This window comes from Aulonocara sp. 'chitande type north' Nkhata Bay, linkage group LG3, assembly GCF_057382095.1.
Source record: "Aulonocara sp. 'chitande type north' Nkhata Bay isolate Kocher_YH1m ecotype deep benthic linkage group LG3, A_spYH_male_GT1.1, whole genome shotgun sequence".
Taxonomy (NCBI): domain Eukaryota; kingdom Metazoa; phylum Chordata; class Actinopteri; order Cichliformes; family Cichlidae; genus Aulonocara; species Aulonocara sp. 'chitande type north' Nkhata Bay.
Genome location: NC_141346.1, coordinates 10,421,560 through 10,562,000, shown reverse-complemented (window position 1 = coordinate 10,562,000; position 140,441 = coordinate 10,421,560). Strand labels below are relative to the sequence as shown.

The 140,441-nt window shown below is 43.0% G+C and overlaps 10 protein-coding genes across 15 annotated transcripts; 7 read left to right on the top strand and 3 right to left on the bottom strand.

Annotated features, from left to right (window-relative positions):
• Nucleotides 1-1,427: 1,427 nt before the first annotated feature.
• LOC147333922 (nuclear factor 7, ovary-like) lies at nucleotides 1,428-3,059 on the bottom strand. 2 transcript variants are annotated; one of them, XM_086286574.1, is made up of 3 exons: nucleotides 2,808-3,044; nucleotides 2,355-2,621; nucleotides 1,428-2,321 (listed from the first exon to the last, which is right to left on the bottom strand). In XM_086286574.1, the coding sequence occupies exons 1-3, from the start codon at nucleotides 3,042-3,044 to the stop codon at nucleotides 1,656-1,658; spliced, it is 1,170 nt and encodes a 389-aa protein (XP_086142700.1). In that variant the 3' UTR covers nucleotides 1,428-1,655. The 2 variants fall into 2 exon arrangements, with proteins under 2 accessions (XP_086142700.1, XP_086142701.1); XM_086286575.1 differs by having other exon boundaries at nucleotides 1,428-3,059.
• A 10,498-nt stretch (nucleotides 3,060-13,557) lies between these two features.
• Nucleotides 13,558-19,622, top strand: LOC147333921 (uncharacterized). Its single transcript, XM_086286503.1, has 7 exons — nucleotides 13,558-13,920; nucleotides 16,630-16,833; nucleotides 17,102-18,144; nucleotides 18,261-18,330; nucleotides 18,739-18,913; nucleotides 19,043-19,208; nucleotides 19,359-19,622. The coding sequence occupies exons 2-6, from the start codon at nucleotides 16,632-16,634 to the stop codon at nucleotides 19,206-19,208; spliced, it is 1,656 nt and encodes a 551-aa protein (XP_086142629.1). The 5' UTR covers nucleotides 13,558-13,920; nucleotides 16,630-16,631; the 3' UTR covers nucleotides 19,359-19,622.
• Nucleotides 19,623-23,966: 4,344 nt separating this feature from the next.
• LOC147333920 (polymeric immunoglobulin receptor-like) lies at nucleotides 23,967-32,174 on the bottom strand. Its single transcript, XM_086286818.1, has 5 exons — nucleotides 31,880-32,174; nucleotides 30,956-31,291; nucleotides 30,208-30,537; nucleotides 25,878-26,005; nucleotides 23,967-24,428 (listed from the first exon to the last, which is right to left on the bottom strand). The coding sequence occupies exons 1-5, from the start codon at nucleotides 31,971-31,973 to the stop codon at nucleotides 24,222-24,224; spliced, it is 1,095 nt and encodes a 364-aa protein (XP_086142944.1). The 5' UTR covers nucleotides 31,974-32,174; the 3' UTR covers nucleotides 23,967-24,221.
• A 5,109-nt stretch (nucleotides 32,175-37,283) lies between these two features.
• On the top strand, nucleotides 37,284-40,962 carry LOC147333919 (ICOS ligand-like). The gene is made up of 3 exons (XM_086286721.1): nucleotides 37,284-37,472; nucleotides 39,294-39,629; nucleotides 40,208-40,962. Exons 1-3 carry the CDS (start codon nucleotides 37,412-37,414, stop codon nucleotides 40,459-40,461), a joined length of 651 nt encoding a protein of 216 aa, XP_086142847.1. The 5' UTR covers nucleotides 37,284-37,411; the 3' UTR covers nucleotides 40,462-40,962.
• A 6,001-nt stretch (nucleotides 40,963-46,963) lies between these two features.
• LOC147333918 (myelin-oligodendrocyte glycoprotein-like) lies at nucleotides 46,964-49,402 on the top strand. Its single transcript, XM_086286797.1, has 3 exons — nucleotides 46,964-47,086; nucleotides 47,970-48,302; nucleotides 48,541-49,402. The coding sequence occupies exons 1-3, from the start codon at nucleotides 47,026-47,028 to the stop codon at nucleotides 48,687-48,689; spliced, it is 543 nt and encodes a 180-aa protein (XP_086142923.1). The 5' UTR covers nucleotides 46,964-47,025; the 3' UTR covers nucleotides 48,690-49,402.
• Nucleotides 49,403-54,456: 5,054 nt separating this feature from the next.
• On the top strand, nucleotides 54,457-63,562 carry LOC147333917 (Fc receptor-like protein 2). The gene is made up of 6 exons (XM_086285851.1): nucleotides 54,457-54,487; nucleotides 55,034-55,069; nucleotides 60,789-61,061; nucleotides 61,141-61,386; nucleotides 61,462-61,620; nucleotides 61,758-63,562. The coding sequence occupies exons 1-6, from the start codon at nucleotides 54,457-54,459 to the stop codon at nucleotides 61,772-61,774; spliced, it is 762 nt and encodes a 253-aa protein (XP_086141977.1). The 3' UTR covers nucleotides 61,775-63,562.
• Nucleotides 63,563-66,203: 2,641 nt separating this feature from the next.
• Nucleotides 66,204-73,002, bottom strand: LOC147333916 (uncharacterized). Of its 2 annotated transcripts, none has more exons than XM_086286609.1 (3): nucleotides 72,874-73,002; nucleotides 72,004-72,102; nucleotides 66,204-68,189 (listed from the first exon to the last, which is right to left on the bottom strand). In XM_086286609.1, the coding sequence occupies exons 2-3, from the start codon at nucleotides 72,019-72,021 to the stop codon at nucleotides 67,230-67,232; spliced, it is 978 nt and encodes a 325-aa protein (XP_086142735.1). In that variant the 5' UTR covers nucleotides 72,022-72,102; nucleotides 72,874-73,002; the 3' UTR covers nucleotides 66,204-67,229. The 2 variants fall into 2 exon arrangements, with proteins under 2 accessions (XP_086142735.1, XP_086142736.1); XM_086286610.1 differs by lacking the exon at nucleotides 72,874-73,002 and adding an exon at nucleotides 72,204-72,852.
• A 2,083-nt stretch (nucleotides 73,003-75,085) lies between these two features.
• cnga1b (cyclic nucleotide gated channel subunit alpha 1b) lies at nucleotides 75,086-82,733 on the top strand. The gene is made up of 15 exons (XM_086286484.1): nucleotides 75,086-75,749; nucleotides 76,884-77,012; nucleotides 77,517-77,582; nucleotides 77,670-77,732; nucleotides 77,838-77,948; nucleotides 78,079-78,183; nucleotides 78,382-78,488; nucleotides 78,592-78,766; nucleotides 79,091-79,227; nucleotides 79,320-79,492; nucleotides 79,786-79,911; nucleotides 80,176-80,328; nucleotides 80,419-80,650; nucleotides 80,991-81,166; nucleotides 81,255-82,733. The coding sequence occupies exons 2-15, from the start codon at nucleotides 76,903-76,905 to the stop codon at nucleotides 81,483-81,485; spliced, it is 1,965 nt and encodes a 654-aa protein (XP_086142610.1). The 5' UTR covers nucleotides 75,086-75,749; nucleotides 76,884-76,902; the 3' UTR covers nucleotides 81,486-82,733.
• A 427-nt stretch (nucleotides 82,734-83,160) lies between these two features.
• nfxl1 (nuclear transcription factor, X-box binding-like 1) lies at nucleotides 83,161-109,948 on the top strand. Of its 4 annotated transcripts, none has more exons than XM_086286451.1 (25): nucleotides 83,161-83,201; nucleotides 84,345-84,522; nucleotides 84,602-84,793; nucleotides 84,984-85,093; nucleotides 86,005-86,135; nucleotides 86,526-86,570; nucleotides 88,461-88,594; nucleotides 88,820-88,905; nucleotides 88,981-89,056; nucleotides 89,181-89,278; nucleotides 89,519-89,633; nucleotides 89,720-89,844; nucleotides 89,935-90,057; nucleotides 92,341-92,431; nucleotides 95,476-95,596; nucleotides 95,984-96,140; nucleotides 96,818-96,909; nucleotides 100,030-100,051; nucleotides 100,549-100,668; nucleotides 102,017-102,171; nucleotides 104,096-104,165; nucleotides 105,812-105,916; nucleotides 106,119-106,199; nucleotides 107,803-107,856; nucleotides 108,020-109,948. In XM_086286451.1, the coding sequence occupies exons 2-25, from the start codon at nucleotides 84,363-84,365 to the stop codon at nucleotides 108,215-108,217; spliced, it is 2,661 nt and encodes an 886-aa protein (XP_086142577.1). In that variant the 5' UTR covers nucleotides 83,161-83,201; nucleotides 84,345-84,362; the 3' UTR covers nucleotides 108,218-109,948. The 4 variants fall into 4 exon arrangements, 3 of the variants coding, with proteins under 3 accessions (XP_086142577.1, XP_086142579.1, XP_086142578.1); XM_086286453.1 differs by lacking the exon at nucleotides 83,161-83,201 and adding an exon at nucleotides 83,245-83,549; XM_086286452.1 differs by lacking the exon at nucleotides 83,161-83,201 and adding an exon at nucleotides 83,562-83,866.
• Nucleotides 109,949-111,674: 1,726 nt separating this feature from the next.
• corin (corin, serine peptidase) lies at nucleotides 111,675-137,894 on the top strand. Its single transcript, XM_086286445.1, has 24 exons — nucleotides 111,675-111,813; nucleotides 113,853-114,003; nucleotides 117,274-117,582; nucleotides 119,638-119,749; nucleotides 119,972-120,076; nucleotides 121,441-121,664; nucleotides 122,721-122,834; nucleotides 123,821-123,928; nucleotides 124,759-124,869; nucleotides 126,399-126,521; nucleotides 127,019-127,126; nucleotides 128,018-128,249; nucleotides 128,356-128,498; nucleotides 128,589-128,696; nucleotides 128,798-128,911; nucleotides 129,014-129,124; nucleotides 129,475-129,598; nucleotides 130,282-130,410; nucleotides 130,660-130,709; nucleotides 131,914-132,100; nucleotides 132,178-132,340; nucleotides 132,418-132,526; nucleotides 133,729-133,862; nucleotides 133,943-137,894. Exons 1-24 carry the CDS (start codon nucleotides 111,751-111,753, stop codon nucleotides 134,123-134,125), a joined length of 3,315 nt encoding a protein of 1,104 aa, XP_086142571.1. The 5' UTR covers nucleotides 111,675-111,750; the 3' UTR covers nucleotides 134,126-137,894.
• Nucleotides 137,895-140,441: the final 2,547 nt, after the last annotated feature.

The window sequence follows — 140,441 nt, the reverse complement described above, 5'->3', positions numbered from 1 at the left end:
AAACTGCTAACTTCAGTGTCAGCACACACTGTTAGTAAACTATGCAACACTGGATTCAGGTTTCAGTTGTGTTAAGTTGTGAAGTTGTGATGAAAGTCTTCTTACTGACACAGGTAGGATGGTCAGGCGTCCTCTGGTCCTTCACCGTTCATGAACTGTCACTTATAAAATGCTGCCAAACATCAACTACACTCAATAACTAAACGTGTGCAGGTTAAAGTGATGGACGCCCAGATCTGCACTCCAAATACAAACAGACTAAAGGTGTTTCCTCCAGAAACAAAGACAATATTTACAAAGGTCTCACAGGTAAATTGTGAGCGATCACAGCAGCATCTCATCCTGACTAACAGCTTTTAGATGCAGGGAGAGCGTCGTGGTTCAGAGGTGGTTCAGCAGATGATGAAGGCCTTTCTGTTGCATTGTGTAGTGCTGTGGAGGCCATGATGGTCGACTGGGTCTGCTTCTACTGAACTCACAAACACTTCTGAGGTATTTACACCTGAAGCCTCATTGAATGTGAGTCAGAAACAAACGGCTCAGCTGTGATTAATGGATGTTTCCCTGCATTTCTATTTTCACACAGTTTATTTCTTACAGCAGGAAAACTGAACAGAATGTATGTAAGAGGTCAGAGTGAGGATGACGTCACTTAATACAGGAAATACATGTTTGTCTGTTTTGATGATGAAGGACTTCTTCAGCTCTGTAAACAGCTACACTTGAGAGGACAGAGGTGATTTCATGGATCAATAACAATGTGTTTATCAGCTTTCATCATCGCAGTGCAGACATGACGTCAGATCTATCAGAGTGAAGGCCGTCTCTCTGATGACGTCACAGAGCAGAGTCCTTCTGTCCAATAAAGGATCTCAGATCAGCTGCTGCCATCTTGTGGCCACAGTTGGTTACTGTCTCTGAAAGTTGTCTCATGTTTCCTGTTGTCCTGCTAACAAAGGCTGGAGCTCATCATGCTGAGAGGGCAGCAGCATTTTGTGGCTCTTCACACATGTTCATTATATTCTGATGATCCTGGATGGAGACAAACTACAGATAAGTGTGTTCAGCCCAACTAGTTTATCTCATTACAGCAGTTTGATGTTTCCCTTTGAATCCCCCTGAAGATCCTGACAGTGAAGCACGTACATAATACTCCAGCCTTTCAACTCTGAGCTTATTTAGTTCTATTAATACACTGAAATCTCATTTGTGTCATGAAGAAAGTCTTTAATCAAACAGAATTCAAAGATCAGAAACATTTCATATATGGAGTTAAACATGAATCATTGTTTCAACAACATATTTATTGTTGTCATAAACAGACAAGAAGACAACAACAAACTGCTCCTCCCATTCAACACATGTCAGTCCATATCCCAGCAAACTAAATCATCTCCATTTACACATCAAATAGAAACATGAATCACTTGTAATGATTAGAAACTTGATAGAACTTCAAATCTAGTTTGGGGAGTCATTCAGTGAGAAACAGTGAAATGATTTTCCATGTGAAAAGGTGGACAGCAGAAACAGAAAGAAAGAGTGAAACTAAAAGAGAAACAAAGAGCTTTGGAACAACGAGGCAGCAGGAGGACAGCTGCAGTTTAACAGCTTCAACTCACTGACAGGAAACAACATTAGAAACATCATCATCCTCAACTCATCTGCTGCACTGACACTGACACCTTCAACGGACACACCTTCACTTTACCAACAGTTTGAATAAATGGAAACATCCTGTGAGTGAAAGTGTGTGTGAAGGTGTGTATGTGTGTGTTAGTATCAGGATCAGAGAACGACAGCTTTCCTCTGTTCCAGTCCAGATTCACTCTGATCCTCTGGAGCTTCTTCTTTACTGAGAGAGCAGATTCTGCTGATGGTGAGTGTGCTGAGTATTTACTTCCATTAAACCGTATTCTCCAAAATCCAGGCAGTATGCTTCCCTTCCTCTGCACAGACTCTGCTAACACACCCAGTCTCCACCATGTACTGTCTCCAACTTCAACATCCCAGCTGTGAGTCCCTGAGTTAAAGCCCTCAGAGCCCAGGACAGAGAAGAACAAATCAATCCTCTCTGGATTATCAGGAAGCTGCTGCTTCTCTCCTCCTCGTCTCACACTGGTCAGATCTTCAGACAGGATGAGGTTTGGATCAGCAGTGTTTGGGTCCAGAATGAGAGGAGTGTAGGAGACCATGTCCTTCATGTTGTTCCAGATGTTGAAGGTCAGGTTGCCCAGGTGTTTGGCCTGGTCTATCAGAGCTCCTGAGGGCAGCTGTGGATCATCCAGCAGGGGGCAGCGCTGGACTCTTTCCACTGCAGCCTTGTAGTTGTGCAGGAATGAGACGTCTTCAGCTCTCAGCTCCTCCTCTGTGGCTCTGACTGTGTCTGAAAGAGCTGCTATCTCTCTGCTCAGAGCCTCCATCTTCTCCTTCATCATCCCACTCTTCTGCTCCTCTTCCTCCCTCAGTACAGCCAGCCTGGCCTCCTCTTCCTCTGCTAGAAACTGCTGAAGCTTCTTAAACTGCTCCTTAATCTGCCTCTCTGTGTGTCGGGCCTGGACCTTAATGTGTTCTGCTGTTTGATCAAACTTCACTTGAACTTCTTCACAAACCTTTAACTTCTCCTTTAAGGGCTCCAGAGTTTCCTGAAGTTCCTTCTTGTGTTGTTGTGCAGCTTCATCGATGGGTCTGAATCTGTGATTGGTGTGTTTTTCTGAGTCTCTGCAGATGTGACACACTGGCTGCTGATGGTCCAGACAGAAGAGTTTGAGTTTCTCAGAGTGCAGACTGCAGAGAGCCTCTGAAGCTCTCTGATCTCTCTCCTGTAAGAATGACTCACACAGGTTCTTTAAAGCCAGATTTAAAGGTGGTTCTTCCCTTGAAGATCTTCTCTTACAAACTGGACACTCGTGTGTTGGTCTCTCTCTCCACCATCTCTTCAGACAGTCTTTACAGAAGCTGTGGCTACATGACAGAAGAACAGGATCTCTGAAGACCCCCTGACAGACCGGACAGCAGAGATCCTCCTCTGATCTGGAAGCCATTGAGTCTGTGAGTGAAGCTGAAAACAGCAGACAGGAAGTACAGTCAGTCCTGGCTCCCCTCCCTCCTCTACCACCTTCACTGAAACTTCCTTTGAGTCGTGTTTTTGCTCAAACTCACATTCAGTGTGTGGAGCGTCAGCAGCTTGAAGCAGCAGTGTTGGAGTTTTCCACTTTTCTCTCCTGTAGCTGGACTCACTCAGAGGAAGCTGCTAGTTTGGTCTGAGCTCAGTCTGATCGTCTGTGCGTCTCTCTTTACTGAGGACGAAGAACTTCCTGTTTCCTGGTTTGTCGCATTTGAGTGACGTGAGGGGAGGAGACAAATGTTGCTGTTTGACTTTTAACTAAGGTGTGTTTCAATCCTGCCTGCAGCTCAAAAGCTGTAAAACAGGTTTTGTGTCTTTTCACCTCCACAGGTCACAACATGAAACCTGTTGTGAAGTTTATAAAATAAAGTGTCACTCGGTGGTGCAGCTGTTTGTCAGCTTCTATTTTAGACTTTGTTCTGGTTCTTGTTCAGGTTCCCAGCAGTGGGAGTGTAATGCAGTCACACACACACAGGTGGTGTTAAGGTGGATTCACTTAGTTACAGACAGTGGTGTTATTTCCTGTAACTAAGGGTGTGTTTCACTCCAAAGTTCAGACATTAACCTGCCAGAAGTTGTAAAAGTTACTGATAAAGAGCTTTTATCTCAGAAAGCAGAAAGAAAAGAAATAAGTGTAAAGAGTGCAGCAAAATGTTTTAGTGTGAGCTGGTTCATCTGATCTGGTTGTGTAAAAGTCACTGCATGACACTGAGTTTTACTTCTGTCACGATTAGTGGAGCGGACTCAGGCGCAGACCACAAGTTTCTTCAAATCAAAAGTGAATTTATTTACAGTGTTCTCCACGGTGACACACACACACACACACACACACACACACACACACACACACACACAGGGTTCCAGGGTCCGGGAGTGAAAGGGGCAGGAGTCCAGGGAGGGGAGATTTCCATACAGCCCTCGCAACCACACACAGCTCCTCTTCTTTCCTCCATCACTCTTGCTCACGCTCAGTCACCGTGCACAGGGAAAACAGGTCCAGGGGAAATCTATACACAGACAGAGAGACAGTTAGTCTCCTGGTTCAGACGTGCTCACGAACAAACTTTGCAGAGTGCAGGACGACGGACGCTGACGGCTCAACGATCCAGCGACGAGTAGAGCAGACTCGCCATCTTAAGTAGGACTCCAATTCTCATAATCAGCGGCAGGTGTGCTGATCATCTCCAGGTGCGTGGGCCAGGAGCAGGAGCCCACACTGAGCTCCGCCCCGGCAGGAGAAAGAGAGAGTGGGAGAGGACGAGAGAGAAAGGGAGAGCAGAGGCGAGAGAGGAGAATAAACAAAACAAAGCGCCTGACTGCTGTCAGCTGGAGAGGTGCGGGGACCATGACAACTTCTGTGTTACTGACACTCATCTCTGACTCAGAGAAACGATTTCTCCCCTGTGATGTTCACACAGTGGTGAGTTACATGTGTGTGGAATTTTTCACGTTTTATAGAATTAAATTTCCTCTTACTTTCTTTTTTGTTAACCTGAGTCACTGATCATTTGCAGTATTACAGAGTCTGGCAGTCTTTGCATGATGTCCACGTCACTGTGAGTTTCTAGCTGACTCTCAGGTGTGACAGGTGTGCCAGCAGGAAAGAGTAATAATAACCTGCATCCTGAGGTTTGTCATGCAGGATTAAAGGAGCCAGGCTTTGTTCACACAGCTAGGATTGTATTTTACACTGACCCTGGGTCAGTATAAGTATCATACAGTTTAAACGAAGCACTGAAACTTGCACATATTTATTACAGATGCACTAAAGAAAAACGGGATATTTACCGTCAATCTGTGGCTGCGATTAAACACTTTACTGGAAACTTTATTAACCAGTAACTTCATCAGTCATGACAGAAGCTAATATTTCTGAGCTAACATCGTTTAAACCAGTGGTTCCCAAACTTTGTTCCACCACCACCACCCCCCCTTTGTGCGCATGAACACATCCTCCAACCACACACACCCATATTTTGCTCCATTGCATGTGGCTATTTTCACGCCACGCTGTGCGCCACGTTATTGTTGAGATGAATAGCAGAATGGCAGATAGAGACAAAATACTGTTAATCTTACCATCTTCAGGTTTTACACGCTTACATACACACACAGTTACTGTCCCTCCATTTAGAAAGGCAGAGGCGTCACGATGTGATTATTTTACTGTAGTTGTTTTTTTTGATGTGTAATAATATTCAATATTACTATCAATGCATTTTCCAAAAAATGCCTCTCTGTGCAAAATGGGTTTAAAAACATAAACAACTGTAGGATCCTGTTTGTCCGTGATTTAAACAGCCCAGCGCTGCTCCTGATGAAGGGAAAACCAATTCTGCAGGGAGACCTACCTCGGCACTTGTGCAGGTGATTTTTCTCTTACTTTCTTTTTTCTGTTATTTACTAAAGAATCTGTCAAAGAAATAATGAATTCTCCACACGTGTTTGAAGGTTGCTGATACGTTCATCTAGCACAGACCTATTGCTGGAACGCCAAGACAATTCTACTACAATGGCAAAAACAAGACGCAAGTCACCAGAGCTCTTTGTGTTGCTCGTGCATGAGGGAGAGAACTGTGACGAGCATCGTTCTCTCTGTTAAGGAATATATTCTAAAATACTTCTTCAGCAAAGACTCAGAGAAGAGAAACACACAGAATTTCTTGCAAGCAAGGGCAGTCTCCGGACTGAGAGACTCGCGCCTGAGAAACTGCCCCGGTCTTTATTTTATACTTCATTGGGTGTGTGTGTGTGTGTGGGGAGGGGGGGGGGGGGGGGGGTGTCAGAGTGTGGCCCCATAAGATCTTCCCTAAACCTGCTGGTCTCAAAGTCCAGCAGTTCATCAAACCAAAAGGCACTTAGACTAAAACAGACATAGCTACGTTAATCCTACCATAAAACAATAAGACAAGGTACGACCTCTCTCATGCTCCTAGGATGTGGGGTGAACACCCTAGAATGTTACATGCAGCATTCTACCATATGCAAACTTATATCACTAAAAGATTATACTGACTACTAAATACAATTTTCCATTGACACCCTCCAAGTAAGCAAATGAATGTTAACAGTCAAACATAGAAATTAACATTTGCAAAATCATTCCAGCTTTGTGGTGCATCTCCTCCAGGTGTGTAAATCACACATGCAGAGTGGTTTGAGTTCCTCAGAGCTTCATAAATGTCTCTTCCAGTTGTTTCTATCACTGTCCATATGACCAGAGTCCAAATGTATGCAGACATGGGTATAACAAACACACCAGTTAGTTTTGCTGTTTGTCAATGTGGCTTTCAGTTGTCTTCAAGGCTGCAGGCCTTTGTCAGCACTCCTGTTTTATGGCCTCTATCAACCCTCATCACCTCATTTCATGCATTCTTCCTGTGGGGGGATACTTATGACTCCTCTATTGTCCTTTCGTCTCTGCAGAAAACCTTTTTTGGAAAGGGTATTGGATTCAATGATTTTACTGCTGTTGTAACCCCACCTGTTGAGTCACTTCAGCAGTCTTGTTCATGATGCAAATGACAACAACAATGACACAAAGGAAGACCCTCTTCAGAGTGTCAAAGCATGCATAGCACAGTGACACAGCATTAGGTGATGTTCATAGGAAACTGCTGTCAGTCATTCCCCGTCACCACCATAGCTTCTGCTTTCTGTTCACAGAATCATGATGCCATCCTTGAACTTCCTCTCTGCACTGTCGATTGGAGCTTGGAACGCTCCCCTCATCCTTCAGATCTCCATCTGTTGTCCACAATCTCCTCGTGATTACCTCTGGAAAGCCCCGTGGCACAGCTCTCCATCCAGTGCAGCTTTATGGTCATTGCTGTGGTTCCAGAATCTTCTCATGATGACCAGTAGGTCCCCAAACAGCATGACCTTTGACCTCAACCCCTGCCTGGGCTGTCAGCTATGGTCCCTACTTCTCGCTGGGTCTCTGAAGGTTTCTCAGGAGATTCCACCCTTGGGATCATTTCTTCCAGCAATGCTCTGCTGCACCTGCATCTCCTCACTAGAGGAAAAACTTCTATTTGGAAAACATGTCAACCATCATCAAACCAAAATTTCCTTTCAGTTCAGTGAACTTCACTTATCAAAAAATATAATTATTTATTATTTATTAATTATATTATTCGTTTATCACATTTTCACTTTCACTTATTGACCATCAAAGTGTTTATTGTCTTTACCCAAATAATTGGAGCAGAACTTAAAATCTATAAGCTGTAAAAACTTTATATTTGAAGACTGAAAGAGACCCAGGAAGTGGTCACAGGACGAGGGTGACAGACTGTCTGAAGCAGTTAGAACAAGACAAGGCTGTTGGACCAGGTGTGCTTGCTTTTGAAACTGTGTCTTAATTCCACCTGTTTCACATACAAGGGTCAGTTCTACAGGCAGGAACGTGGGTGTGCCGTGGGCTCCCCAGTTTCACCCACTGTGGGCAACTTGTATATGGAAGACGTGGGAAAGAGGGCTTTGCTATCCTACCCTGAAACACCACCAAGTCATTGGTTCAGGTATGTGGATGACACCTGGGTGAACACACAAACCTCCATCTCTGGTTTCTTTGACTGGAGGTTGTTGAGGATTTGATGATTTCACAACACTGTATGTGATGTCACTGGTGATGTCATCTTCTCCATCTGCTGAAATGAGTTAAAGTAAACACTTTTATGATTTAAGAATCTAAATGGACCAAATTATGATGACAGAATGGAAACAAAATACCACAATGAATAAGAATGAATATGTACAAACCTTCAAGTTTCCTGTGAACACATCGTCTCACCAGCAGAACCAGTAACACCAGTAGAATCACAACATAGACTACATATAAGTAAATCTTATAAGGCTTACATGATTTACTCATGAAAGTGGCCACTTTCTCATTACTGTCATATATTGTTTTAGTAAGTAATTCAAAGAACTGTTTAGACGGAGCCAAAGTTCAGTAGAGATAGTTGTGATTGGGAAAGCTCTTAGGCTCCATCCCCACCAGAGATGTGACACGCCTCGTCCCTTCGCTAGAATCTGTAGCGAGGGATTGGTTCACCAGAGACCTCGCTCCTGGCTGCTGCCCAGCACACATTGCACCCTGAAGATTCTTGTTTGTTTGCAAAGAAAATTAATATCACTCTCTCTGTCCAAATGCTGTACGTCCACGATTTTAGCTACCAGTGTTGGTCAAGTTACTTGAAAAAAGTAATCAGTAACTAATTACTGATTACCTCCCCCAAAAAGTAATCCCGTTACTTTACTGATTACTTATTTTCAAAAGTAATTAATTACTTAGTTACTTAGTTACTTTTTAAAAACACGATTTACAACCTGAAGAGGTGATAAAGTGATAGATCTTTCAGCCCAATTCTACTTTTTCTGCATAATCCATCATACAAAATGTAATCAAATGGAAAAGTCTCTTTTTAACTTGTTTTATTAGTTTTAATCTTTTAACTTTATGCATCAAGCAAAAATTTAATTATATGCAACATTCTCTGACTGGAAGAAATTAGTTTAACATTTAAACCTATTTTCTGCACATTCCACCACATAAAATAAAATATTTTGTGTGTTTACACTCAGTCTTTCAAATAGATGCAAGTAAAACACAGCAGAAAATAAATAAAGTCAAAGACTCAGCGGTCCTGTTGCTCTATTTTCACCTGTAAAGCAGGAGTTGGGTAGGCGGAGGTTTACCCTGGTGCAGGTGTGCTGCGGTCAGTGGAAGGATATGGCAGCTCTGTGAGTTTCCCATTACGTCGTAGCTACTCGGTGCTTCCTTGGAAGTTTAGGGTTTTTTTCGCTGTAAAAAGAAGTTTTCTTCCCACGCACAGCGGACACTAATGTTTTTGTCACTTTTTATGGAATCAAACTCAAAGTAAGGTCAGTACTTCCACACTTTAAACACTGCACGCTCATACTCTCTCCTGCACTCGATATGTGATCCACTGTTGATCTGCACACAGCTGTTGTCACCAACGGCGCACTCGCTTACGTCACTGTCGTGAGACATTCTCGCAAAAGATTCACGGTTTTAGTAACGCAGTAACGCAGCGTTCCTACGGGAAAGTAAAGGTAATCTAATTACCGTTTTTGCAATAGTAATCCCTTACTTTACTCGTTACTTGAAAAAAGTAATCGGATTACAGTAACGCGTTACAAATAACGCGTTACTGCCCATCTCTGTTAGCTACTTTGTTAGGCTACTTTACTTTTCTAAGGCTTAAGTAAATTCAGGAGTGATCCCCAACAATGTCAGAGTAAGAATCTGCTTAGATACGATATTACTAAGATTTTCAGGGCCGAGTACAATAACCTCAGTTTTATCTGAATTAAGAAGCAGAAAGTTAGCGGCCATCCAGGTCTTTATATCTTTAAGACATGTGTGTGTTATCTAGCTAACATGTAGTGAGTCGTTTAATCTTTAAATGACATTTGTAGAATTTGCCCACTTCCTCTCACCCACCAGTGAAAGGAGAGGAAAGGGAGAGAATCCTGTGCATACACAGAAATGAAGAGCTGGCAGAATTCAATTCAATTCAATTTTATTTATATAGCGCCAAATCATAACAAAAGTTGCCTCAAGGCGCTTCATAGATACAGAGAAAAACCCAACAATCATATGGCTCCCTATGAGCAAGCACTTTGGCGACAGTGGGAAGGAAAAACTCCCTTTTAACAGGAAGAAACCTCCGGCAGAACCAGGCTCAGGGCAGAAAGTGGACCCTCGAACAAATGCTCATCCTCTGAAAAGGTCTGCAAATGTTTTCACTGTCAGTAGCAGTAGTTTCCACTGAACCAAATAATCCTAAAAATGTTTTTAAACCTTAAACCTATGAAGGCTGCAGGCCACAACGTGCTGGTCAAGCAACAAAGTTGTTCTTCATATTACTAAAATGTTGGAGCTTGTGCCTCTTCAGATGTTTGCTCTTCTTACTTGCAAATAGCCGAGGGGAAATGCCCGAAACCTCAGTCCTGATTCCACAGCTTTATTACATCAGCCTGGTAGAAAATAATTTTTCACTATCAAATCAGGCCACCAGGGGGCGGAGCGGTCCCAGAAGTTCAGTCGTGAGTGATATCTAACCTCTCCTCTTCCTCACAGCTCTGATGTCTCTGAGGGAGATGTTGTGACTGTAATCTGTGAGGAGGACCAAAGCTTTTCTGATTGGACTGTGAGGAGAAACACAAGCAAACTGCAGAGGGCTGAGTGTGGAGATGGGCGGGGACAACAGCAACGTGATCAATCATGTTCAATCAGTACGCTGGTGCCTCACGACACCGGAGTTTACTGGTGTGAGTCCAGTAATGGTGCCATCAGTAACCTGGTTAATATCACAGTCACTGGTAAGCTGATCACTCTCACTTTACTTCTTATTGCATCCACAAATTGAGCTGAACATGCAGGTACATAGATTCTGTGCTGTTCTTCACTGATCACCTACCTGACTGACAGAGTAATGAAGGACTTCCCTCCCTCGGTGCTTCTTAATGTGTGAGGATATTCTCCATTACTGAGTTAAGACTTCCTTATTTAGATCTAAGCTCTGGATTATCTTGCACGTCTCGTGGCTCCCAAATGTCTCTTAAGTTATTATCATCTGTAGCCTCATACTTTAGCTTTACTTGGCAAATGTGAATGCTTTGTGTGCTGACAAACCCTTTTGCATGTAGTGTTTTTATGAAAAGCCTTATAATTGCCTAATTTTGTGTTTTTGTTCTGTTACAAAAGCAGGCATTCTTACTGTTGTTTAATATTTTAATCAAACCTTTAAGTTTAATTCAACACAAAAAGCCCCACTGTAAACAAATCCACAGAACAGAACCAAACTCAGCAGCCAAACAGTTTGTCCTCAGTGCAGGTCGACATTCAGAAAAATCAGCTGTCAGTCATATTTCTGTGTTTTTGTGTCGCACTCTCCTCCACACTGCTGTCTGTCATCTCACAGGTATGATGTGCGGAGCGATGCTGAACTTCCAATCCCAGCGTTTCATGTTGCAGGATCAATTCCCATATGAAAATATCAATATCTAATTTGATTACATTTGTTCTTCATCATAAATATGACAGACAAAAGTAAATTCGGCAATTAGCGGGATGGTCTGCAATACCCTGTCAATAGGAACTACACTCACCACCTCTCATTCATGTGCGTGTTCAACCCGTTCTCACTCCCAAAGCGTAACATTTTACGCTAGGTGACAAATCGTCACCATATTACGTTTTCGGCTACCCACCACGTTCCTAAATGACGACCTCGGAAAAAGAGGAAATATGAGAACCGTCTGGACTGAACCTACACATGTTCGCTCTTTTTCTTCAAATCGCTTAGAAACACGCTATTTAACATCATTAAAGTCCTGGTTACGGTCTGGAATAAGGTTATGGTTAGGGCTAGGGATAAGGTTAGGTTTAGGGCTGGAATACAGGGCTGGAACGTCTATTACCGCGGGAGCGTCATTGCACTGGATTCCAGCCATAACCCGCCGCGTACCATAAGAACGCCGAAGGTCTCCTTTCGCGTTCCTCAGGAACGCCGCGGGACGTGACAAAACGTCGACATGTTACGCCTCGGGAGTGAGAACGCTCTGGCGTGTTACGGCTCTGCAAGAGTGTGAGCCAATGAGAAACCAGAGGCACAAAACTTTAGACCACAAAACACACAATCTGATGTTGGTTTGTAAAGATGTTGCTGATGAGACTTTGTAGAAAGCAGCTGGTCTGAGTGATGTGATCAGAGTGCAGCAGATAATGTCTGACAGCAGTTTGAAGAGCAAATGGATTCTGTTCTGTTCTTCATCATCACCTACCTGACACCTCACAGCTGTTTCTCACCTGCAGGTCACACAGGAGGATCTGTTGGACTGAAGGTCAGCCTGTCAGTTCCTGCTGTGCTTCTTGTTGCTGCTGTTTTCTTGATGTAGAGAAAACAAAAACAACAAAGAATCAGGATCCAGCCTCATGTTGAGCTGCAGCAAAATAAAATGTCTGAATCTTTTTAAATCAGCACTCTTAGTCTCCCGCTGGTGGTTTCAGCGTTGTCAGTGAACCTGGGGAACATGAGATGATGCTGGTAACAGAAATCAAAGGGAGTGAACAGCAGACAGGGATCAGCTGCAGGTTTAATACACGTCCTGAATTTGGTTTAGTTTGAAGTTTCTGTAAAATAAAACCAAACGTTGTGATTTGTCTCTTTATGAATAAAGTTGAATTGAATTTCTCTCTGAGCTCCTGCTTCTGTTGTCTGTCAGTGATTTTATCAGTTGGACATCAAGTAAAACTTTGGATAAAATGAAAACTGTTCACACAGTGTCTGTAAATCCACGGGTGAAAATAATACATGTAACATTCACACAAGTCCACGAGTGATTGAATGAAATGTGATCATGGAAAAATAAATTCAAAACTATTCAAGACTTTTACCATTAACTGTCATCCTATTATGAAGTAACAGGAAGTAATAACACTATAATATAATAATAATAAAGAAAATTAAAAAATATGGTATAACAGAGCTCACTGCCTCACACTGTCGATAGCAGCATTTCTTTTTAACCTTATTTCATTTAAGGCTCAGACGATCATCTGTTTTCACTTAAAGTAGTCTAGCTCTGATATCACTTTAGCCTCTGGATGGAGGATTTGCTATGTTAACTTATAGATAATAAACTCAACGTATTACAGACCAAAACCAAACACGTCCGTAGTATAAGACTGGATTTAACTCCCTTCACACCTGTCTCGACACAACAGTCAGGTCAGTCCCTTCCCTTTTAAGAAATCCACCTTAAATATGTTTTAAATGTAAGTGATGCAAAATGAATTTAATATTTTATCTTTAGTTTGTCAGGTAGCATCAGGTCAGATGGATGATGTTGGGTGAGATGGAGCAGACAGAGATGTCATCACAGCTGAGAGGAAGCAAAAGCCTCAACATCCAGGCTTAAAAGTGATGTAGGGAGCTAAAGCTAAAGCTCTGCTTTCTTTGTGTGCCTGTGCTAACAGCAACTAATGAGAAATGTGAAAAAATAGGTTGTGTGTGTTTTTTTCTTTTCATATTCAAATAAATATTTAGATATATATTTTCCACGGGGAGGGGCGAAGAACACAGGCGCAACGACAGTCTTTGTCTTTTTCCCGCCGACTGTGGTGCATTGTCCTCCTGCGCTTCTGTTCTATGACTTTTGAGAAGCTGGCCATGCTAACAGTGGGACATTTAGCTTCAGCTAAAGCAGCAGGTAAAAATACACATTTAATGAGAATAATGTAAGACAACTTTTTTTTTTTTGGAAATTTAGAGACTGCTAAAACAATCTTATCCAGTTTTGAGCTTGCTCATGTAGGTTAGCCTGCTTTATTTAATTTTGTGTGAGCTGCAGTGCACAACATTAAAAAGTTAATATAACGTTAGGTTGGTGGCACGAGGAACTCCAACCTAAGTTTAATATTTATTATTTTTTTAAGTGGGAAGGGGAGCATGTTTTTTTTCCTTTAATACAACGTCTTCCAGGGTCTTTTTCATATGAAAACCATGTAACGTCTGTGTTAGGTTGGTCAAAAGGGAATTAGTTGAATTATTCTGGAAAAGATGGGTTGTGTGTTTTTTTTCTTTTTTTTACTTATGTAAATATATTTTTCAAGGGTTAAATAAATGCAACATTAAATTAACAGTTGTCTCTCTGTCTTTTCCCGCCCAGTGTGGTGCATTGCTGTTCTCCTGCCCTTGCTGGCCGCGCTGACAGTGTGATGTAGCCTCAGTTCTTTGACAGACAAGACAAAACAGCAGGTAAAAAGACATATTTAGTGAGAATAAAGGTAGACAACATTTTTTTGGAAATTCAAATTCAGACACATGCAGCCATGTACAGGTGTAAATTTTGTGGTGTTTTTTGTTCAGAATTAAGACAATTTTGTTATCATACGAAGAAACATCAGCACACAGCTAATTATCGATTCACATGTGGAATAGAGCAATGTCCTTCTTCCTATCGAACATTTTCTGCATTCAGATCCCATATGCACAGGAACCACCGCTATCGCAGGGCTCAGACTAAACACACCCATTTTAAAGGAAATCTTGCTTGTGGAGTTGAGGCATGTTTCTATGTGGCAGAGAATTTTTCAGCATTATGCACTCATTTGAGATTTCATATTAAAGATGGCAAGAAAGTTGTCTGTCCTTATGATGACTGCCACAAACATTTCAGAGTGCGCTCATCTTTTGCCACACATTTATCCAGGAAACATAAGCCGGTGATAACAACTCAGGTGTCAACTCTCCCCGAAAATATAGACTGTACTCAGCCTTCTGAGGAGACTCTGACTCCAACTCCATGTGATCATCTAGAGGCGTGTGATAATCAACAAGAGACATTTTTACATAATTTGGCTCTTTTCTACCTGAAAATGCAAGCCAAGATGCTGTTGCCAGCGAGCACAATACAATGTATTCTTGATGGATTTCTGCATGTCCATAGCACTTCTATGGCAGATGTTTTTGACAAGTTGAAGGGCAAGCTTTCTGAGCTAGACATACCACAAACTGAGATAGAAATGATTATTCAAAATCTCTCTAAAGAGGATGTCTTCACAATATACAACAAAGGAATACTCAGATCTGACAAAACAAGGAGAACATTTTACAAGCAGTATTTTGACTATGTTGAACCCACCCAGATTTATCTGGGAAGTGATGCTGCTGGAAAGGAATGCTTTTGCCAGTACATTTCCATCAAAGAGACATTAAAATCACTCCTTAGACAGTCAAGTGTTAAAGAGCAATATCACCAATCCAAAAATCATACCTCTTCCAACATGGTTGTAGAGGATGTGGCAGATGGAAGAAATGTGAAAGAAAATGCTCTGTTAAAAGACAATCCTTCTTCATTGTCCATCATCCTTTACCAGGATGGATTTGAGGTTGTGAATCCTCTTGGGTCAGGGAAGAAAAAACATAAAGTTTTGGGGGTTTACATGAGTCTTGGTGAGGTCCAGCCACACAATCGCTCTTCAGTTGATCCCATGCAGTTGGTGATGCTGTGCAGAGAAAGGGACTTCAAGACATTTGGTCAGGAGAAAGTTTTCTCAAGTATTATCACAGACCTTAAAGATCTAGAAGATACAGGGATTGAGACAGATGATGGAAATACCCTCAAAGCGGCCTTGATTTCCATTTGTGGAGATAATCTTGGTTCACACTGCTTAGGTGGTTTCACTGAAAACTTCAGTTGTAGTACGCATTTTTGTAGATACTGCTTGATTGAAAGGACAGACTTTGAAAAGACACCACTAAAGCTTGGTCCAAAAAGAACCATCACTGGTCACAAGGAGAGTGTACAACAGCTATCCACCACTGACCAAGACATGGTACAGGGGGTAAAGTTTGACTCACCTTTCAATTCTCTGAAATATTTTCATGTCTGTACTGGGCTTCCCCCATGTTTGGGTCATGATTTATTTGAAGGTGTAGTCTCTAATGACTTGGCATTGTACATCAGTCATTTAGTGAAACAGGAAAAGCATTTCACTTATGCACAACTAAACAGGTCGATCACACAGTTTAAATACTCAGGGAATGATAGTCTCAGTAAACCATGTGAGGTTAAGGAGTGTGGCAAAAAACTTTCTGGTTCTGCAGCACAGAACTGGTGTCTGTTGCGACTGTTGCCATTGTTGGTTGGTGACAGGATAAAAAATCCTGAGGACAGTCAGGTCTGGCAACTGTATCTACAGCTCAAGGAAATGGTTGAGCTCATATGTGCTCCCAAGATCCATCATGACCAGATTGCATACCTTAAGATAATAACAGAGGAGTATGTTCATTCAAGACACACAATTTTCCCTAATCACCCACTCAAGCCCAAGCATCACTATTTACTGCACTATAGTGACCTCTTTTTGCACTTTGGGCCTCTTATTCGCTTGTGGACTCTCCGGTTCGAGAGTAAGCATTCGTATTTCAAGGAATGCGCCCGGAAACTGCACAACTTTGTTCACCTTTGTAAAACACTGGCAGAAAGGCACCAGCTGCTTCAGGCGTACCTCAGCAGTGGACCATTGTTTGCTCCAGCAGTTCAAGCAGTTGGTGAAACTAGTGAATATGATGAGCAGTTGTACAATGGTCTAATTCAGGAGTCTGTCAGGACAGCTGGCTTGATGAAAGAAACAACGTCAGAGGTATCAGCAGTAGTTTACAAAGGAACAAAATATTGCAAAGGGCTTGTTGTTGCTATGGGTCATGATGAATGTGGCCACATCTTTGGAAAAATCTCAGTGATCCTCATCAGTCACAAACAAGTACACTTTGTTTTGGACATCCTTCAATCTGTGATACTGATCAACCTTGGACTTCACTGTCTACACAATTCTGAAAAAAGATTCATATGTGTTCAAGCAGACAGTTTGTTTGATTACTACCCTCTGCCAGTGTATATCGCTTCAGGTTTAACCGTTGTATCTTTGCATCATTCAATATCATCCTCTTAATTCATTGCAGATATGGACAGTGGCAGCCTACATCATGAAATTAACCTGGCATTACCTGACCTGCATGAAGAGACAAAGAGGGCAGTTATTGAGCACCTGACAGACATTATTGGTGTTAGAAACAGAGAAGATCTCCTGTTTGTTGAGCCTGATGATATCAAGCCTTTCTTGACACCAATTCAAAGTCGAAGACTTGTTCAAGTATTCAGAAAAGGTGAGAATGCATTAATGTCATAAATGGTTGCAGTCCTATCTTGAAAATAGTTGTAAATTAGTTATTTTGAGAGTTATTTTGAAATTGTTATAGCTTTCAAAACTAAAACTAGCTTTCATTGCCATTGGTATTATTTCTCCAACACTCTTGCTTTTGTGTCGTATATAAGAGTATTACTCAATAAATACTCCAAAAAACCCATCTGTACATAGTTAATGTGGAATTGTTCTGCTGTGTTTATGTGTGTCTGTGAATATCGACGACCAAGTGGAGTCTGGCTCTTCAAACAACCCAAAGGAACCTGAAACCACCTGCTCAACAACTGTGCAAATGCCACTACAGGGTAATTCACTCTGTTCTGCACAAGCATCAGGTCAACTCCCTTCCACACAACCAAATGTAAGCAACACCTCCTGGATCAGCAATTTTTCAGTTCCCTGGGAGAAGATGCCAACAAGACTTTCACAGGCCTTGGCAACTGGTGGAATGGCTCACCCAGAAGACAGGAGAATAATGATTAGGACTGTTGTAGAAGGAATGCGAGTACACTGCCCCAACCCTAACAGAGCTGCTTGTGGGGAGGTAGCTAGAGCTATTGTATCTAAGTATCCCGCTACCTTTGCAGATAAGACTGCAGAAGGTGAGCAATTAGGCTGTGGTTATTATTCCCTACTCAAACAGCTTAAAACAAGAGTTGAACATGTAAATAGAGACAATGTCAGCAGCAGAATCCGGCAGCCAAGGAAAAGGTCTACCAGGGAAAACAATGAGGGTGATGTTGCCATCAAAAGGGGGAGATCTGAACTTGATAGCTATGGTTGCATCAACTGGCAACCCACAACCCTACCAGAAGGAGAAACGAGTGAAACTTTGGAGACAAAAAGACAGACTATGTCAACTGTCTTCAGATCAGCAGGTCCTCAAGCAATTGAAACAACAGATGTAAATACTTATATGTCTTTGACTTATATTTACCAGAGGCACATGCTTAATTCTTGGCCTGCCCCCACCTTATGTGAGGTTCAAGAGCATTGGCCATTTCTTTTTACTAAAAGAGGCCTCTGCACTCACTTCCACACACTCACAGATATTGAGGTAGAGACACGTCTCAGTGAAGCCCTTCTTACGAAAGGAAGGAGAATTTTGAACTTCTTTCAAAGCCAGAGACTTCAGTGGAACAAGGAGATTGAACATCTGCTACGTGAGTGCGACAGTGCAAAGCTGAACCACAACCAGATCGCCACAGCAGCCATCCTCCTTCTGATGAAGTACTTCCAAGAAAAAGAGGACTCAATCTTCATCTTGGCTGACGTAATTATATTTAAAATTTTACACATGCACTCTCAATACTGTCAACATAAACAAAGGAAAATATTTCAATGATTTTGGGTATCATCATTCAAATCAGTTCATTTTGTGTTTTAAAGGCTTTTTCCACCAAGATGTCTGTTGAGAGAGAGATGACCTTACCCATCACACCAAGGGTAATAGCGCTTGGTAAGTAAATAGTTTCAATCCTGTTGTAATATTTTTGTAAAAAATCTATGTAATTATTGTGGTATTTGTACCCACAACAACTTACTTAACAGGGGTTTGTCTGTTTTATATTGTATAAAAATAGAATACACACAGTTTGCTGCTGTTTCTCTTATTATTTATTATACACAATGACCAACAGGAAAAAACAGCCTAACACTTCAGCACAGGCCAAAATGCAAAGACATAAGGCAGTTTTTTCCTGTAATTGATCATAATTTTCATTAGATAATAAATAATAAGAGAAATAGCAGCAAACCGTGTGCATTCTATTTTTGTACAGTGTGAGGCCTGCTATCCAGCATTCTTGTGGAAACCTTATTTGTAAGGGTGAGCACATTGTCTTATTGGACTCTTGTCTGTTTTTAGGGAATAATTTCATGTCTGCAAGCCGCTGGATGATCAGTTTGGAGGGCAAGGTATTTTATGAGCCTGAGCAGATGCATGACTTTGCCAGCACCCTTGCTGTCTTCTTTGCGTCATACTACGTTTTCAACCTTGAGTATCAGGAGTCAGCGTCCATCACACTGGAGATGATACAGAGGTAAATACTTTACACCATTTAAGAATGAAATATATGTGATAGCTTGACTACAGTTGCAGAAACATATAGGTGATTGCTGTAACGTATGTTTTAATTTTGAAATTAAAGCAGCCTTTTTTCTGTTAAAAGGTTCTTTGTGAGGATCAATCCAGACATGGGAACAAAATGCCCTGCAAAACTTGGTACAAGCCGCAAGACAGGTCGTGTCGTAAAGAGGAAAGTTACAAGCATCTGCCCTCGGATCACCACCTTCCTCCAGCGGCTCTCTGAGTTTGAATGGAGGACTTCCAACTAGGTAAGAACAGAGATGATAATATCTTTTACATAGCTGATAATTATATACATACTGTACACACATCCATACAACAGTATGAATGATCTCAGACAGATGTGAACAAGTGAATAACCTGGGCAAACATGAATATTGATTATGTGTCTTTGACAGGTGGTGATGTAGACTACGCTGAACCCGACCATCCTGGTAACGGAAATCTAAATCCCATGTCACATTCTATTTCCTGGGACCCACTGATAATTATTACATTTTGTAAATGAGTTTTGTTTTACAATTGTAATAGTTTATTTAATGTTCATGCTGGTGGGTTTGTCCTGTTTTTAGTGGAATGAAAAACTGTTTTCCTTAAAAAAATCAGACAGAAAGGTGAAGGACTGTGTAGTTTTCATGTACGCTTCTATTTATTTTGGTTATTGGCATTGTTTTTATTCAGTTGAAAAATGTTTTTCTTGTTAAAAAAAAATATCAACAATAAATGTTGGTTTAATTCACTATCCTGAGACTACTTTATTGAATTATATTGTTTTTTGTAAATGTTCTTATATTGAATATGAATGTTAATATTATTTTATATGCTGTAAAACACAATTACAGTCTAAACAAATTATACTGTACACAATTACAGTGTTATACCATAAACCACATTTGCAGTACAGTGATACTATAAAACTTAATCACGGTAAGTCTTTCTAACTGTAAACCACGTTTACAGTAAAGCTGTTATACTGTAATATATGTTTACAGTAAAGTGGTTGAACTGTAAAACATCACAACAGTAAAGATACTGTAGATCAGTAATTACAGTAACTTACTGGCAATAGTGTTGCCAGTAAGTTACTGTAAAAATACAATAAAATGTCTAACAGTGCACTGAAGGAGCTGCTCTGAAGTGCTATAAAGGTTTGTGATGATCAATACAGGTTTACAGCTCAGATCATACTGAGTTCATTATGACTGATATAAATATGTGATAGAATAATAATAAATCGAGTAAATTGTGATTGACAAACAGTTTTAAAGAGAAAGTTTGTTAGTTTAAATTGTGTGAAAGGTCAGAGATGGAGAGAACACCAGGCTGGGGCTGAATATCAGTGTATTACATGCAAATCTGATTGGATGACAGGACAGAGCATAAACTGAAGCTGGCATGGATGTTCTGGGTCTCCTGCCTCTGTGAGATCAGCAGGTCAAAGATTCAATAGCAAAACTTGGTTGTTCCAGCAGCGACGCCGAGGGCAGTGAGCTCTAAAAGCCTCCCAGATGAAAACGTGCCCGATCGAGAGGTGATCTGCTGCTGATGGGTGACGAACCTACTCAGGTCTCCAGCTCTTATCAGAGGAGGCAGTGAAGACACCTGAGCTTCAAGGCAGTCAGGCTGGGCCAGTCTGTGATTACATACTTTTATCTAAGTACAATCTGAGTATTTTACCTGTAAGTAATCTTACAGTATTATGTTATATTGTGAGTCCTTCTTACAGATCTTCCTAGGTTGAAAATTAAACAGTACTAAATGTAACAAGTAGACAGCAGCACTAAAGTCATCAGTTTAATGGACACAGAGGAAGCTTTTCAAAGGCTTAAGAAGAATAACATGATGCTAGAACATCACATTTTATAATATGACAGTAAAAATAACTCACAGAGATCATCTTCTATGTTTTCCTCCATAAGGGCGGCGAGCCTGGGTCCAGCTATTTGAGTGGTGTCTTGTTTTGGTGAAGCTTTTGAATTGCTTGGCCTTTGAGGCCTGCATGGAGCTCAGGCTGACACTAAGCACAGAAAAGGCCCACAGTGGGTGCACACACAGGATACAGATCTGTCAGGTCATGATCAACAACCACTGACCAAAGCCCACTGATCTCTGACCTCCCAGCCCATTCTTCCTTCAGTGGGCTGCTTTCAGTCATTATGCAAATGTTCTGTTTATAAGATTGAGGAAACCTGCAGTCAGCTGAGACTGAAGAAGTCATGTGGTGAGTGAAATAAATACAGAGGTGACCACCTTTGTATTTATTTCACTCACCACGTGATCCCATCTGCCTGGACTGTCTCTCTGATCTGTTTAAAGCTTTAAACAGTGAAATCAATAACCAACGTGTCCCAGCTGTGTCCCGATTCATTAAAAACTATCACAAAAAAGGAGGTAGACTTTAGAAACACTGAAATTTCTAAAGTCTCCACTAAATCAGGGTCAGATGTGTGTGAAGGTCCAAGACGTTTGCTGGATGCGAATTATCATGTGCAATGCTCCAGTTTGACCTCACGGGGGCAGTATTGTTTTACACTCAGACTGCAGGACATAATAACAGTGTTGGAGTGTGAAAGTAAAGCAGCTTTTCTCTCAGTGTATGCAGAGGGATTTCTGATGACATCAAACTGTTTGTGTGTCTGTTGTCACAGCAGCAGCCATCAGTGACACCAGCACACAAAAGCAACACAACAGCAGGTTCAGATACTCAGAGGAACAATTCATTTCAATGTCTGACCAGTTTGTAGTTTGTGTCTGAGTTCAGTTTAAAAACTTTAAAATACTGATCACAAGTTTCAAACAAACAACATATAAGAACATAAGATGGAAACAAACAGAGTGAAACAGAGTTTGTTTCCTTCCTGGTTTCCTGGTTTTCATATGTTTGTCACACTTAAATGTTTCAGATCAAACACATTAAAATATTAAACAAAGAAAACAAACTGAAGTTTGTAAATGAAGATGTTTGTTATTAAGGGAACAAATCCAAAGCTACATCATCCTGATCTGAAACATTTAATAAGTGTGACAAACATACAAAGAACAAGAAATCAGTTTGAGCAGCTGTAATCAAACTGTCAACCTTCACACTTTTTACTAAAACCTTTAATTCTCCACTAACATCACTTTGTATCCACGGTCACTCTAATGGACCCTAGAAAATAAGATAAAACACATTCAAAGACTATTTTGTGTTGAGAAGAAGTTTCTGGCTCTTATTCTATTTTCTAAAGGAGGCAAACAGCAAACAGGACTCTCCAGCTGCCCCGGAGCAGATTGTAATCATTGCTCTAGACGAGCTTCATCATGTTGCAGACACACCTTCATGCTCAGGGCAGCCGTTACCTGTGTGCTCTAAGAGAAGCAGGAAGATTTAGGGTCAGATTTACTAACATGTGGAGCAGCAGCAGCCGCATCACAAAGTTTAGTATGTTATGTATTTGTAATTTTGAGTTTTACATCTCTTGGAGAGAGATATCTTTTGCATACTTATAAATGCACCATGTGGTAAGCTGTATACTGTGTCTACTGCTGTACTGACAATAAAGCTCTTGAATCTTGAATGTGTATCTGTAAGAGTGTCACTGTCAGGAGACGTGTCTGTCATAGTTGCTGCTGGGAGGTTATTACTGGGAGGGAGATGTTATCAGAGTCATCAGAGCTTCATCGGCTCAGAGTCGTTATCGCAGCACCAAAACTTTGTCAGTGAACTGGAATGAGCTGGATCTGAAACAAAGGCAGCTGTTACTGTGTTAGATTCACGTCTGCATGTTGAAACATCTTATTAAAAGTAAAGATGTGCACATACAGGCACGTGTCACAGTGACGCTGAGGATCCTCAGAGTCCTCTGCACAGTGCTCAGGGATTTCCTCATCTTTCATGTTGTCTGTCTGTTTGAATTCAAGCATCATCGTCAATAACTGAGCGTCTGACAGCCTCAAACAACCAGAGCCTGAAAATAAAAAGCCTCTTTGGTGGAATTATGCTCATATTTAAAATTTCTGTCAGTTACTTTATTTTCTGAGGGGTTTTTTGTTGTTCTTAAATTAGTTTTCAGAGCTATAAAGAGTTGAGTGCAGGGGTGTCAAACATAAGGCCCGGGGCCCAGAATCAGGCTGGCAAAGAGTCCAAATCGGCCCAATGGACATTTTTGGAGAATGTGAAGGAGGAACGTCTCTGCCATGACCACTCATACAAAACCAAATGAATGAAGTAACAGAGAAATGACAGAAAGTTCCTGTTTTGTTTTTCAGTATTTACAGAAATTTTTAAAAAGAAATTTCTTTGCATTAACAAAAACTTTTTTACAGATATTTAGATGAGCTGCATTCCTCTGATGAGGACTTATAGAAAATGTGCATAAGGACTCAGAGTGTGTGCAGAGAGTCATCATGCACTTGATACCATGACAACAGGACGGCCCTGAGCCCTCAGACCCCCAAACACTGAATTCAAGCCACAGTACTCTCTGAAGACTGTGAAGCATGGCAGTGCAAGCATCATGATGGGGTCTGTTTCTCTTACTATGGTGTCGGGCCCACTTATCTCATATCAGGGATCAATTTGCTTATATCGAAATACTTGGAGAGGTCACGCTGCCTTATGCTGAAGAGGAAATGCCCATGAAATGGGTGTTTAAACATCACAACGACCCCAAACACACCAGTAAGTGAGCAGCATCTTGGTTCCAGACCAATAAAATTAGGGTCATGGAGTGGCCAGCAGAGTGCCCGGACCTTAATCCAATAGAAAACTTGTGACATCAAAAATGGTGTTTCTGAGGCAAAACCAAGAAACGCAGAGGAATTGTGGAAGGTTGTCAAATCCTCCTGGGCTGGTATATCTGTTTACAGCTGCCACAAGTTGGTCGACTCCATGCAGCACAGATGTGAAGCAGTTTTCAAAAACAGTGGTTATACATCTTAGTTTAGTGATTCACAGGAATGTTAAATCTTAACATTTTTTCAGTTTATTGAGTAAATATTTGAGTTTTTGATCACTGTTTTCTTCATAAATGTAGACAGACAGACTGATTTCACTCATTATCATTTTCTTTACAAACCAAACTTTTATTTCCAGAGATATAAAAAAAACAAAGTTAAACACAACAGTGTTAAAAAGGGCACAGCCGAGCAAAACACCACAAACACAAAAACAAGCTGTCTCCCAGTGGGCTGGGCTTGAGGAGGAAAAGTCACATGGGGCATCATCAGTTTCTTTCTGTCCTTGATCATGTTTTTCGTCGCGCTGGGTAACAGTGACTTCATGGAAAGTCAGTCTCAGCATTATTCAGCTTTGAATACTTTGCAGCCCTTTCAATTGTTTTCTTACGTTTTTTTCTCAGGTTTTGTTTTGTTGTGCTAAAACCCCTCTCATATTTTCTGCAGATCAGATTAATAAGAAGAGCAACAACAACAAGAAGCACAGCAGAAACTGACAGACCAACTATCAGTCGAACAGATCCATCCTCCTTCCCTTCATCCTTCCTTCCATCCTCCTTCCCTTCATCCTCCTTCCCTTCATCCTTCCCTCCATCCTCCTTCCCTTCATCCTTCCTTCCATCCTCCTTCCCTCCATCCTCCTTCCCTTCATCCTTCCCTCCATCCTCCTTCCCTTCATCCTTCCTTCCATCCTCCTTCCCTCCATCCTCCTTCCCTTCATCCTTCCTTCCATCCTCCTTCCCTCCATCCTCCTTCCCTTCATCCTTCTTCCCTCCATCCTCCTTCCCTCCATCCTTCTTCCCTCCATCCTCCTTCCCTCCGTCCTTCTTCCCTCCGTCCTTCTTCCCACCGTCCTCCTTCCCTCCCTCCTCCTTCCCTTCGTCCTCCTTCCCTCCGTCCTTCTTCCCCCCATCCTCCTTCCCTCCATCCTCCTTCCCTCCATCCTCCTTCCCTCCATCCTTCTTCCCTCCCTCCTCCTTCCCTCCATCCTCCTTCCCTCCATCCTCCTTCCCTCCGTCCTCCTTCCCACCGTCCTCCTTCCCTCCCTCCTCCTTCCCTTCGTCCTCCTTCCCTCCATCCTCCTTCCCTCCATCCTCCTTCCCTCCATCCTCCTTCCCTCCGTCCTTCTTCCCTCCGTCCTTCTTCCCTCCGTCCTTCTTCCCACCGTCCTCCTTCCCTCCATCCTTCTTCCCCCCATCCTCCTTCCCTCTGTCCTTCTTCCCCCCATCCTCCTTCCCTCTGTCCTTCTTCCCCCCATCCTCCTTGCCCCCATCCTTCTTCCCTTCATCCTCCTTCCCTCCATCCTTCTTCCCCCCATCCTCCTTCCCTCCGTCCTCCTTCCCCCCATCCTCCTTCCCTTCATCCTCCTTCCCCCCGTCCTCTTTCCCTCCGTCCTTCTTCCCTCCATCCTCCTTCCCCCCATCCTTCTTCCCTTCATCCTCCTTCCCTCCGTCCTTCTTCCCTTCGTCCTTCTTCCCTCCATCCTCCTTCCCTCTGTCCTCCTTCCCTCCATCCTTCTTCCCTCCATCCTCCTTCCCTCCGTCCTTCTTCCCTTCGTCCTCCTTCCCTCCGTCCTCCTTCCCCCCATCCTTCTTCCCTTCATCCTTCTTCCCTCCGTCCTCCTTCCCCCCATCCTCCTTCCCTTCGTCCTCCTTCCCCCCATCCTTCTTCCCTTCGTCCTCCTTCCCCCCATCCTTCTTCCCTTCGTCCTCCTTCCCTCTGTCCGTCTTCCCCCCGTCCTTCTTCCCTCCGTCCTCCTTCCCTCCGTCCTCCTTCCCTCCGTCCTCCTTCCCCCCATCCTCCTTCCCTCCGTCCTTCTTCCCTTCGTCCTCCTTCCCTCCATCCTTCTTCCCTTCATCCTCCTTCCCTCCGTCCTTCTTCCCTCCGTCCTCCTTCCCCCCATCCTCCTTCCCCCCATCCTCCTTCCCCCCAACCTTCTTCCCTTCATCCTCCTTCCCTCCGTCCGTCTTCCCCCCAACCTTCTTCCCTTCATCCTCCTTCCCTCCGTCCTTCTTCCCTCCGTCCTCCTTCCCTCCGTCCTCCTTCCCTCCGTCCTTCTTCCCTCCATCCTCCTTCTCTCCATCCTCTGTGTCTCCTCCTGTGTGACCTGCAGGTGAGAAACAGGTGTGAGGTGTCAGCTGTCAGGTAGGTGATGAGTGGAGAACAGAACAGAATCTGTTTCCTCTTCTAGTTCAGGACAACAGATTAATACAAACTATTCACAATATGTATAAAGTGAGAAAATACTGGTGGATTTTTCTTAATTTAACAAAGGAAACGGATGATCTGACTAAATATGACTAAAACTGATCCAGCTGATCTTTATAATTTGCAGACTGAGAGTTCGTTAAAACATGTCTGAGACTTTTGGAAGGTCAAATCCTCGACTCTCTGAACCTGTGTTTGTTTATTATGAGGCTGAAACATCTGAACCTGTGATTCAGATTCAAGCTCTGTGGGAGTTTCCCCCCCAAGAGGGACAAAAGGACCCCCTGATGATCAACGATGGTCGCTCACAGTGGACGTAGATGCTTCTTTCACTCCTCTTTAAAACCATCTGTCCTCTCTGTCCAAAATGTGAACATTAGCATCCTCGAAAGAGTGTCCTTTATCCTGTGGAGGTGGCTCTTCTATGTCCATCAGAATGGTGGGATCAATAGGATCAACAGGTGCTCCATGACCCTCCTGGGGGACACTCCCATAGGGCTTAAAAATCTGGGAGATCCACCAGTTGCTCTTAGAACTGAAGAAGCTTCTCGGATTAAACGTTTTAAACAAACTTGAAGAGGTCCAGCTCCTTACAATAGTTTTTTACAGTTGTTACACAGACCAACTGTGTATTGTGGCTGTTATGTATTTGCTCTGGCAGGTAAGTTTATAGCACAAAGATAATGTGTTCATTTATCAGCAGTTTATCACAGCTGGTCACAGAGATACTGATGATTTCAGCATGAGAGGTTCAAAGCCACACTGTGATCAGTCTCAGGAGTTTGGAAACTGCTTACAGATCAGTAACTCTGCTCAGCTGGTCTCATTACAGCGAGAGGGCAGCCATGTTTTTAACACAGCTGCAGTAAAGATACAGTGGGGCAAAAAAGTATTTAGTCAGCCACCGATTGTGCAAGTTCCCCCACCTAAAATGATGACAGAGGTCAGTAATTTGCACCAGAGGTACACTTCAACTGTGAGAGACAGAATGTGAAAAAAAAATCCATGAATCCACATGGTAGGATTTGTAAAGAATTTATTTGTAAATCAGGGTGGAAAATAAGTATTTGGTCAATAACAAAAATACAACTCAATACTTTGTAACATAACCTTTGTTGGCAATAACAGAGGTCAAACGTTTACTATAGGTCTTTACCAGGTTTGCACACACAGTAGCTGGTATTTTGGCACATTCCTCCATGCAGATCTTCTCGAGAGCAGTGATGTTTTGGGGCTGTCGCCGAGCAACACGGACTTTCAACTCCCGCCACAGATTTTCTATGGGGCTGAGGTCTGGAGACTGGCTAGGCCACTCCAGGACTTTCAAATGCTTCTTACGGAGCCACTCCTTTGTTGCCCGGGCGGTGTGTTTTGGATCATTGTCATGTTGGAAGACCCAGCCTCGTTTCATCTTCAAAGTTCTCACTGATGGAAGGAGGTTTTGGCTCAAAATCTCACGATACATGGCCCCATTCATTCTGTCCTTAACACGGATCAGTCGTCCTGTCCCCTTGGCAGAAAAACAGCCCCATAGCATGATGTTTCCACCCCCATGCTTCACAGTAGGTATGGTGTTCTTGGGATGCAACTCAGTATTCTTCTTCCTCCAAACACAACGAGTTGAGTTTATACCAAAAAGTTCTACTTTGGTTTCATCTGACCACATGACATTCTCCCAATCCTCTGCTGTATCATCCATGTGCTCTGTGGCAAACTTCAGACGGGCCTGGACATGCACTGGCTTCAGCAGCGGAACACGTCTGGCACTGCGGGATTTGATTCCCTGCCGTTGTAGTGTGTTACTGATGGTGACCTTTGTTACTTTGGTCCCAGCTCTCTGCAGGTCATTCACCAGGTCCCCCCGTGTGGTTCTGGGATCTTTGCTCACCGTTCTCATGATCATTTTGACCCCACGGGATGAGATCTTGCGTGGAGCCCCAGATCGTGGGAGATTATCAGTGGTCTTGTATGTCTTCCATTTTCTGATGATTGCTCCCACAGTTGATTTTTTCACACCAAGCTGCTTGCCTATTGTAGATTCACTCTTCCCAGTCTGGTGCAGGTCTACAATACTTTTCCTGGTGTCCTTCGAAAGCTCTTTGGTCTTGGCCATGGCGGAGTTTGGAGTCTGACTGTTTGAGGCTGTGGACAGGTGTCTTTTATACAGATGATGAGTTCAAACAGGTGCCATTCATACAGGTAACGAGTGGGGGACAGAAAAGCTTCTTACAGAAGACGTTACAGGTCTGTGAGAGCCAGAGATTTTCCTTGTTTGAGGTGACCAAATACTTATTTTCCACCCTGATTTACGAATAAATTCTTTACAAATCCTACCATGTGAATTCATGGATTTTTTTTTCACATTCTGTCTCTCACAGTTGAAGTGTACCTCTGGTGCAAATTACTGACCTCTGTCATCATTTTAAGTGGGGGAACTTGCACAATCGGTGGCTGACTAAATACTTTTTTGCCCCACTGTATATACTTTACAATAAGCACTGCCTGTATTCAGATAAACTGCCAGCTTAGTTTGATTTGATCTAAACCTGACAGAGTGACAGCAGCCATCCTCTCTCTGTAACAGCAACAACATGCAGGGAGCAGCGAGTCTGCTCAGCTACACATGGATTAAACTCTACGGTTAAACTATCAGGACATAATAGAAGTCAGTGAATTAATAAATAACAAACTAGCTCAGCTGGAGTCTCACATTGTCACAGATGAGGATGATAACACTGACTCCAGAGTGAGCAGGACACATCTGTGCTAAAGAAAACTGATGGAGGCCATCTGAGTGTGGGTGGATGCTGGACTCCAGCAGTCAGTCAGACGCTCGTCTCCATTCATGCGGTTTGATGCACTTCATATATATAAAGGGTAACTTGGTTGGATGGGACAGAGAGCTGTGACCATTGACCAGATCACAGGTACAGCAGAGTTTTAGCCTGATGCTAAAGAAGCACGTTTTCAAACACATGATGATTTACTTTTCAAAAGTCTCAAGCCAAACATGACCCCTGACCCCACATGGTTGTTGTGGGCGATCGTGGCTCAAGAGTTGGGAGTTCGCCTTGTAATTGGAAGGTTGCCGGTTCGAGCCCCGGCTTGGACAGTCTCGGTCGTTGTGTCCTTGGGCAAGACACTTCACCCGTTGCCTACTGGTGGTGGTCAGAGGGCCCGGTGGCGCCAGTGTCCGGCAGCCTCGCCTCTGTCAGTGCGCCCCAGGGTGGCTGTGGCTACAATGTAGCTGCCATCACCAGTGTGTGAATGTGTGTGTGAATGGGTGGATGACTGGATATGTAAAGCGCTTTGGAGTCCTTAGGGACTAGTAAAGCGCTATATAAATACAGGCCATTTACCATTTAAAGATGTAGTGGGAGCTAAAGAAAGATTGGAAATTATATCCATGAATTGTCACATCAGCCAGTGTGTGCTCCAGCCGTGCTGGAATAGTGCAAACGTGCTTTTGTTTTGTTCTGGTTGTTTCAAAGCAGGACGGCGACTGTTCTTTGGGTGAGATCACGTGTTTCCTGTGTAATCTAAGTTTCATGTTTACAGACGAGTTAGAGAGCAAGAGAAGAAGAGACGGATTCATAAATGTCTTTGTTTCTGCTCTAACCAAACAATGCTGCTCTACAACTCTAGACTACCAGCCACAAAGACAACAGCTGGAGAAACATCTGTCTACCTCTGACATCCACCAGCTCATCCATACAACAAACACACATCAACAACCAGGAAGCAGCTTCACCTCTGGGGCGATCGTGGCTCAACAGTTGGGAGTTCGCCTTGTAATCGGAAGGTTGCCGGTTCGAGCCCCGGCTCCGACAGTCTCGGTTGTTGTGTCCTTGGGCAAGACACTTCACCCGTTGCCTATTGGTGGTGGTCAGAGGGCCCGGTGGCGCCAGTGTCTGGCAGCCTCGCCTCTGTCAGTGCGCCCCAGGGTGGCTGTGGCTACAATGTAGCTGCCATCACCAGTGTGTGAATGTGTGGATGACTGGATGTGAAAAGCGTTTTGGGGTCCTTAGGGGCTAGTAAAGCGCTATATAAATACAGGCCATTTACCTCTGATCACACACACACTCAACTCTACTCACTCACCTGGAGGAACACTCAAGTAGACGATACTGATGATCTTCAATGAGCTGGTTCTTTCATTGAGGACACGACACATGTATGTTCCAGTGTCATTGATCCTCACATCCTTCAGATTCAAAGACACGTCTCCATACTTCATCTGTCTTTCCTGCAGATCCACCCGGTTCTTAAAAGATGGATGCTGGTGATCTGTAACAAAGCGACCAGCCTGGTACAAAAGCACAAATCCTGGCTTGTCAGTTCTGCTCCATACTACACTTCTGATCTTCTTGGTTGGAGTTCGACATGTCAGAGTGACGTCCTGTCCAGACTCAGCTGTGATGATCTTTGGCTCTGAAAGAGGAAACAACACAGAGCAGAGAGGTTAAAGGTCAAAGTACAACTATGATCAGAATGATTGACTTTAAATATTTTGTTTATTTCCTTTGACATTTGAGTTTTTAGTCATGTTGGATTTAATGAACCTCTGAACATCCAGCAGGTCACCAGTGACCCACTGAGGGGGAATTTTAGCCTCATGCTAAACATGCAAAGTGTCAGAAACTACAAGATGTTAGCTTCCACAGAACAACAATATGTGCTGATAATAAGTAAGAACAAGTCAACTCTAGACTACCAGCCACAAAGACAACAGCTGGAAACATCTGTCTACCTCTGACATCCACCAGCTCATCCATACAACAAACACACATCAACAACCAGGAAGCAGCTTCACCTCTGATCACACACACACTCAACTCTACTCACTCACCTGGAGGAACAACAGCCAGGTGGATGATGCTGGGAATCTCCAATGAGTCTGTTTCTGCCATGAACACATGACACTTGTATGTTCCAGCGTCATTAATCGTCACGTTCTTCAGAATCAAAGACACGTTTCCATCCTTCATCTGTCTGTCCTGCAGATCCACCCGGTTCTTAAAAGATGGATGCTGGTGTGTTGAATTAGAGAGACCATCCTGGTACAAAAGCACATAATCTGGCTTCAGGTCAGCGTTCTTCCAGTACACAGCTAAGATGTTGTTGTTTGGAGCTCGACATGTCAGAGTGACGTTCTGTCCAGACTCAGCTGTGATGTTTTTCTGCTCTGAAAGAGGAAACAACACAGAGCAGAGAGGTTAAAGGTCAAAGTACAACTATGATCAGAATAATTGACTTTAAATATTTTGTTTATTTCCTTTGACATTTGAGTTTTTAGTCATGTTGGATTTAATGAACCTCTGAACATCCAGCAGGTCACCAGTGACCCACTGAGGGGGAATTTTAGCCTCATGCTAAACATGCAAAGTGTCAGAAACTACAAGATGTTAGCTTCCACAGAACAACAACATGTGCTGATAATAAGTGAACATAATGTGTGAGAGAAAGCAGCCTCTCATTATAAGACACTGTGAGTCTCTGCATGCTGCCTTTATGGAGCTACAGCTGTTTGTATACACTGAACAAGAAGCTTTGTAGCTGCATCCTGACTCCTGACACTACAACACATCACACTGACACACACATTACACTTCTTTGTCTCTGTCACAGCTGGATTACAGATGTTAAGTGTCCACACAGACAAACTAAATCCATATTATTATCATTGTTATTATTATTCTTAACAACATGTAAACTAGTCGATGCTGGTCTATTGTCAGATAAACTCAGTTTAGTTTCTAACTGTAAACCTCACCTGCAGAGACGAACACGACGACGACAGCAAACAGCAAAGCGGAGCAGCGTGATGCAGTTACAGCAGACATTTCCGTGTCATTATTACTGATCATCCAGCGCTTCTTTGATTTGTTCTGAAGTCTAAATCTGTCGCTAATTTCAGCGAACAACTGAACCTGAGTTTAAAACCTGATGAGATTCAATTAAATTTAAGGTTTAAAAAAAAGCTGAAAGATTTAAGCAACTGACTGCACACTTCCGATTTAACTACTACTACTCAGTTTTGCCGACTCCTCGGTAAGGGAAATTTCTATTGGCTGTCCTAAAATTCGCTAGAAGTCGTTAAATGACGTCATCACCCAATTTGAATAATTGTAACAGACGCTGTAGGAGAGAGAAATGACATCGTGGAAGAGACAAAGTCAGTTAAAAACACCCTAAAAGAACTTACTACACATTTAGAACTGCAACCTTTTCATGGCACAACTCCAACCCTCCTTGTTTATAATTGGAATCAGTGCATCGATTTATTTTAGACAAAAACAATGTTGTACATCTAGCGCTGCTCCAGTCAGAACGGCAGCGTCGCTCATGAGAGATTCATTTGCAGTTTGGACCGTAGGGTGAACATCTGTTCTGGCCATGTACTGTGCAATTTTTGAGTCGTGCGACGGTTTTGGGGATCGGCCGAGTTTCGCCTTCATCGTGTGTCGTGCATCGTGTAGTATACGTGGGGTAACGAGAAGCGATTAACACCTCACGACCATCAATCGGGAGGATTTCAAACCTGTTTGAAGTCCTCTCGGCCGTCGTGAGGGTGTCTCCGCAGCCTCTCACACTGCGCACGCGCAAACAAGAAATGTTAGCGAACAGACGGAGCAGCACGTGCAGTGCAGCGTGTGATCTGGACACAAGCGATGGAGGCACAACTTGTAGAACTTTGGAAAGCTCATCCGAGCCTTTTCCATGTGGCCTCACAAAATGATCACGACCACAACAACCGTGAAAATAGTTGGATCTACACTGCTGCTCAATCACAGCTGCCTGATCATGTTTTTCATTAGCAATTCAGCAAAGTTGATGGTGGTGGTGTGTGTGTGTGAGTGAAAGACAGAGAGGGAGAGAGAGTGACAGATTTTGTGTTATAAGCTTCATGTTATGGACGCACAGTGTGAGCTCTCAGGTCGCATCAGAGCATCGGGCCGTATAGTGTGAGACCTTCTTCTGAACTTCTAACCCCTGCGAGTCAATCGTGCAGTTTGAGCAGAAGCTGAACAACACGACTGAAAAAATCGCACAGTGTTTGCCCAGCTTAAACGGTGTCTGAAAAGTCGCTAAATATTGCGACAAAGTCGCTAAATTGGCAACACCGCTACTACTACCTCTTCCGCAATGATGTGTTTTCCTCTGATTGGGAGAAAAGAAAGGGGAGTGTACGTTATGATTCGATTGTCTGTCTGAGATTGTCATTGTTACGGTTCTAAATAAAGTTTATTTAAAAACTACGACTACCTCTTCCTCTATCTTTTTATCGCTGCTCGCAGACAACTTCAGGTGCCTTAGTGGATCGGAACAGCTTTTTCTCATATTAACAGCAGTTGCTCTCGAAAACCCAAATATTGTCCTATTAATTACATCACCTGTATTCCTCTGAAATATTTATTTTACCTTTAACTGAATACAATTCTTCTGTTATTCAAATCTGAGTATTTGTTGCTTTCCTGTTATTTACCACATTCTAACATTACATGTTCAAATGTCTCCTCTTGTCCACAGAATTCACAATTCCCTGTGTCATGCTTGTTCATATTTTTAACATGAATATTATATATATATATATATATATATATCAGCCCTCTTACCTTGTGTAGTAAATGAAAATCAGGAGTTCTTTGTATAACCATGGTGGTAAAACTGAAAATGATACTGCTGAACTAATACTTTTCTTACTAATTCCTTTCTAACGTATTTTTCCCTGTAATTTAACCAAAACTTCCTGTTGATTCCCTTTATTTTTCTTGTTTTTGACAAGGTTTAACTATATCATGTGCTATGTGTTTTTCACCATGTCCCTTTAACTTTGCCCAGTAAGTTAAAGCTGATGTCTTCTTATTTCTAACAGTAGTTCATTCATTTCGACTTGCAATTGAAACATTTTAATGGCCCCAAAACACAACCTCAACACTTGATACTGGGTTTTATCCAAGTGATTTAACAATCTTTTAGCTGCTGAGCCATAGACCAGACATACATAATCCATGATCTAATGACACTTATATATAAAGCTTTTCATGTTGTTTTTTCTGCAACCCATTCGCTGCTTTTGAAACATGTAAAATATTCAAAACCTTTTTAGATTTCTCAGTCATTTCCCCAATATGTGTTTTCCATGTAAGCCTTTTAATCAAAACTAATCACACGAGCCAAGGTGTGAGAATGAAGAGAGGCAGAGAGGAAAGGGCGATGGTTTTATGAAATCCAAAGCAAAGTGGTGGAAATGAGAAGTACAGGACGAAACAGGAGAGTGGAGACGGTTATATCTCGACTGAGATTCGGACACACTGGTTTAAATAGCACATTTTTAATAAGTAAACACTGTACAGAGGAGTGTGACTGCAGTAGGGAACAGGAAACAATAGAACATGTTTTATTGCATTGTCAGAAGTATGATATGGAAAGGAGACAACTGATCAAAACCTGGAGGATATGAAAGTGAAGTGGGACTTGATTGATTGTTTCGCATGAGCTCTATAAGTGAAAGTTATCAGGCTGTATTTTGGTTTTTAAGGCATTTGTTCGGAAAGATTTACATTATTATTATTATTTATTTATTTATGTCATTTCGGTCCAAACTCCACACCAGTTGGTGGCGGTAATGCACCATTTTGCCGCCAATAAACCCTATACAGAAGAAGAAGAAATCGAAAGCGTAGCCTCTGCATGAGCGTCTCAGACACAGATTCGTAGTCAGTGACTTTCAGCTTTATTTAAACCTTAAATGTAATCTGATGTGTTCAGGTTTAAACTCAGGTTTAGTTGTTCAGTGAAAATACTAGTGATGGGCATGAAGCTTCATGAAGCACTGAAGCTTTTCATCCAATTGGTTCATCCCAGCGCAAAGCTTCATTTGCTCTAGTAGGACACCTACTGGACGTAAAAATATTAGTTGGCATGAATTTGAAGAGTGTGGCCTTTTGCACACAGCCTGTAAATGTCAACAACAAAAGGAGTGTGTAAAACATGTATATTGTAGTGATGGCAGTATACTGTGTATATTTATACTGGCAGTATGGAAAATGATTATTTGGAAATGCTTAAAATGGAAATGATCATTTACTGTGAGGTGAGGTGTGGTTGGGGTGTGGACAGTGGTTGTGCTTTTGTAACGTTGAGGTATGGACAGCTACACACTGAGGCTTTGAGCCTCAGTCCTGCCTGTTCACATTTTATTCTGTAAAAACTAAATTTTCACTGCTTTTATGACCTTTATTGGGGAGAACATAGCTAGGATTTAATGATTTAACACATCTTTTGAATCCTTTGTCCTCCACAATGCTAAATGGCTGTGAGTCCTCAATCACCATGCTAACCAGGTCTTCATCTATTTGAGATTGTTCTCCTGAGGAAAGACAATAAAGATAAAGCACAAATATAAATATCACACACGTAACTTATAACAGCTGTATAATATTGTTATATCATTTAGTAACATTACTGCATGCTATATTATCATGGCATTTGATGGCTCACCTGGTCTTGCTCCACAATCGGTGTTCCCCTTATTCTCATGCAAAGCTCTGTAGTGCCTAAGCATGGATGAGGTGTTGTTGTTATATCCCAGCTCCCTGGCACATAGCAAACACTTCACCTTGTACAAAAGTACAGACAGCTTAACATAAATTGTATTGCACCATCAGTATTATGAAAATACATCTTCTGTAGAAATCTACATACCTTGTTGGGAGGATCCATCCATCCATCCATCGTCATCCGCTTTATCCGAGGCCGGGTCGCGGGGGCAGCAGCCTAAGCAAAGAGGCCCAGACCTCCCTCTCCCCAGCCACCTCCTCCAGCTTATCCGGGGGAATACCAAGGCGTTCCCAGGCCAGCCGAGAGATATAATCTCTCCAGCGTGTCCTGGGTCTGCCCCGGGGCCTCCTCCCGGTGGGACATGCCTGGAACACCTCACCCAGGAGGCGCCCAGGGGGCATCCTTGTCAGATGCCCGAACCACCTCAGCTGGCTCCTTTCGATGTGGAGCAGCAGCTGCTCTACTCTGAGCCCCTCCCGGATGGCCGAACTTCTCACCCTATCTCTAAGGGAGAGGCCAGCCACCCTTCGGAGGAAGCTCATTTCTGCCGCTTGTATCCGCGATCTCGTTCTTTCGGTCACTACCCACAGCTCGTGGCCATAGGTGAGGGTAGGGACGTAGATCGACCGGTAAATTGAGAGCTTCGCTTTTACACTCAGCTCCCTCTTCACCACGACGGACCGGTGCAGCGTCCGCATTACTGCAGCTGCAGCCCCAATCCGTCTGTCGATCTCCGGCTCCCTTCTCCCATCACTCGCGAACAAGACCCCGAGATACTTGAACTCCTCCACTTGGGGCAGGAACTCATCCCCGACCCGGAGTGGGCACTCCACCCTTTTCCGGCTGAGAACCATGGCCTCAGATTTGGAGGTGCTGATCCTCATTCCCGCTGCTTCACACTCGGCCTCGAACCGTTCCAGTGCGAGCTGGAGGCCCTCACCCGATGAAGCCAACAGAACCACATCATCTGCAAAAATCAGAGATGAGATTCTGAGGCCACCAAAGCGAAAGCCCTCCGCCACTTGGCTGCGCCTAGAAATCCTGTCCATAAAAATTATGAACAGAACCGGAGACAAAGGGCAGCCCTGGCGGAGCCCATCACCCACCGGGAACGAGTCCGACTTATTGCCGGCAATGCGAACCAAGCTCTTGCAACGGTTGTATAGGGATCGAATGGCCCGTAGCAATGGGCCAGACACCCCATATTCCCGCAACACCTCCCACAGGACACCCCGAGGGACACGGTCGAATGCCTTCTCCAAGTCCACAAAACACATGTAGACTGGTTGGGCAAACTCCCATGCACCCTCAAGTTTGTTGGGAGGAATAAGATCAAAATGTTCCCACACAGGGGAGGACATCCTCCTCTTCTTAGCTGGCTCCATTCTCTCCTGACTTTCTCTCCTCACTCTCAGAAACCTCCAAACTCTCACTAACCGCAACTCTCCATCAAACACCCACATTTTGAATGAAGTCTGAGGGGTTTATATCGCTGTCATAGCTCGCGGCAAAGTTCAAACCACTTCATGAACCAGTCACGTGGTACAGCGAGGCTTCGGACGTCATCATTTTCAGCTCCTCCCATAAATGAAGCAAGCCTCGATACGCGCATCGCGGAAACGCCCTCTCCATTACTCGACACACGCTTCGAAGCCTCGATACAAAACGTCACATCACTAGGAAATGCCAACAGACTCAGAACAAACTAAGAGTCAGATCGGCAGAAACAGAGATCACGGACATGTCTGCTGTAACTGCAACGCTCTGCTCCACGCTGATGTTTGTCGTGTTCGTCTCTGCAGGTGAGGTTTACCTGTTTTAAGCCCAAATATATCTGACGCTGACATAAAGACGATTAAATAGTATCAGCCTCTTTATATGTTAACAAAATTTCGTAAAGAATTACTTTCATATGGATTCAGTTTGTCTGTGTGTGACGGAGACAAGAGGCTGAGTGGACACTTAGCATCTGTGTGGACAGGAAGTGTCCCACTGTAGCGACCGCACGCGCCGGAGCACGCGCAGTAGTGAAGTGCGGGTCGATCCTGAAATATCGATTCCTCCGATACCAATCATTTATGTTCTAGAATCGATTCTCACATTAAAATATCGATATTTTAGTAATTTAGGGTACATTTGTAGTTTATCATTAACAGGAACACAGTGGGAAGAAGCTATAACATTCGGATTGTCTACATTCAAAGGAACTACTTCCTCTTCCGCCTCTCATAGTCATGTGCGAAATATGGCTGTATAAATGTATGGCTGATATGGCCAATATTATAGTTATTATATTAATCATTCTAAGTTATTACAGCAGTGAGTTTGAACTCTCAAATCAAATCACTTCTGTTGTCACGTCACATGTGCAGGTACACTGGTACAGCACATGTGCGTGAACTCTGTGTCAAACACTGAGCTTCAGTAAAGACTCAAGTTGCAGTTATTATGTCCTATCACCTTAAATCTTCACTCGAAGACACTCAAGTATCTGTGACAGTGTATATGTAGATGTATTATATTTAACCTCCTAAGACCCGAACTCTTCCATGACATGCATTTTTAATTTCTCTTTGATATCTGGGCACATTGAGGCCTGATGAATGTAAAAGTAGAGAATTATCAGATTTTTTTTTCACCTTATTTTTGTTTTTAAGAACAATAAGAGCCACGTATGAGGATATTCGTTTAAAATATTTGACAGAACAGTGGCAGTATAACGTCCTCGTACGTGGATATCAGGCCCATGCAGAGCGAAATTCAGTATTTTGGTCTAAATAACCCAAAATGTGATGTCCACATATGTGGACGGCAGGTCCTAGGAGGATAAGAGACAAATGTGCCTTCAGTATGTTGGCATTACTAAATTTGGCTCAATGCTTACATATATGTGTAAAAAGTAAACGTACGAGCTGTGATAACTGTTTCTGATAGAATGAAGAGTAGACTGATATATGAAATATTCCTTTATTGGGTGAGAAAATCAGACCATGTCATAACTGCTTTAAGTCATACAGAATAGAAATCAGAGCCTTAAACAGGCTGACTTCTGCTAAATGGGTCAAACTGGGCAGAAAGTCTACAAACACATAACATCCTTATAGAATATGATGTAACACTATAGATCAACTTACCTCAGAATATATAAAGCATATAAACAATTACAGCAATATGATGCAACAAACACAGCAGCTACTGATCCAAAATACTCAAAGCTTCATAGAACTGAAACAAACATTGATTTTTATATACAGCTACAAAGCTTCTTGTTCAGTGTATACAAACAGCTGTAGCTCCATAAAGGCAGCATGCAGAGACTCAGTGTCTTATAATGAGAGGCTGCTTTCTCTCACACATTATGTTCACTTATTATCAGCACATGTTGTTGTTCTGTGGAAGCTAACATCTTGTAGTTTCTGACACTTTGCATGTTTAGCATGAGGCTAAAATTCCCCCTCAGTGGGTCACTGGTGACCTGCTGGATGTTCAGAGGTTCATTAAATCCAACATGACTAAAAACTCAAATGTCAAAGGAAATAAACAAAATATTTAAAGTCAATCATTCTGATCATAGTTGTACTTTGACCTTTAACCTCTCTGCTCTGTGTTGTTTCATCTTTCAGAGCAGAAAAACATCACAGCTGAGTCTGGACAGGATGTCACTCTGACATGTCGAGCTCCAAACAACAACATCACAGCTGTGCACTGGAAGAACGCTGACCTGAAGCCAGAATATGTGCTTTTGTACCAGGCTGGTCTCTCTGATCCAACACACCTGCATCCATCTTTTAAGAACCGGGTGGATCTGCAGGACAGACAGATGAAGGATGGAGACGTGTCTTTGATTCTGAAGGATGTGACGATTAATGACACTGGAACATACGAGTGTCATGTGTTCATGGCAGAAACAGACTCATTGAAGATTCCCAGCATCATCCACCTGGCTGTCGTTCCTCCAGGTGAGTGAGTAGAGCTGAGTGTGTGTGATCAGAGGTGAAGCTGCTTCCTGGTTGTTGATGTGTGTTTGTTGTATGGATGAGCTGGTGGATGTCAGAGGTAGACAGATGTTTCTCCAGCTGTTGTCTTTGTGGCTGTTTGTTTGTTTGTTTTTTACTTACGGTACAGAGTCATTAATGTCTGAGCGAACTATGTTACTTCCTGTGTCAGACTCTCTTTTTACCTGGTTAAATCACCATGGTGACTAATGTTAAAAACATAACCTGGTCATGTCCAGCATGTGTTCAGTGTGATGTTGATTCTCTGCTGGGGGAAAATGTTTCATATGTGCAGCTTTTTAAACCGTATCTCACTAAAACCACTGAGTGTAACATCAGATTCACAGAGTTTTAATTTAGTGATGTGTAAAACGTGTAAATGTTTCGTACTGGATTCTAATCTATTGCCCAGGCTGCTGACGTTAAAGCTACTAGAGGATAAATTATAAGCTTCATCAGGATATTTATCCCCAAGAATACATTTTAAATCCAATTAATTTCATTTGATCAGCTGACACCTCACACCTGTTTCTCACCTGCAGGTCCGACAGGAGGACACACAGAGGACGGAGGGAAGGAGGATGGAGGAAAGGAAGGCAGAGGGGAGGAGGATGGACCTGTTGGATTGGCAGTTTCTGCTGCGTTTCTTTGTGCCGCTGTGCTTCTTGTTGTCGGTGTTGTTAGGTTTTGGATACAAAGACGACTTCAATCTAAGACTTACGATGATCCAGAGATCACACAGCCTCTTACGTCTGCGCAGGAGGACAGTTACACAGATGACCTGAAGATAAGTTAGAAATGAACCATCGTTAACATCCAGGTTAATTTCATTCAAATTAACTTTAAATTGAGCAGTTTTTTTGTGTTGGTTTAAAATATCGACCTCGTGTGGCCTTTTCTTCTTTAACTGCAGCACAGTGTGAAAAAGTTTGTATAACAAGCTTGTTTTAGGTGCTGTTATGAAACAAAAAATTCATGCAGCTGAACTGTAGATGTTTCTCTCTGACTCTGAACTGTGAACCTCGCCAGCTTCTATTCAGCTCCTGATGCAGGAAGATGAAGTGAACAATGTAAATGTCCTTAATGTGTCTTCATCTCTATGTCCCATCTTTACATTTATACCTGTGTAATGTTGTTTTTTATTATGGGTGTTTTTGTAACGTACAGAGGTGAAAGGTTTTCTTTATGTTCTTGCAGTTATGAAATTATGATCTTTATCTGTTTTGTGAACAGACTTCTGATTGGCTGTTTCATGTGATGAACCAGAAATAAATGATTCATGGTGATGTTGTTCGTCTGCTGCAGATTTCAGGCCTGACACGTCTTCTTTTCACCTCCACATGCACATCATGCTGCATTACACCAACATGCAAGTTGTTAGCTTGAGGATCACCTTGTAGCAAAAAAGCTATTTTATAACTGTACAGAATGGTGTTCATCAGTTTAATGCTGGATTGTGTTGCTGCACTAATCCTCAGTCAGAAGCCGTACATGCATCAGAACGTTTGTTTTGTATGCAATGTGACGGTGAATGAGGAGCAGACATTAAATGTTGTTTTTACAGCTCCAAATGTCAACAACAGTCACCTCAAGGTGCTTTATATTGTAAGGTCGACTCTACAATAATACATGATGTGGTTTGTGAAAAAGAAACATAATTGGCCTAAAACACTCACATAACAATCTTATAAAGTTTCATCACCCTGATTTTGTAAGCAAGCAAAAACTGCATGGTGCATTAAGGATTCTGAACAATTCCTAAATGCACCACGAGATGGCAGTCCAACACAAAGAGTAACACTTCACAATGTAACGCCTGTTTACCACAGCTACAAGAAGTTCAGACATGGAAATGAACAACTAAACCAGGGGTGTCCAACTCCAGACCGGTAGAGCCGCTGTCCTGCAGGTTGTAGAGCTCACCCTGGGTCCCCACACCTGAATCAAATGATTAGGTCATCACCAGGCCTCTGAAGAACTTCAAGACATGTTGAGGAGGTCATTTAGCCATTTAAATCTGCTGTGTTGGATCAAGGACACATCTAAAACCTGCAGGACACCGGCCCCTGGGGCCTGGAGTTCGACACGCCTGAACAAGTGCAGACACGATCAAGCCGACTACTGAGCCACGGTTACATTTTGAGAAGAAGAAAACAACTCAAAGGATCGATTACTCTAATCTGTGTGATTGCGTCCTGCTGTACCACTGATCATATTGATATCTTAACCAGTAACCAGTGATGTCCTTGCATCCATTTTGTTGTAGTTTTTGATACACAAATTTACATCAGTTTGTTCTGAACAAACAAAGTTTACATCTGTTCAAAGTTTGGATGCCGATGATAATGTGGTGATTCTGTGCTATAATATATATAATACACATATACTTCTCTGTTGACAAGAATATTATATTAGGTTATCTAATGTTGGCATAAAGCACAGCAAACCAAATGTGCAAAGTCATGAGTTTCCTTTATCAAAGAAAAACTATTTTCTGAGTTATTTCTTGTTAAATTGGCCATTTTCTCATACATTTCCGCTTTAATCTAGAAGAATTTGAGTCACATAAATAAATTGCTTATTTGCTGGTTCATCCTTTGAGTTAGGTGCCTTTTTATGCTTTTTAATGATTCATATGTCAGTGTTTTTAAAAACATCTTTTATTTAAAGGACAAAGGCACACAGCGTTACAGAGACTTGAACACTTTTACACGGTTTATTCACCTTTATGCTTGTGCATCATGTCTCTCTCTCTCTCTCTCTCTCTCTCTCTCTCTCTCTCTCTCTCCCCACAGGTCGCAACATCCTGCTGAAATAGGGAAGGCATGATTAGATGATGGAGGACGGTGTGTGGAGCATCCCCTGGCACCACACCCCACTGCTCCACCCCTCCCCTGCAGCTGAGCCACAAACCATAGCTGGACCCATAAAGATGACTCAGCACACAAAGGCTCGTAACTAAAAGAGTTTTATTACAAGGAAAAGACTTAATAAGGGTTTATGATTGGAGAGGCTGAGTGACTTCAGTGTGAGAGGAGCATGGGAGCTCTGTCAGAGATGACATACGTTGGTAACTACTGTAGTCAACAGCATAAGTAAAGATATCATCACACATCAAAAACACATAGAAACAGCAAAACTCACTTTTGGCACAAAACTAGCAGGTGTGCGACTGCAGGAATCTAGATTTTGACTTATCCAGGTAATTATTGGTTAACACCGGGTTTTCTACGAAGGTGGTTCACTTTGAGGTAAATCATCATGGTGACACATGCTGTGACACTGACCTGCTCTGGTGCTTTTTATTCATTATTATTCCTTTAGAATTTAGAATGAGGTGGGTATTTATTACTACTGTACAAACATAATTGAGCTTGACAGTCATGACGCATTCACAGCACTAACAGGCACACGCCTCCCTCTAGTGGTCACATTAAGTTCAAACATAGAAAAAGTGTTGGCTACCTATAACATAGTCCTGGGGTCCCTTCCAGGCCATTCAACCCCCCACTCACACCTTGACCCACGTGACCTCAGTAACTCAGTTGACAGCAGGGTGGGTGAGCCACTCTCAGGACCACCGCCAACATCACAACCTCACTAGGAGTTAAACACCCGAGACTCTCCATCAGCTTTCAGAACTAAAGAGGTGAAGCATCCTCGTGACCATAAACAGAGGTCCAGTTGTCTTCAACTCAAACTCTTAAAAGTACCATGACCTGGATGATGGAGCATGAGGGAGTGCATGCATGGTTAGATAATAATGCTAACAGCTAACACTGTCACTGTGCTTTTCCCGTGTCCCGTGTTTCATGTCTAGTCACCTTGTCTCTGTGTTAAGCTTGTGTGTCTTGTGTCTGAGTCGGAGGTGTGTTTCCTCTTTTATTTTGATAGTTCTTATCCTGTGTGCAGTGTCTTGCTTCCCCTTGTCTCGTAAGGTCGGCTTAGTCCCAGCTGTGTTCCCCTCCTGTTTCCTGTCTCCTATTCCCCCTGTGTATATATGGTGTGTTTCCCTCAGTTTCCCTGAGAAACTGAAGGAAACACTTGGATTGTTTGCGTGTTTTCCTGTGTTTCTTGTGTTTCATATTTAGCTTTCCCCAGTCTGGGTTTCAGTTAGGTTTTTTCCTCTGTTCATCAAGTCTGGTTTTTGTTCATAGTATTTTTACAGCCAGAAATAAATGCTCGCTTTTGCTATCTTTCACCCTTGTCTCCGTGTGCCTGCATTTGAGTGGACAATCACCTCACTCCAGGCTATCTGCTTTGCCAGATGTGGCAAACACACTGTTAATTCTTACATACAGTCAAGTATAAATAACATTTTTGTGTTATTTAGTTATTAAACAGCGAACATGACAAACTGAACCAGTATATGTTAATAATTAAAGCAGATCACATTGAAATCGACATGCTAGCTAGCTAGCATGTGGATGCTAGCCTCCATGTAAAATACAAAGACAGTTAATGAGCTGCTTCAACAGCTCACAGAAAGTTGTAGTTCTTGCATGTTATGATGTTATAATATCATAAATAGATCTTATTGTTTACAACACTCACATCCTCCATCTTTCTCTCGTTGCTCACATGTGCCACCCAGCCTCCACAATCTCTGATCAAGCTCCACTCGCCTGGGTAACTTTATATCATTTTGTAGGCTATCGGGCAGATTTACTAAGCAGAACAAATTGTTATTCAGGGTGATCTACTAACAATTCACTATGATTAAAAATAATTATAATTTATATAGAAAGATCCAGCCAGTTCAGTTGAGTTATTACTGGCACTGATTTAGGGCTTTCAGTGTGAGTTAAGGTTTTAAACGAGGCAATTCAAATCAATGGGAGGAAGCTGAAAGAGAAGCAATATGTTCATGATATCAGGGTTAGTTCTCTTGACAGAAATCACTGGGCACTGTGTGGACTGAGACTAAAGTGGAGCTCAGGATTTCTCCAAAGGAGAACTGCATTTTTACACATTTAATCCACCTTAAATGTGTGTGGAACAGCTGACCCAACTATTAGACAATAACATTTTGTGTGGCTTTCATTCACAAAGTGACTCTGAGCTTCTTTCATGAATCCAGGGGCTTTTTAATGTTAATGCTTTGCACTGTCAGTAACTCTGGCCCTAAATGTTTTCCAGTTTTGTGATGAAGAGATATTTTTACAGGCTGCTCTCATTTAAATATCATTTGCATAAAAACATCAGGGTACAAACACACTGTGTGCATTTTGGTTTCCACAGCAGACATCCTCCACCACATTTTTAATGAGACCTGTATAAAGTCATTCAGATTCTCAGCACACTTCTCTTTTTCTTTTTTTTCCAAGATATGTTTATTGAGCAATTCACATGCTTGTATGACAATGGGGTTTACAGCATCAGATAGTTGCTCTGTTTCTGTACATTTACATCACAGGCTCTTCTCTTTTTCTAAGTCCTTATCAGGTCACCTACCCACTGTGATGACATCCAAGTAAAGGGAAACTGGTCAGGAAAAGGAGACTAAGTTGATGTAATAAGTTGCTGTGATTACAGCAGAACTGCCAGAGAAACATCATTAAAGGACTGAAATGTTTCTTGCAGCCAAATTATCTGCAGTCCTTTTTCCCTTTTTTACAATATTATGAACAATGTCCCACCAGGTGGTAGGGAGCTGCAGGACAGTGACACTGGTCCTGTCGATCCTTCAAAAGGACACAAAACCAAAGAGTCCAGATCACCAAACAGTCTGACCAGGAGAGTATTAGCCCCGCCCTCAACATCCTAAACCTGAACATCATGCTGTGCACCAGAGTTATGCTGACCAGTGTTCAATATGATTCTGATCAGAAACAGGGATACGAACTGGGAAGTGGATTAAGTGGGTTACTGGTTCCAGATGAATGTGATGTGCAGTTAGTGTGAAGCAAGTTTAATCTCTGAAAACACTTCATCTGAATTCATGACAAGCTGTCAGACTTTATGTGACGTGATATAAAGCAGAAACAACCTAAAGCTGAAACAGGAAACATACTCCATTACTGTTTTGTATCTGGTCTGAAGTCCTGTGTGTCTTATATGTTAGATTCACATATTATCAGGACATCACTGCTCCAAGGCAGAATCAGTTGGATGGAGTCAGGTCTTTGCCAAAGGAACCACAAGTAATTCATGAGCAAATATGAAATAATAATATAATTATATAGATTAATGCATCGATCAGTTTTGCTGCGGTATTTGGGGCAGGGTCATGGGGGCAGCAGCCTAAGCAGAGACACCCAGACCTCCCTCTCCTTGGCCACCTCTTCCAGTGTCTCCGGGAGAACACCAAGGCGTTTGCAGACCAGAGACCTGAGAGATATAATCTCTCAGGTCTTAATTAGTGCGATTGCAATAATATAATTTCCCAGGTGGAGGTACGTGCAGGGACTGCAGGTAGTTAAGCAAGTAACGTGATTTGATCCCCTACTCCTGTGTGCTGGGAGGGCCTCTGAGTCGAAAACACACCCGGAGTGTTTGCAGAGTATTTGGTTTTATTCAAAACAAAATACGTCAGTGAAACAAATCCCCATTTCTGACTTCAGGGATTTGTTTGTCTGTGAATGGATGTACAGGCTGGTTTGATCTGTATTTTTTTGCTACAGATGTCAGTTTGCCCACAATTTCTTTAATTTTATCTTTTGACTTTTCATTCTTGAGTGATTTACTTTTGTAAAATGTTTTGCTCACATGAAATGAAACCTAAATAAGTTCCTGCTGACCTCACACTGTTTTTATCTGTGGATAATTTTCCATCCTGATGTTCAGAAGAGTGTTTGAGGGTTTCAGATCCTTCAGAACAACAGTAAGTGTTTAAAATGATGCCTTTCAGTTTCTTAGATAAGAAACAAAAGCTGTCAGACTTTATCTCTATATTTTTTAACTGTTTGATGCTGTATGTTCTGCTGCTTCTTTATTCCTCAAAAAAGTTCTATAGAACAGCTTTTATGGAGGTAAATATTGCTTCCTTCATAGTGCAATATCCATTTTTAGACAGAAAAAAATACAAAATATAAAATATATCAAATCTAAATGACATCCATTTAGATTTGATATATTTTATATTTTGTATATAATTGTTTCACCTTTTTTTTAACGATGCACTTCATCGTCCAACTACAGTCCAACGTAACACATCACAACGTCACGTGGCTCAATTTCTTTAAGAGACAGGTCGTCCATTTTGAGATCGAGCGAACGGGTGAAAGAAAATATTTAAACCTTAAATTTAATCTGATGTGTTCAGGTTTAAACTCAGGTTCAGTTATTCAGTGAAACACCAACAGACTCAGACATTTAGAACAAACTAAGAGTCAGATCAGCAGAAACAGAGAACACGGACATGTCTGCTGTAACTGCGTCACTCTGCTCCACTTTGCTGTTTGTCCTGTTCGTCTCTGCAGGTGAGATTTACCTGTTAGAAACTAAGTTTTTAACAGAGTTTATATGTGAGATAACAAGGAATGAAGAGAATGAGCCTGGGTTACGCGTTAATGATATTCCCCAAGAATTATTTTTATATTATTTGGTTTGTGTCGGTCGGAGTGATGATGCTAAAGTCAGTTAGCAGCGCTGCTTTAAGGTGAAATAATTTATATGGAATCAGGTTTCTGGCAGAAATATCACACAAGATATAAAAGACAGGACAAAGACACATTGTGAAATAGAGCCAGAGACCAAAGATAACTAATTATTAAATACTGAGGTGACCATCTCTGCATTTATTTCACTCACCATGTGATCCTATGTCTGTCCAATCTGTATGAAGCTTTAAACAGTGAAATCAGTAACCAATAATCTATAACCTGCTGTGACTGGTCACACTGATCAAACATCACTGTCAGTGTGTTTAAAGATGGAGTTGGATGACCTCAGGTGGTAGAGCAGGTCTCTTACTAATTGCAGGGTTGATGGTTTGATTCCAGTCTGCGTGCCAAATATCTATGGGCAAGATGCTAACACACAGATAAATCCAGCAGACTAGGAATGTGTGTTAGATAGAAATCAGTGACACAGAAAAAAGTGCATGGGTGAATGAAGCAAGTTGTACAGAGCATGTTTGAGTAGGAAAGCACTACATAAGAACTAAATGTAGTTTAGTCTCTTGTAATGTCTAATGTTCTCCCTCTTCTTCAGCTCAGCTGACACAAGAAGAAACACAATCAAAGATCATCATCTAATAACAGAAGACTGTCTTTTATTGTGTGTTTCTGATTGGCTGCTGTAGAAGTGAACAGCTGTACTTTGACCTTTAACCTCTCTGCTCTGTGTTGTTTCCTCTTTCAGACCAGAAAAACATCACAGCTGAGTCTGGACAGGACGTCACTCTGACATGTCGAGCTGCAAACAACAACATTAGAGCTGTAGAGTGGAGCAGAGCTGACCTGGGAGATGAACATCTGCTTTTGTACCGGGATGGGATGTTTGATCCAACCAACCAGCATCCATCTTTTAAGAACCGGGTGGATCTGCAGGACAGACAGATGAAGGATGGAGACGTGTCTCTGATTCTGAACAATGTGACGATTAATGATGCTGGAACCTACAGGTGTGGTGTCTTCATGGAAGAAACAAGAAGTGAACACATCACCATCATCCACCTTCATGTTGTTCCTCCAGGTGAGAGAGTAGAGTTGAGTGTGTGTGTGATCAGAGGTGAAGCTGCTTCCTGGTTGTTGATGTTTGTTTCTAAAGATGTTGCTGATGAGACTTTGTAGAAAGCAGCTGGTCTGAGTGATGTGATCAGAGTGCAGTAGATAATGTCTGACAGCAGTTTGAAGAGGAAATGGATTCTGTTCTGTTCTTCACTCATCACCTACCTGACAGCTGACACCTCACACCTGTTTCTCACCTGCAGGTCACACAGGAGGATCTGTTGGACTGATCGTTGGTCTGTCAGTTCCTGCTGTACTTCTTGTTGCTGCTGTTGTTGGATCTTTATTCTACAGAAAACATAAAATAAAAAAACAGAGTCAGGAAACAAACCAGCTTCCAGCTGAACTGTGAGTCTTCTGTTGCTGTTCCCAGGATTCAATGCAGACATAAAATATGATCTAGATCCTGAATCTGTGCCCTGTGCTGTTCAACATATCATGGCAACATCTGACCAATCACACAGATGATTGTAGCTGAGCGGCTAATTTAAAATAAAAAAAGATTTGAAAAGCTTAGACATAAAACAGAAAAGTACCACAGCTGCTGGAGACAAGGCAGCTGAATGAGATCAAAAACAGTATATAGTAGTTTTTATTTTAATATTAAAAGCACTCTGTGAATATGTGAAAGCTTTACATGTATTGAACAGTAAGAATGGAAAAGAGAAAGAGCTGCTGCATCAATAAAGTTGAACGTTTTGAAGGCAGGAAGAAAAGAGAAAAATGCCAAGTGTTTGAGTTAACAAATGTATCAGTATCATAAGTTTATCTTTAACGAATTAGAGAAAGTGTCATCATCAAGCTGCAAGAATCAAATGTAGGCTTAGTCCACTTGCTGTTGCTGTAAAGCAACCAGTACAAACAGGCATCGGCATTTATATAAATGTTCATGAAACAACATATTGTTGTAAAATCTATGACGAGTGTATCCTAATTATGGAACAATATAATTCCCCACTTTGTGTTAAATGTCTCAAAATGACTTTGAACATACCAAGTATGCTTACAAAAAAAACTGAAAAAAAAAAATTTAATTTTTTTTTTGCAGTTTTTTTAAAAAATTAAAAAATAACAGGTATTGAAACTTTTTAAAAGGTTTAAATAAAGTATTGAAATGCCTTTGAGATTTGGGCTCCATGTGTTTTTTAGTCATGTATTTTGTGTGCATTGGCTGTGCGTGTGTGTGTGTGGATGTTGTCATGGATAACGGAGCTGTCAGAATAAGTGTATCCTGATTTAAAAATAAACACTTATCCAAACAGGGGTCGTGGGGGGGATTGAGGCTCAAGTTTTAATGTACTTCTTTAAATATTTCTTTAAGATATATAAATATGATTAATCTACGATTAATAATGTGCCCTCCTTATAATTTATTCCAATCCCGTAAATCAAGAAATAAAATGAAAATTATCACTGTTTCTGTTTCTGTGGTCTGTGTTTTTATTTTTTTTGCTTGGGTTCTTTGGGAGTGAATAAAGTTGGATGATGGTGTTCATGCAAGGTCTAAGAGTGAGAGATGTTTCAGCACTAAAGGTTTAAAGATGAATTATGTTTTTCCCCTAACGACACATTTCTTGACATGAAAACATTCATGAAGGAAACTTTCTATCAGTTATTCACTGTGCCATACATCATGATTAGACTCAGTAAAAGAGAATAAACTGACAGCACTGACTTTCTGTGACTTCACTATGTAACAATATGTAACTATGTAATAACAAAATCAGAATTAAACTCAAATTGAGCTCCTAATGAGCCTGTGACTGTGGTTAGAAACAAAAAGACTGCATGTTGTTTTAAGACAATTCTTCTGTTTATCACAGAGAACAGATTTGTTCTTCTTCTGTGACTCTAAAGTACAAACTAAGCCTGATGCGTGAACACACTGCTGACCTTTGATTCAGCTGGTTCAGATTGATGAGTGTGTAGCCGGATAGGCTACTCGCCTTTCCTTTTCTCTCTCTCCCTCGCTCTCTCCTGCGCTCGCTCTTGGCTGCGCAACTAGGTTGATCGGGAACCCACCTGCATATTGATTGCAGGGTGGCGTCAGCCCGTATATAAGGATTTGGGGGAAGATTTGGGGAAACCTGCAGCCAGCTGAGACTGAAGACGTCACTCGGATGAGTGACGAAACATTTCTCCCACAAAACGCTGCGTCCAGATGAACAGAATCAACTTTTGGAGATTTACTTTCCTGGATGATTGAGATGCATCAAGATGTTAAATTTGTGATTGACATGACATTGACCAATCAGCTGAAAGGAAGAAAAATGGGGTCAAAATTCATACTTGTAACTTGAAACTTGAGTGCAGAGTTTCACATATATTTTTTGGCTAAGTCCACACAAAAATCTTTTTTACACATACAAATCCTGATTTACAAGTACAAAATATTTATGACCACAATTTGAGCCCATACAAGTGGTTCAATCCCCGGGCTCTCTGTCCTGGTCGTTGTGTCCTTGGGCAAGACACTTTACCCTACCGCCTACTGGTGTTGGCCAGAGGGGCCGATGGCGCGATATGGCAGCCTCGCTTCTGTCAGTCTGCCCCAGGGCAGCTGTGACTACAACTGTAGCTGCCTCCACCAGTGTGTGAGAGTGAATGAATAGTGGTATTGTAAAGCGCTTTGGGTGCCTTGAAAAGCGCTATATAAATCCAATCCATTATTATTATTATTATGTATGCACTCTGAACTGTGTGCATAGATTGGTTTTTGACCAGGACTGGATCATTCGAGATCTGAACCCTGTGGGTTCAGTGGCGAGCCAATCCCAAGAGAGTGACTGTCGACGGACCAGAGTGCGGTGTGGCCAGCCGTGGGATCCACCTTCAGCGAACCTCAGGACTATTACTACCTTCCTTGATACAGATAAGACTAACACTTTAAAAATCTACCCGGGTAGTGTTAGAACCAATGGACAGAAACACACACACACACACACAAGGAACTCTAATTTCTCTTCCCAAAGAGAAGTGGAGCAACAGGAGCAGAAGCTCTTTAATTGAAACTCTTTGGAGAATTTCCTTAAAGAGGATGTTTGGTTTTGATTTTATTTTTGGACCCTTTAATGTGCGTTTGTGCACTGTAGGAAGCAGACTTTAGACAGGCAGGGTTTGTAAACTTTACAACTTTCCATACAGTTTCTATTCAAATCACATCGTATCTATCACTGAGTGGTTCCTTCTCTGCTGATCCTTTCAAGGCTCCATAGTCTTACCTAGAACTTTCTGATTCTGGTCCAAAGTTGTCGAGACAATAATTTAATGTGTATCTCATATTATTTAATTGTAATACCTGTTACAAAAGTGGTGTCAGATAAAGGATGGATATCCTGGATAGACTTCACTTGTGTTGTAGCAGTGGGCCCAGGAGAACAAGAGAAGGATGAAGACTACAAAGATGGAGGGAAGCAAGACAGAGGGAAGAAGGACGGATCGTTGGTCTGTCAGTTTTTGTGCTTCTTGTCCTGCTTTTGTTTGTTTCTTAAAATGAAAACTTTGTGTTACCACGGTGTCTGTAAATCCACAGATAAGAATAAAATATAATATATATAAAACTCTACTTTTGACCTGTTGTATTATTTTTTCTTCTCTCACGATCATAATGACGTAATTAAACTTCACTCTTTTTATTTCAATAATCATGTTCTGCAAATATTGTGTTGACTGTATCAGTGCAGTAAGCTGAAGCTGAGGTTCTTCATCATGTGTAACGTTTTTATCAAAGATTTACGTGTTTGTGAGCAGATTTTATTGTTTTAAATGATTTTACTCTATTTTTATTACACTGACTGAACAACACTGTCTTTACCAAACAGCCGGTCTGCTACAAGCTGACAGTATCACACACTGTCCAGGTCTGTTGTCCTCAGATCAAAGTTTGCTTGATAGCTAAGTTTAGATTTGATGACTCATTTTACACGTCGTAGCCTTTAAACGTTGATGAGTTCCTGAGTGAGTGAATGAAATGTAGGATAATAGAAAAAGAGCATTTAGTTCTATTCAGACATTTGAAGAAATTGAGACATTTATAAGCTGTCATTACATTATAAAGTAACAGGAAGGTGATAATTTACCAAGAAAAATTTACTAGAAAACCAGCAACAAAAAGCTGCAAGAGCGCAGACAATACTGGGGTAAAACACGCCTTCAGATCTGTATGTGTCCATCTCATCTCCAAACTCTCCTCTTCCCACAGATAAGAACAGAAACAGAATTAGCTCAAGCACATTATTTTGATAAATACATTTTGATTCATGAAGTTAATTCATTATAATTTGACATGATTTTTTTTGTGATTATTATTTTTTCAATTATGCGTTTGCTTCTGTCCTGCTAAATTCTAAAAGTTCCTGTAATTAAAGTCTAATTGTGGACGTTACATTCTTATTCCTTTGTGAAGCAGTAAACTATTGTAAATACGTTACTTGTAAGTAACTTCACAGAATTGTTATATTGTACTTTTTACAGATGTTCCTGTAAAACAGTCTAAATGTAACAAGTACAGCAGCACTGATGTTATCAGTTTGAAAAGCTTCCTCCATGAAAGGCTAAAGAAGAATAACATGATGCTAGAACATCACATTTTATAACGTGACAGTAAAAATAACTCAGATTGCCTTTGATGTTTTCTTCCACAATCAGAGCTCTGAGCTCCCTTCATTCAGAGGGAAGTGCAGAATCCTTCAAAGTAAAAGCCTTTCTGGTTTGGATAGCTCTGCGCTGCTGAGCATAAGTGGGGTGAGCCTGGGTCCAGCTACATGAGTGGTGTCTTGTTTTGGTGAAGCTTTTGAATTGTTTGGCCTTTGAGGCCCGTGTGGAGCTCATAGAGTAGGCTGACACTAAGCACAGAGAGACCCACAGTGGGGCCCGCAGTGGGCGTAACACAGTATACAGATCATACATAAAGCACCTGTCTGTCTGTCACATCAGTGTCTATTTATAGCTTTCCATTGAAGAAGAAGAAGTGTTTTCTGTTTGAACCATGTGCCGAAACAACGCCTCCACATTATGTGGAAAACTGAGGGAACCCGCTGAGCAGCTCCTCCACACTTCACCTCAGTGATGCTTTTATTTTATAACACAAAGATTTAATCATTTATACGTTTGTGGTTTCCTGTTTGTTGCACTAAGAGCAGAGGTGTTCAAGCTTGTTCCACATGAAGCTGCTCAGCAGTTTGTTTGCATCAGCTGATTCAACAGATCAGTAAACTTGTGCTGAAAATAACTTTACTTCACAAACAAATGAAAAAAGGATCATCGGGAAGCTCTTGTGTGCTGTGATGCTTGTTGATTAACTGAGCATTAATAAGAAAAGTGACACTCAGCTCCACATCGCTGCTCTGCTTGAACTTCATCTCACCTGGAAACAAGTGACGTGAACAGAACAGCGCTCTGAGCGCGCTCAGAAGCTCCTTTGTCCTCACTGCATTTCTACCTCCAGCTACACCTGAAAAGTGCCGTTTAGTTTGTGCACTGAGGCCTGTGGATGAGTGATGTCGATTCAGGACCACAGCCAGATGTCAGACCTCAGGTTTGAGGGTTTATCATGTGTATGTTTTTGCTCTACTGAACCTGAGGAAATGTACATGTTAGTGGTTAAAGGAGCGAGCGGTTCTCACACTCCTGTTAAAGAAAAGAAAATCCCCCACCCGCAGCTCACTTCCTCTCAGCTGAACTGCTCACACCTAAAGGAAAAAATGCAGCTTGTGTTTTTCTTCCCACCAGCTGGAGACTTAATTTACATAAGAAAACATGTTTTAGGTTCAATACTTAAAAAAAAACCAAAAAAAAAAAAAAACCAAGACAAATAAAAGTTTCTTTCAGATTAAAAATAGAAATTTCAGGTTCTTCGCTTAAACGCACAAAAAAAAAAACCATCATTATTTTCCTGTCAGTGAACGCACCATGCACGTATCATCTGTGGCTGTTTTCTCTTCATATTAACCTTTTTTTTAAGTTTTATCTCTTCTTTGTTACTTTATGCTGCAAAACTAAAGAAGCTGGCAAGAAGGTAAAAGGTGAGAAAACCACAGAGTCAATCACAGGAAGGAGGAGGGTTTAAAAGACGTGAGCATGAGCGGACCAGAGTGTTGGTAACATTTCCGAGACACAGGATGGAGGAAACAACGCTGCTGTGTCTCCTCTGTAAGTACAATATGTTTTTATGGATGCTGAGATTTAACAATAACCTCAGAAACTCAATGTTCAGCAAGTTTGCGGGTTTATAACATGTCAGAGTGTAAAGCTGGTCTGCAGGTTTTGCAATAAATGTTCTAAAACAGTCGTCGTGTTCAGAGTTTTTAGGATTTTTGAGAGAAGATATGAATCCCTTTCTCCTGCCCTAATCTAAGGTTGAGTTCAGAGTAAATGATATCACTGGTAACCGATGTTTGCAGTATTAAACAATCACACCTTATCCTTCAGGCTGATCCACACCTATCTACAGTTTTAAGATCTCTTTCCTTTTGGTATTGGCAAGTTTCTGAACATTTGCCTAAAAGATAATTGAAGCCGACTTTAGTCACAAACCAGTTTAAAGAGTTTAAACTTTGGCAGTAAGAAGGAGAGGGACAGTTATGAACTGGAGCAAACCAGACAGCCCCACACTGAGAGAAGTGAAGTGGAAAATGTTGGTGTCACTGTCGTCTTCATGAGTGTGAAACCTCAGACTAACCTGCTGCTTTCTTTTAGTTCTGACTGCAGTGCTGATCTGCACGACACACCAAGGTCAGTGAGCTTCTGTTATACCAGTGTCTGAAAGTCAGAAATAAGCAAAATGATCTCATGTTTTGTGCATTTATTGCTGCTGATGTACTGACGGTCAGGCTGTGGTGCAGCTCTAAGACACCACATCCTCTCTGCAGCTGTCATGCAAAGACTTTCCAGCTTTAACCGCTGCCTGAGCAAGAAGGAAGAAAGAAAAGACCCAAAGCTTAAAATCTGTATGTTTGCTGCTCTCTAGAAATGTTTGTGGGTCTTATAGACAACAAAACTGATAAACTATCCCACAAGTACAAAATAACTTAACGTGGAAACAAGTTACAAAGATGTTGATTCTGAAAGATGTTTAAACAACATTAAAACTGAAACTTTATTTCTTTGGAAAAATATTTTCATCTAAATTTCATGGAAAAAAATCAACACTTCTGCAAATTCATGAACAAAGTCAAACCCACGCTCCCTCGTGTGAGGCACCAGTGCTAACCCCATGATGATCCCATGATGCCCACACACGTGGAAACAACAACGTTCAAGTCTTCAACTCACATCTCAAATGCACAGTGACAGAAACATCATTTACATGCAGATACATACGCTGCTGTGCAGCAACACCAGTCTGTGTATCTTGGGTGGATGTTGTTACAGGTGTTGGGTCATTTGTCCAAATCTTTGATGTATTTCATGTGATCTAACTGTTAGAGAGGACAGTGGCTCCTTCTTTTAATAGCCTCTCAGAACTTTAGCACAAAAACAGCCAGAGTTTGTTGCAGTAAAGCTCCTTCAAGCCTGCTCATCTCTGCTACCTGATGAAAAGCAGTTCAGGAGGTCGACTCAAATACCAAGCAGAGCAGAAGGGCAGTTAAGAGTAAAGCAGGGTGATGGGACTTTTCTGGAGGTTGTGGAGGCGGGGCACGTCAGATAGATGAGAAACGTGTCAAAGAAGAACGAGGCGAGGACCCTCCAGTGGTTTGACAGTCAGCTGGTGACAAAGGCAGTGAAGACCCTGTGGAAGCCTGGCAGGAACATGGTAGCAGTCCAGTCCTACTCGAGGATATAACAACAGACAACACAGGACCATCCAGCACACCGGCTGCTCAGGTTCGACCCACTCAGGACACTCAGTGTTTGAGGTTGGCCAGCTCAGGACATTTAGGCAGCTTTGGACGCTCAGGCTCAAATAACAGTGGCTCAGTGTCTGGAGTGTTCCCAGGCAGAGCGGCAGACAGATGCTTGTGAGAGCTTCTTCTTTAAAGAGGGCGCAGGTGGAACGAAGGCAGTTGGCTCATAGCTTCACCGGTGAGGACCTGATATGAAGCAAACTGGAGTGCTGAACAACTGGACCCTGTAAGGTCCTCACAGTAAGACTTCCTCACAGACTGGTGGAAATGAGGCTAGAAAGCTGGGCAGCCTGGATGACACTGGAAGGCTAGACGTGGTTCTGGATGTTGCCCCCGGTCAGTTGAGTCCAATAAGAGGGAAACCAGTTTATGATGAAAATCTCAGGTCAAGGATGCTTCTGTTTCTTTGTAGAAAAGCAGGTTGCGAAGCAGGGCTAAAATCAGAGTCTTCCTCCTCTTATATTTGTTCTTCTATTTGAGTTATGGACGAGTACACACTTGAAATATTTGGCAACTGTAGCAGTCGTGGAAAATTCCCTCTGTGGCAGAAAATCCTCACAGATGCAGTCTTGATACCAATAGATGGATAAAAACTGGAGGAAATCCTCAGAGGCCTTGAAAACTCCTAAATGGAAGTAGCTTCTTCTGCTGGGTCTATTCTGTTGGTCTGAGACTGGCTTCCTTCATTGGCTTCCTGTTAAATCCAGGAGTTGAATTCGAAATCCTGCTCCTCACATACAAGGTCTTAAATAATCAGGCCCCATCTTATCTTAATGACCTTGTAGTACCATATCACCCTATTAGAGCACTTCGCTCTCGCTCTGCAGGCCTACTTGTTGTTCCTAGAGTATTTAAAAGTAGAATGGGAGGCAGAGCCTTCAGTTTTCAGGCCCCTCTTCTGTGGAACCAGCTTCCAGTTTGGATTCAGGAGACAGAAACTCTTTTCTTTTTTGCTAAAGCCAATAGTTAGGGCTGGATCATCCCTTGGATACAACAGTCTCAGGCTTCTAGGGAACATCCAATGATGAAGTGAGATTTTTCACTTCCCTTGTGTTTCCACTACAGTCATCATAGTTTCCACATAATCGCAGAGAGCACAGACGTCATGGTAAATTTTAGCTTTTAATGATTTCTTTGAAATGTTCTTTTTGAAGGATTAATTACAGTACCGAATATCTATCTATCTAAAAAACAAGAACTGTGAGCGCAAGTTTGAATTTATTTTGGATTTCCTTTAATCCAGAGTGAACTGTACACAGTGCCTTGAAAAACTTTGATTTTGTTGGTCTTGAACTTTTACACTTTTGTTATCTTACAATCAAAAACATAATTTTTATTGTGATTTTCTGTGACAGACCAACACAGAGTAGCACACAATTGTGAAGTGGTACAAAAAAGAAAAAGAAGATGCATGGTTTTCAAAATTTTAAGCAAATCAAATCTGGTTTGCCGTGTTTTGGATTCTGCATCAATACTTTGTAGGGCCACCTTCCTCTACACGTCTTTGAGGTATGTCTCTACCAGCTTTGCACATCCAGAGACTGAAATCTTTGCTCATTCTTCGTTGCAAAACAGCTCAAGCTCAGGCAGATTCGATGGGGAGCGTCTGTGAACAGCAGTTTTCAAGTCTCGCCACCGATGGGATTTAGATCTGGACTTTGGCCATTTTAACACATGAATATTCTTTGGTCTAAACCATTCCATTGTATCTTTCGCTGTATGTTTCCAGTCATTGTCTTGTTCAAAGGCAAATCTCCTTCCCAGTCTCAAGTCCTTGGTAGCCTCCTACAGCTGTGAAAACTATCATTTTAATCTCAGCCAAACTGATTTACTCAGGAACAAATAAAACACTGAAAAAAGTCAAACAATAACATTTTTCAATTATCCAAGTGACTTTTATATCATGTTCAACCCGAGCAGCGAAAGAATGCAGGGGTCTGAAAATGATTTGCTGGGAATTCGGTGTTCTCGCCGTCTCTAGCAAGCCTTGAACCCCCAGCTAGCTATCAAGCTGGTGGGTATCAGACGTAACCAAAAACATTGGAGCACTTATGCAAAAATGATTACTTGCTGCTAGCAGGTTGTTAATGCTATCCTTCAAGTCTAAAACCAGCATGTTAATACGTGGAGATCCTGAAAGCTGCTCCAAATATGATCAATTATATTTTAAATATTTGTTCAATTCAAATCAGTTCAAATTCTTTTTTTCTTTCTTAAAGAAATCTTCTACATCATGTATATTTTTTATGCCATGTGTCATTCCATTGCAAATAATAATCACAAATGAATTAAGAGGAGATGGCTGCAAAAACTCAGGAGCTGTGATTTCATCACACACTGCGTTCTAGACACCGTATAAACTTGTGAAATCCGGCGAAAACACAAGTACAGACGGGCGTACATGAGTATTTGGCCTAACAGTCTGCAGTCTATGAACTAACCTCAGCTAACGCCGGCTAACAATGTTAGCTTGTTCGCGAGTATCCTTCACTAATAGTAATAACAACCGCAAAGCAATAGTACGTTGATCAGCCCATTTCCAATGAAGAAATGCATTCCTGCCCGTGCACTGCTGGCTCTGGGTCCATTGTGTAACTGACGCCACCAACAATAACAGGACGCTTACATTAGAGCCTTACTGTGTGTTTTGTTTCCAGCGATCAGAATCAGAGAAACTGTATTCATCCCATATGGAAATTGAGTATAAAAATATTTTAAAAAGAGGACACGTGTTTTTCTCTAACCCACTCTCAGCCATGCTATATATGACACATGCCCAGCTAAACCTGCGCCCGACTGCTTTCAATCCACAAAATTGGAGAAGGCATAGAGAGGGGACAGCCAAACATATGGAACCGGAAATGACCACCGTGTATTCTATTTATTTCAACAAAGTAACTGTATTCTGATTACCACCGATTAAAAAAGGTAATTCTAATGGAATACAGTTACATTTTGTATTTTAAATACGTAACACAGGTACATGCATTCTGTTACTCCCCAACACTGCCTTTGTTTGTCTGTCAACAATAGCTTTCTTCTTGCCACTGTTCCATACAGGCCAGATATGTGGAATGCACACTCACAGTTGTCCTGTGGACAGACTCTCCCGCCTGAGCTGTGGATTTCTGCAGCTCCTCCAAATGGACAGTGGGCCTGTTATAAACTTCTCTGATAAGTGCTCTCTTTCCTCGGTCTGTCAGTTTAGGTGGATGGTCATGTATTGGAGTGCAGCATCCTTTTTCTATTTCTGGATGATGGATTGAATAGTGCCTTTTTGGCTTTTTGTTTTTTATATATAACCTAACCTTACTATAACTTTATCTACATTTTTATCCCTGACCTGTCTGGTGAGTGCCTCAGTCCTCATGATTTGTTCACTAATGTTCTCTAACAAACCACTGAGGCCATCACAGAGCAGATGTGTTTATAATGAGACTAAATCACACACAGGTGAGCTCTATGATCTAGTTAGGTGACTTCTGAAGGCAACTGACTGCACTGGATTTTATTTGGAGGTATCAGAGTACAGGAGGCTGAATACAAATGCACGCCACACTCTTCAGACTTTTTAAAACCATGTATCATTGTCATACAAGTTCACAATTATGTGCTACTTTGTGTTGGTCTGTCACAGAAGATCTCAATGAAACATTTAAGTTTGTGGTTATAAAGTGATAAAATGTGTAAAGAGGTATGAATCCTTTTTCAAGACATTGTATTTACACTCACTGGAATCTTTTGATAGTCGGTCCCACTGCATCATTTTTAGATCCTGGACCTCAGTACTACAGTAAGTGTGTTTGTGTCAGCCGTGTACGTCCACTTGTTGTTTCACAAATGTCTGTATCCTGACCTCTTCTGGTTGTTTGGTAGTATTGCATTTTCTTTCTGACACCATGTCTGACTTTAGTGTTTCTGGAAAGTAATTATAATTAGATGTGCTCAGCATGAGAGGTTCAGTTATGAGCAGTGCATACCTGTTACTGTAGGAAGAATTATTCTTCAAATAATCAGCAGAAACATAAAATCTGTTTAATTAAACTGCAGTTTATTTACATGTCCATCAGCTTCAGAGACCAGTGAGGATCTTTAATTCAATTTAATAAAAATCACTGAGATGGAAGAAATAAGAATTTCCACTTTTACTTTTCATGAAGTCAAAGACTTGATTTTAAAAAAGTGAATACAATTCTACATTAGCTTAGAGTTAAAGCGTATAAGTTGGTAAAATACAATTTATATATAAATAAGAAAACTGTAACTCACAGGTGTCGAACTCCAGGCCTCGAGGGCCGGTGTCCTGCAGGTTTCAGATGTATCCTTGAACCAACACAGCTGATTTAAATGGCTAAATTACCTCCTCAACATGTCTTGAAGTTCTCCAGGAGCCTGGTGATAAACTAATCATGTCATTCAGGTGTGTTGGCCAAGGGTGAGATCTAAAACCTGCAGGACAGCGGCTCTAGAGGCCTGCAGTTTGACACCCCTGCTGTAGATTATTGGAATAAATGACAATAAAATACATTTTTGACAGTACGACAGACAGACTCAAAGTGTAAAAGTGTGAGGTTCAGTGAGTAATGTCTGACTACTTTTCCTCACAGCTCGCCTGACTGTGAGTCCCAGCAGCTCTCAGCTGTTTGAAGGAGAGTTTGTGTCTCTGAGCTGTGAGGAGGACGACAGCTCTGCTGGATGGACTCTGAGGAGAAACACAAGCAAACGACAGAGGACTCGGTGTGGAGATGGGTGGGGAAAACCAGCTGGTTCGACTAATTCTTCGTGTAACATCAGCTACATCTTCACATTGGACAGTGGAGTTTACTGGTGTGAGTCCAGAGAGGGTCCCATCAGTAACATGGTTAACCTGACAGTCACTGGTAAGCTGAGTGTGTGGAGTTAGTGTTGATGAAGCTGTGTGTAAATGGATGAAATGCTGTAGTTTGTCTCTGTGTTGAGGTGGATCAGTGATCCTGCAGAGTCCTGTCCTCCCTGTGATGGAGGGAGATGACGTCACTCTGCTCTGTAAAACAAACACCACCGGCTCCAACCTCCCAGCTGCTTTCTATAAAGATGGTGTCTTTATTGGGAACCAGTCTACAGGTCGCATGACCATCCAGCATGTTTCCAGGTCTGATGAAGGCCTCTACAAGTGTGACATCAGCGGTCATGGAGAGTCTCCACCCAGCTGGATCACTGTCAAACGTGAGGAGCTTCACTCTGATTTCAGCTCTTTTTTCATCAACACCTTCACCTAAACAGGTGTGATTCTCTCTGCAGGTAAACCTAAGACTGCAAACCCGCCCACTTCAGGAGCTCCACACCCAAACTCGAGTCATCTTCACTCTGACTTTGCACTGATGCGCTACCTGCTGGTGTTCTGTCCGTACTTCATCTCCACTCTTCTTATGGTGTCTTTATATCGACAGAGAGCCACAGGTAACACTCTAACCTGTCAGTCAACAATCAATGAACTGTGGGTGATTGAATTAATTTGTTAATATTTCATGTTAGAATAATACAATAACAATCATAATAACAAGAATCTGGATTTCCTTTCTGACCTCGTCTTGCAGGAGCTCACCTGAACTGAGGATGATGATGATGCTAACAAAGAGCATCACTTGTGAATTTCACCAACAACTCAAGAACTCGTTCACAAACAGTGAAAGCACACAGACGTGTGTTTAAGCTGAGCGTGTGAACACACAAATGCTCAGTGTCAGAGCACGCATCCACACAAATGTTGAAGGCTCAGCTGTCCGACATACACCGATCAGGCATAACATCATGGGTGAAGGTAAAGGTGAAGTGAATAACACTGATTACCGCTTCATCATGGCACCTGTTAGTGTGAGGGCTACATCAGGAGTAGGTGAATAGTTAGTCTTTAAGTTGAGGTAAAGGAAAAATTCAAGTGTAGGGATTTAAACGAGTTTGAAAAGGGCTGAACTGTGAGGCTAGATGACTGAGTGAGGACATCTGAAAAACTGCAGGACTCGTAGGGTGTTCCTGGTGTGCTGTGGTCAGTCTTTATCAAAAGTGGTCAAAAGGAAACAACAGAAAGAACCAAAGACAGGGTCATGGGTGGCCAAGGCTCATTGATACACGTAGGAAGTGAAGGCTGGCTCTGTGGTCCAAACCTTAGCTGCTGTAGCTCAGATTGCTGACATAAAGTCCTGGTTCTGATAGAAAGTAAACAGAAGATGGTATTGAGTATTGGTCTGCTGGGAAACAGTATTCCCTGATGGCTGTGACTGCCATCGGCAGGATAATGCGTCTTGCCATGAAGCACAGATGGTTCAGGAACTGTTTGAGGAGCACAACAACAAGTCTGAGGTGGTCTCCAAATTCCCCAGATCTCAACTCACACAATCATCTGTGGGACGTGCTGGACAAACATGTCTGACGTCCCACCTCCCAGCTGAGAGGACTTATGGGATCTTTTGTTAACACACTGCCAGTGTGGAGTCCATATCTTGATGACTGGGCTGTTTTGGCAGCAAAGAGGAGGGTAAACACAATATTAGGCTGGAGCTCATACTGTTATGCCTGGTCAGTGTATATCATCACATGAAATAATAAGAACAACCAGTTATTTAGCTTTTCAAAAAACAGCAATCTATGCAGATAAGCTAAATTGTATCTCTGGTTAATGTGAACAGATGAGGACCCAAAACTGATGTCTGGGGAACTCCTCAGAGTGGCCGGGCACCACACAAAGATATTCAGGGCAAGTTAAGGTGGAAACATCTTCAGACTGAAGACTCCTAAACTAAAGACTGTAAGCTTTGTAGCAGATCCACAGAGAGTGAGACAGCCAGCGCGCTGTTATCACGTCACTCACATTCAAACTACCTCCATAAACCAGCTTTAAATCCCCCTTAAACGGCAGGTTTACTGGTATACAACAGCACTGGTTTAACCTTTGGAAACAAAATTATTAAAGATTGCTGAATTCACATTTTATTCTGCATGTTTGCTTTCTTTATGGAACCAGCAGGAGCAGCAAAAAGCTCCAGAAAAACTCAAACTGGATTAAACTGTGATCCCAAAAGGAAACAGCCAGAGAAGAAGAAATCTGAGCTCTGTGTTTTCTTCTGGTTTTGGTAGAACTGGGCTAAAGACCTGTCTTTAATATTTAGTATTTTATGTTAGTAAGAACATAAAAGGAACAATTATGATGGGAAAACCAGAAACGAACAGAAAGATTTATTTCTTCTGTTATTTGTTCTTTTGTTTTTCTTTTTGTCTTTTAAATGTTTGTGACTTTGTGACTTTGAGAGTTTGGAGAACCTGAAAAATCTGTATTTATTTTCTATGCTTAGGGGTATTTAAAGAGGAATAAAAAATGACTAAACCAAACAAACAGCTAACAGGACATGTGCATTCCAGATTTATTATTCATGACTATTTTATTTCTTGGAAACTTTCTCGTGTCATTTTTAAACTAAAATCTGAGTCACTGTCCAAATACATCTTTTTACTTGTTTGGGTCTCTCTCTTTTCTAAAAATTTATTTCTATTTCTAAACATAATGCTTTTGAAACCTGCTAGTGAGAATGCATGATGGTTAGATTCTTTCTACCCCTAATTCTAATACTTTTTTGCCCCACTGTATATCATTCGGATTGTCTACATTCAAAGGAACTACTTCCTCTTCCGCCTTTCATAGTCATGTGCGAAATACGGCTGTATAAATGTCTCGCAGCCCCTTGGCGTGCGCACTCCCAACAATGGCTGAGCGTAATTGGAGTCATGTGTGGACGTATTTCACCTCCACAAACAGCTGAGACGTGGTTTGCGATACATGTGGCAAAAAAGTGCTCCAAGAGTGAGGTGTTGTAGCCACACTTGCCAACCTTGAGACCTCAGAATTAGGGAGACAATTCAAAAGGGCTGTTTTGGGGTGATAAATACATTTTACAGTGTTTCTTTATCGGATAAAATACGTTAAATGTCACCATTATTATTGGCCGGCCTGGAAACAGCGGGGTGTCCAAATTCAGAGGCTGCTTCCACCTGAGGACCCGCCCTTCAGGGTCTAAAGAAAGCCGCGTAGTACGTCACGAGCTCCCTCGGTGGAGTGAAACTCTGCCGTCTGCTCCTTGCTATCTAAAATATAACCGGGCACTGACGTAAACTCTCGACCGTCTCACACTTCTCTTTAGTCAGTTTTCTGTTTGACGTTTATTCAGCTGTGTGAAAACCCCGGAGGAACCCTCCCGAGGGAATAATAAAGTTAAATTTAATTTAATCTAATCTAATAACTTTAATCTCAGCCAAACCGATTTACTCACGCACAAATAAAACACTGAAAAAGCCAAACAAGAACATTTTATTGTTATCAAAGTGACTCATATATCATGTTTAACTCGAGTAGTGAAAGACCGCGGGGATTTGAAGACGATGTGTCGGCTCAGATATTTGAAGTTTCCACAGCTACATTCTCACCTGAAAATATGTTAAAAGTTCTTTTTTTTTGCAACCCAGAAAGAGAAATAAGAGTAATATTAAAACTAAGTAGCTGCCGCCATTGTTGGAAACTGGAATTGGCTGGGCCGCGCTATGAACTCTGTGATATGGTTTTTCAATTTTGTTGTCCGGGTGGGAAATCAGGAGATTTTTGGGAGGGGCACTGAAATTCGGGATTCTCCCGGAAAAATCGGGAGGGTTGGCATGTATGGTTGTGGCAACATCACCAACCTTGTCAAACACCTCAGAGTAAATCATGTCACAGAATATGACGAGCGTATGTTGAGGCGAACTGAAGAGGAGGACAGGGACTTAACTTAGCAAACTTACTTACAAACTTAGCACTAAAAAAGTAGACCATTTTGGCCGGTTTTGGAGCAGTCTGGGGGGATGGTGACCTATAAAATAAAGTTTAATATCTCAGAAACTGTAGCAGCACAAACGCTCATTTTACCTGCACAAATCTGCACAAACATAGCACTAACCGCTCCGCCTATTTGCCTTTACGTTTCAAGTGGCTGGGGGGTCAGCTTCACTCTGCTCAGATTTTTCAAACTCGAGGGGTACAAAATGCAACACAAAAACTGACACGCGTGGTTTTATTCGCGAGCCAAACGCGTTTTTGCGACGCAAATCTGCTTGCAAATTTTCGCGGGACCCGCAAGCACGGCTCATCACGCTCCTACATTTACTTTACATGTAAACAAAACACAAGAAACAAAAGATGCTGGGGGTTGGGTTTGAGGTTATGACTATTGTTGTCATTATTTTTGTGCCTCAATAATGCTATGCTTTTTATTAAAAAGTGTTATAAAGTTATATAGTGTAGTATTAAGTGGACACAGCCTGAAAAATAAAGGCATGAGACCACGTGTCCTTGAGAAGTAGAAAGCTGCAGACTCTCGGTCATGTTTGCCTGGGAAAATATAGATAAGAGGGAACATTGTCTGTGGAAATTTACTGGAAAGCTGTTGTTTAGACTAAAATGAGAGAGCTTCTCTAATAAAACTGTTAGGGGCACACCACAATTTTCAGATCCGCGGCAGCGTGTCATGCAGGACGCATCTCCCTTCTAGAAGTAATAAACTCTTAAATGGTCTACTGACCAGTGTTTTGTCTTCTATTGGATGCCTCTGAGGAATCAAAAGAACTCGGTAAAGTGTTGATATTTATACTATCTCAGCAGAAGTTTTCTACTTATGCCAAAACATTTCTTCCTGTTAAAAGGGAGTTTTTCCTTCCCGCAGTGTTTTACCTTTACAATATAAAAAACTGTTATTCCATATCATATATCAGTAAAATTTGATTTAACAGAAAGACTGGAATAAAATGCTTTGGTCACACATCTGAACGTTGTGTGGACACACGAGGGGAAAGGATGTCGCGGTTTTCCAAGATCACATCAGAAGGCCTCATGCTTTTAATGATAAGTTATCTCAATGTCATAGATCTGAATTCTAGACGATTCTATGAGCAAGAAACGATGCCCTTACACCGAGTTACAGAAATGTTTGTTCAGAAGAAATAAGAGTCCAAGCATTCCTGAACATAGTATTTGTTTATTTATATTTAGGAGATTCACTGAAAACAGATGAACAGATGGGATACAAAGAAAGTGAGTGGGAGGGGTCACCCATCCTTCTACTCACTGATCAATAAATACTTTTTATTTATGCAAGAAACAAACAGCATTGTAACAGTGCATGTTAGAAATGACTGGACAGCAGCCAATAAGGAAAAAACTTAAACGCAAGATCCTAAAATTATTATTATTATTATCAACATTGCTATAAGTTAACAAACCCTGACAAACATCAGCAGTCAGTATTTTCACGTCACTGACAGCAGAAGTTAGGTCCTCTCTGAGTCCTAATGACAAATCAAATCATTTTCAGTAACTGTATCAACAACGAACACTTCGGTCGGCCATGTTTGGACCTCCAAAAACAGTTTAAACAAACACATCAGTTTGTGTAAAACTTTGTTAACATCAAAGTAACTTTACAAAGTCTGCAACATCTGCAACTTTAGCTGCCTCAAAACGAAGTTCTATTGATGCAACAGAAACACAATAATGATGTAGGCCTGAACGATGTGCCTAAAACAACTCGCATCCATGTTTCAAAGAAAAGTACATAGCAAGTGTCATATAATGAAAACCTCAAGAAAATGATGTTTCTGTCACAACAAAACTCACAGTAATAAACAAATAAAATATTCTTAGAAAGACAAACTGCTTCATTTAAAAGAAATCTGTTGGTTCAAACAAACCTGCCATTTTTAACAATCGTATGTATGACATATAAAAGACAGCACTTTGGAAAGCTGTAGTTAAGTAATTATAGATCGATGTATAATGATATTTATAGAATTAATTCGTTTTTTAATGAAATAAAGCACCCAACAACAAAAACATCTTTTAAAACAAGCAAACAGGAAAGACGAAGTATGTTGACATAACAACTGCATAATGAAGGTTTGTTTACAGCGTTTTTACACTTTCAGGTTGTATTTTCAGTGAGAGTACAGCAGTGACTTTGTATTCCTTCAAATCTTTTTCTGCAAAGTTCACATTATTGCTGTTTCTTTCGGTGGATCCTTTTATGATAATTAAATGCGCCACGAGAAGTGAAGACCTTCCCGCACTGCTCGCAGGAGAAAAGCATGTCTTTTGTGTGGCGGTTCCTGTGCACCTTTAAAGTACCTATTTGAGTGAAACTCTTCCCACACTCCTCACAGCTGTACGGTCTCGTTCCAGTGTGGATGCGTTCATGTACTGTGCACTGAGTCTGTGAACTAAAAGTCTTGTCGCAGTGTCTGCACTTGTATGGTTTTTCTCCAGTGTGAATACGTGTGTGGCGTCTCAGGTCTTCCCTCAAGGTGAATGTTTTCCCACACTGGTCACATCTGTGTGATTTCTCTCCGGTATGCATAACAACATGCCTTCTAAGGTTAGATGATGAAGAGAAATCTTTACCGCACTCCTCACAGGTGAAAATCATTTCTTTTGTGTGGATGTTCTTGTGGACCTTTAAAGTACCTATTTGAGTGAAACTCTTCCCACACTCCTCACAGGTGAACGGTTTCACCCCAGTGTGGATGCGCTGGTGATAGAAAAGACTCGAAGGCCATGAAAAACTTTTCCCGCACTCACTGCAGCTGTAGGGCTTTTCTCCTGTGTGAACCCTCTGATGATTCTTTAATTCTCCTTGGGTCACAAACCCTTTGTCACATTGCTGACAATGGTGCGGTCTCTCTCCAGTGTGATACCGTTGAATGTGAGTCGATAAGTTTCTCAATGAGATAAATTCACTGCCGCACTCCTGGCACATATGTGGTTTTTCTCCACTGTGCGTTTTCTTATGAACATTTAGCGTGCGTACTGTTTTGTATGTTTTCTCACACTGATCACAGCTGTACAGTCTTTCTTCAGTGTGACTTTTTTGATGACTCTTTAGTTGCTTCAGGTTGTGGAAAGCCTTCTGGCATTGCTGACATCTGTGTTTTTTATGCATTTCTTTGCCGGTCTTGTCCTAATTCAACAGAAAAACAAAAACAGATTATAACTCAGGTACTGGCAACATGGTGACACTTCCAGAAGTCAGCAGGGCTCTAGAATAACTTTTTCCCATGGTTGCACTGGTGCGCCAGCACCATTGGCGGAGCGGGGGGTGGCTTACTGGGCTTAAGCCCGGGTTGTTTTTTCAGAAACCCGGGGTCTTTTGGAGTGTGCGACCAACTGTTCGGGTAACAAAAAAAAAAAAATCTCTGCAACTCTCCGTGTGGTCAACAACAGACACACATTTTGCCCCTATCATGGACTAAACGAATCAGAGATAGTCAGGGGCGGGACCTCTCTGATTGGCCATGGTCCAGTTGAAAGTGCAGGTGGAAGAGAGAGGTGAGTAGCTTGAATAAAGCGATATCAATTCATTAACGGATTCCACACAAAGACGTAAACACAGAGTGGACGCATCAGAATCAGCTTTGTCTTTCTTGGCTTTCTCACCCGACGGCCCGTAGACGGACACGCTTAGCGATCCTGATGTGTCCGGTCCGCGCTGTGTTTACGTCTTTTTTGCGCTGATTCTGAGCTGCAGGTTTTGTCTCTCTCCAACCAAAATTTGCAGAGCCAGCAGCAAAAGAAGCAGCAAACTGCGCTTCACATTTGATCAATGTCGTCATGAATTCCCTCTGACTTTTGCTGTTTTGCTTCCACCACGATAAAAATCACACTTCCTGCACAGCTCTCTCTCTGTGTGTACTTCAGGAACAGTTTCCAGTCTCAAATCTCTGTTTTCTGCATTATTTGTTTGCTTATTACCCACCAGTCTACCGTTGTTTACAGCGCTGTCTTTTTCTTTTTTCACTTCAATGACCTCGGACAAGAAAGCCTAATTTCTGCTGTTCAACACTGAAGAAATTTAAACTTCTTAAAATTATGCAAAATTGCAGAATATTTTTAAGGTTATCTGCTATAAAAAGCCAGACCAGGAAAATCTCCTTCATGTTTTTCTGTGTTTTATTCTCAGTTACTTTCACACAAAGGCATCTGCTGTGATTTTCACAATTCTGATGAAGTCTCATGTGTATCAGTACTGATAAGTGATCAGAATTATAATATTTCTGACTGTCTGAGGCTAAATTGAATCAAATCAGGACTTTGAAAACCAGAATCGAATGGATTATAGAAATCAGTGATGATACCCAGCCCTAGTGAGCAGCCTAGGCCTGACAGAAGTGGATGTAGCTGTGGGTAATAAGAAAAGATGAAAAGAACGATTGATAACTTTTTTGTTAAGTTAAGGCCTGATCTGTCTGAAATTCATAGCCAGTACTCTGACATGGTGCCATCAATCTTTGAATGCTGAAAAAGCACAGTGTATCCAGGAAACACATTATATGCTGCGATAAATGCCCAAGTGTCCCCTCTCCCCACTGCCTTTCAGCAGCATGCAGCAGCAAACAGGTCGTCAGAGGAGCCGAGATGATGATTAAGTTTAACATTTTCTACAATATTGACAAAGCACTTTAAGCACAAGATTGTTAGTTAATAATTTAGAAATTTTATATATTATGCTTTGGATGTTGTTCAATATATTTCTATGCAAATCAAGAGGAATTTCAATACACAGCAGTATATTCACAGTTGAAACCAGATATTTACATAAACTTTAGTGAAAAAACATTAAAAAAAACATAAAAACATTTTTTTACTGTTAAACATCAATTTAGAGTAAACTTTTGTTTTAGATAAATAAATATTGAAATATCTTTTGAATTAGTTAAATGTCAGAATAAAGAGAGACAGAGCTTCTATTTTAATCACTTTCATCATATTTAGGAGTACATATACACTAAGTTTATTGTTAATTAATAAGAAAACTCCAGACGACTCCATTCTGAGCTGAAGAAGCTTCTGATTGGTTAGTAGAGTCCATGTGAGTAAATTGGTGGCACAGCTGTGGATGCATATAAGGAAAAACACAGAGCCTGTTTCTTTGACATGGGAAAATTAAGAGATGTCAACCAAAACACCAGGAAAAGGATTGTGGAGCTCCATAAGTGTGGCTCAAGTTTTGAATACAATTTGGTGCCATTTACAATTAAGAAATACAGATAGTTTCTCTCTTTACTCTTAAAGTTAACAAATATGTTCAGTTCTGGTTGAATTGGGGTTTAGTCCTCGCGTCTTGATGCAGCCCTGATTTTGTTCTGCCTTGCTGCTTAATTAAAAACACTAGTTTAAGGTGTCCTGCATATGTGATATATATTTTCTTCTTATATGAAGCTATTCTTTTTCAAACAAAACTCAAAACACGGCCTAACAAACCTTAAACTTCACAGCATGCTTTTTCAATCTTTTGTAATGATGATTAACTAACAATCTTGTGAACACAAAGTTCTTTATTTGGAGCACAGATCTACAAGAAAGATAAGTTACTGAAAAAGTGCTCGAGCTTAAAGTGCTTTGGCAATGTTAAACTTAATCATCATCATCTTTGCTGCTACCTGCCGCTGAAAGGCAGTGAGGAGAGGGGACACTTGGGCAGTGCATTTATCACGACATATAATTTTGTTTTTGGATACGCAGTGCTTTTTCAGCGTTCAAAGCTTAATGGCTCCGTGTCAGAGCACTGGCTATGAATTTCAGACAGATCAGGCCTTAACTTAACGAAAAAGTGATCTTTTCATCCTTACCCAGAGCTACATCCACTTCTGTTGGGTGAGAATCGTTACTGATTTCTATAATCCATTCAATTCAGGTTCACAAGGTCCCGATGCGATTCGGTTCAATTTTAAAATCAGACAGTCAGAAGTATTATAGTTCTGATCATTTATCAGTACTGACACTGTGAGACTTCATCAGAGGTGTGAGCATCACAGCAGATGTCTGTGTGTCAAAGTAACTGAGGACAAAACAAAAAAACATGAAGGAGATTTTCCTGACTTTTTATAGCAGATAACCTTAAAAATATTCTGCAGTAGAACAAAAACTGAAGAAACAGGAAAGGTGAGTAAAAGGTTTCTACTAAACATCTAAAATGCTCGGCTGTGTTTGATCATATATACTTTAAGATCAGTAAATATCCAAATGAAATGCTGTCAAAACAAGTCATCTATGTTTTATTATTCCCAGAAACACTCGTGTCCAAAATGACACCCTTCAGCTAACTGCTGTTTGGAAATCACATTGTTGGCGCAAAATATATTGTATGCTGTCAAACTGTTTCTCTGGCATTTTTCATAGATTTGACTAAAGAAATGAAAACAAATGATGTTTATGGAACATCCCTGTATTACCTCCTTATTTTATGCTTGAATGATTCACAGGCTAGAGTTACACGACTTAAACTGCCATTAGTGTTATTATTTAATTTGTTCTAATCTTTATTTGTCCTGGTTTTAAACTCTTTCCCTGCAGGCACACTGAAAATGGTGTTGGCTATTTTGCCTGGTAAGAGTACTGAGTGTGCAATGTTGTTTAATTAGTGTGTTATTAGTCAGTTATCAGAGACATTACAGAAAGTTTCCCAGATAAAAGTCGAGTGATACTCCTGATTCATTGCTAATCAGTATATGTTACAAACTCTCCATCGTCCAGCCCTACAAACAAGTCTCAGGTCCAGAGCACGCTCCACTGAGAAAAGCTGTTCTGTTATTTATTTCATGTGAAAATACAAATCATGAAGCCACTAATTCTTCAAACTCCAAGTCTAGATTTTGTCTCGCTTCTCTCAGGCTCAGCAAGCAGCAGCGCTTCGTCATGTGGTTTCTTTTCGTACGCTGCCGTGCTTAACTTAGAAAATGCTCCTTTTTTTATTTACAGCAATTATTTCTAGGCACCTTTTCGGGTGAAGCCATCCTGCTGCTTCTGTTCCCTCAGTGGTCCTGACCTCCGCCAACCTTCCTCTCCTCCCCAGGTATGTCACCTCCACCTGTGAGCTGCGAAATAAAAGACGAGACACGGGTTTTGTACATCGTTTAGATGAAACGTTAACATGTGACTGAAGTGCAAAGTTACAACTTTTATTTAAGGCGTTTACTTAAACTGTGACATGAGGCGTCTCTCATTGTCAGAGGCTCAGAAGTCACTGGATAGCTGACAGCAGTCTAATGTTGAGGCGAGGCCTGTTCACCTGGTATGTCATGATACAGGCAGCAGGTAAAAACCCTTTGTACTTGTAGCTGTTCACTGTGGTTTTAAACACCCACAGGTCATTTAATCTGGAACGCATCAGCCGGTGAGTCGGTGAACTTGTAGCTTTGTTAGGGAAACCACAGCCTGTAAGCAGTTAACTGCAGCCAGCTTCTAAAAAACACCAGCTAATGTTCCCGCTCCTCTAAGGGTCAGAGGTCACAGCGGCCCACGCGCGCGCGCGCACACACACACACACTCGTTTTCATATCTTAGTGAGGACATCTTATTCACATGATGCTAACTGTAACCCTGACACTAAAACCACATTTTGAGCCTCAAAAATAACTTCAAACTCGTGCGGACAGACACGTTGTCCCCGTTAGTGACTGTTGGTCCCCACAAGTATGTTAGCATGACAATTTTCTCCCCCCGGAGCGCTTTTTCCTTACAAACGCGGCACTATTTAACGCGACAGGTTTTTTTTCTTCCACCAGAGAAATAAAAGAACACGTTTCCCGCCTGAGCTGAGTCTGACGTGTGTGTGTGACCGGGGGGACCGGGGGCGCTGAACTTACCTGCGGCTCAGCGCGAGGATGCTCCGCTGAAGTCGATGGATAGTGTATCCTTCCGCGGGGCTGTGAGGCTTCGGAGCGCGCGTGGAAGTTTGTGTCGATGACGAATTTAGCTACGTTAACGGCCTCGCGAGTTGGTCGTACCACGTGACTCATTTAAGAAACTGAAGATTAAAGACTTTTAATGGAAGGACGGAGAATTAGAGCCGCGGTGATACAACTTATTTTAGGAATAACGTGGTTCTACTGAACTCTTCGTCTGGCTGAGATCGCAGTTTTGTTCACTACGTTTTAGGTAAGTTTATAAAGAGTTTTACAAAAAGATGACCTGAAACAGAAATGTTAGAAAGTTTCTCTCAGAAGTGAAAAATAAATTCTGAAGTCTTTTATTCATGCTCGGGGACATTTCGTCCAAACAGACATTCAAATATACGATTGTTATTTTGTATCCAAAAAACAGAAGAAAATAGGACAAAATTATTCAACAGGATTGAAAATCTTTTTTAAAAGCTTGAGAAAAAAACTAGATCAGGGGAAAAAAGCCTCTTCTTCCTCTTTTCTTGCCACCATAGCTCAGTGGTTTTGTGTTTTTCTAATGGTGTGAGTATTTCTGACAGCCCCGTATCACAGCTCAATGTGAAATAGCCACAATAAACTGGCTTCATCACAGTGAAATCACACACACATGAAAGCATCCTTTGTCATCATTACTGATGGGACCTGTGCAACAGTGTGAGGGACTGGTGTACATATTTACTGAACGGCAGCCAAAACAGTGGAAGAAGTTCACTTCATGCACATCAGCACTAATCAGAAATGTCAGATAATGTAAAACACAATAAATCAGTAACTGTGGGGTTGTTGTTAAAAACAGTTTAAATGTCAGGTTAAACTTTCAAAAATCTATAAAAGGTCTGCAGGGCAGTGGATCTGTGTCTTTTCGTGGTCTGACACCTGAATGCTGAGCTGCTGTGCTTCACCTTTGCAGTAACACCACATCCAGCTGATCGTGGAACATCAAAGAGGACTTGTTGCAGTGGTTTCAACCTGTCACAGCATCCGAGCTGAATTCTCAACTGCTTTACTCACTGATCACAAATCACTCATTGGTTCAAAGTAGAGCAGTTACAGAAGCATCCAGCAGAGGGCAGCAGATGAGGGGGGAGTCACAGACACAGGATCCACACAGCTCATCACTCCGAGCATGTGTGTGAATGTAAAAGCCCCACAAGGGACAAAGTTTGGAAATTAGCAATAGCCATAAACTCTCTGTTGAAATGACAGAGCAGGTAATACCAGGTCCAGGTTTCCCTCTTTCAAATGTAATTGCAAATTAAACAGGAGCTTTAGGATCATGAGCGCAGGGCGATAAATCCCAGTTTAAAATGAAAAACTGCATCTGCAGCCATGTGTTTCTGGATTGTGGCCACTTTTGGAACAGCAGGAAGTTTATAAGAAATAGTTTATAAACATGGTCCTATTATCAGCTCTCAAATTTTGAGCAAGACTCCAAAGATTTTCTTCAACGTCAAAGTGTTAATGTCAATGTCTTCAATGAATCTGAGGCGACTGGTGCATAAGCGGTTAAAGTGGAATTAAAATAACTGCCTAAAACTGCCGAGGTGCTTGCTGAGGCCAGAAATGGTCTCAGAGGAAGAAGAAGCTGTTCTTCAGGAAGGGAATCGGGGAGAAGAGGCTGAGATGTCCCACCATCCACCATCTAATACCATCTGGAAAGAGCCTGCTTGGCAACAGCTTCGTTTTTCAGCTGTGATCCCAAACACACCGCCAGTGCAGTGAAAGCATGGATAGAAAACACTATCATAGGATTGGCCTCCACTCAACAGTGTGGGATCATCATGATAAAGAAAGGCTGCCAACATCCAAAGAAAAGCTTCAAGAAGCCTGTTACTGAAGACTGTGGTGGAGATTATGTCACACATGTGTTCATTTTCCTAGTGCGATATAAAGGGATGAAGATTCAGCCCTGCAGAGCCGATGGTACTTCAGTCACACATGAATTATAGTTTTTGTGTGGTGACAGTAAAGGTAACAGTGCTGCAAACACACACACACACACGGACTAATTCCCAATAAGCCAATCAGAGCTGCCCGCTAAAGGCTGCTGTGTGTTATTAAGGCTACACTGCTGACTCAGGAGGATCAGAGGAAAACCAGCACGGCTCTTTCTAATCTGCTCTTCCTCACTTTTCACTACTGCAATCACTACTTTCACACCACTCCTCACACTCTTTCTGTCCCCTTTTTTCCTCCACCATATTTCATCCTTCTCTTTATTTCCTCCTTCCTGTAATGCTGTTATACATTCTTCTGTTTCTCATTTAGCTGTTTCTTTCCTTTCTAATCGCTTCATTGATTAACTCCTCCTTCTGTGACACATTTCACTTCTTCTCCTTCTTTCCTAGCTTCCTGTTTGTCTAACTTGAACTCCTCCGTTGCATCACATTCACTTTTACATGCTGTTTTACGTCTTTGCTCAACACTGAAACAAATATTAAAGTTGTCGAGGTGGAGTTGTATATTTTCATGTGTAACCACATGGTAGTAGTTTCATTCCCCACCTCTGAGTGCAGGCGTACGTAAGACACACAGTATCATCCCTCCTCTAATCTCTTTATCCTGGTCAGGGTGACTGAGGAGACTCGTCTGCTGGACCCTCCGAACGCTCCACTCCTTCCATCCCTCCGTCCCTTTTCTCCTTTTTTCCTTCTAGACTCTAAACCAGTGAGGATTTAAAGGGTCCCAGCTTCCACAGGAGTGCGTTTATGGGAGGTTACTCCTCTGTTTCCATGGAGATGAGTTTGATGGGCTGCTGGTGGATCTAGGCCACATAACCACAGGTGTTGGATTATCAGCTGGTGAGTAAGGAGATAATGGACTGAGGGTAGAAGGCCGCACATTATGCAAGACATTTTTTAAACATCATACACGTTTTCGTTCAATAGAATTGATAACAATAAAAATGGAAACGTGAGGGAACAATGTAGGTTTATTTGGTCCAATGTTGATAGTGGATATGTTGTATACTCATGTGTGTATGATCTTAATTTACCTGTTGCTTTTGTTTAAACTCTTGGTGACCCCACACTACAGCACAAAAACCTGCGTGTTACCAAAGGGTCTTTATTTACCTGAATCTTCATAAAACGTTACTAATCAGTTCTTAAGAAAGAACCGGTAATAATCTCTAATAAAAACAGTTTATGTTCCCGGGTTCAGGTCCATAAAGCAGCCAGTTTGGCTCCTAGTTAGCCACACATGGCCTACTTAGATGATAAGGTGTCAACAACAAAATCTGTCTTACCCTTATATTGCAAAATATGGCTCATACAGGTGTTGGCACTGCCTCAAAAATGCCATTGAGCTGCCAGCTTTGGATCCTGTGTAGGTCCTATGTGGTTCGACCAGTTAGGGCCAAACAACGCCTGGTAATGAAACGTCTTTCTAAAAACCATCCTTTCCACCCGGGTCTCCTTTAGTCTCATAGTCTTTGTAAAGCTCTAACCGTTAGTAATTATTCATGAAAAGAATGTTTAATAAGCTAAAATAAGACAATTTCGTGTTGTTTAAATACAATTATTTTAATACCATTTTGGGTCAAAGAAAATTTGTCAGACAACTAACTTTGTGCTGCAAACATGGTGCAGCGGGCCTACTAAATGTGGATCACAGAGGGATGCCAGAGGCTAATCAGTTCGGGTACCGATGACCACGTTATTGTCAGGTCTAAAGTTTTTAGCAAGGCTTGTATTTCTTTAGGCCCAGGAAGATTTTTAACATCAGCACTGAACAGCTGGGAAAGCAAACTTGTAATGATGTTGCATAAAGACAGTATTTTATGACATCGTGGTACCCGGTTGGACACATCCAAGTGTTCAAATAAAATGCCATCATGCTAAACTCACCGTGGATATGTCCTGACTGTATGACATTCTGTGTTGCAAAGGTTTCACCAAAATTCATTTTTTTCTCCCTTTCTGGACATAAATTAGCCAAAAGAAAAACATCTCCATGGCCAAGGTAGCACCGTTACTCCCACACCAAGTCTCCAGATTAACTCCACCCTCCATAGTTCTACAAGATATGGACGAGGAGCCAGGTGAAGTCGGTGCACAGGACAGGTGAGTATCATACAAATGCGACTCAAAAACTGTAATGAAAGTGATGATTGTGACTCACCTGTGGAAAGTGTAGTTCAAGTGTAGCTCAGTGGGTCCTCGAAGAGGTTTTCGAATGGGTTTAAAATGATTCAGGGCCTCTTGCTAAATCTGTGTAGGCCATAGGACAGCAGGTTCATGGACTTATCGGGCTTGGGTACCAGCCAATGGCCTACCAGAGTTATATCCAAACAAACAACAAATAGTAACCTGAAAGACATTTGGACCAAAAATGTATTCACAGACAAATTTTCCAACAGGTTCTGGAGTCCTTTAGAGGATTTAGGTGCCCGTGGGCCTCGTGAAGAGACCCTAATGGACCTTTATCGTGATTCAGAGGCCATTAGCAGCTGCTGTAGTGTCTAAAGTTAAAGTTTCATAATTTCTTGAAGAATGACACCAGTTAGTGGCAACTGTTCAGGGTTATTGATGGATGGGAAGGTTAACGGATCGTTTTCTTTGTTTCAGAGCCTCCCAAAAAGCTGGACCGGGGTTTCTCTTCAACGTCAATAACAGCAACAACAATGAAGAAGAGTAAGACACGCACACAGACTAAATACACTTACATGTAAAATGTATTGGCATATATAAACTTATCTCTTATATCCTGCTTTCCTGCAGGGAGGAGAAGAAGAAAAAGAAGAAGGAGAAGAAAGAAAAGAAAGAGAAAAAAGAGAAAAAGGAGTAAATTTGAGTCCATATCCAGATATATAGATTTTCACATAAATCTCAATATATTTCAACTTTAATGAACACTGAAAACTGCTTATTTGTAATTATCTCTCCTAGGAAAGAAAAAAAGGAGAAAAAAGAGAAGAAGGAGAAAAAGCAGAAAGAGAAAGAAGAAAAAGAGAAGGAGAAAGAAAAGGAGAAAGAAAAGGAGAAAGCCAAGGAGGCCCCGTATGTTTAGTTGATCTTCTTAAACAGAAACACTGGCTCTGTCTTGAAAAACTGATTTTATGAATGCTTGTGTAAGGCTGAAGTACACATGTGCTGCAAATACAAATTATATTTGGTTATGTGTTTGCAGTCCCAAGGAGATCACAGTGATTGATCCTGCAGGAAACATGTACTACTACTGGCTGGGTGTGATCACTATCCCTGTCATGTACAACTGGACCCTGATTATAGCCAGGTAACATGAAATCCACACTTTCTTACTAACAATGTGTTTGTGTCAGTGCTCTAAAGGCTTTGGTGCCCACAGCATCAGAAGAACAACAGCTTAATATCAACAATAAGTTCCCAGTGCCGTTAAATAAAAGCCAACAATGCCAGAGAGCTTGGTTACTTAAGTAACTACTGTGCTGAGTGACATGCATGTCCATTTCAGGGCATGTTTCGAGGAGTTGCAGACTGACTACTTGATCTTTTGGTTCCTCCTGGACTTCCTGGCAGATCTCATCTACCTTGGTGACATGGTCTTCAGAACTAGGACCGGTCTGAACACACACACACAGATTGTTGTAGACGTTAATGTAAGCACACAAATATAATGGTACAAACATGTACAAATTTTGAATGCTTGTTTATGTGATTGCAGGTTACCTGGAGCAGGGTTTGCTGGTGAAGGACGAGCTGAAGTTACGTGAACGGTACATGAAAAGCTTTCAGTTCAAACTGGACCTGGTGTCCATGATTCCCACTGACGTGTTCTACCTTGCCATCGGCGTCACCTACCCCGAGATCCGCCTCAACAAACTCTTCAGGTTTAACAGGTAAACAAGGGTTAATCACTGCTAACCAGTCTTTGGACTAAGTAGGAAGATATTTTTGAATTCCATGAATTTATGAACAACATTTCTTTACAGTTTAACTAAAAGCTGTTGTGATGTTTAACTCAAAGGTACAAATATGAATCTTTTCCTTTTCCTAAAAGTCAGAGATTTGATGATAAAATGAATAAGAATGATTTTCTAAGGATACTGAATACACACATAATGTCACAGAGGTTTTGGACTGTCTAACCCTCACTACTGCTATTCTGCAAACATAACTAAGAATTTCTCAGCAGTGACAAGAGTAACCTCCTATCATTTCAGGATGATGGAGTTCTTCCAGCGCACAGAAACCAGGACAAACTACCCCAACTTTCTGCGTATCTCCAACCTCGTCATGTACATCCTCATCATCATCCACTGGAATGCCTGTCTTTACTACTCTTTTTCCAAAGCCATCGGTGGGGTTGTTGGATTCATTCCTTATCTGGATTTAAGCCCCGAGGAAGCCCTGATAAAGGCTGTAACATATTAATCTGTCCTGTCCTTTCAGGTTTCGGTTCTGACAGGTTTGTGTATCCTGACCCGACCGATCCAGAGTTCGGTCGTCTGGTGAGGAAGTATGCCTACAGTATGTACTGGTCCACGTTAACACTCACCACCATTGGAGAAACACCACCACCTGTAGAGAACTCTGAGTACTTCTTCGTCGTCACAGACTTCCTGGTGGGTCCGGCCTAACTTTAGCTTTAGTATATGACTGTGTAGCATGTGGCTAAAAATGCCCAAGCCTGAGAGCAGATGCGTTGTGGGGGATTTACCTGAAGAGGTTTGGTTGGTTTTGAAAGCTTAAACAGACAGATGGTAAGATGTTAGGCATAATTTGACAATATTTCTTTACTGATACAATACAGAGATTATAAAATAGAAAAATCTGCGTTTGCTTTCATGTTATTTATTTAATACTATATAAAACAACAATGAATAGATGTTTATGGATATCCTGTGCTTTTCTACAGGTGGGTGTGTTGATTTTTGCTACCATTGTCGGTAACGTTGGCTCCATGATCACCAACATGAATGCTGCCAGAGCTGACTTTCAGGCTCGCATTGATGCCATCAAACAGTACATGAGTTTCCGAAAGGTCAGTTACTCTGTGATTTTTATCATAATGATCCTTTAATTGTATTTGCATCTGAAATAAAACATTTTTTTACATCCCATTTAAGTTGCTTCAGCTTGTACATAACACCTGCTTCGCTTTTTTGTCTTTTTTTAAAGACAAAAATGACTCTTACTTACCAGAAAACAGATTCTGTATCAATGCACCTGATGATCAGTACACCAGTAATGTAGCCCATCAAAGCACTGCTTGAGCCCTTCCCCCATACTTCTGTTTCCAACCCAGGTAACAAAAGACCTGGAAAAGCGAGTGATCAAGTGGTTTGACTTCCTGTGGACCAATAAGAAAGCAGTAGATGAGAGGGAAGTGTTGAAATACCTCCCTGACAAACTGAGAGCTGAGATCGCCATCAACGTCCACCTGGACACACTGAAGAAGGTCTTTGCACGCTCCTAAGCACCCCTCATAAATACAACAGAAATGTAAAAAGTCTAAGCATGAGGTCTTCTCCTCTGTGTGGTGTGGCAGGTCCGTATCTTTGCGGATTGCGAGGCTGGTCTGTTGGTGGAACTGGTGCTAAAACTACAGCCTCAGGTCTACAGTCCTGGAGACTACATCTGTAAGAAGGGTGATATTGGCAGAGAGATGTACATCATCAAGGAGGGAAAACTAGCTGTCGTTTCTGACGATGGTCTCAAGCAGTTTGTTGTTCTCAGCGACGGAAGCTACTTTGGCGAGATCAGCATTCTTGCTATCAAAGGTAAGCCTTATGACTTTATTAGCAAGCTAATCCTTTCGGTCACAATGGCAGTAACTAATGCTAGAATGATAATGTGCTAATGCTAGAATGATAATGTGCTAATGCTAGAAAACCAAAACCTTTGGACGAACTGTTTAAAAAGATTTTCCCAAATATGTACAAAACTTTAGAATGGGTTTTGCTATTGAGCCAAAGCTGGTTTAATATTTAATAAAAGTACGTTTGTTTCTGCAGAAAACTGGGGAAAAATGAAAATCCCATAAAATGTTATCGATGGATTGGGCGCTGTTTCCTTCTGACTGCTTCTGTTACCTAATCAGCCTCGCGTCTTCTCCAACAGGCAGTAAGGCAGGAAACAGGAGGACAGCTAATATCAGAAGCATCGGTTACTCCGACCTGTTCTGTCTTTCCAAAGACGACCTGATGGAAGCTCTGACAGAATATCCTGATGCTAAAGCTCTGCTCGAGGAGAAAGGAAGGCAGATTCTAATGAAGGATGGGCTGCTGGACCTCGAGGTACAGTCACATTATCTCGTTTAGAAACATTAGCAAACATCTAGTCTACAGAAATAAAAACTTTATTAAAACGAACTCTGTCCTCCAGGTGGCAGCGCAGGGCCCAGACCCCAAAGAGATCGAGGAGAAGGTGGACCGGATGACGAGCACCCTGGACTCCCTGCAGACCCGTTACGCCCGGCTGCTGGCCGAGCACGACGCCACTCACAGCAAGCTCAAACACAGAGTCACCCGGCTGGAGAAGAAGTTGGTGCCCCCACAAGCTGATCCGTCAGGTGAAGCTCCACCCCCAACACCTGAGATAGAGGCAACCAAATAAGAGGAGAAGTAAGGAGAAGACAACAAAGAAGAGGACTGGAGTGTTCGATTTTAGAGCTTGAGTCAGCTCGATGGGTGGAGATCAAGATGTTTGAACCTCAGGTGGAAAGTTGGAGGAGTTTCTGTTAAAGTTTTGAAGACAAATTGAAAAAAAAGAGGACAAAATCTGTTTCTTGCATTCAGATTTATGTAACATCCCTTCACATGACATCTTCTAGAGATAAACTTCTCTTCGTAAAGTATCGACCACCTGCTGGATTTGTGATGTCAGCACTTACAACTGGAAGTGGAGCTGACTCCAGATTACACTCAGAGAGCACAAGAAGGACAACTAGGCCTCAAAAGAAACTAATGTGACACCATGTAGTACTGTTTCCATGTTTAAGTTGTAAAACATTGTAACTGTAATGTATATAAATAATGAGCAGTAACTTTTCTGGATGTTACAGAGGTTGTTCATAGTTCAAGCTTTTGCTTTGCAGCAGTGACTCCTAAAGTGCGACGCAGTGCCTCCCAGTGACCCTTGAAAGAACTGCAATGTTCAATTTTGTAATTACAAAAACATTTTTTAAGAGATGATTTAAAAACAGCCATGGGATTTAAATTGCACCTAATATTTTGTCATTTACAGTTCAACTAAAGCAGTGGCTATCACACGGGAAAGGGATTTAAAGCTTTAAGGTGAATTTGGGGTGAGGTACAGATGATTTGAAGATCAGCCCAGTTTGTCCCAGGGAAAAACCCAACATTATTAAATGTGTACATACCAAAAATGGTCATACATATTGGTTTGTGAAGACTTTGCTGTTTTCTACCACAGCATACTATAATCCTTTCTGACTGTAATAAATACTGTCATTTACTAAATAAATATTTTTTATTCATTAAGACTTCAAAGTATCAGCTCCCCCCATAAACACACTGGGAGCATGTTTACTCAGGTCAGAGTGGGAAGTAGGCGCCACACAATCAGAGTTGCCCCCTGCTGGCTATTAGAAAGAATGCAGGTTTAACACTTAAGCGTTGCATCATTTTTCATACTGGGCAGCTGCATCCATCTTCACATATACAGTCTGTGGTTAGCTGCTGCACACCTGAATAAACCCCAGACTCAAAGCATATAATGCTCTCTACATCCATCGCCTTTTTTATGCTGCGACTTGTGCTTTTTAAACTATGCAAAAAATATGAATGATAATTATGTTGAATCTGGAACAAAAAGCTGAAATAAAGATATTTTATAAGAAAATCAGAATGGCTTGTTTCATTTCCAGTGCATTCTCCTCATTATTATTATTATTGTTGATTAAAAGTACATAGAAATGTTGTTGAGCTCAGATGGAAACTAATGTAGGTAAATGTGCTGTAGGAAATGTTAATACTACCGCAAAGCACGGGATCGATAAAGTTTGATTTGTTGATCACATTTTTGTATTATTGATCTAAGACCCTAGCCCTAAATGAGCTTTTTATATTGTTAATAAATTAACAACCAAAAAGCAAAAAGTAACTAAAGTTGCAGCTGTGCAGTGACACGTATGTGTGTGCGTTTGCGTACACGTGTGCGTGTGTGTGAGGTTGTGGGATATGTAGTTTTACTCCTGGATAAATCGCTAAACAGACGACGTTTGGTTGTGAGAACTACAAGAACCGGCATGCACCGCGTTGCACTACGCATGACAATCAGGCACCTGGCTCCACTGTGCTGAGTGTTGAGGTGTGTTTAGCTCATAACTGCTCATTAAATGAGGTTTTCTGATTGTCTTTGGAGTTAAATATTAACATTCCGGAAGCTTGTGTGGATAATTAGAGTTTGGTGAATGTTGTTTACCGGAAGTGACGCTTGTTTCCGCCTGGTTTTTCTTGGAGTTTGAATGGCAGTTGGGTTGCTGCAGCTAGCCGGCTAGCAGCACTTTTGAAGTGAATTTGGCCTTTAACGTGAGCATGCGCGGTGTAAACGTGTTGCGGTGTACGTGCTCAGGTGCAGCGGTCAGGTGCACGGGCGGAGAGAGACACAGTCCGGCTTCGTGTCGCTGTGACTCAGCGGGACAGCTGGGGTAGTCAGGTAACCGCTAAAGACCCAGCCAGGTGTCAGGTAAAGCTGTCAGGCAGCTGTGAGCACCTGAGGAGGGCAAGCTGAGGCTGCGCAGAGCCTCCGGTGAGGCTGAGGCAGCTCTGAATCACGTATAAAACCCCTCTGCTGCGTGGAAACGTGCCCTAATGCGCAAACCAGGGTCCAGCCAAAAATCTGCTAATTCACCTCTGCAGCATTAAATCCACTAACAAAGGCACGCTGCTGCTGCAGAGACAGATAAACATGAATGAGTGGCAACATCTGCAGACGTCGGGCTCAAAGCTGAACTCCTAAAGTTCCTGAGAGAGGTGATACCTGGTTAAATGCATGCAAGGCCAAAAGTACTGTAATAGTTGAAAATTGTACATATATCAATGCTCTCATTCTATGTCTACACCAGAGACCTCTCAGAACTTCTGTTTTTACTGCTGCAGTGTTTTCATTGGATTTTCTACTCGTTTTCTAAGCTTGTTGATGTATCCTTGATAAAATGCAGTATTGGAGTATTGGTGTGTGTTTGATGGTACAGAGGAAACTCTTGTGCTGCTGCATCCATACAAAGTCAGGCAGATCAGTGAAAAGTTCTCACCTCAGCCCCAGCTCATTGTTTGTGTCCAAAAAATAACTTTTGAGGATTTGATGAAGCCATCCAGTATTTGCACCCTCAGAGTAAATCCTGGTGGAGGCTGAGTTGTAGTACTGAGAAAATCTCAGGTGCATTGTGGGTAAATTGATAAACTGTGAATCCTTCTTTCAATCATTTCTCACATATGTTGCTCTCTGCAGAGGCAAGAGGCAGTTGCCATGGAGCCCGCCTGGCGACAGCAGGGCCGCGGGCGTGGCCGGAGTCAGGAGGCTCAGGTTGAAAGGTCGCGACCCCTGCAGAGGGAGAGAGAGAGGCCAGGCACTGCTACGGGAAGAGGAGTCAGGACGAAGACGGGCTCTGCGCCTGAACCTCCGCATGGTGATGAAACGCTCCATGAACCACCCCTGTCGGCTGTGTGGCTGGTGTGAGTTTATTAATTCTTCCCTGTGGTCCTCAGGTTTGGCTGTCCAATCCAAGTTTGAGGAGATCAGGAAATCCAACCAGGCTGCTGCTCAGCGATTGGTCGAGAGCCACTTCAGCTCCTCCTCTGATGATGAAGACGACAACAGCATCGATGATGGAGACCACAAGGAAGGAAAGAGAGGGAAGATCCTGGCGTCCGCCTTCACCACCTACACCGACCAGACAGGTGAGCAGCCAGGCATTGCCGTGGCAACACCACTGTGAAGATCAACTGGTTAAATTGATTGTTTTACCAGTGTTTTTACCGGGTGTGCAGATGTTTGAAGACAGTAAGGTGAGCCTGATATGAAGCTGCGCAGATGTTGTGGTATTCCCGCTCACTCCCTGTGTGTGTGTGCGTGTGTGTGTGTGTGTAGGCGGGGATGCCACTGGCCTGCAGAGGACCGGTCAGTACGTCAGCGACCTGTTTCAGTCCGGAGCGCTCACCTGTCTGATCTGCATCGCCTCGGTGAAGAGGACACAGGCGGTGAGACACGTGCACTTTGATCTCACTTTTATTTTTATTTTTATTTTTATTCCTATTTATTCTATTTATCCCCTTCGTATATTTTATTTATATTGTCTCTGTATTTATATTTATGTGTGTATGTATGTATGTATGTATGTGTATATATATATATATATATATATATATATATATATAAATAAATAATATTCTGTAACTCTGTAACTTCTGTCGGTGCTGTGCTTTTTTGGAAATCGAATTTCCCAGAGGAACCCACCCGAGGGATTAATAAAGTTCTATCTAATCTCCTGCTGTGTGTTGATTCAGCTTCACTGATCTGACGTCACCTCTCTGGTTTCTGAAGAACATTTAACGACAGCTTGAGGCCGATTTTCTCCTTTTGTCACATTCATAGAAGCAGATCTCACAGAAAGTCAGAAGCATTGTAATCATGTGGTTCTCAGGTTTTTGTGCTTTTTAAAAAGAATTGTTCCATCTTGTCTTTTTCTCTTTAGTTTTTACTTCTTGATTGTATTTATGTAAAAGGTTTAAGTAAGTAGTTGGAAAAAGTAAATATCTTTGAGAGGTGTCTGGGGTCATTTTGGTTACTTCAAGATGTTTCTTTGATAATTTCTCAGACATCCTCTGTGTAAAAGTTAGTGAACTATTTTTGACCCTGGAGACTGTTTGCTTTCATCACTTATTTCCTTCTCTAGTCAACCACTACTAGTAGATAATGCTACATTGCCCATGAGTCTCAGCTTGTAGTGACTTTTTCCAGTATTTCTACAAACCTGTGAAGTTTGTGTGATTGGCTGGTTGTAATGTGATGTGCTCTTTACACAGTTTGTTTTAAAGTCTTATAAATATTAAAAGGCCCAGAGAGGGAGACCACTTTAGACTGAACTCTGATATCTGGTGTGTGCGTCCAGGTGTGGAGCTGCTCCAGCTGTTTCTCCCTCTTCCACCTGCCCTGTATCCAGAAGTGGGCCAAAGACTCGGTCTTCCTCGTCTCCTCAGTCACCGATGAAGACTTTGGTCAGAAGCAGCACCCGTGGCCCTGGTGAGGAACAAAAGCCCTTCCACTACCACTATAGCCCAACGTGATAAATCCATAAACATGGGCGAGGGTTAAATAATATTTGGCATGAGGGTGAATCTTCAGTACAATTACATCATTTTAAATGGAACTAATTACTGATAAGCTGATAAAATCACACTAATAAAGCTGTCTAACCAGAGAAAAGTTCTGTGTTACATTTGTGTTTAAAATTGATTGTTGGAAATAGTTGGGGTTTTCCTCTTTGTGGTTTCTGTTTACTAGCTAAACTTGTCTGTATAATGGACTCGTGTTTTCTAATGTTTCATTTGTTAATTAATAAAATCTCACTTTGAGATTGGGCGGTTGTAAGGAAATAATCATCAGTTAATGCGTCTGATTGTCTCCCCTCAGTCCAAAGTGCCGTGCAGAGTATCCACCCAGTGCCACCCCCAACAGGTACGTTTGATTTCTTTATCCTGTGTGCCCAGTTTTATCGACCCGCCCTTTAGAGTTACCACAGGCCACGCTCAGTGCTAAATCCACTCTGCAAATTCACTTTAACAGTAACATAATCAAGTAGCATTAAAAACAAACATTAAGCGATAATGTGGTCAGATAATTGCATTAAAACAGCACAAACACAGTGCAAAGGTTCAAATCATGGGCTCCAGTTACCTAACAGCTATAGCTGCCTGTGTCATTAAAAGAAAACACACCAATAATAATGCAAACTTTAAGCCTTAATACAATTTAAAGAGGTGAGTTTTTTAAAAAGTAGAGGACCAATAATAGAGCCCTGTGGAACTCCACGAACACTGTGAAGCTTCTGCAGGTTGTTTCGGCTGTACAGCTGTTATAAAGGGGGTATGAACAGCTTTCCTGGCTGTAAAGTTGGATATTGTAACATGTCAGCCTGTGGAGAGTGAGTGCTTGAGTTCATGTTTCATCCCCACAGGCTGAAGCAAATATGGCTAAAGTACAGATATTTGATATTTTGACTCAAATGTGTTAAATATAAATGTGAAATGTTGTTTTATTGAAAGTATTAGTGAGAGCTTGCCCCACCGACTCCTAACAGGCTCCAAGAATATGAACACAGACTTTTAAATTCTTTGGTTTTAAGGTTTGACTCTTTCAAATATCTGACGTTCATTCAACACTTTGTCCCTGCTGGAGGTGTTACACGGTCGTTGAATCTATTAATGTCAAAATCCCTACAGAACTTTCATGCGATCATTGTGAGGTGATGCTGCTTAGTGTTCCTGTATCCTCAGTATCGGTTTGTCTTTCCACAGTCTTCTGTTTTATTCAGTTTTCAGTTCTTTCTGGAAACGATTTTATAACTTGTACTCTTTTTTTTTTATTGATTTTTTTTTTATTTTATTGATATTTTTTGTTTCCTGTGTTTAATCAAAGTTTCAAAGTTCCGAGTTAAATCCATCTTGAAGCAGACAGAGAGCAGTAAGCTGTTTAACAGATTCCATGGCTGAACACTGAAGCACTGAAATACACTCTGTTCACTCAGGCCCATGTTAACGTTTCCAGCTTTACAGCACAGATAAACATGTTGACATTCTGACACAAAGATGTTTTGGTTCACTTGTTTCAGTTTAAACTATATTAAGGCTGGAAGTTGTTGTTGTTGGGGGCATGGCCTCTTTGACTGACAGGTGGCTGCTGTTGTTCGTGCTGTTGGTGCCTTTTGGAGCTTTTTGTAATGTGTTGTTAATTATAACAACGGGCCATTTAGGAGTCTGAGCTCCAGTTGTGGGAGGTTATTTGGACGTGAGCTCTGACGAGTGAAGTGTCTGTAACTTGCCACCTGCTGCAGTATTTATCGCCCCATAGGTTGGAGAGAAAGAGCAAATGTGCATCACTTTGTTGTATCTCATGTGAACGCTGTCCAGCTTCACACAACGCGGCTGTGCTGCTGCTCTCCAGCAGGGGGAGCCACACTCCACACTGTAGTTTCATGCTGTTTGTGCTTCAATCTCAGTATTTACTGTTAGAAATGCTTAATTTATATTACATATAGTTTTTTTTGTAATTATTTGTCATGGATTCATTTTATTGTCTTTTGAATTTAGGTTTTCAGTTTAGTTTCAGTCACTTTAAAAGTTTAAGCATGTCTCACCTGTGTCTCTTTGTGTTTCTGCTGACTGGGTTCTTCCCAGCTGAGGATTTTCTGTCCTTAATCTTTTATCTCAGTAAATAATCACTAATCAGACTGTGGGAAGTTTTAAACACATCACATGGTACAGGTCGGTGTGTTGAAGGCGCTGAATTAAAAAAATAAATGTTGGCTGTAAACTTCAGAGTTTAAAAGCTTTTGTGTGGTGTGTTCAGGTACACGTGTTACTGTGGGAAGCTTCAGGATCCTCCAGCTGATCCGTGGCTGGTTCCTCACTCGTGCGGCTCCATCTGTCAGAAGGAGCTCAAACCTGCCTGTGGACACACCTGCCTGCTGCTCTGTCACCCCGGTAACCACACACACACACACACACACACACACACACACACACACACACACACACACACACACACACACACAGAAAGGATAAATGGAGTTATCCTGGAAATCCTTAAAAACTGGGCTTCGTCCCCAGAGGACGAGCAGGTTTACAGTTTTGCATCCTCAGTAAACACATCACACAAACTGCTCTGAGCTGGGAGCGTGGAAATGTTCCTAAAGCTGTGTGTTTCAGGCCCCTGCCCTCCATGTCCAAAGATGGTGTCGGTGTCTTGTCTGTGTGGCAAAGCACAGCCCCTCCCCCGTCGCTGTAGCAACAAGGTGAGCCTCGCCGTCTGCAGGTTTACAGCGTGCTGTGGGTGTTGGTGACATGCTCACTGTGTGTTCTCTCTGCAGGCCTGGTCGTGTCAGCAGCCGTGTGGAAAGTTGTTGCTCTGCAAACAGCACAAGTGTTCACAGCCGTGTCACACAGGTACACACACAGTCTCTCACACACACACGGAGTCATGTGTGAAGCTTCACTGTGACTCAACACAGTCCCGAGTGAGCTGTCCAAAATGCCCGCCTGAAACCCCCCCCTCTCCTGTGTGTGTCAGAGTGCGCGCCCTGTCCCAGAGTCAGCGTTCAGAAGTGTGTGTGCGGCAGAGAGAAGGCAGAGAGGCCCTGCGCCAGCCCCCGCTGGACCTGCCAGCAGGTGTGTTTGCAGTGTGTCAGCAGCAGCGCACAGCTGGATTTGTGATTGTTTATTGCCAGAATCTGCAGATGTTCCAGATGTTCCAGACGAGATGTTCTGTGTGGTCTTTGCTCGCTGGGTCAGAAAGTGTAACATGAGTCATTAAAGCTGTGGAGACGGTGTGGTTCGTCTGATGTGTTTAGTTTTATTCTGAGAGCAGGAAGCCCCGCCTCCTCTCACTCACCTGTCTGTCTGTCGCAGGTGTGCGGCGCTCCGCTCTCCTGTGGGAACCACACCTGTGAGGAGGTGTGCTGCGATGGCGACTGTCCTCCATGTCCTCGCTCCATCAGCAGGACGTGTCCATGCGGAAAGACCAGTGAGTGCTCACGCAAACACACACAGGTTTCCACTCCATGCTACTGTTTTCTAAGTGTGTGTGTGTGTGTGTGTGTGTGTGTGTAGAGTCGTCTCTGCCGTGTACAGAGGAAGTGCAGCCATGCGGCGACACGTGCGATCGCCGTCTGGCATGTTTGAAGCACACCTGTTCAATGAGGTGTCACCGAGGGAGCTGCGAAACCTGCAGACAGGTCTCTGACACACACACACTGATCACACACACACTGATCACACACACACACAGACACACACACGCTGAGCCCCGCTCTGTGTCTCTGCAGGAGGTGGAGAAGGAGTGCAGGTGTGGCCGATACAGGAAGCAGATGCCGTGTCATAAAGAATACCTGTGCGACTCCAAGTGTCCCAAAACCAGGAACTGTCAGAGACACCAGTGCAGGAGGAAGGTCAGTCCACGTTCTCATTAGAAGCTATCAGTCTGCACGAACTCACACCTGGCTGCAGGAGATGCTTCACCTGTTTCAGCTCTCACTGGTTAGCATCACATTTGTGAAGTCTGGGCTTCTAGATTATTGAAAAAAAAAAAGATAATCAGGATTATTTTAGTCATTAATGTGGATGAAACAATTCAAATGAAGGCGAGCAGAGCGGCACAGTAACCAGCAGAGGGAGACAGAGAGCTGCAGCCACAGTACACACTGTTAGTAATCCTCCTGGTTCACCTACAGAAACCTTTCAGCAGGTTCCCACACACGACTAGATCGACTCCCAGGATAAAATAAAACTTTCTTTAAGGTTTGTGGTCCTGGATTTAATCCGTATGTGGGAAGCTGAGCCTTGGAGCTTTCATCTTGGCTCCAGATCAACTGAACTCAGCGAATTTGAGTTTTTATGAAGCAGTGAAACAGCACGGCTATAAAGAAAGCAGGTACACTTGATTTATACCACAAAACAAGCAGAGCTGCACAAAGAAATCATCACGTCACCAGTAAAACTCCTACACATGGCCTCTAGGGTACAAACTGTGAGTCTGCACAGGTGGGAATCAGAATAGTGAGGAAGCGATGCAGCAGGCAGGAACAGTTAGACCCAGAGGATGTGTGTGTGTGTGTGGATCGCCCACTCAGTGTGTAGTGTCTCAGATTTGTTCCACTCTGAGTGTGATCACATTAATGTTCCACCAAATCCTCTGATGGTTCCTGCAGTGAAACATCTGGAGCCTCTGGAGTTGTTATCTTCTCGGTGTTAAATAAATGATTTTCCATCAGCTGCGGGGAGGCTGGTTGCATAATGACACACATAAGACCCTTCATACCTCCGCCTTCCTCTTCTCTGGTGGATTAAAGGTCTCGGAGAGAGCGAAGGCGAGCTCAACGCAGGGTTGATGAAACGTCTGAGCAGTGACTGAAGGACCCACTCGCAGAGGGAACCCCACGCTTTCGTCCCGCTGTCTCGCTTTGATCGTGACGGCAACGATGTCTCGTTTTTGTGGCGTAAATGTCACCCTGATGGCATCGGATCAGTTTAATCTGATAGGAAAAGGTTGTCTGACGCCACGTCTGACATGTGACATGATGAGGTTTAATAATCCGCCCGCTGTCAGACCCGTGGGGCCAACCTGCTCAGATGTAAATGGGCGCTTTCAGTCATTTTAATGTTCGCTGTCTCATCCTGTGGCTCAGCCTGTTGTTTGGTACCAACAGCATTTAAATACTTAATGAAGCCCAAACAGCTGCAGATTTTCCCTTTTTATTCTGGCACCGTAAATGTTATTGCACCTGCTCTTTTATAAAACGGTCTCGTTAGCTTTCATTTTCCCATCAAACTCCTCGTTTTATCTCATAAATCTACTTCATCTGTTTGCTTCTCAGCAGTGAGCCCCGCTCTGAAAGCCCACAGTCGCTCTTTGTGTAGTTCAACAGCGTGTTCGTAGAAGTAAGAGATGTTTATGAAGCTGTGGAAGATGGTTAGCAGCAGCTGGTGTCTGCCACCTGAGACCCCTCTACTCCGTCTGACCCAGCAGAGCGTTTATAACGTCAGCGTGAAAATCTCTTTCTCAGTGGAGACGTGACATTTACAGGATTTTAAAGCTGGAAAAATGGATTGTGCCAAACTCTAGTCCAGCTACGTGGGAGTCCCAGTTACATCTGAACTCACCGAGGCAGTCAGAAACCTGCAGCTTCTTCAATGTGCAGAGCTCAAAACGGCCGGTTCTTAAAGTCCTGGCTCCCTGCAGAGGAGCGGCCGTGATGTTAACCTGATCAAATAAACACTGAGTCCACACGCTTCATGACTAACAGAGTGTAGACAGCAAGTACAAAGTAGTCGGCTGATTAATATAACTGTTATTAATCTGGAACATTTGGGGGCGGAGCTCATACGACCTTTGATACATTAAATCACAGGAAGTTCCATTTCCATAATAAAAGCTCCTTATCACCTGACGGAGGCTGCAGGGTGGCGGGGGCCGGCGCTTTCTCTCGTGAGATGACCTTTAGGGTGCAGAACCCAGACGAGCCTGCATCCGCCCTCCACCTCTGTTAGTCCTGTGTGAACAGAGTTACTCGTAGCTGTGTGAAATAACACGACGCGATGACGTCTGTTGCACATGTTTGATGATTTTGGCGCCAAACAGCAGAGCAGGACGAGCTGCGGTCGCCTGTATTAAAGAAGTAGAAGAAGAAGTGCCTCAGAGATAAACCTGTTTCCCACGATGCTTTGTGTTTCAGTGTTGCCCCGGTAACTGTCCCCCCTGCGACCAAAGCTGCGGCCGAACCCTGGGCTGTCGGAACCACAAGTGTCCCTCAGTCTGTCACCAAGGTAAGTAATCTGATTACATTTAGATTACGTGCAGAATCACAGCGGCATTCAAATCAGTTGGAATGAATGGATCAGTGATGATCATTCGTTTGGTAACAGGCTCAGGTTCATAGGTGATAACAGCTGCAGCTCCTCTCGTGTCCACCGGAGGCTCCAGCAGTCAGACTACCTGTGTTAAACGTCACAGCAGAAACAAACACGTTTAGGGGCCAGCAGTAAAGAAAGTTTGAGTCTCTGAGCAGACGTGGACGGACCTGAAACTTCTCTTTTTTTTTTTTTTTTTTTTTTTTTTTTCCCTGTCCCGTTTGGCTCTTTTGCATCAGAATTGTTGTCTAAAGGCAAAGAAAGATGCCCAACGGATTTACTTTACCAAACTGACCATCCCAGCCTTGCCGTAATGGTCCATTTGATTCACCTTTTATTGTTTATTTTATTTTCACTTACTGAATACGGGACAGACTTGACTGGGGGAAAGAAGGGGAGAAAGAAAGAGGGAAAGAGAAACAGCTGAGAAGAGGGACGGGGGAGAAGGGCAAAAGACAAAAACCAACAGAACGGGCAGAGAAAAAAAAATGCATCTATCAATCACCTGGATCACCTGCTGAGAAAGAAAAAAGAAAACAAGCAGAAGAGAACAAGAGTAATAGAATAAACAACATCACAATGATATATGGGAATATGACAGTAAATACTAAATATTAAACATTATTGTGCAGCACATAAGATCAACAGAACACAGTGTGCTTTGAGGTAGGAGCCAAAAAGGGTGTAGTTTGTGGGTGTGATCACCCGTGTGTACACCTGTGAGCATGGACGCGCTTGTTTTTTGTTTTTTTTAAAAGGTTCCTTCATGTAATAATCTGCTAGAGGGTGTGGGGGGGCCACAGCCCCGTCCTCCAGGGCATGAACCTGAAACTTCTCAACACACACGTCACATCACATTCCTGTCTGTCAGATAAGCTGTGAAGTGTTGAAGGATTCACAGCTGGATGAAGGTGAGAGGTCAAACCGAGAAGTTCTGGCCTACTTAAGAGACTGTGTGTGTGTGTGTGTGTGTGTGTGTGTGTGTGCGTGTGTGCGTGCGTGTGTGTGTGTGCGTGTGCGCTGACATTTCTTCCAGCTGATAGCACAGGAGAAAACACACACTCTCTCGAGTCCTTGATAAAGGGAATTAATGACGATCAGCAGGAAACAGAGGTCAACTTTCTCCCAAACATTCAGCTCTGTGTGTGTCTGTGTCTGAATAACAGACAGCTTCCTGCGTCTATTGTTCCCTGATTGGGCGATAACAGATAATTTATTCATCCAGCCGCCTCTTGATTGGCTGAATAGATTAAAGTCAATTTATTGGTGTGATTGCGTGCTGATTGGCTGCTCTGACCTTTCAAGAGGGAGCAGGGAGAAGGTTGCAGCACTGCCAACGCATTGCCACGCAGATAACAGCTGCCACTGGTGGGTGGGTGTGTGTGTGTGTGTGTGTGTGTGTGTGTGTGTGTGTGTGTGTGTGTGTGTGTGTGTCCTCACTCGGTATATTTTGACCTGCAGAGGTGAACTTTGATATTGTGACTGGTGTAACTATGGAAACTATAAAACCACCCCACCCTGTGTTTACTTTTTAACATCACTTCTGTGGGAACGTTGTTTCCCACAGATGTGGATCCTGTTTGTGGTGTTAGGGGAGGACATGTTTTCTTCAGTCAGTGATTAAAGTTTGCAGAGATTTTAATTGCTGATTTCTTTGCAACAAGTAAATAACAGGCCGACATAATCGGCTGCCTCCTTGCTGGACTGCAGGACTCCACCACGCTGCCCTGGTTTCAGGATATTTCAGGACAGCCGGTTTTGTTCGGTGCTCTCGGGACCTTCATTTGGTAGGGGCACAGGTCATCAAGCAGTGACCTCTGACCTGCACTTGGGTAGTTTACGTCAAAGTCAAACCGGCTGGAATGCACCTCCGAGGTTCTTGGCTGCTAAAGGGTTGAGTGGTGCTCGTGGTTTGGGTGGAGTTGCAAGTTTAGATCTTCATGTGTGTCGAGATCTTGAAAAAGTCAAGAGAGGCGCAGAGGGGAAGTGAGGGGTTGGCGTCTGTTCCAGGCTGATGGTTTCTCTGGTTGACCTGCGTTTGTATCCATCAGCTGCACGTGCTGACAGCAGGATGTCTGGGCTCTCCCAGGAAGACACAGGTAACCAGATTCAGCTGGTTGGTTGAGTCTCTCATCCTGCAGAGGAACTCAGCCTCGGACTGCAGCTGGTTGTCTTTGTTCCACTCTGCGGCCTCTGATCGGCTCATGAACCTGTTCTAACCTCTTCACATCAGCCCGAGCAAACTTCGAGCTTCCAGTGCAGAACAAAACTAGCACCACCAGCTGCAGCCCAAGAAGATGTCCCCTTTAAGTTCAGCCTACATTACTTTGTCCATCGATGGCACTACAGATGTTCTCCTGCCCCACAGTCTAAAATAAGCAGAGCTCCTGGTTTGGACGTCTCTCCTTTAGAAGGAAAAGCATCTGCTGTTCAGGCTTTATCTGCACAAGCTGTGAGACACGAGTCTCCCACTCAGTCCTGTCTGTTGCCAAACATTCGGTGTGTTATTTTAATGGAAGTCTTCACAGCAGTGAGTGTCGACTGACGCCGTGCAGGCAGACCTGCCAACGTCTCACAGAGCAGCAGCAGTTTATCTGATTGCTGAACAGGAAAGACTCGTGTTTGTCATGAATGTGTTTGTAGTAATATTACTAAACATATTAGACAAAACCGGATGAGGGAATGCTTTCTGTAATCATCGAGTGGAAGAAGATATATATATCTACGAGCCCCGGCTCAGACACTTCACCTGCCGCCTACTGGTGACGGCCAGAGGGGCCGATGCCGCGATATGGCAGCCTCGCTTATATCTGTGTGGCTTACAGGTGGGCGGTCTGCTCAGCTCAGTGGAGGATTTTTAATAGGAGGATATGATAAACTCTGTTACTGATGATCACGTTCCCCCCGGTTTATCTGAAAATGAGTGAATTTGCCCTTTAATGTCGCCCTCTCCGACTCAGGCAGCTGTTATCCGTGTCCAGAGTCGGTGGAGGTCCGGTGCACGTGCGGCTCGACGGTCCTTGTCGTCCCCTGTGGCCGCGAGAGGACCACCAAACCACCTCGCTGCAAGGAGGCCTGCAGGTAACCACACACACACACACACACACACACACACACACACACACACACACACACACACACACACACACCTGTGCTTTAGATCCTGAGGGCAAACCTGCAGTGAGGAGGTTAAAAGCGCAGCACTCCTATGTTTTCCTGCAGTCTTAAATAACAGTTCTGCAGTTATGCAACGTCTCCTGAGAGCTTTGATTAAAACGTGCCTGAGAGCCACAGCCGGTTATGCTTTAACTGAGTTTTAATTGTTTTTACTCCCTTATTCGTCGTGCTCTGCTGTAACGAGGCCGACCGTTGACCCGTAATGAGCTGCTCCTGTTGGCTTTGGCTACGGGCAGAGAAGAAAAGCAGGAATCAGAAAGGTCTCACTAAAGTTTCATCTGCTGTCCTCAGGTGTCCTCCGTCCTGCCACCACCCGACCCGAGAGGCTCACCGCTGCCACCCCGGCACCTGCCCCCCCTGCAAGCAGCCCTGCCTGCTGCCGCTGCCCAGCTGCAGCCACACCTGCCCGCAGCCCTGCCACGACGTGGTGCTGGTCAAGTCCCAGCAGGTAAAGGACCACCTCAGGTCCTCTTGTTTCTCTGGGATCTGTGCTGATCCCAGGCTGTGTGATAAGAGAGGAAAATGATGCGCAGCCTGCTGACCTCCGACAAAACCACCAAACACTGAGGTGCAGGCAGCAGCTGTGGCTTCAGATGCTTTTACTCTGAAAGCGCTGAGACTATTTTATTTTCCAGATTCTTTGTGTTAAATAGAATCAATCACCAGAATCATTTCAGAGCTTTAAAAGTGAATAAAGTGAATTAAACGAATAAAAAACAACGACTGCTTTACTGGAAAGTAACTAAATACTTTATTACTTCCATTTCCTGTTTCTTATACAGTCAGATTTAGCAGGAAGTTTCACTTTGTGTGACACTGCACGTGTATCGTGGTTTAGATGGTTAGTATGAAATATAATTCATAAATCTGAGTGCGTCTTTAATAATCTGCAGATGTTCTCAGAGTTTTGGTGCTTAAAGCTGATGCTGAAGTACTTTTTATTCAGATCTGGATGCCGTGGACTCGAGCGCATACTTCTGTGTGTTTGCGAGCGCCGTTGTCAAACATCTTATCAACATCACGAGCTCCATAAAGCAGAAAATGTCCCGTTTCCTCTCAGAGAGAAAACACAGGACAAAGTGTTTGTGTTGCTCCACCAACAAGTTTTTTCTCCGTGTGGTTTAGGTTCACTTAGCTGGACCGTGGGAGCAGCCGTCTGAGCCCGCGTTTGTCAAGAAGGCTCTGCCCTGCCCGCCATGCCAAGTCCCCCTACCGACGTAAGACACACGCACGCACACGCACGCACACGCACGCACACGCACGCACACACACGCACGCACACACACACACTTCTTGATCACAGCAGCAGGTAGACGTGAGCTCTAACACAGAGCAGTCTGCAGACACCTACAAAACAGGATTAGTGGTTGTTGAGTTAACACCTATCCTGCTCCAGTGTAGGTCGTACTTTAGATAAGAGGTTAACAGGTATGACATCAGCACCTACTGACCAATCAGATCTATGGAAAATAGCATCACCATTTCTGGAAGATCCCTGAGATTGTAGCTGGTCAGAGACGGTTAGGAGGAATCTTACCCTGGTTTTTTCTGTTCATCAGAGTGTTTGAAAACATCTTAATGTCGTACAAGTTTAAACTGGTTATGTTATCCTAAGCAGCATCACACAGACCTAGAGACCTGTCAGGCATCCATGACAACCAGCGGTCGCTCGAGGAAAGCGTATATTCCCGACGTCAATCTCCTTGTGAATGAAAGTTGGAATGACTGGTTGGTGGAGGTTGCTGGACTTTACTGGCCGGTGCTTCAGTCTGTTTAACGACAGCTCTTCATTCACGTTGCTCTATTTCACACATGCTAACTCTTTTAAATGGAGTTTGTAATTGACAACCAGCGTCATGTCACAGTAAAAGAGCCCCGATAACAGAAAGATGTCCTGGATACGGTGAACCTGCTTCATAGTGCATGCTTCTCGCCAACATGTGAACCTGGTCTCAGAAAAGTGTTTTTCCTTTTAGGATTGAGCCGTACGTCCATGAAAGGCAAACATTTGCTGCAGAGCGGTGAAGAAAGCGCGGTCACATGTTTCTGATCAGCATCGCCAAAGAAGCAAACGTGGATCGGTTTACTTTTCAGAACGTTGAACATGTGCAGAACCAGAAAATCAAAGTGTTTCTGTGCCGGGGCGAGCGCACAGTGCTTCACATTTCCTTAAATTAGATTTCAATGAATATGTAAAACATGATGTAACGCGCCGGGCTCCCTGCAGACGCCGAACCACGCTTAACCGAGGAGCTGGAGGCCTTTTAAATAATGAAAGTGTTTTCATCATGTGGTGCCCAGAACCCCTAAACACACACAGAAATCACACCCACACACACACTGAGGTGCTTTGGTCCCGTCACGAATCATTAGACCTGAGATTAAAAAACACTCCGCCTGCCAGCTGCCTGCAGCTCAGTGACGCAGCCAACAACCAACATCAGCCATCTGTGTGGGTGTGTGAGAACCGCCGTATCCCCCCTACACACACACACACACACACACACACACACACACACACACACACACACACACGATGTTGAGTCAAACTTCTGCTGGAGCCGGTCGTCCGCGGCTCTCCGTCGGCATGTCGAGGCAAAGCGAACACAAATGAACCGGGGGTCGCGCAGAGTCACGTTTTCTAAAAATGTGCCAGAAAGTGATCGTGTGATGTGACCAAGCGGCCGTGAATGGTGGGAGTCGATTGAGTTGAAAGAAGCGAAGTGAAAAAGCTGTTTTCACCATCACACAGCGTTTACACGAACTAACTGAGGTGACGTGAGGTCGGCGCGTAATGAGCCAAAGTAAACGATCGTTTAAAAAAGTGATTGAAGTCGGTAAAAACAAAACAGACACATGTTTGAAATTAAGTAGAATAAATGGAGTTTTTCACAGTAGTGACAGGATGTGAGCTGCTAACCGGAATAAAGTTAATGAACGGAGCAGAAGCTGAGGCAGCTGGGAAATGTACAAATAACAAGGATGCTCGCAAAAGAAAGGACGGAATAGATGAAGTTTGAAGTGAAAGTAAAAGCATGAGCAGCTGGAAAGTGGGTGATTTTAAATTGATGGGTGATGATATGTTGTTTTACAGTGTGAAAAAAGTATCAGATAAACTAAGTGATGCTGTGGACCAACTGGAAAATATGGAAGTAAATGGGAAGAATGGGAGCGAAAGGACTTTATGTGAGAGAAGTGATGGACTGTGATGTAAAACTGACGAGGCAAGTGTAGATATGGAGGTGAATTAGATGCATGGAAGTCGATGGATAATGTGCAAAGATGTGATAAAAGTTCATTAAAATGTGGAAAGAACAGCATCGGAGCAACTCGGCAAACAAAGCAGCGTGTATCAACACTTTGTCTTCATCTGCGCCGACGGAAAAACAGGAAGCGTTAGATAATCAACCAACAGCCGAGCACATTTCAACCCAACCCCCCGTGATGTTCTGTAAACATTATAAAAGAAAATAAATGCAGTAAAGTCCATTCTGACTTCAGCGCACATTCAAATAAAACAATTCAGCCATTAAAATACTAATTGAACAGTAACGAAGTCAAAATAAGATGACGTATATAAAAAGCCAAACTCAATTTAATTAAGTCAATGATTTTATTTATTTTTGTTTTCCTCCATCACGTCTCTCATCATCCCTCGACCTCCAGCTGCTCCAGCTTCTGACCTTTTCTAAGGTCAATGTCAATCTCTTCGTCCACTGGAAAATATGGAAATAAATCAGCTGAATGGAAGTGAATGGATGCCTGCAACGGGTGGATACGTTTAAGGTTAAAATAAAAAGCAAAGTTAAAGGAAAAAGCCCCAAACGGCTAAAAAATGTTTACGAGAAGTCTGGACTCACAAAAAGCAGAATACTGTGATCGTAAAACCATATCCAAGTTGTTTGTTTAAACAGATACACCTTTTCTTATTATTATTATTATTTTTTAAATCTAATGAAAAATATTCTAAATATTGTAGTGAATTTGGCACCAACACGTCGTCCCAGCAAAAGAGAACAGCTGAGATGTTAGAGACGATCAGCTGCAGGGAGATGTTAGAGATGATCAGGTTGTTTTGCAGCAGGTCAGTGACATGAGTGGGTACGAGAAGAGCATCTTATAGAGGCAGAGCGTCACCGATCGGAGGAAATAAACTGCATCTACAAATTGTGGAAGAATTTCATAAAACTGCACAGACTTTGAGTATCTGATCGTCTGCAAACGAGCGAACGCTGAGTTTGAGTGGTTGCAGTAAACATTTGAAGCCTAACGAGGACACTCGTGTGAATAGTGAGTGGAGGTGAGCGGTGCAGTGAGTCTTTGTTTTTGTCTTTCAGGGCCTGTTTTGGAGAACACGAGGTAAGAGCCAGCCTGGTCACAGCCTCCATCTTCACTCTTCTTCTGTTTCTTTAAACTGTAGTGACGATGATGCGGCTTAACGCTTTCAGCACTTCTTCCTCTCTGGTCATCGACACTGGTTTCCAGCACGAAGGCTCCACGTATCTGTCTTTGTAGATTTATTACTTCCTCCCTGCACTCCTCTTTTTATCTGTGCTACTTTCCCACCGTCCTTCCCCTCCTTAATGTTTTCCTTTCCATCATGTTCCCTCGTTCCAAACGCCGTTTATTATTAGTTTGTCCTTCTGACCTCCTCTTCCTCATTCACTCCTTCCTCCTTCTATTCATCTGCTTTGTCCTTCTCTGTATCTCTCTCGCTCTTTTAAGTCTCTTGCGTTTCATCTCATTTAGTCGTTTGGTATTCAGCACACTCGTATACAGGCGCTCGTTCACCTCCAGACGAGGTCATCAGATCTAATGATGGAGGGTCTGTGCTGAACTCTGTTTGTGCTCGGCAGGTCAGCCCGGTGCCGTGTCATCGTCAGGGTCGTTTCTCCTGCAAGCGACCCTGCGGACGACCTCTGACCTGCGGCAACCACTCCTGCAGCAGAGAGTGTCATCTGGTTAACAGCAATCCAGTAAGGACCTTGTTTAGATGTCTGTCAATGAAATCTGATGAAATGATGAATGATGGCACCAACAGAATCCTTTGCACACATCTAAGAAAAGTCCTGCTGAAGGTGGAAACAACAAACACACCACTGAGCACCACTGGACTGTGAAGCAGGAAACTACTGACCCAGCGAGCGTTGGTGGAGCGCTGTAGTTGTATTTCAAATGACACTGGATACTGGTGACGAAAAAGCAGGGCCGTAAGCAGCTGGTTATACACAGCGACCCAAGAGTACGACCTCCCAACAGGAAATGTATTATAGTTTTGTTTTTTTTATGTGACAAACTACACGTTTATGATCACCTGACTGTGCGACGGGTGTAGCAGGTGAAGGAGTGCAGTTAAACAGGCCTTTACATTACAGTTAAAATCACTGAGTCTGGTATGAGCTGCTTGGAGCTGCAGCCTGACGGTGGTGATGTTTACAGTTAAATGTAAGTCCCACTGTCTGGGTTACCACTAACACATTCAAGGAATTGCAATCAAGTCCCTGATGAAGGTCAACAGGACTGAAATGTAATTTATTACAAGATTTAGTTACTCTGTTGTTAAAGTGTTAAACACTCATGTTGTACTTTACTGAGAACACGACCTGGACTACAGGATGTAATGCTGCTGCTGGCGGCACCTTGTAGCAATACATTCAATACATTCACACTTAGACTTCATCAGTAACAGTATCTTATTGGAAGAGGCTGAAAATCCCCTTGTTTTTGTTTGCACTAGTAAAGCTACAGTCACCAACAGAACATCATCCAGTATGATCACAAACATCCTGGAAATATTGTGTTTAATTTTGAGTCTCCACTAACAGCCACTATGACACTACCCATTGGATTCTGCCATCGCACAGAAACCTGGTAACTGGTGCTCTAATATTCAAATAAATCCTCAAATTTCACCAAAACTGGAGCTCAGACGTCTTGAACCACCTGTTGGTAAAGTTAAACACAGCAGCCATGTTATTGGTCAGATAAGTGCATTAAAAATGCTCCAATGCGCCGAGGTCACGTCCGGGGACTCCAAATAGCTGATGTCATCATCCACCTGTCAGTTACAGAAGCCAGGCCTTAATAATACAATCTGTAAGCCCAATTAAAATTTAAACAGGTAATTTATAGTAGAGTACAGTTGTTAAATATGAGGCACCTTGTGCTTTTGCAAGCATGTATATATTTTAGTAATTAAAAGGTAGAGGATCGGTAACAGAGCCCTGTGGAACTCCGCGACCTGTGAGAAACTGTGAAGTGTTCTGGTGTTTGTTACTCACAGTAATCCTACTGGTTGCTTCACCTGATCTCATCTCTCTGCAGTGCGAGGTGTGTGAGGAGGGCTGCTCTAAGCCCCGCCCATCCGGCTGCCCTCACTCCTGCCCCCGCCCCTGTCACCCAGGCGCCTGCCCCCCCTGCAGCCAGATGATCCGCCAGCGGTGCCACTGCAAGATCAGCCTGCTCTACGTGGAGTGCACGTCAGTACAAACACATGATTTATCATACCTGAATAAACAAAACCAGTCACTCACTACATGATGTAAACAAAGGCAGAGTGATGGCATGACTGGAAACATGAACGGCCTCGTTTGAAATGACAAAACAAAGCACGATAAAGTCACGACTGCTGTGTAAAGGTGGCAGACTCATCAGAAGCTTTTTCTTCTCTTAACTTCCTCTTTTTAAATCAAAGCGGAGCTTCTTGCTGCATAATTTGAAGCAGAAGGAACAAAAATGCTTTAACAGGATGGTCGATGTTAATGCGTTTAAAGAGAAGTAATATCAGTGTTTTATATGGAGAGGGAGCCAGCTGTCAGACTGCAATGATGAGTAAGAGCAAGTCTCGCGTCACCCATCGTTCTTTGTTTTGCTTAGAAAATGTGCGACAGTGATTTATTAAAACGTGGAGCTGGATCAGGGGAAGCGACAGGCCCTGTGTCGCGCTCAGACACCGTCCAGCTGCTGCAGATAGCTTTTTAGGTCTGCCACTTCTTCTTTTGTCCTCCACGTGTCCAGTTTCCTTCTTTAAGGACACACTGTGCAGCATGCTGAGATATGCCAAGCTTTCAGCTAATAGCACTTTGGGAATCACCTTGTTGGTACAAAAATCCCATTTGATGTCCGTAAAACTGTTTTATCTTTGGCATTTTTCATAGATTCAACTAAAGGAATGAGAGCGAGTGATGTGTGTTTGTTTTTTTAGGGAACAAAGACGCCATTTAAATTTGGTTCTTTGTTAGGTTTTCTGTTATGTGCAGCCGCAGCACTGGAATGATTTACAGATCAGTGGTTTAACAAATAAGAAACATTTCTGGGAAGGAAAAACTGCCTTTAACAGGATGAAACCTCCAGCAGAGCCAGACTCAGGGAGGGGGGCATCTGTGAGAGGTGTGAGGACGAAGGCAAGCTGAGGGAGAGAGCCGGAGATTAATAGAAATGAATAATTCAATGGACAGAGGTGGCAAACACACAGTGAGGAAAGATGAAACACCCGGTGTACACCGAAGGTGCTCTAGTGCTACAGTTCTCTAAGCTCATTAAGATCAGATGTGGCCTGATTATTTAAGACCTTTCATTGCTTCTTTAAACCTGACAACAAAGTGTGGGGTGGTTTAAGACCTGCACAGGACTGTAACTCTGTGGTCTGACTTATTCGTCAATAGAAGATTTATTTGAAGCACTCTTGCCTACCTTCATGTGTAAAATAATGTCTGTATGAGTGGAGGCGTGTTTGTTTACGAGGAAACTGAAGTCCTTTTTAAAGTCTGGCACATACTCAGACACTTGGCGACTAATCTGGAACTTCTCCCGAGTCTTCGGTGGCCCCGAGGGGCAAAACACAACAACAGAACGAGTGTGAAGTGGTTTTCTGTAGGGCCCAACTCACTTCCAGCTGTGGTTTCCAAACCGTGCCGTGAGGCAAGTCCAGGCTTGTTCCAGCTGGATGTTTTTAACTGTGACATCGAGCTTCACAAGACGTTCTGAACAGTCGGTTCAATTTCAAACTAATTCAGGCTGTGAAAAGAAGGCCCGGCGATGTGTGTGAGGCTGTTTTCTGTTGATATAAACACGTGTGTGGACAAGGTGTTTGAGACCCGCTGGCCTGCACATTAACACGTCTGAAACACGAAGGTCAAAGGTGAGTGCTGCTCAGGTGAGGCCTGGATCAGTGAAGCTGTGTCAGTGAGCAGGCTTTAAAGAGGGCAGCCTGAGAGCGTCGCTGCTCCAGGTGTGTGTCAGAGCCCGTCTGCAGGTACCGACGCTCAGCCAGTGTCACTGTGCAGCAGCATAAACACAGAGGCTCCTTATCTGCTGTGAGCTCCGGGTGATCAGCAGCTCATCACTAATAAAACGTGTGTGAACTAACAGTGTTACTGCTGACCGATCGATCGCTCTCTGCAGGAAGCTGACCGCAGCCGACGAGCAGACCAAGGAGGCCCTGAGCTCCTGCAACAACCAGTGTCCCAAAGAGGTATGAGCGCCGACCCCACTCCATCTGTGGTGTCCTCCCTAAGGGCCCCAGTGCATCATGGGACTAGTTTATCAGCCTTGAGTGCCATTAAAGTGTGACCGCTCTGGAGGTCCCAGCTCTTTCCATTCTTGCTACGCTCCTTTCCTCTTTTCTTCTTCTTCCCGCCTCCTGTTTTTCTCCCTCCTATCAATCGTCAATAATCGTCAGTGACACAGCAGAAGTAACACAACGCCGTCCGCTCAGCGCCATCGCTCTGATCGCTTTAGCCATGTGGCGCCAGCTGAACACCAGCAGTCTCGCTCTCGTGCTTTCCTTTCACCTGGGAGTGATTTAGTGTTTTCATTCTGCGACTTAAACACGCACAAGCACAGTTGAAGTAAAATGTTTGAGCAGTGCGGTGGTTCGTGTGCGTCCTTCTGTCAGAACACTGTTTTCATTCAGCTGTAACTTCAGCTCTGAAGAGCCAAGACACACACACACACACACGCACGCACACACACGCACGCACACAGCAGGAATAACAAACATGGAGCGGCCGCAGCGCTGTGGTGTTTAGACTCTCTTCTTCTGCAGGTTTCAGCCTCTCAGTTCGATTTTCTCTCCGTTCAGTTGGCTGATCTGAAAAATGATTTATCCCAAAATGTTCCCGTGAAGTAAGAAACATAAAGTGTCTAAAGACCCTTCAGGTGTTTATTTCAGCGTGTCGATCGGTGTAACCCTGTGAAGTCCTGAAGCAGTGGATGTGTGTTTTCATAAATCATTACAGAAGAAAAAGAGAACTTTTCTTTTTTTCATATCGTACAGAAGTTAAAGCATGAGGATTTGAGTTTACCTCCACATCAGGTCTTCTAGGAACTCTATGAAGAGTGTTTCCTCTCTGTCTGTGTGTGTGTCTGTGTGTGTGTGTGTGTGTGTGTGGGGGGGGGCATCTTTGAGCCTGTAAAGGCCAATAAGACTGCAGCATGCGAGATGAGCCTCCCTGAGGAATTATCATCCTCATTATTTTATTATCTAAGCTTCATCCTGTACAACTTTCATCACCTGATCTGAGCTCCTCCCTGTGCACTGCATTGCTACCAGCACATGTCAGACTGTTGGTCACTGTGTGGCTGCTGCTGCTGTCAGCATTACAAATGTCCAGGTGACACTTGAGCTATCTGGCACAGAGGTGGCGTCTGTGACGCTTTCATGAAAACAAACTCCAGCTGATGGTTCTTAAGCTTCAGTGTTTTCTGTGCTGCTAAGCATCAAAGACGTCAGACGCTGGCTTGGACTTCGCCGGGTTAAAAGAAATAAATTCAGAAGTCGGCTCGTCTCCTCTGGAGATGTTGAAACTCTTCACAATCATTTCAAAACAAAAAAGAAACCACAAAAAAACTTGTTTGAGTTTCAGCCTTTAGTTTATGTGACATTGCTGAGAGTCCGATACAAGCTACGGTCCAGCTGCTCGGAGCTAAAGACTGATGGTGGTGACGTTTCCTCCACCGTGAAAGGATCAAAGCGACCGTGGGGGCGGAGCCAGTGTTTCATTTCACTGTTCGACGGTTGCTTCATGTTTCTCTTGGACAGAGCTGAAGTTTGCTCTGCCTCGCTACAGCAGCAGCCACAATTAATCTGTGTGTGTGTGTGCGTGTGTGTGCGTGCAGCTGAGCTGTGGCCATCGCTGTAAGCAGGTGTGCCATCCAGGTGTGTGTGAGGAGACGTGTCAGCAGAAGGTGAAGCTCCGGTGTCCCTGCAAGAGAATCAAGAAGGTAAAACCAAAAGTAGCACTCCGCACTGTGGCCACTTTATTAGGAATACCTGTGCAGTGTAAGTGTTGATGATAATGTAACTGTGGACATCTCAGGATCAGAAGGGTTGAATCTCTACTAACCATTTCCACACTGCAGGACTCTGACATTAGCTCTGTGTGTGTGTGTGTGTGTGTGTGTGTGTGTGTGTGTGTGTGTGTAGGAGGTGCTGTGCTCGCTGTCGCCTCAGTTTGCTGTTGAGTGTGACGACATCTGCAGAGAACAGCAGAAGAAAGTCAGCCAGGTATAAACACACACCTGTACAGACTCTGAGTGGTTCACACCTGGGGCCCGTTCTTCGTACCTCGCTAAGTAGGTTAGCCGGATTAGATTGTTGACGATTTCGCGTGATCCTGGATCAGTCGGTTCCCCGAAGCTCATCCGGGACTTGCTGTCATAGCAACAGAGCCGTAAGCGTAAACCTGCTCGGGAGCAGGTTTACTTTATGTAAACAGGATTAGATCGCGGCCACGCAGGTATGTCCGCTTCATTTATACGAAAGCAACAGCGATATTCCACCACTGTTTCACCATAAATAAATAACATCAATGTAACTAAAGATAATGCAGCACTTGATCCTTTTATTGATGTCACACAGATACATACAGGTCATTCCCTAAAAAAGGGAAATGAACTATTAACATTCTATTACATGTATGTGATTATTACAGATGTAATTCATATTTCAGAGTAGTAATTGTAAATTACTTCGTGTAATCAAGATGAGAGACCACGGCTATAAAAGCGAAGGTGGATTTGGGAAGCCTGTCGCAGCCATGTCCTGTCCGTATACGCGAGCCACCCATTGCGGAAGGTGCAAGATTGATAAGGAGAGTCCTCAGAATTCAGCGTATATTGCGGGATAGACAGGATCCTTTAGCTCAGCGCGACAGTGTGCTCATAGAGAGATATCGATATTCCCGTGAGGGTATTATTTACTTAACCAACTTGTTGACGAGGGGGTGCAGGACCACCACCTGTCTTTTTTTCCTCTGCCCTTGGTTGCTGTTATGAACAAACTAACAGAGTATTACAGGCCAGTATTACCTTGCTAAGAGATAAATATTACCATTCTGTAGAATACTCCTGTATTCCACTTTTACTTGTTCCCATGTTCTTGTGGGTCCTGTTGTGGCTCTAATGTGAAAGGGGATATAATATAACATATTATAATATAATATAATGCCATATGATATTGGACAATATAGTGTCATATGATAGATCTACCCTACCGCCTACTGGTGTTGGCCAGAGGGGCCGATGGCGCGATATGGCAGCCTGGCTACAACCGTAGCTGCCTCCACCAGTGTGTGAATGTGGGAGTGAATGAATAGTGGTATCGTAAAGCGCTTTGGGTGCCTTGGAAAGCGCTATATAAATCCAATCCATTATTATTATTATTATTAAATTACCTACGAGTTTGATTTGTCAGCAACTTTCTGCCAGCCCTCTCTCCTTGCTTTTGCAGCCTTTGCAGTGTTCTCTTGCGTTTTAATTAAACTCTGAAACTCCTGAAATCCCTCACTCATGAGTTCTTGCTCTGCTGCCGGAAAATACCGAGCACGCCCCTTCGACATTTTCGCCGACCAATCAGCGGGTTGCCGATCAATGTTTCTACTATCGATGCGTAGCCCCTTTTACGACACCCAGTGATGTCACATTCCTGCGTCCAGCTGTAGTAATCGTCAACAGCAGGTGTGTTCGGGGAACCGGATTAGCGAGCTCACGGTTAGCGCGATGATTTGATCTTGGATGTGTCATTTGATCTTGGATGTAGTAAGCGACGTACGAAGAACGGGCCCCTGGACACACAAACACTGACACTCTGCGTGTGTTTGTGTGTTTAGCTGAAGGAGGCGGAGCAAAGAGCGGCTCAGGAGGAGGAGCAGAGGAAGCTTCAGGTGAGTTTCATGCTGTTCCACCTGCACCACCTTTTAGCTCTGGAGAAGGTTCAGACTTTCAAACGTTCATTTCAACATGCAAAGCTAATAACTGCGAGTGATTAATGACGGTGGATGTTGAATTGATGTGGTCGGAGTCTGTTCAAACTGTGTTATTGTGCAGGAGGAGCTGGAGGCGTTCGAGAAGCGGCAGCAGCGAGGAGGGCGGAGGAACAAGAAGCGGGGTAGAAGGGAGGAGGTGGACGACGAGCGCTCAAAGGCGGCAAGGTGGTGGAGGAGGTGTGCCGCCTTTGTCCTTGTCCCGCTGGGCGGCGCGCTGCTGTCTGCCGCCACCTACTACTACCTGCAGGAGTCGGCCTGAGCAGACGGCGGCGTGCAAGCTTCTGTTTCCTGCCGCCATTCAGACGCTCGCTGCGACTCTTCCCTTGCGAACCTTGTGTTAACCATAGCAGCAGTGGCTTTAGGTTAGGTTGGATGGTTAGAACTTTGAACACAGCGCTGCCTCATGTTTCAGAACAAAAGGAAGTTTCTCCTTTTTCATTCAGTGAAAAGTTTAATTGATTTTTAGTCTGAAAGCAGTGAAGAAAAACGTTAAAATAGCTGCTTTAAGTGTGACTCTGACTAAATTGTTGTGAGAGATGAGCTACGTGTGGTTTGTCACTCCATCACATAAAGTAAGACTTTGTGGCTCTGGAATAATCTGATGTGACACAGTGACCATGGTAACAGGCATGACTGACTCAGGCTGATCAAAACTTATGGGAACGTGATTTTCCCCTCTGCTACCAACCAAATATCTCAATTATGTGAAAAAAGGTCAAATTATTTGGCCTGATCCTGATCCAGTGGTTCCCAAACTAAGCAGCACTGCAGTTTAATAATGTCCCATGAGGTTCCAGTGAGCCAGTCCTTTGTTTATTTGTCTAACATTACAGAAATAAACATGTTTACAATCTGATATAAATATATTTTTGGGTTCTATAGCATAACACATGTACAGAAATGCAGTAACCAACAAGGTAATTGAGAGTATCAAAAACCTGAAACCTGTAAAAATAACCTTCAGTGGAAGAAGGGGGCGGGGCTAAACATTGTTTGTGGAGTTCCACATGGCTCTATCATAGGTCCTCTACTTTTTCTTCTGGTTTAAATTATATTCTTGTTTTTCAACGTATGCTGTCTTTACCCCTTCATCACAACTGTAAGGTTGTTGGCTCTTATGATGTCTCACCTGTTTAAAGGGTTGACGTTTGCATTAGTGGGTCGTGGTCTCTGTGGGACCTCTAGGCTGTCTTTATGCTGTTGGAGCCTTTGGAGACTGGGTCTGTTTCGTGGTGGAGGTTTAACTGGGACAGAAATAAAGATTTGGGAACCACTGGGTTGGTCTAGTTTCATCATCAGTTTCATGCACACTGACATGGAGCAGTGTTAGATCAGGCAGGCCATGAAGTCAGCTCATGCCTCACTACACATCAGTGTGGGGCGATATTGAAACTGCATACGTTAGCTTCTGTGTCTAGAAGCTGCTTTGTGCCCACCTGCAGACCAGCTCCTGCTGTCCTGCTGGGTGTCTTCACTGATGTGTGTGCATGCCTGCACAGAAAGCATGCACACGTGAAAACTGAGGTTGTAGTAGAGAGACTGATGCTGCAACAACAACACAGCCTAATGATTCCTGTTTTCATCCTGGTAAACCTCTAATCAGCCTTTAATATTCTCCATAATTGTTTTTTAATGTGTTTCAAGTTCAAAATGAAAATAAGAGATGAACATTTTGACGCTTAAGTTGTAGTAATTGATATCTTTGGTTCCCTTTTCCTCATTAATGTACCTTCATTATTCTCCCTAATGTGTAATCTTTATGTTTGTGTAAGTTTAAAGTAGAAAATGAACAACAGGAAGTTTCTGACTGGAAAAATCTGAAATAAATCTAGAGTCATTTTTGTGAGGAATCCATCAGATACTGGAACTCAACTGTCTAATATTCATGCTGAAACGTTTCAATTGTTTTGATTTTGATTTAAAAATTTTCTTTCTTATTTTTCATTCTTTTGTCCTAAAGACTTAAAAAATAAATCGAAATGAAACAAAACCCCCTGTGTTCATTTTCCTAATCGAGCTTTTTTGTAACCTTCAGAATTCTGTTAGGCAGACCACGCCCACTCTTCAAACTAATGCTGAAGTATGAACGCCAGTTCTGCTGTTTCAAAAACATTCCCGTTATAAGGAAGTCAACAGGAAAATGCCTCTTGGCTACTCTGTTGTTCAAAGTCAGATCCACCGCTCGCTCATCACATACGGTGTGAAATCACAGGAAAAACAAACTAATGGGCTGCGTCACCGTGGTTACACCCATTTATGTTTGTATTACGCTTCTCAGAGTAATTAAAACCACCTTCAGCTGCAATATTAAAGCGATGCAAATGTTAAGATATCAAAAATTATGATCTCGTCACATCACAAATATGAGTCTTGAGTACAATAAGTACTGCTGTATATCTTCATCCTACAAGTTTTAGGATTATGACTTTTCAGCATCAAAATAAATGTAAATGTCTTCTGTACACACACTGTACATAAATGATGGACACTGTGATGTCACTCATTGGTTAATGAAGCCTCAAGCTGCCTTGGGAAGTTGGAGGTGGTGAGAGAGGGACGTCGTGAGGCCAACGATGCGTCGTGCAACGAGCACACTCTCTCTGAACTTCCTGTTTCACTTAGTTTGAGCTGAATACCACAACCGATAAACTTGTGAAATCATTCAGACTTAATCAGGTCACTGAGTAAAGGAGCAGCGTTCAATAAGCACAAGTCTTTCTGTTCTCCAATCAGAAGGTTTGATGCACTTGTGTGCTGGCTTCAGTTCAGAAACAAAAACTATGTCCATCACTTTACACCAACCACCTTCTTTTTTTTGGTTAATGTTCTGACTTCCTGTGAGCCCCTCCTTGCTCGTTTGTAATCCCCCTTGTGTGACCTTTAAAACAAAGTTTCAGGAAACGCCCCTCTCACTGAAGCTTGATCATGGTGAATGTTTACAGAAGGAGGCGCTCCATCCATGGTTAAAAGCATTTCTTCCCCATCTGAGTTTGCAACAGCTGGTGACAAAATCACCACACAACAGATTTATCTGCAACATTGTAGTTACATTATAGAAGATCGTAACTATGACTACGACCGTCAAAGTCATCAAAAAAGAAACATTATTACAAGTTAGCATCATGAATACGTTACATGTATGTTGTAAAGGGTGCTGTCAGACTTTTTTTTAGCATTTAAAACATTAAGCGAGCACAGACAGCCTCTGTGGGGTTCCACTCCTCACTGGTGGGTCACAGCTCTGAAAGACTCCTGGAAACGCCCCTGCTGTTGAAACTGGGGCACCTCTTAATACTCTTAATGCACCTGTTTACCTCCATCCTATGATAGTAAACTCCACCCATCTCATACTCTCTATGCTGCTTCTGTTTGTCTCCAGGGCAGACCCATCTCCACCCACCCATCCACCCTCTCCCTGCCACTTCCCCAGGTGGATGCAGATGTAACCAGAGAGTTCAGAGTCTGATTTGTGTTTGTATTCCTGACAGAACTTTCGGAGGTGTCTCGCACCCGTTGCGGGTCCCCCCTGCTGAGGAGCGCACATGTGCGGCAGCAGCTTTGAAGCTGGCGCTCAGGAGGCTCCGGCCCTGCACCTGAATCCAGGAGCTTTAATCCCACGTTAAGACCTCCTCACGTGGGCACAACCTGAGCTGTGTGACAGTAAACAGCGGAGGGGGAGGAGACGGGGTAGGGGCGGAGCCAGCGTGTCTCGTGCCCGGTTAGTTAGCGGAGCAGCTCGCGGGCAGCAGACAGAGGGATGGTCTCGCGCTCGGCGCTGGGCAGCAGCAGGTCATGTTGTCCGCGCGGCTGGAGACCTGCCCGCGTGTCACCTTCAGCGGAGCGGGAACTGCGGCGGTGAGTGCCCCCCTCGCTCTCTCTCTCTGTGTCCCCGCTGTCTGCGGAGCTCTCTCTACCTCTGTCCCCGCTTCTGCTGCTGTCCTTGGTGTCCGTCCTCTGTCCTCTCCGCCTCTCTGTGCTGCTGCTGCTGCTGCAGACTCTTCTTATTCTGCAACACTTCAAAGATATTTCAAGGCTTTAATCAGAGAAGCGTCAACAGAAAACTGACGCAAATATGTTTTTATTTCTGTTTTATTTCAGTCAAATCTCATTGAGTCATCTCTGTTTGAAACCTGTCACAGAAATAATTACAGATTTATTTTCTGTTTAAAAAAATCTATCAGCTGCTTACCAAAAAAGGTAAGCAGTAACATAAAAAAATGTTACTGTCACATTTGTGCAGAAGTCAGTGCACTTTTGTCTCCTGCAGTAACATTTACCCGAGGGCACAGGTGTGCTCAGGAGCATGAAGCATGTAGGAAACAGGATGTTGTTCCAGTATCTGACTTTTAATGTCGTGTAGTGATGTAGTGATGTCCGTCTGTGTAGAGTTTTCAGCGAATGTGAGCTCTGATGGTTATAAAACTGCACCCAGCTACACTTTCATTTCTTTATTAATAACTCTGATAAATTTAATTTCTTCTTAATAAACTTCATTTCTTTTCTCAATGACACCTTAGATTTGATCATGTTTGGGTGATTCGTGGATCTCTGTTTATTCATAAAGACTTTGATTTATTTTGATGTAAAATTTAAGAAGTCATATTAATTGTGGCTCCAGCTGAAGCTCCTCGGGTGGCTGACGCGTCTCCGTTTCTACAAGATGATCCAGAAAACAGCTGAAAGTTCACACACACGCTCAGCTCTCAGACCTGATGATGTGCACTCGTTTACCTGCTAAACACGGTCGTCGCCGTCCGGAGACTAAATGATTACAAACTTAGTTATTAACAGATAGTTGTAGTGCTGGAAGAATTAGAGCAAGTTTAATAACTACGCCTAATAATTAAAATAATCACGTAGTGATTTACAAAACAAAACAAACAGTTATTATTTTTGACTCTTTTTCTTAAATAAAAACATTATTAAGATTAAGATATAATGATAATGTTGTAGAAAGCTGACATTTAAACTGTGTTTTCTTTATGTTGTGTGACAGTAAACTGGGTGTTTTTGATGATTTAAATATATCAGGCATCAGAAAATATCAGAACCAATAAATATGAACAGTTTTAAGAATTTACTTTATTAACCTCTTAAGCCCAACGCCCCCTGATACGGGGGCAAAATGCAGGAGATCAGGTAGGCTTGGGGCTTAAGAGGTTGATGCCTGAGGATTGTGTGATTTCAGTTTCCCCAAGACATACGAACAGTAACCGACTGAAATAAATAAAATACAAATAAAATTACAAAATATATACAAATAGCTCAATTCTAAATATGTGTTGCAGAGATTAAATATATATGATTCACATCGTACTCCAAGCTGTTGTTATTCTGATCTTAATTTTACTCCTTACTTAATTTTACCCTTCAAAGTAAAAGTCCTCGCCTAAAAGTCCTAAAAGGTGTAAGATGTACATAACGTGCATGTTTGGTTTGTACTTTATTTAACCCAAATAGTGAGCTTCTTGTTATTGTCATGCAATAAAAAGAAAATGATCCAAGCTGCAGCTCTCACACACTCTTTCAGATGCACATGCACGGCAGACGTTGTGGTAATGAATCAGCCAATCAGCACATTACAGAGCAGCTCCACAGAGAGAGAGGGTGGTGGAGTGAGCAGTATTTAAGGCGGGGGGCTGCTGTGTGGTGTCAGGTGTCGGCTCGTTGTCATATCTCTTCAAAAATAACTTCAGCGTGTCCAACGGAAACTCTGAGAGGGCAGAAACACCCTGAGCACCCACACCTCTGCTCTCTGTAAAAATAACCTTCAGTGGAAGAAGGGGCGGGGCTAAACAGACAGTATAGAGCCAGAAGCCTCCTCTTTTGTGCTCTAATAACCTGGATCCTGGTGTTTTATGAGTCCTCTGAATGTCTCTCTGTGTCCCACAAAGAATCTGGCTCGAGGACCCCAGGCGAGGATGGGCGGGGAGGCGTGTCCCCACAAGCTGGGCTCCACCAATCACCTTCGGCTTCTCCTCTACATCCTGATTCCCACCGTGAGCCTGCTGGCCGGCCTCCTGCTGCTCGTCCTGGTCCTCACTGGTAGAGACACACACACAAACACACAGTCTGGCTGATGACCTCTGAGGTCAGAGGTGTTCTCAGTGACCTGACAAAGACTCCACCTTCACTTTCAGTCTGGACACGACCCTGATATCACTCCATCCCCCTCCTTCTCTGTCCTCTAATCTCCACCCGTCCTTTGTCTCTTTCCTCCCTTTTCCCTTCTTTTTCCATCCCATTCACACCATCATTCCTTCTTTTTTATTTGGCTTTTATTTCATTATTTCTCTTTTTACGTTCCTCAGTTTAGTTTCCTCCCTGCTTTCCATCTTTCCCTCCGTCGCTGTTACGTCCTCCTTCTTTCCCCTGAGTCATCCTCCTTCTTCCTTCATCCCTCCTTTCTCTCGATGAAGAGGAGCTACAGAGGGATAAGGGGGGAATGATGGAGGCACGGAGAACAGACTGATGTGTGTAGGAGGAGAAGTGTGCATGTGTGTCACCATGACAGCAGGGAGTCCCTCAGCCAATCAGCATGAGGATCAGACTGAAAGGATTTCAAATATTTACGCAGGTAGTAAAAGAGACGCGGCAGCATCTGTCCATCCAGACCTTCACCATCTTCCTCCTCCTCCCCCAGCTATGGTCTTCACCTCCATCACCTTTTCAGCCTCCCCCCTCATCGTTTCTCTTCCTCCACTGGATTTTCCTTCCTTTCTTTATTTTCTCGTGTCTGCTTTGATGATTCATTTCTTTCTCAAATGTATTCAATTCAGTCTTATTTCTCTCTCTGAACACACACACACACACACACACACACACACACACACACACACACACACACACACACACACACACACACACAAATATCACAAACATTGTCTGAATGAATAAACTTTTTTAAAAAATTTGAGAACTTATTTTCATTCTCCTCGCAGTGAGAGCTCCGCTCCTCTTTCTTCTTCGTTGGTTTCTTCTCCCTCTGCAGCTGTTTTTCTTTTGTCTTCTTCGCGACTCATTGCACACAGTGTGTGTGTGTGTGTGTGTGTGTGTGTGTGGCTTCTCTCCCCATTACACACTTAATGGTCTTTGCAGTGCCTCCTGCTTGCCTCCGTCTGTTTTCAGCTTTAATGTGAGGCTGTGAGTGAGAGCCTTCACATTCACTCTTCAGCAGTTTTTATTTCTCAGCCTCTGACTGAACGATGATCCACAGTCACACTGTGTGCACAGCACACCTGGCTCTCACTGTTGGATGGTGTTGTTGAGTCTCCACAAGCAGCAGCAGAAGGTTTCAGAGTGTTCTTCTGAGCTTTATCAAAAGCAGCAGCCCGCAGCCTCACATGTGTCCTCCTCAGGGGCGTGAAGTGAACTTTCTGCTGAGCGCAGCAGGAAACCAATCACACCGACAGCTTTTAGTACTCCTGGTTGTTGCAGATATCTGCTCCTGTATCTGCTGCAGGCGTGGGGGGAAGGAATCAGGCTGTTTTTTTTAATCTAATCAACAAATAAAAAATGATAAGTTCAGTTTTAGTCAAATTAAAGTCAGCGTGAGAACATCAGCAGATAAAATCTGGTTAATTCATCTTCACTGCAGAGCTTTTCTCTGGTCCTTCACACCAGCTCACCGTCTAACAACCATATTTGTAGTTCGAGATCTACTGACCAATGATTTTGAAATGGCTCTGCTGCATGCAGGTAAACAGCCTGAGCACAGAGCAAATGAAGGAGGGCTTTCGGTAAATCGCAGTCTGAAAACCATCGACTATCATTTTTGGATCCATCCATCCTATTCAAGTTGTCACAGATCCGGCGGCAGGGTACACCTGGACAGGTCTGTCTGTCCCAGCGCTCCGTTTCTTGATTTCCTTCCTGAATTTCTTGTGGCATTCACTCTGATTAATGGCTCCAGCTGTGGGACTTACACTTTGGCACCAGTTTTATTTATTTATTTGATGGAAGTCAGGCGCCGCTTTGCTCAGTCAAACAGAGACCACTCACGTTCATTTTTGACTTATTGGCTGACCTGAGATCTGTGTCTGTAGGCAGAGCTTCAGTAGCTGTTTATCAGTAGCTATATTATTTATATACAGTGATGAGTGGCCTGTTTCACAGTCATGTGGTGTAGATTTCAGGGAGACACTTGGGACTCGTACCCACTGATATTTACAGCACACGCATTCGCCCACCCACTCCCCTCCTTACGCTGCAAAAAAACAACCTCCAAGTGCATGACTTATGTACGCAAACATGTTCCTTCACATACGCGAAGACGTCTCTGTCATAAACTGATGTAACAAACGTGCAAAATGAAAATTCCTCATTTGATTTGTTTGTTGTTTGAGCTGAGAGGAATCTCACACATGTCGGCAGTAATTCGCTGTGTAGTGTTTGAGGGGGTGAAGCCGATGATCTGTCAGTGACTCATTTGTAACATTTATACCAGAAATGCAAATATGAAACCCACGGCTGTGTGTGACAGAAAATATGTAAAAAGATTACCATGGTAACCAGCTCTGTCTGACACGGCTGTGCTGTCTCATTAATAGTTTTTTTTTTCTTTGCCAGAAATGTCAGGTTGTTCAAGTTCATAAAGACGGACGTGGCCGGGGACGAAAAACAGTGCTGTAAAAACTCTAAAGTAACAAAGGGAGGAAGAGAGGAAGGGGTGGGGTCCAAAATGCACCCAAACAACAGAGACTCACTGTGAGATCGACACTGTAAGATGTACTGTAACCACACACCAGCAGGGCGAGGGGCAACAAGGAAGTCTGTCAAGGCAATATTCAAGACAGGAAGAGAAAAAAGGCAGGAAGTGAAAACAGAGAAAGCCAAAAAGGGCCTGACCTTCAAAATAAAAGAGAAATGGGACTCAAAAGCAGAGAGGGGAACACATTTATCAACTCAAAAGCTTCTTTTCCATTAAGAACTTGGGATTCCTGTCCCTTCATTTTGTGGAATTTTCCATTCTCGCCATAACTGAGAGTTTTGCTTCTGGGGTCCTTTATTGATGACACACCTGTGGAAAAGAGTCAGTATGTTCATGGACGTTTAGGTTAAATGTGACCATGCCTGGAGAATACAGAGATTTAGGTTTCTGTGAAAGGAGAGCACTTTTTAGCTTTTATATCTTCTAAATTATTAAATTGTCAAATTATTTCCTTAAAACTATTTGAAATGTGTGACACCACACAGCACTCATTTGTTCATGAACTGAAGCCTTAAAGCCACGCTCATGGACGTTCATGAGCGTGGCTCAGAATCATGCCTGAACCGCCTCCTATGATTGGCTGATACCTGTGTCTTCCTCTGCAGGTATATTTGGCAGCACTCACTTGGACCCCAGCCTCCTCCCCTCACCCAAACCCATCGCCGACAGCAACCCTGGTTACCACAGCAACAGCACAAGTGACCCCTACCCCTCCTCCTCATTCACGGTGGAAACCGTCACGTCTTCACCGCAGAACCGCAGTGAGAGCACACCTGCCGCCACCGGCGTTCCCCCGGTGACCTCTTCTCAGGCTCCGCCCACTCAGCCATACACAACGCCCCCTGATTGGCTTGCTTCTGTGACATCGCTGAGCACCGCTTGGCCGAGCAGCACCGCCTCTGCACCCGACACAGGTATCAGGTGTGAGCAGGAAAGATGGAAGCAGCAGGGGGTTGTGGGAAACGTACGCAGCTTTTAAAAGACCTGAGTAATGCCAGGGCTAAGGATGAACTACAAATCCCACAGTCCTCTGCAGTCTGTGTCCTTCCTGTTATCCGTCTGTCTGTTGCTGTTGTTGTGTCCTTTCCCGTCAAACAGTAAAATCTTATTAGGCTCCATTAGTGTCGACTGGACGAGTTGATACCTGAGAGTAGCTGCAGAGGATGAGCTGCATTCAGATCTGCTGTCCTCTACTCTCCTGTACTGACCTGATGGGCTGAGCGAGAGTGTGTGTGTGCATCTGTGCTGATAAATCGTTTGTTGGGTTGCTATTTTAAAATTCCCCTCGTCTCCGTCTCTCTCTGTTCCTCTGCTGTCCTTCAGTGTCGCTCTGTCTGTTCCCATGTATTAATGTGCAGTCGAGGTGAATGCTAATGAGCCTCAGTCTGTCCTGCGCTCTGATTGGACACTGGACACTCACCAGATTTGGTGGATGTTTGACCTCCTGCCCAGTTCGGCCACCTTGTTAAAAAAGGTCACGCTCTGTGATTAACCGACTCTCTGATGACTTAGATTTCTCCCACTGAGACAACAAGTTAGGCCCTGAAGGTGTCGGTGGTGTCACCTGGCTGTTTGTCCTGCTAATGCTAGCTACAAGTGTCTTATTAAAGCACTGACATTGATACATCCAACTGTGGACAATCCAACCAATTACAGGCGAGGTTTAAACACAGAAAGACCTCAATTTACTGTCATTTGTTATTAGTTATTTGTTATCTTTCTAAGTTATTTGCCCCTAAAAATCTCAGAAGGATGATCTCACTTATCCTGGAAGGCATTAGTTTGGCCTACTATAAGCATCCATCCATCCAGACGCTCGCTTTGATTATAACCATAGTATTTAAAAATAAACACTGACATTCCATGAAAATCATGCAGGTGAAAAATACCAGTACAGTTTTGGTTAGATCAAACACGTATTAAGCACGGGTGCTCCCATTGGCTTTAGGTCAATCCAACCCACTGGCACAGTCAAAAGAATTCAACAGTTCCTGAATGCAAATGTTTCTGCATAGATTTTTCAGTGATATTAGGGTTATTATGGTAATCCCAAGTAGGGCGTCACATCCAACTCTTGGCAAATAACCCAGAGAAGAAAAGCAAACAGCAAAACAAAACAATAAACAGACAGTAAAAACTCAAATGTCTGATAAAATGTCTGTTTCCTGTAGAGCTCCATCACACTCCCTCACTTTCAACCCAACCTTTGACTGCTGCAGCACCATGCCTGTGATACTGTAATGACCCGAATTTCACTGCTTTCAGGAACCATTGGAATTCTTTCAATTGACCAAATGGTTCAGGAGTTACGGGAGCTACAGGTGTAAAAAATATAAACCACCTGTCTGACAGGTTAGATTTCAGAGGATTCAAATCTGATAACTGTGAGTTTCACCTGCTGGTTTTGGACTCAGTGTTGTTTGCCATCATTTTCACAAGATCAGCAAACTTTAGCCACCAGACGCTGCACGTGCAATTAACTCCAGAGCAGCCATCAAAATTCTCCAGAAGACTCTAACAGAACAAACACAATCCAAGGGACCAGTTCAGGGACTCCAGTTAGCTGAGGTGAAGTCTAGCAGACAGCTAGCAGCAAAGAGTCTGTGACAGCTCTATCAAACAGTGAAGATACTAAGCCAGTAACCCATGTTTCTATCTAGAATTAGGTTTTTATGCCACTTCTCTCACACTAAGCACAGCTTCCATCTGGGTAACAAAACACAACAATGACAGTGGTATTGCTCAACGTCCACCAAACACATCACGCCATGGGCAACAATGAAGTGAAATATCACTAATAAAACAAAGATCTGTGAAAACCAAACATGCACCAAAAAGTTGTTGTTGAGAAGCATAAAATATTAGAAACTATAACATAAGCATGTTTTATAACGAGGCTGTAATGACGACAGCAGCCTGCAGGGGCAGCGTTCGGGGTTTGATCCTCGTGACCAGCTGTCTCTGTGCAGGTAGCTGTCAGCTGATCGTGGAGCCTCAGTGTCACATGTTGCCCTACAATCAGACGTGGCTGTCCTCCTCCGTCGCCGTGGTGAAGAGCTCAGAGGTCGACATGTTGCTAAGGTAACAGTTACTTCCACTAAAAGTCATTGAATTATCTACATACAGCTATTTCATACTGCAAAGAAGACAACACAATTAAAGGCATCACCTCAGGTTGTGTCATGTCAGGGTTTCATTGCTTTTAACATTTAAATGATCCAAACGATTCATCAGTGAATCGACGAGTAGATGAGTGTTAGCTGGGCTCCCGGCGGTGACTGAACGCCAGTGTGTGTGTTTCAGGTTCTTCAGCTACCTCAGCAGACTCTCATGCTACAGACACATCATGCTCTTTGGCTGCTCGCTGGCTCTGCCCGAGTGCATCGCAGCTGATGGCGCACACAACAGGTAACACACACACAAACCTACAGTCAGCTGTTTCCATACACAGACCTTACTTGGCCTATTTCACAGCCTCTCCAGTTTCCATATAAGCAGCTCGTTGCTGTGGAGTCGTCAGTGTCGACCTTTCTGGACTTGACCTGGGATTGAAGATTGATTGAAGAGTCTGATGTGAGCTGGAGGGCCGCTCTGACCAGACGACAAACATAAAAAACTAAAAAATATAGAAACTATTTATATTAAGAGAAAGGTGGTGAGAAAAAACAAGTCCTGCTGCACTGTGGAAGCTGTTTATTTGCCGTCTGCTTCTTCTCAATCCACAACATGTCCACCTATTTTAATCTGTCCAGAACTGAAGCTGATGTTTGCTCCTTTACTTGTTACCACAGATTGTCCCTTATATTATCTGTAAGCTTCTTTGCTGTGACTAGAAAAGCAGCCTGAACCCTGAGTGGAACTTTGAGAAGATTGAAATATGGTCTTATCTGTTTCTCAGATATCACAGTCGTCTCTGGACACTCATAAAACTCATAATTAGACAATTAGAGCTCAGTGTTAGGTTGCTGTTTGATTGCAGTGTCAAATGTTCTCATCAGCAACACTATCCAGCTGCTCTGCTGCTCAGGGTGAGGGGAGATCCCAGGGCATTAATAAACCCTCAGCGCGCTGCACGCTCAAACAGGTGGCGCCCTTATTATGTCTCAGTTTCAGCTTTTAGCACAGTGCCAGAGGCTCCAGGTGCAAACTCGGTCCAGAGTGAAACAGCGTTTCTTCTTCCCTGTCCTCGTTCCCTAGCATGCTGCTTTGTTCAAACAGCACGACAGCATGTTGGATTAGTTTCAGCGAATGTCCAGCTGCTGCTGACAACAACCAAACCATAGGAGGAAGCTACAGTCTGATAAGACACAGAATAAAGTGCATCTCTCCAAAGCTGTCAGGTGACCGTCAGGAATGTTGGAGGTACCAAAATGCTCAGGCCTTCTTTAAAAGCCTCACAGTGCCGAGCAGCTTCTTTCAGTTTACCTAAACCTTGAATCTCTAATGCGAATGTTGTCTTTCAGTTCCAGCACATTCAGCAAAGACTGAACTTTGTCTTCCTATAAAACACAAACAAGAACATGAAACTCAGCTGTTCACACAGTAAGTGGGACAGCAGCTGTATGTGTGTATATGGCTAATAATAACACCCTCACACCCTCCAAACTCAGAGGACACACACACACACACACACACACACACGCACGCACACACCTTCAGTGTCAGTGGTTTCAACTCCAGACGACCTCTGACAGGAGGATTATGGGACTTTTAATGTTTTAATGATGGTACCAGCTAACTGCTCCCTGACGTCCGCGTATGTGTGTGTGCAGAACGGTCGTGTTGCCCTGTGCGTCTTTCTGCGAGGCAGCGAGAGAAGGCTGCGAGCCAGTCCTACAGATGTTCAACGCCTCCTGGCCTGACTTCCTGCGCTGCTCCCAGTTCAGCAACACCACCTCTGCTTTGTCACCACCGTCATCACCATCATCACCTTCGCCAACAGGTCTCCTCACGTCACCTGCCTGCTACACACCGCGACAGATTAAAGGGAAACCCTGTGAGTACAAACCACACATAAAATCCTTCACTCAAAAACTGGAGCTCAGACCTCAGGGACCGCCAGTTGGAAAAATGAGCCAATCAGCTAATGTATTAGCTCAGATAATGTCATTAAAACATTCTAAAGGCTCCAAACTCAATCCAGAGTCCAGGTCAGGAACTCCAGTTAGCAGCTATCATCCACCTGACCCGTAATAGTACAAACTTTAAGCCTTAAACTTCTTAAAGGTGAATGAAATTTCCACCTGTTGTTATAATCGTTATCTACAGAGACCAGTTTTTGACCTATTTTTGTAGTAAACATGTTAATTTCTCCTATAAAGTTTTAAAATGGGAGTTTGTGGAAATGGACTTAGACAAGAATATGATTCGAATCTGAATAAAAGGTAGAGGACCAATGATAGAGCCTTGTGGAACTCCACAACCTGAAAACAGTCTGTGACGCCCTGTTCTCACAGTTAATCTGCTGGTTACTGCACTGAGTAAAAATGATTTGGGTTTGAACGTTTTCAGGTGAGATCTTGAAGTCACCAGTAAATACAGTTTCCATTTATGCTAGCTATTACGATGCATGTAGCCAAAGTCTTTTTTCCACAAAGTCTCATGTATTCAAACTTGTACAACTTCCCCGTCTGTATATCTGTGAAACTCCGAGCTTCTAATAATGATACTGAGACATTAAAACTGCAGTAAAAACCAACACAGTCACACATTCGTGTCTTCGAACCAGCTTCAAACCACATCGTGCCAGCTTACAAAAACTGAGAGGCACACAACCTAAAGACATGGGAGTTAGCAAAACGTGGACATGATGTCAATTTTCACATCAACGTTGTTCACGAGGCAGTGCGAGTATAGAATGACCCTTACAGGCTTCCTTTACATCTGCATTCATATTTTTTGTCTCGGTCTCTCATTAAGTTATACTTCTGGTCGTGACTGAAAACAGTTTCTCTATTGGCCAAGTGGACATTAGAGGGACTGCAACTTTTTATACGTAATAAATATCGTTGTTGTACATCACTGCTGTACTCTCTCTCTGATTGGTTGGCAGCCGTATGTGGCGGGAAAGATCATTACTTGTGTGCGACTGGGATTTGCATCCCTCAGAAACTGGTGTGCAACGGCCACAACGACTGTGATGACTGGAGTGACGAAACACACTGTGGTGAGCGCGCACACACACACACACACACACACACTGTATTGTGGTCTGTGTAAATAGCAGGAAACGTTTCAGCCCGTTGTCATGGTGTTCGCAGGTGATTGAGAGGATGACAGTGGTATGGTCGCTCTGTCACAGAAAGGTGGTCGCCATGGTAATATAAAGAATCTATAGGCAGCGACTATCAGAAAGGCAAAAGGGGAGAGAGAGAGAGTTTTGTCTTTGTCTTTTAATGTCTCTCTCCCTCTTTGTGACCCCAGCCTTCTTTTAACCAGCAGAGGTTTATGTGGCTGTAAAAGTCACACATGACAACGAATGAAGGAAGAACGACAAACGGCTATAAAGTGAGAAACCAACACAACAGGAAGAACTGAAGAGGACAGGAGGGAGAGGACGAGAAGATTAAACATGAGACAGTTTAACCAATATTCATCAGGTCTCCTGTGACGCGTTAGTTTGAAGTTCACATCCTTTATTTGGAGTCTTTACCTGTTTCACATTCCCTATGGAAATGTTATAACAGACAAACTGCAGGGGCACGAGAGAGCTGATTTCAAATCTACATCTTCTAGTATTTAGAACTATTTATAATTTTTAGGGTTTTAAGAGGTTAAAGACAAAAGAAAGTGCAAAAGAGGCCAGACTTAACCATTCATAAATGTGAAGAAAAGAAAAAGCAAAACAAAAACAGGGAGCCAGAAACAAAACAAGAGGAAACAAAATAAAGAAATCAGTCGAATGAACCACAGTGCTGCTGAAAAGCTTCAAGATTTGACAAAACAGGTTATTTAAAAGGTTTGTGGATTGTTAAAAAATGTTCCATTACATCTGTCTTCTGTTTTTTTACTCTGTGCTCTCTCAGGAACGTGATTATTATTATGAAGAAAAATAAATATCTAACATGAGATAAAGGAAAGCACGAGGAAAAGTGTAATGAAAAGAAAAAACACATGAAGAAGAAGTGCTGATCATGTCTCTCTCTCTATCAGTGTGTGCAGATGGCGAGTTTCACTGTAACACGGGTCGGTGTCTCTCGCCCGCTCTGGTGTGCGACGGCTATGACGACTGTGGAGACCTGAGTGATGAGCTCAACTGTGGTAAGACCATACACACACACACACACACACACACACACACACACACACACACACACACACACACACACACACACATCCATCACAGAGTATCACACACTCAGGGTGACGCAGTTTGGCAGCTCGGGATCAGCTGTGAAATCAGAGAGAGGGGAAGTGTGGACCGGGGGAATCCACCACCTGTCCATCTGACACACACAGACACACACACACACAGAGACACATTTTTGTATCTCTGTGAGGACCCACGCTGAAAGCATCACCAGGCTCAGCTGAGATAAACAGTCTGAGATCGAAGCCAGTTATCATTCCTGCACTGAGGCAATGCAACATATCAGTCTAACTGCTAAATTACAGGAACGCCACAAAGCTGAATTCATTAAAAGTGGAGCTGCTCTGCTCATTTTTACCTTTGTATTTCTGTTCTTCATACACTACAGTAGCTTTACATGAGTTCAAAATCAACTTTTTAAAAAGTATTATTTTGGTCCTCTGTGCAGCCAGTCAGTTCATCCTCTGTCTCGAACAAACTTTAGCTCCTCTTTAAAGCCAGCTATCTTCTGATATCCCTCACCAGCAGAAGGATATAACAGTATCTAATCCCTCTCTGGGACACTAAAGATCCAGGATAGGGACAAAAGGGAGCACTTAGAGCATTAAATCAATCAAATTTCCGAGTCTCATCATTTCATATCGTGTCTTTGTATCCCTATCCTTTAAATAAAGGCTTTAACTGTAATGTTAAATGTTAATAGAAGATTAGCTCAGTCCAGACTCTGGAGGTCGTTCATGTTATTTATTTTATCTGAGTGTAGCTAATTGTATGTTTACAGTGTGTGATGTGGCCCGGGAGCACCGGTGTGGTGATGGGCGCTGCGTGTCCAGAGACTGGCTCTGCGATGGGGACCACGACTGTCTGGACAAGAGCGACGAACTCAACTGCTGTGAGTGACAGCTAGCTTAGCTTTGAGACATCAGTCATGTTTATAACTGGTGATTAATCTAAAGTTGTGTTCAAATCGATATTTAATTGATTAGGAAAATAGTAGCCATGGCAACTGCTGACTTTTTCCATAGACAGTGTTGGGAAGGTTACTTTTAAAATGTATTCCGTTACAGAATACATGCCCCAAAATGTATTCTGTAACGTATTCCGTTACATTACTCAATGACGGTAACGTATTCTGAATACTTTGGATTACTTAATATATTATCATGTTTTTTACAACAACGTGAATGTACTATTGCTGTGTGATTTATTACTATTACTGAAGGTCCGCGACTCCGAACTGTAGTAAAGGGACCTCTGACTAATACGGCGGGGTCCCTGTCGGCTCATAGCCGAAAAATAGCTTTACTTTGTTGTGTGGGTCAACTTTTCTTGCGAGAGACAGAGAGAGGCGTTGAAAGGCTGCTCCAACGGAACTTATTGTTTTCGGAGGAAAACACGAACACGGTGTACAGTCGAGTCTTAATAGCTTACTTACAGCTGGGCTCGTCAGGCTCTCTTCTTGGCTGCAGTGGTTATTATTATATTTACATGCTTCCAGCTCCCGTTTTTCCTCGATGACAACTCGTACCTTTCCACTCCCCTTTTTCTCCCTTCTCGCGCTCACAGACCCATAACGTGTATGGCAGTCCATTCTCCCTGCAACACGGACTACACTGCCCATGATGCTACATTCTTTAGAGCTATGCTTGTAGCATTCTGCCTGTTAGCTTAGCACAACAACAACAACGAAAAGGTGCTCTCTCACCCAGGAAACACACAGTCGCAGAGAGAGAGAGAGAGAGCGTCGCCCTGTAACCATGGCAACCGTAACGCTGCTGCCTGGAACAACAGAACGTAGCTGTCAAACAAAACCCAAACAGTCCTGACCCGCGACAAAATGAAACAGGAAAGTACCGCAGTGTAATCCATTTATTTCAACAAAGTAACTGTATTCTGAATACCACCTTTTTAAACGGTAACTGTAACGGAATACAGTTACTCATATTTTGTATTTTAAATACGTAACGGCGGTACATGTATTCCGTTACTCCCCAACACTGTCCATAGACAACCACAGAAGGATTTAAACTAAGAAATGAGAGGTTTAACTTCGCTCATAATTTAAACAACTTACTACTTACACTTTGTTTGCTACTGGTTGTTCCCATTTTCACAGCTCACTGAGCTCAGCAAAACTTTCCAGTGGTACACACTGCCCTCTGGTGGTGCTTTCATGTGGTGCACTACCAAAAAACAGCATCTTTGGATCAGTTAAAAGAAAAAAAATGGAACTGCAGCAGGAACAAATGTACATATAGATGAAAGGACTGAATAGTGAATGTGAAGAAAGCTTTAGTCTGCCTCACATGGTTTCCACTCCGAGGGAAACGTGACAACTTGTGAGCGCTCAGCTGATTTACTGCTGTGTCACGTGTTACTATAACTCATCAAAAATGACAGTAAGTGTGTGTGTGTTTGCAGCTTGTAAGAGTCAGGGTCTGCTGGAGTGCAGGAACGGTCAGTGCATTCCTTCCGCGTTTCGCTGCGACGGTGAGGACGACTGCAAAGATGGCAGCGATGAAGACAACTGCACCGTAGACCAGAGTGAGACTCTGTCTGTCATTAGAAGCAAAATCACACTAAAAGAAAGTTCAGACAAACTAACCTTTTGACCATAAAAGCTGTTATAAAAGACAGAAGATCATTCAGATGAACAAACATCTCACACATGACTTGGTAAATCTTAGATCCCTAATGACTAAGATAATAATTCATTTTCAAAGCTAATCACATCCTAATCGTCACCACAAGACAACACTTTTATTCATAAAGCAGCTTTCCTGCACAGAGACAGATTCTTAAAACTTAAAACAAGTTACAGGAGCCAAACTGTTATATATACTGACTGTTCTTCAAACTAGACACAGTTCATTAGCTATCAGGTCCTTTTTGATTGGTTTGACTCACTTTGTAAAGTCTCACCTTCTGCCTGCATGTCACCCTGTCCCAGCAATCCTCCTCTGTCACACATCTCCAACATCCTATTTCCAGTATTTCCACTATAGCGTCTTACCTGTGTGTGTGTGTGTGTGTGTGTCCAGGTCAGGGTGGATGTGTTCCCGGTCAGCCCAGCTGTATTGCCACTTCCTGTCAGCCCATGTGTGCTGGCGGCAACGCCGTGTGCGACCCACAAAGCAACAGCAGCTGCAGTGAGTCATCAACAAACTGTCCTCACAAAGATAAATCTGACAATGAGAAGCGTGTCACATTTAACCCTTTATCACCCAAGTATCATACCTGGATTTACTTTTTAATTTTGGCTGTAAAATTACAAAAAACTCATCTTTCAGTTTCCAGTTGAATTTTCTATTTAACCCAAAATGCGGAGTTACAGTAATGAGGTGCACAGATGGTAAAATGCAGGCGGTGATGCCTCTGTGTTCACACAGCAGCATCTTCTGAATCCAATATCCTAATCTGATACTGCGAATCGCCCAGTGAAGCTTGTGCCTGGTACATCTGTGAGGCTCCATTAATGCCGACCCATATCCTCATGTTTAGGAACAACATCTGCTTCATCCAGATGATGTTTTTTTGTTTTGTTTTTAAAGATTGTTTCAGCATGATGATGGCAAACAAATCATTTTGCTCATATTTCAAAAGCAGGTCTCTGTAGTAAAAGAGTCTGACTGTTAACCTGTCCTGTCTGCAGGTCAGACCTGCTATTGTCTGAAAACATCTGGAGCTTTATCAGATGAAAAACACAATAAAGGAAGTCCAGAGCTTTGAGCAGCTGGAATTCTGTATGAAGCAGAAACATTTAGCTCCTGAGGAAATGGTCTCATCAGTCCCCACACACTTAAAATCACATTTTCACATATTCCTACATGACTTTAAAAACATTCTGCACTGTGTGTTTCCTTCTTTTTACTTCTTAGCTTTTATTTTGACATTTTAAAGTAATTAGCTTCTAACTTGATTCATGCTTGGATGTATTTTAAACCTAAAAATGGAAGTTAGTCATGTCGTATGCATTATGTGGGTGACAGTGTGTAGGTTTCCCTCTCGTATTAGTCTTCACTCTGCGCTCTGTGTCCCAGCTCGCTGTGAGCCAATCAGCCTGGAGCTGTGTATGAATCTGCCCTACAACCTCACCAGCTTCCCCAACTACCTGGGTCACCTGTCCCAGAGAGAGAGCTCCGTGTCCTGGGAGTCCTCTCTGTTCCCCGCTTTGGTCCAGACCGGCTGCTACCAGTACCTAATGTTCTACGCCTGCACGCTGCTGGTACCAAAGTGTGACCCGGTCAGCCTGCAGAGGGTGCCGCCCTGCAGGTCAGCGCACAGTCAGCTAGTTAATCATCACTTTATTCCTCTGGAAGGTTTCAGATACCTTTCCTCTCTCCTTCTCTCACTCTGTCCTCACCCTCTCGCCCTGCAGGTCGTTGTGTCGTAGTGCAAAGGAGAAGTGTGAGTCGGTGCTCAGCATTGTGGGATTGCAGTGGCCGGAAGACTCAGACTGCAGTCAGTTTCCAGAGGAGGGAGGAAACACAACCTGCCTGCTGCCAGAGGCCGGAGTCGACGGTACACTCCGTTTGTCCCGAAGACGGTCGCTGAAACTTTCTGCTCCTAAAACTAAAATCTTCTGTTCGATGTGTGTTTTCGTGGTGACAGAGTGCTCTCCGAGCCACTTCAAGTGCAGGTCAGGTCGCTGCGTGCTGGCAAGCAAACGCTGTGACGGACACCTGGACTGTGACGACCACAGCGACGAGGACAACTGCGGTGAGTCGTTTCAGAGTCATCGAGGCCGCCGCGGCCTCATCGAGACGAATGCTTCAGCAGTTTAGTGCAGCAGGTCATGATCTCACCTTTCTGTCTGTCAGGCTGCTCTGAGCGTGCTCTGTGGGAGTGTCCCGGCAGCACAGTCTGCATTAAAGCCAGCATGATCTGCGATGGGTTCCCAGACTGCCCCCAGCTGGTGGACGAGACCAACTGCTGTAAGACTCCCTGATGTTGATGTTATTATGTTTTGTTCTGCGCTGGGCCAACAATCCCCTTCCTGACTGTATTATTAATGATATCCATTCATATTTCCTCAGCGGTGTGCAGGGATAACGAGCTTTCCTGTAACAACCATCAGTGTGTCCATCGCACTCTGTGGTGTGATGGAAAGAAGCACTGCTCAGACAGCTCCGACGAATGGAACTGTGGTAGGATAGTCCCACTTTTAAAACGTTGGGTTGTTCTTTAATATGTTAACAGGGACACCTGAGTGCAGCTTTGGTCCTTCTACTTTTCATCCTGCAAAATCAATCTCTGTGTCTGCTTATTTATACTTTCACTAACTGTTGATAATGATGAAACAGCAGAGAGTATTTGTAGTAGGAAGCTGTGTATCATCTGCGTAAAGTGAAGTTCAACATGATAAAGTTGCACAGGGAACATTTATTTACTGGTTTTAAAAAAAGGAATTTCGGACGTGACTTATAAATATTTTACAGTATTTCATCTCTGATGAGTATTTACTATCCAAACATGCGCTGATCTGTTCTCTCTGCAGTGTCTCTGTCCGATCGATCGGGCTCTGTGCTGACGGTGTTTAAGACGGCGGCAGAGTATCAGGTCTGTGCAGATGAGTGGAACGACGAGCTGAGCGAACTGACCTGCAACCAGCTGGGACTAGGGTAAGGTTAGTAACACACGCACACGTTATTAAAGACTTTCTTCACATTCAAATATTTTTATTTATGATGTGGAGAGAAATGAGACGAGTCCCCAAAGTGTGAAGTAAAAACATCCAGTTGGACTTCCTGTCTTGTGTTTCCCCGCCTGGCTGACCAGCTCCTTGATATTCGTTCAGAATCTCACCTCCGACTCCAGCTGCATCATCCCGGACTGCAGCTGACAGGCTCAGACTGTCCTCTGCTCTGAAAATCAGTTTTGAGACGGCTCAGTTACTGCAGTTCAGAACAGTGGAGTTGGAGTCTGCCCTTGGGATGAGAAACTGACTGGAGACACGTTATTCTGAGGGAAACTCTAAATACATACACAAACCATCTAAAAGTAGTTTTTAGACGTGCACTGCAGGCATTGATCTTTGTAGACATTACCCAGAGGAGCTGGAGGTGAAAACAGATGTCTGACTCACAGATGGGCTTTATCCTGTCAGATTTATCCTTGTAAAAGTAATTATTTGTGGATTTATTCTGTGAGAATAGAGCAGGTAATTGTCAGGTGAATTCGGTGTTCTGTCTCGTGCACACTCCACCCAGACAGCTTCACTGACCCAAAGCAAACACATTGTTTCCTGCAGTGTGAGCATTTCTGAGTTTCTGATGGAATAAGCATATTGTGTTTGTCTCTGCAGGGTTCCCTCCTCTGTTTCCAGGGTGCCCGATCAGCCCGGCGTCCAAGGCCGTCGACGCTGGTTACACGTCCACCCCGAGTGGCACCAGAGGAACGGTTCTGCTCTGCAGGCCCGGCTGGAAAAGAGAAGGTAAGAAGCTTGTGGTGAGTCGGTCAAAGAGACCAAACTGAGGCTGATTTAATAAGAGGGCCTCAGTCCAGCACGGAGTCTGTCTGCCGGTCACTGATGTTAAAAACTGTCTGCAGTATCTGGGCTGAGCCCATCAGGCAGGAAACAGGACACCTGTTCAGGCAGGATGATGGCCTGGCTGCTTTAATTACTGTGAGCTGGTGTCGCGGTGATGTGTTTATAACAGATGTTTCTCTGTCTGTCCTGCAGTCATGCGTGTCACTCCAGGCAGAGAGTTTCAGTCCTGTGTACCAGAGAAGGTAAACCTTCTACTTTTATCCCTTACTTACTGATTTCTCTCAAATCAGTGTGTTTGTAGAAGCATGTTAAAGTGGACGTGTTTAACCTTTCCCTCATAGTCTTGCTCTGGTGGTGGATGCTCATAAAATAATTATGAGGTCAATAATGGTTTTTTTTCTGCTCTGGCTCTGTATGATGTCACAGAGAGCATCTATATCGTTATCTCTGATGTTCCAGCCATTCAGGGTTTGACTTGTAAAGGATGGAGCTAAAAATGCTCGTTTTTAAGGGGCTGTGCAAAGGCCCAGTGTGAGATAAAGAAGTGTGATTTTGAAGCTACTGTAGTTGAGTTGAAGAGTCAAACGGAGGTACTTTGTATGAGCAGGAGTAGATCAGCACTGTCACTCCTCCTGCTACCAACAGATGGAGCTCAAATTTAAAAGTTTAATCTCAAAAACTGTCAAAGCAGCCACATTCAGCGCTACAGTCACTTATACACCGTTATGTATGAGGTCCAGCTGTTGATGCTGATCAACAGCTGGACCTGCACTCAAGGTTTCAGTGTAGTTTGGTATTTTGGAGTTCAGACGTCCAGCTGCTGTCTGACTGATGTTGACTGTCAGATTCCAGAGATGGTCACCTTCTGACCAATTATACTGCGTTCTCTGTCACAACCTGCATGTTGTCTGTAGGTTGACTGAAGCAGACATAACAATTATAGATTGTATAAATCACAGCGTGATGCAGAGGCCTCGTCATTTTAAAGCCTTTACCTTATAACTGTATGGCTGCCACCATATTGGAGCCTGAAGTGACGATCTGTTAGTACAATTAACCACACACCAGGTATATCAATATTATTATTATTATCATCATTATTATTATTATTTATCAGATAATTGCATTAAAAATGCTTCAAAAAGGCTCCAACTGTACAAACACAGCTCAGGAACTCAAGTCGCTGTCCTGCTGTCAGCCAAAGAGGCCACGCCCCCATGAATATAACTTTAATAATTAACATGGCATCAGAGACCAAAGCCGTTTTCTGTATTAGGCTGTAAACATGTTTGTTTCTGGTGTAAAGTGGACATTTAACACGGGAGTCTATGTGGGCTGTTGCCCTTTTGGAGCCTCAAGTGGACGTTGGAGGAACTGCAGGCTGTGAGGTTGCTGGTTGGCTGGCTCATCATAAACAAATCCACTTTGTCTCTTTGTTGCCGTCAGAGTGCGGTCTACGCCAGGCGGTGGGCCTTCACCCTCACAGGAAGAAGCGGATTCTGGGTGGCCGGGTGTCCCGGCGGGGGGCGTGGCCCTGGCAGTGCTCGCTGCAGAGCGGTCAGAGCGGACACGTCTGCGGCTGCGTCCTCATCGCCCGGAAGTGGGCTCTGACAGTCGCGCACTGCTTCGAGGGGTAAGTCTTCAGGATGTGTCGTCAGTGAGCCACATTTTATTTTAACCTCACACACTAACGGTGTGTGTGTGTCACAGGAGAGAGAGTGCAGACCTGTGGAAGGTGGTGCTGGGCATTAACAACCTGGACCACCCAGGAGCTCACAGTCAGAGCCGAGGGGTGCGCTCCATCATCGTACACCCGCGCTACAACCGGGCGGTGGTGGACTACGACATCAGTATAGTGGAGCTGGACTCTGAGGTCAGAGCGTGCTGCTGCACAGGATCGAGTATCAGCTGTAATCGCACTGGACTGATGAGGCGTGTTAATGTTTGCAGATTGAGGAGACGACCTTCGTCAGACCGGTGTGTCTTCCTCAGCCGGGCCAGCTGCCTTTACCCGACTCCTACTGTTACATCACCGGCTGGGGTCACATGGGCAACAGGAGTGAGTACATACACACTTCAGTCTTTGGCCGTATCCCACTCCTAACCTTAGACTAAACTCGCTTTTTGTACTTGCAGCACAAGTAGGCACGCACACATCTTTCAATCATTCGTCTACCAGAGTTTTATTCTCGTCACGTAGAGTCGGTGCATTTAGACTTTGCAGAGTCCTGCTCTCTGTCTTCATCTGCTGGTTGAAAAACATCAGGCCGGCAGCTCTTTTTGAAAGCAGAAAGAACGAGCCGAGTCAGAGAGGCTCTGCTCTCGTTATTCAGATTCACTCTGAGAGAGAGTGGATGTAACTCACTTTCTCATGCTGCTCTGTGCTCAAGCGCTCTAAATCTAGACTCCATCCCCGCGAAAGTTACATAAACTTGAAATCATGCAGCTTGGTTTGAAACCACAAACCTTTCTCCTGCTTGTAAAGTTGTAACTGATGTTTCATTAACCTGTCAAACTGGGGAGTTTCATTCATTTCAGATTAGCTAGCAGTTAAGCAAGAAGACTCTTCGCGTAGCTTACCAAAGATATTGTGTGGATTGAAATGTGACGAGCTCGGAGCGCGTCTGGTCTCACTGTTGCACCCACACGTGTGTCACAGGACCGACGCCGATCCTGGGAATGCTCCAGGCGTGGCCGGGTCGCGTGGCCGGGTCGCGTTCCAGCTCCGATGCAGCTGCTGCAGCTGGTTGTTTCCACTCAGGAAAATATTTGATGTTCCACCAGATACACACCAGCATGTTTCAGAAGGGTCACACAGGTGGCTCCAAAAATAACACCAAGTCTATCGTTTTTATTCTATTTTCACCTCAGTCTCCATAATCATAATCATAATCTGCCTTTTCACTCAATTTAAGTGCTCAAAACGCTTTCTACTCCACGTCTCAATCACCTAATCATGCACTCATGCAGTGATTTTATGTACGCCTAGGCAGCTTTTACATTTACACACTTAGACACCAGAGGATGCATCAGGGGCAACTCGGAGTTCATTTTTATGTCCAAGGACACTTGGAACTAACAAAACGACATAAAAGACGTGCTCTTGTTAGTCGCCAAGAGCGTCCTCCGTGTGAAAACAGCGCTCATTCCTTCTGATCTTTGAGCTTTAACGTCCTGTGAAAGGAAAGCTCAGAGTACTTCGAGAGCTTGAGCGCTTTTATTATATTTAAAGCCTCCTCTTCATCCTGTGTTTGTGTGCAGTGCCCTTTAAACTGCAGGAAGGCGAGGTCCGGATCATCTCTCTGTCTCAGTGTCAGTCCTACTTCGACATGAAGACCATCACTCCCAGAATGCTTTGTGCCGGCTATGAAGCTGGAACCGTCGACTCCTGCATGGTAACATCTGCACCAGTCCAGCATGAAGTACCGAGGCCACACAGTTTCTCAGTGTGTGTGTGTTTAACGTGTGTGTTCAGGGTGACAGCGGCGGCCCACTGGTGTGTGAGGAGAGCAGCGGTCGCTGGACGCTGTTCGGCCTGACGTCGTGGGGCAGCGTGTGCTTCAGTAAAGTGCTCGGACCCGGGGTTTACAGCAACGTCACGCACTTCACCCCCTGGATCCAACAGCAGATCTACATCCACACATACCTGACCGACTGACACATACGCTCACTCACCTGACACTTCCTGCTCCAAGCTCTCATTCATTCCAGAAGGAAGTGATGTCATCATCAGCCACAACACACGTTCAGTTCCTTAACCTGTGCCTATACTGATAGCCTTCAGACGCTGTGTGAGCAGCAGCTGATGTTGTCGGTGATTGAAAGTTACATCCATACAATCAGTCACTGAACTCTGACCTTATTGTTTTTATTACTCGACACATTCAAACCTACAAACATCACAGAAACAAAAACATAACCTCTGTGACGGTTAACCAACGCTCAGTGCTTCATGCTGGACTTTATACCAAGATACTTTTAAATTATGTAGTTCGAACCAACCGTTAAACTTCCTGGGGCTGAAAAAACGACGAAGCATCAAAGACGGCAGTTCCTCTGCTGGGCTTCATCTCAGCTAACTGAAGTCACAGAAAACACCCAGGACACTTTCACTTTTCAATTCAATTTATTTCAGTTCAACTTTATTTATATAGAACCAAATCACAACAACAGATACATCAAGATGCTTTATATTGTAAGGTAAACAGTAAAGTCTGTTTAAACTCTGGTTAAACTCCATCATGAGACATTCAGCAGTGGTTTCATTTCACAGCTTTTTGCTTCTGTCACAAACTACACTATCCTCACACAGACCTAACAACTACTCAAAGAAGTGTATCCCCAGATCAGCTGGTGAGTGGTTACTGGAGTTGGATGGGTGAAACTGGTTAAAAAGATGCTGCTCAAAACCTCTAGTTTGACCAGTTCAATCAGTCCAAGCCAAACAGATTGCAAAGGTTGCATCGAAGCTTGTCTGCAACTGCTCGCCAAGCAGAAGGAAAACATAGAAGTGTGATGTTTGACGTGCAGTCGGCAAGTAGTTGCAGGTTGGAGGTTGCGAACCAGCCTCCAGCCCTGTGTGAGAGAGGACTTAGAGCAGTAGTTCAAACTCAACATTGTGATGTTCATGTGTATCAGATGGCACATGGTCTGTTTCCAAGAACTCCATAAACTACTTGTTCAAACTTTAAATCAGCATTAAAGCAGAAAAACTCCATTTCACAGTCATTTTCTCCGGCTACTTTGCCGGAAATACTCCTCAAGGTTTCTGAAGAACATTGTCTTAAGGAGGAGCTAAAACAGCTTGTTTCAGACATGGCCCAGTATAAGTTAAAGAAGGATTATTATAAAGTGTGACTCATGCACAGCTACTCTAGAAACATCAAGGAATACAAATATGGAGCTGGAAATGAGCAGGATAGATTCACTTACTTACCTAACTCATTAATCCCTATTTTAAAAATTATTTAATAACAGCAATTAACAGATTAATGATAGTTTTGCAGCTGTGATACAAAATTGTGTTTGTGCTAAACATCCTGTAAGCAGAAGCTAAATCTGCTATTTCAGAGAAGATTGAGGACTGTTTCCCGGACTGTAGCTGTGAAACCGAACATTTTAATGATATTAAGGCGTTTAGCGCTGAAGCTGCTAAAACAGACCAGCCGAGCACTCATTTTCCCACAATGCTTCACTCTATAGTGCCTAGCAGTAAAAAAAAAAGAAACAAAACAAAAAAAAATTTGTTACTTGTACAATGTCGTACTGTACGTGTGTGTGTGAGTGTAAGCTGCTGTGTGAGCGTCAGAAAGTGCTTCAAACCACACTGGCAATTTATATCAGGCAACTTTGATGGTCAACATGTAACTTTGTTCTCGCAGCTGCTAGTTACATTTATTTTCTTTCAGACAGAAACCTCTAACTGACCCCCCCCGACCCCAGTCGTGCTGTATAATGGCACATGAAGATGTAACACAAGCTTTATTTTTGTATATAGCATACACCGATGTAGTTTTAAGCCGTGTTTATTCATGTTTGTTTACGATAATGAAAAATGTCTTCAGAGGTGAAGTTAGAACAATGCAGATCATTAGCCTTTAAAGTTTCTGGCTTACAGATATATCGTTAGTAACGTAAACAGTTAATAACACGCTTATTATAAATGATAAATCAGGGGACTTGAAGTAAAGTTTTACCCAGTTTTTATCTAAAAGTAACCTAAATGTTCATCAAAGTGGATAAAGCGCAAAAAAGCAAATATTTAAACTGCCTGTGAAGTATAACTTTAACGTATTGCTAATGTGGAAACATTAGTGTTAATCCAAATGTTAACATAAGACATATGAGCTTTATCTCATGTATCAGACGGTCAGACTGTAGTTTAAAGCTAGCAGACTCACTAACACAAACGATTAACTGCCAAATTAGCGCCAGCTAGAGTACGAAGCACAAATGTAGCACAGTATAGAGCGTTTAATGATGTGTTTTCATAGCGTTAGCACTAAGCTACATTAGCTTTTGCTGTGTATTTACAAGCCGTTTAGGTCCAACTGTTCAACAGTAACAGTTTTCACACCGTAGCTGAACTAGAAGGAGGAAAAAAGATATTAAGACTTCATTAAAACTCACAACAGACGGTTTGTTTGCAGTTTACGTGTTCTGACGGCGTTTTTTTAGATGACTCTTCAAACATAGAGAGGGTTGTGGAAAAAAAAGGTTGAATTTTCTTTGTTGCAGTACTCCGAGTGATCACTGGGGTGTTGCCTCTATTTACATACACATGTTTACCACATTTATGCTTTAAGCTAACTGCCTCACACTGAATTCACTGAAATATTAATGGTAACTGTTTTTGTTTGTTTTGTTTGCCTCATATGTGTGACAAAAATACTCACACAGACAGCAAAGAAGCATCAGTACAACAGAGTAAAACCCTGACTCATACTGAGGCCTCAGTCACACAGGCCTAGAGACACTCAGCAACCTCTGGTCACAGGGGGAAACGTGTATTCCTCAGTCGGCTGGCAAGTGGTTGCTAGCTGTTGCCAGGTGAAATCAGTCACAACAAAGGTGAACCACCAAAAATCTCCACGTGATGGTTGGTTGTTAGCAGTTTGCAGTGACTCCTCCTAATTTGTCTGCAAGACATCTTCTCATTTTTCCCTGGCACACAGTGGTTGCCCGGTGGTTGCCAACCAGTCTCTAGGCCTTGTGACTGGAGCCTTAGACTTCTGGGAGATCTGGTGGAGCTAGTGGACATGCAGGCGGTGATTCCTGTTTTTCTCCACCAGAGGCTCCAAAAGGCTGAATGCTGGTCATAATACACCCTGCAGTTATCTGGGCTTTTGTTTCAGAAAGCAGGTTTAGTGAAAACTCTGAGTTTGTTAAACCTGAGACGTAAGTTTAAAACTAAGGTGGAAATGTTTCACTCATCGTGTCCACTAATGAATAATTGGAGGCTGTGAATTTGTTTCACTTGGCGAGATCAACATTTTAGCACTTCTCCCCATTTTGACTCCCTGTTAACCCAGTGGAAGAGTTGCCCAACGAATTGCCCCGTTAACCTTCTGTGCTGAGGTCGGACTCACATCCAGAACATTCCAAGTTGCTGCTGCTGATGTTGTTTTGTGTGTTTGGTTTTTTAAGAGTATTTTTCTACAGCGTTTTGTATGTCATGCTTCTTACACAGGGCTGTTAGTGTGTGTGTGTGTATGTGTGTGTGAGCACACAGTCACATGTAAGGACTGTGTGTTTGTTTCTTCCTGATTTAGCTGTTATGACTTTGTTATCATGATGATGATGATGAGTAATGTTTGATTATATGGATTCAAATGCTTTATGGACAGACTGTAGCCTTTAATGTTTGTGTAAACAGTGAATATTTGGTTTATATCATCTTGTATCACACTAATAAACTTATACACACACTCTCTCCTCTGTGTGTGTTTGACCTAAAGTGCTCTAAACGCAAGTCATGAAAGGTTTGTCGAGGGTTATGTTTAGATTAAGTAATGTGCGACTGCATATGTGACTCACGGCGTGTCTGCAGAGGCGTCACGTCTCTTTCCACTTCCTCTAGTCCAGAAAAAGAGATAAATAATGGAGATGTTGAGTGTCAGAAGTATCTTTAGATGGAGATTAAATAGAATGTGCTCAGACTGGAGAACTGTGCTCTGGTAATAATAAAAAGCCTTAAAAACACACTGGTTTAGTTAAAGACGAGCACCGTCCCAATAGGCTTGCTACACAAACAGGTGCACATTTTTATCAATTGTGCTTCCTTCAAAAGCTACCTGGAGTTAGTTGTCTGGGTTGTAGAGGGTCCCTTCCCCAATAAATAAAGACAGAGAAAGTCTGTTAGCTGACAAAGACTGAGCACAGAAACCACACTTCGAGTGCAATTACAGTGTGTGAATGTGTTGCTTTGCTTTGCTCACAAAGTATTTCAAACACAAGATCAGTGCTAACAAATATTCTCTAAAAACCCAGGAGATCATTTAAATCCAAGCAAACTGTCTATGAACAGATGAAACCCACGTCTCTGAGTGTGCTGCAAAGATCCCACCAAGAACAGAGGTGGAAATAACCTGAAGAAGGTACCACAGAAAGAGACGGCAGTGGGGGTGTCATCATTGTGGTATCACCACTTTGCTGTCCTGCAGTAAAAAAATATAAACATATGAAGCATTGCTCATTTACTCGCAGTGTCAGCGTTGTCTTTTTCCATTACATGCTTTATAGACTGTATAGATAATGTCTACGACTGAAGTAGGCAGTACTTTGATTTTGCCTGGAAGAGTCGAATAATCCATAAAACCCGTGAGAGCACAACCAATCACAACACACAAATATCGTTTCCATGCATGGATGTTTTCAAACTGAAATGAAAATGCAATTATCATTTCACTTTCACATTCTGGGTGTTCCTACATTCACCCATCTACCAGATATATAAAAATGTAGTATTTTTTTTATCAAATATTTGTGTACGCCATATAGACTCACTCACAGTGGACTATGTCACAGCAAACAAAGAGCAGAGAGCCAAGAGCGACAAAGGTCCCTGCATTTCCGTTGTTTCTGTCATCGGGTTTAAAACACCAGGACATGACCACAAGTTTAATTCATACTTAATACAATATGCACAGTCATGAATACGCTGGCAGTGGTGCTGGTCACATCGCAGGCGCTACATGGAGTCACTACAACAGTCTAAATGAACAGGTTTGCAGGTCCGGGTCACTGCTGTGTGCATTTAAGCAGAGATGCCCAGACTGTTGACTTACAAGGAAGCACCTCAGCTGGGAGGCATCCACGAGGCATGATAGTCAGGTCCCTGAACCACTTCAGCAGGCTCCTGTGGATGTGGACAGCCTTCAGAGGCAGCTCATACCTGCAACCACAGCTCACAGACAGAGCAGATCGATCAGTAAATCAGAAGCTTTGCATTCACATTCAGGTCTCTCTCGACCACAGATAGTTACAGTGCCCACATTACTGCAGACGCTGCACCGATCCATCCACCAGTCTCCTCCTTTCTCCCTTGCTCACAAACCCCAAGATACTTAAACTCCCTCATTGGGGCAGCATCTTACTCCCAGTCCAGAGTGCTGCTGCCGTCCTGTTGTTCACATCCTCAGTCTGGTAACCGCTGATTCTCCAAGCAAACATCTCAAACAAAACAAAGTAGAACGTCCAAACATCTTGTCTCACTTGGCGAGCATCACAAACAGTATTCGTCACAACTTCCTGACTCTTAAGAAGATAATACCCTGATGGTTTAATAGTTAGTTGCAGAAGCAAACCACTAATCCTCAGATACGGCGTGCGTGCACAGGTGTGGTTGTTGGATCACAAAGCAGTGGTTTCATCGTTTCATCGTGCCTCTCAGCTCTGATTTAACTCCTCACATGAACATTTCAGTTTCTACAAAAAGGTCAAAGCTGGCCGTCACCTCAGCACCTGCGCGCGGCGTGTTAACGTCAGGCGTCCAGTGTAAATGCTGCATGTGCGCACACACGGACACACACCTGCTATTATGTGTATGATAATGTTTGTGTCTGCTGCCCTGCAGCCTGGCATTAATACAGAGGACTCAGGGTTACTGCGACCTGTGTTCCCATAATGCCAGGCTTTACCACGCGTGTGTGTCTGTGTGTGACGTCTGTCATTCTGCACAGCGACAAACACAACAGAGTTAAAACCGTCTGTTGTTAACACGCGGCAGACACTCGCGTCCTCCGTCTCTTGTTGCTGCTTGATGACTAAGTCGCCTGCTGCTCTTTGTTCCAGTCACACAACTTTTCATCAGCTCGAGGTAAGAGCCTGAGAAAATGAGAATAATTCAGCTTTTATGGGTACGTGATGGGAAGTGTGTGAGGTTTCAGTGAAGCTGTCAGCTGGGACTGGAGGGAACATTTGTCCTTTGTTTTGGGTTTACGTGGAGATTTCTGTGATGGGCTGAAAAGACCTGA

Excerpts from the sequence above, each read along its gene's own strand:
- LOC147333922 (XM_086286575.1), bottom strand. The coding sequence starts at position 3,044 with ATGGCTTCCAGATCAGAGGAGGATCTCTGCTGTCCGGTCTGTCAGGGG.
- LOC147333921 (XM_086286503.1), top strand. The coding sequence starts at position 16,632 with ATGGACAGTGGCAGCCTACATCATGAAATTAACCTGGCATTACCTGAC. Across the intron at positions 16,834-17,101 it reads TGTTCAAGTATTCAGAAAAG|TGGAGTCTGGCTCTTCAAAC; the intron begins GTGAGAATGCAT and ends TCGACGACCAAG. Across the intron at positions 18,145-18,260 it reads CAATCTTCATCTTGGCTGAC|GCTTTTTCCACCAAGATGTC; the intron begins GTAATTATATTT and ends TGTGTTTTAAAG.
- LOC147333920 (XM_086286818.1), bottom strand. The coding sequence starts at position 31,973 with ATGATCAGTAATAATGACACGGAAATGTCTGCTGTAACTGCATCACGC. Across the intron at positions 31,292-31,879 it reads CGTCGTGTTCGTCTCTGCAG|AGCAGAAAAACATCACAGCT; the intron begins GTGAGGTTTACA and ends TTCCTCTTTCAG. Across the intron at positions 26,006-30,207 it reads CTACTTGAGTGTTCCTCCAG|GTCACACAGGAGGAGACACA; the intron begins GTGAGTGAGTAG and ends TCTCACCTGCAG.
- LOC147333919 (XM_086286721.1), top strand. The coding sequence starts at position 37,412 with ATGTCTGCTGTAACTGCAACGCTCTGCTCCACGCTGATGTTTGTCGTG. Across the intron at positions 37,473-39,293 it reads TGTCGTGTTCGTCTCTGCAG|AGCAGAAAAACATCACAGCT; the intron begins GTGAGGTTTACC and ends TTCATCTTTCAG. Across the intron at positions 39,630-40,207 it reads CCTGGCTGTCGTTCCTCCAG|GTCCGACAGGAGGACACACA; the intron begins GTGAGTGAGTAG and ends TCTCACCTGCAG.
- LOC147333918 (XM_086286797.1), top strand. The coding sequence starts at position 47,026 with ATGTCTGCTGTAACTGCGTCACTCTGCTCCACTTTGCTGTTTGTCCTG. Across the intron at positions 47,087-47,969 it reads TGTCCTGTTCGTCTCTGCAG|ACCAGAAAAACATCACAGCT; the intron begins GTGAGATTTACC and ends TTCCTCTTTCAG. Across the intron at positions 48,303-48,540 it reads CCTTCATGTTGTTCCTCCAG|GTCACACAGGAGGATCTGTT; the intron begins GTGAGAGAGTAG and ends TCTCACCTGCAG.
- LOC147333917 (XM_086285851.1), top strand. The coding sequence starts at position 54,457 with ATGGAGGAAACAACGCTGCTGTGTCTCCTCT. Across the intron at positions 55,070-60,788 it reads GATCTGCACGACACACCAAG|CTCGCCTGACTGTGAGTCCC; the intron begins GTCAGTGAGCTT and ends TTTTCCTCACAG. Across the intron at positions 61,387-61,461 it reads CAGCTGGATCACTGTCAAAC|GTAAACCTAAGACTGCAAAC; the intron begins GTGAGGAGCTTC and ends TTCTCTCTGCAG.
- cnga1b (XM_086286484.1), top strand. The coding sequence starts at position 76,903 with ATGGCCAAGGTAGCACCGTTACTCCCACACCAAGTCTCCAGATTAACT. Across the intron at positions 77,583-77,669 it reads AGCAACAACAATGAAGAAGA|GGAGGAGAAGAAGAAAAAGA; the intron begins GTAAGACACGCA and ends GCTTTCCTGCAG. Across the intron at positions 78,489-78,591 it reads GGTCTTCAGAACTAGGACCG|GTTACCTGGAGCAGGGTTTG; the intron begins GTCTGAACACAC and ends ATGTGATTGCAG.
- nfxl1 (XM_086286451.1), top strand. The coding sequence starts at position 84,363 with ATGGAGCCCGCCTGGCGACAGCAGGGCCGCGGGCGTGGCCGGAGTCAG. Across the intron at positions 89,057-89,180 it reads TTCACAGCCGTGTCACACAG|AGTGCGCGCCCTGTCCCAGA; the intron begins GTACACACACAG and ends TGTGTGTGTCAG. Across the intron at positions 106,200-107,802 it reads AGCAGAAGAAAGTCAGCCAG|CTGAAGGAGGCGGAGCAAAG; the intron begins GTATAAACACAC and ends TTGTGTGTTTAG.
- corin (XM_086286445.1), top strand. The coding sequence starts at position 111,751 with ATGTTGTCCGCGCGGCTGGAGACCTGCCCGCGTGTCACCTTCAGCGGA. Across the intron at positions 128,697-128,797 it reads CAGCGACGAGGACAACTGCG|GCTGCTCTGAGCGTGCTCTG; the intron begins GTGAGTCGTTTC and ends TCTGTCTGTCAG. Across the intron at positions 130,411-130,659 it reads GCCCGGCTGGAAAAGAGAAG|TCATGCGTGTCACTCCAGGC; the intron begins GTAAGAAGCTTG and ends TCTGTCCTGCAG.